General features: G+C 37.2%; 2 protein-coding genes and 2 long non-coding RNA genes across 4 annotated transcripts in view; 1 reads left to right on the top strand and 3 right to left on the bottom strand.

Annotated features, from left to right (window-relative positions):
* ARHGAP21 (Rho GTPase activating protein 21) overlaps positions 1-14,489 on the bottom strand; it is a 50,357-nt gene extending 35,868 nt beyond the window's left edge. Inside the window, exons 1-4 of the mRNA XM_087947302.1 lie at positions 14,391-14,489; positions 8,983-9,168; positions 8,864-8,888; positions 7,609-7,673 (exon numbers count right to left, since the gene is read on the bottom strand). Of these exons, the coding sequence (XP_087803428.1) occupies positions 7,609-7,673; positions 8,864-8,888; positions 8,983-9,168; positions 14,391-14,474 (360 nt within the window). The 5' untranslated portion in view covers positions 14,475-14,489. The remainder of the gene's footprint in view (positions 1-7,608; positions 7,674-8,863; positions 8,889-8,982; positions 9,169-14,390) is intronic.
* Positions 14,490-16,095: 1,606 nt separating this feature from the next.
* Positions 16,096-42,468, top strand: LOC148128784 (uncharacterized). Its single transcript, XR_015746075.1, has 2 exons — positions 16,096-16,199; positions 42,353-42,468. It is a non-coding gene; the product is annotated as an uncharacterized LOC148128784 (long non-coding RNA).
* On the bottom strand, positions 31,467-44,834 carry LOC148128783 (uncharacterized). Its single transcript, XR_015746074.1, has 3 exons — positions 44,089-44,834; positions 40,562-40,711; positions 31,467-31,580 (listed from the first exon to the last, which is right to left on the bottom strand). It is a non-coding gene; the product is annotated as an uncharacterized LOC148128783 (long non-coding RNA).
* A 41,210-nt stretch (positions 44,835-86,044) lies between these two features.
* PRTFDC1 (phosphoribosyl transferase domain containing 1) lies at positions 86,045-141,756 on the bottom strand. The gene is made up of 9 exons (XM_026672124.2): positions 141,262-141,756; positions 134,608-134,714; positions 128,215-128,398; positions 105,056-105,121; positions 92,580-92,597; positions 92,139-92,221; positions 90,200-90,246; positions 88,776-88,852; positions 86,045-88,151 (listed from the first exon to the last, which is right to left on the bottom strand). Exons 1-9 carry the CDS (start codon positions 141,325-141,327, stop codon positions 88,104-88,106), a joined length of 696 nt encoding a protein of 231 aa, XP_026527909.1. The 5' UTR covers positions 141,328-141,756; the 3' UTR covers positions 86,045-88,103.
* Between the last annotated feature and the right edge of the window lie 765 nt (positions 141,757-142,521).

Here is a 142,521-nt window from a genome sequence, read left to right as displayed (position 1 = left end):
TTGCAGTTCAAACATTCTCACAGCGTACAACAAATACTAGCAGCTTTGTTTAAAGGTCCAGAAGAAATAGGATCTGGTTGAACCAGCTGCACCTAATGATGAAATTTAAAGTCACGCCAGTGATGGTATTCATTTTTCCCCCCTACCGGTTCTGTGGGCATGGCTTGGTGTGAAAGGGTCGTGTGACTGAATGGGCATATCCAACTGACATCCCCCACTAAGCCACGCCCACAGAACCTGGTAGGAAAAAAATAATAATTTCTACCTATCTACCTATTTTCTGCCCAGGCAGGCCTGGCCTAATCTGTCAAGGGCCTGGCCTAATCCTGCATGCCGCCCACTCTCTCTTCACCAGTCACATGCGTCACCCTGTTTCCTCTCTTTCAGAGGCCCCAGTCCTTAATCTCCTCATTTCCTCCCCTATGACCGCCTCTTTCATCGTTCCATGCCCATGGTTTTACCTTCCTCCTGCGGCTGCCTGCCAGGGAAGGCAAACCAGGGCTGAGCCATTGTTGTTAGTGGGCTCCCTGCATCTCGTTCTTGTCACAGATGCCTGTAGCCGCTGCATGTTTTTGGTGCAGCTGGACTCCAGCCACACTGAAAAAAAGGCGTGACAGCTGTAGGCTTCTTGCAGCAAAAATTACTGATCTCCGGCTTTGATCCGCTTCTGCAATGTGCCGTGGCCGCATTCTAGGCACCGGCCATGCAGGCTCACCCCGTTGCCTGCTGCACCGCTCTGCTCGGACTTGTTTGGGCAAATCCCTCCAATGCAGTGGGCTCAAAGGGGTGGACCTGTGTGGCTAGAGCCTAGAATGCGGCCACGGTGGTGTGTTGAAGAAGCAGAGTAAAGCCGGAGGTCAGTAATTTTCGCTGCAAGAAGCCTACAGCTGCCACGTTATTTTTGCCACTTCTTTCCTGGCCGGAACTGAGCTGGGAGCGGCGGCTAGAGGATTCTCCTGCCAGCAAAGAGGTGGTGGCTGGAGGCTTCTTGGCGGGGGGGATGGGGACATGGAGAGACTCAGCCGGGAGTCAGAAGGCAGCTTCTGAGCCTTGCCCGTCCCTTTTTGGTCCCTCCCTCTGCATTGAAGTATCTTAAGGGGACAGGCTGAGGCAGCTGCCTTCCAAGCAGCAGCGAAGCGAACAGAGGCAGAAAAGTTCACCCAAGTCTTCTCCTCCTCGGGCATACACAGAGCGTGTGCAATGACTCTCACGGTGCCACAGGGACTCACCCATGCACCATCTCCTCGCAGAAGGTCCCGGCCTCATGTGTGCACATGTGAGGTCCCGGGACGTTCTGCTAGGAGACGGCGTGTGGGCTACTAGCTCGGTTCCAGTTGGCAAAGAAACAGCAGCTGGGACTGTTCTTTGCATTGGGGTGTACCACATTGCCTGCTGTGCCAGAGTGGAGGTACTTGTCTAGGCAAGTCCTTCCAGTGCAGCAGGCAATGCAAAGTCCCAGTGCAGCATGGCCAGTGCGAAGAACAGGGCGGTGATGGCGGTGGGACTGAAGCTCTATTTCTGGTGCGTTCGAAAAGAAAAGGCCAGTAGTTTTCAGTGCAAGAAGCCTCCAGCCAGCCAACTCCATTCTGGTTGGCAAAGAGGCATCAGCTGGGAGGCTTCTCGCACCAAAAAAAGAGAGGCAGAGGCTGCAGGCATCTTGCAACGAGGGGGCTGAGATGCAGGCTGGCGGGGAGCCCAGCGGCTCTCAGCCCTAGCTTGCCTTCCCTTGCAGCCAGCCACAGGAGGAAAGTAAGGTTGCGACCACGGACAATGAAAGAGGTGGCCATAGAAAAGGAAGTGAGGAGATTAAGGGCCAGGGCCTCTGAAGGAGAGGGAAATGGGCGATGCATTACGCTTAAAAGATAGCAGGTAGTAAACAGGTGGTGGCTCTGAAGCAAGGCCAGAGCCGGGGAATCATGCATTCCCTGGCCCAGCCAAGGCAGCCGGCAACTCCAGTCCTCAGGGAATAGCACGTCCCTGGGGCCCCAGCCCTCGACCCAAGGCAAAGGGTCAGCAGGCAGCATGCATTGCTTACCTTTGGTGAGCTGAGCTGACCAGGCTTCAGCAAGACAACTGGCGAGGCAATTAGCTGGGCCATGTGGCAAAGGCAACATATATAGGGCGGGGCGAGCATCGAGCAGCTGAAAAAGGTGAGCGATCATTGAGCAGCTGGAAGGAGTGAGTGAGCGGCAACCAGGTGACTGGGTCAGGGACATGGCCAGCCAGAAGTTGCTACCAGTTCGGTGACCCAGGCCAAATTGTTGCTATTGGTTCTCCTGAACCGGTGCGAACCAGCTGAATACCACCACTGAGTCATACCATGACTAAATGGTGCTCCAACCTGTGAATTATTCTACTAACTCATTTTTGCTTTCAGTCTTAATATATGTCAGAGAGTTTTTTGAAAATGAAGCAGCATGTAGATAATGGTATTAAACAAACAAATAAGCCCAAAAGATTGTTGGTGTTTTTTCCTTCCATGTTCTATAACTGGTTAAGCTTTTTGACACAGTTATTCTTTTTTATCCAGAAGAAAATCCATCATGTACTATCTATATTACTATAAATCAGAAAAAGGATTTCATAACTAAACAAAAATGAAACTGGTTGTGCATTTTGTTAAAATTATTTGCAAACATTTTAACTTAAGCTGACTGAAATAACTCATTTTTCAACCTATGAAACATATTTTCAATGTAACAGAATAAAGGAAGAATAGTTTTTTTCTTTTCAACAAACTTTATTAAACTATCTCCATGATATGAGATGGCAAAAATGGTGTTCATGAAAATGTGAAAAGCCAAATGCTTGGCTATTTTAAGTAAAATTCAGTTTATAAAATTATTAGCAATGGTGATATGTATTGGCTGTACATATATATTACTTTTCCACCTGCTGATTCTAGCATAGGCAAACAGGCAAATCTCAAAAGACTTCTGAAAAAAAATAGGATCCTCAGAATGTTGAATTTTTGGATGTTCCACAGTGACCTGAAAAATGTTTAATAATTTACTGCAATGATTTAATGGAATAGCTACACTACATTTTCTAAATAAGTATGAAGTGACTACAGCTGCAGCAAAAATGAGATTTAGTAGCTCACATGGCCTGAAAAACATTCATTGATAAATGAAAATAAAGAAATTGAAATTGCAGTTGCCATGGATACCATTACATGAAATCAAAAGGCAAATGGGTAGAAGAAATAACAGAAAACACGATTAGCGCACAAAAATATCTTAGAGGAATTATATTCTCTTCTTCATTTAACATGCTTCTCAAAAAGGAAAAAAAAGTATCTTATTTAATTGAAATGAAATGGAATGAATGTATGTGTAAAGGTAGTCCTCAACATATGACGATAATTGAGCCCAGAATTTCTGTTGCTAAGTGAGACAGTTGTTAAGTGAGCTTTGTCCCATTTTTATGACATTTCTTGCCACAACTGTTAAGTGAATCACTGCAGTTGTTAAATTAGTAACATGGTTGTTAAGTGAATTGTGGGGGGCTCCCTTTTGACTTTGTTTGTCAGAAGATTGCAAAAGGTGATCACATAACCCAGGACACTGCAACTGTCATAAAATATGAACTAGTTGCCAAGTGCCTAAATTTTGATCATATGACTGAGGGGTTGCTGCAACTGTGTAAATGAATAGTTGTAAGTCAAGGACTACCTGTGTACACATATTATTCTCCAGTTAAATAAGGTAAGGCTTATCCTATACCCACACACCTTTGTATCATCATGGTTGAATTTTAGTTATCTAGTAACATTCTCATTAGTTTTATTTTATATCCTGTCTTTATTATTTTCATAAACAGCTCAGGGTACTGAACATTTCTAATACTCCCTCTTCTAAATTTCTCCACAAGGACAATCCTGCGAGCTGAGTTAGGCTGAAAAAAATGATTGGCCCTAGGTCACCCAATTGGTTTTCATGCCTAAGGTGGAATTAGAACTCACAAACTCCGGGTTAGTTCATAATAAGGACAAAAAGTTGATTTTATAATTATAACTGATACAAAAAGAAATTAAAGATACTGAATTCTAGAAAAAAACATAAGCATTCATCACAATACACATTAAAGTATTTGCTTAGCTCAACATTTTTATATGCAAAAAGTAGATATAGAAAAGCTTTGACCCATTTCTCATTACACTAAAATTTCACATTATCTAATGACATGAGATTCAAATTATAGAAAAGGAAACCACATTTCACACAACTTCTAGTTCAACTATGGAACTTACTACCTTAACATGTATTATAACTTAATAAGTTGTAAAAGTGAACTTGACAAATTCACTGAAAATAGTAACTATTTCTCACAATAGTGATACATTACATCCTAGATTCAAAGGAAAAATTAGACACACAATCCAGGGAAAAGCACTCATGTAAGGTGAATGATGCAAATCAACAACTTCCTAATTTTAACATCCTTAAAGGGAGACAGGTAATTTTTCAGAAATAAAACCCCAGCATACTTGTTTCCATTTTAGGAAACTGCACCTTTGGAATTAACAGTGTCAGATTTTATCAGCAAAAGGGTAGGCAATTTGACTTCCACTAAGGACAGGCTACAATTATTAAAGTAAAACAGCTGCAGTGTTACACATTATGCTGTGGCTTTACAATTGAATAAAATGCTAACTTTTCAGAATGAACTTGACAGATTTTCCTCATTTATTGCTAGCCTATGTTCAATCTAAATGGCCCATAAGAAAGTACTTATTTTTAAGCATTAAACTATTTCTGGATCCAGACCATGTTAATTATACTTGAATGGGTCAATGTCAAAAATGAATCATAACTATGTTTCACTGATTGGTAATCAAGCAATTGATCAACAATGATTGATAGCTGTGAAGTATGATTTGCTAACAGCTCCATCTATATAATTTCAAAACACTTGCTACTCAAATTTTAAAGAATTTCATACTATTACTCAACTATGCCACTAGGTGGCTCCTGTGCATGTAATTAAAGCACCATCATAGCAGCAATTTCACATATAAACGATATAGGTCTATCCACTATGACAAATATGCTTACATGAACACTGCTACCTTATATATTAGCTACTATATAAGGATATAAAAACAGAAGCATTCTTATCCTACTCTTATACGGCCATACTGAGCATGAATTCTGAGTTATTTATTCTGTCTTAATACAGAATTTTATGGTGCCTTTTCTATGTTTTAAAAGTTATTGTTCTTAAAATGTTTTAATAAAACACTTTTGAGGCATACTGTTCATGCATCTATAATTGAGAAATCAGTAAGTTTTATTTTATAATTTTACTTTCTTTTTAATTTATCTGAAAATGTATGGTTTAAACATATAATTATATATTTTAAACAGATGAGGCGATGGTCACAAAGAGGAGGATCGAAAAACTCATATGGCATCCACATCCAGAAAATCAAATTCCACTCTTTTATTTATTCATTCATTTTATTATTAAAGCAGGTCCTGGGGGGCTCACTTTTATGAGTTGATAGTCAACTGGATGACCCTACAAATCAAATAAATCAAATAAATACATGATCCAATAACGTGAAGTCCATGCATTGGAGAGGTTGTTTACACAGTAACTAAGCGAGCAACTCACTCTGAATTACCAGAATAAAGAAGGAATAAAAACATAATAATGAAGGGACCTAAATAATTAAAGTACTACTCAACTTATGAGCAGAATGGAGACTGCTATTTATGGTTGTAAATTGTGACAGTTGTTAAGCATATCATCACATGATCAACCTGATTTTTAAGAATGTTTTTGTTAAGTAACCATGATGACTGTTAAGTGAACTCATTGTTTGCTATGGATATTTTTGCCAAAAACTAGAAGTAGCAGTTTTCAGCAAAAATGCTGTAAATTGTGGCCACATGACTGTTGGAGGGCAGCCATAAAAATTCAGAACTGTGTCATAAGTATTTTTTGGGGGGGGGGGGCTGTAGTCTGTCATAACTTTACAAGTTGACTAGCTGTATCCCTATTATTTCTTTGTAGAAAGTCAAGGTGATCAAATATAGTTACCTTAACTTTCATGAGGCTCACTATACTCACTGCTAAATGAGTAGACTTTTTAAAAATATATCCAATGGCCAATAAACATTTATTTGATCAGTATTGGTATTGCTATCTTGCACCTACCATCCATTTCCCTTCCTTTTAATTATACAATTACTTAAATGGCAACTTCCTCTTTTTTAATTTACTCCAGTTTTGTCCCTTTCAATCTCTTGAACACATAGGCTTCCATCTTTTTCAACTGCCAATATTTACCTCATAATTCACAGCATCTAAAACTAGTATCTAAATTTCATTTTTTCCACCCATGTACAGGCAAACCTAAGTTGCTATTTATTCCCCACAAAATGAATAATATCAGATTCTTTTAAGGCAGCATACGCTGACATAGTTCACTATTAATACATCCATCTGGGACAGACCCAAATACAGAAAATCACTAAAAGCAATATCCTCTCTATCTTAGCCTCTAATTTCATCTGTTTCACATTCTTCATAGAGATGTTGTCAAGGATGCAATTTCCTGGCTTCAAAAAAAACAACTCACTAGGTCTTGTAATTAGTTTGGGGTAATAAAAAAAGTAGAGTTGACTTCTTCTCAGTTAAGTCTAAGAGAAATTTTTCTTTTTTCTCCCAGCAATCTGTTGCAATGTTTTAATGATATTAGGAAACTTGGAAATAGTATTTTTTCCAGATACAATACCTAAGATCCCTGCACAGGGCCTAGCTGTTCACAAAGACAGAAAGACAGATGTGGAAAAGATAACGGTCCTTTAAATCAGTGATCCCCAACCTTTTTTACACCGCGGCCCGGTACAGGCATCAGCTGGGCGCGCGGCCCGGTACCGGCATCAGCTGGGCACCGCCATCTTTTTGATGAAAACGTGCTTCCGGTGAGCTTTCTGCCCGGAAAAGCTCACCGAGGCGCTGGCGCCGCCATCTTTTTGATGAAAATGTGCTTCCGGTGAGCTTTCTGCAGAAAAGCTCACCGGAAGCACTTTTCATCAAAAAGATGGCGGCGCCTCAGCAAGCCAGCGGCTTGGTAGGACTTGTTCCGCGGACCGGTACCGGTCCGTGGACCGGTGGTTGGGGACCCCTGCTTTAAATTACGCTTAGAGAAGTTTGCCCTACATCAGATCTGTTAGTTTGGGAAACAAATTGGTTTGAATTTTATCTATCTTAATGTGTTCTTTTTAAATGCTTTATTGTGTTTTTGGATGTACTAAACCATAAGGAATCCTGCAGCATACAAGTTTAATTAACATTAAGTTAAAAAGTTATTATTTGTCCACGTGTACCAGTATGTTATCAGTTTTAATTGATGGCATCAGTTAAAACTGGCTTCCATGGACTTTTATTGGCTTCTACTGATATGGATTTATTATTGTGTTTATGATTCTAAGGATTCAAAGACAAGACTCTGGTAAGACAAAGGGAGAGATTTTCTCTAGATATCTTCAATTATTTTTAGCATTTTCAATCCAAGGCATTTCTGTATATGAGTTAAAAATGAAAAAAAATATGGACACATTTCTTCATAAAGTGTATTGAAGAGCCTATTCTCACCAAGGGAACAAGATGAATTTGACATTGAGCAAACACTGTAGTCTCATAATCGGACATCATGATAACTTGATATAGTACAGGGGTATTAAATCACAATGTCACATTGTCGTCACGTGACATATTGCAACTTCCCCCCCTTTCACTTTTTTCCTCCCCTTTGGGGTGTGTGTGGTAAGCACATGACACATCTGGCCTGTGGGCCGCAATTTTGATACCCCTGATCTGGTATAACTTTGGATGACTTATTTAGAGAAAATCCTAAACTGTAATTTTCATATCTGTCCTTAATAAAAATATCCCATTAAGGTTCAGGCAATCCATCTGATTTATGGACAACTCATATCTATGAACAGCCTGCCTATTAGTAAAAATGATGGACAGCATTCTTCTTTGAGCCAATGAACTGCTGAAGCTGTGCAGTTTTTCCGAACTGCTTAGTATATTTATAATATATTAAACATATATTATATATATTTATATAATTATGTATATGTTGTACATTATAATATATATTGTATATATAAATACATTAAATATATATTTAATATATAGCCTGTTTCAGCAGTTTGTGAAAACATTGTGTGACTTCAGCAATTCATTGCCTTGAGGAAGGTGCACTTACATACAAATCTGAGTTACAGACAAACTTGGGAACAAATTTCATTTTTAACACAGGGACTGCCTGTATAATGTTTAACTCTACTTACATATAATATGCTAGTACTCTTATAATAATTTTCAGTTTCATAATAATTATAAAATATTTTTAATATCTACAACTGAATATGATTAAAACTTGTCAGAGTTAGAGTTAAGGGCAAAAGTCGAAGACTTGCGGAAATGTAGATATTTCCCAGCCTGCTAACTACTCTGAATTCAGCAAATGTAATTTTTAAGGTTATATGTATCTCTTTCATGAGCTGTATAACTTTCCAATTAGTATCTTTATATACAGGTTAACATAAAATGTTATGTAAATTACTTTTGAGTAAAAGATAGAGGAAAAAGTAAAGTTTTACCCATTCTTCAATTCATGAATGGACGGGCAGATTATTTTTCTTGTCTTTTAATACTAAATTTTACAAGAGGAAAAAGGGAAATACTTGGGAGTCTTATTGGTAGGCAGAAAATGCTACACAGCTTATGCACATGTACAAATTTCGTATACAAATTAAATAACACTACCAATATTTCATACATATATTCTAAGTATTCACAAAAAAGTGGAAAGTTAAATATAAGACAGAAAACATACCACTTTTATTTCCATTCTCTTCATCCTGTAAAAGATGCAGAAAAATCCAGAGTCACTATTTTTTTATTACAACCCTCTTATAACTGCAAAAGATTTTATTCATAATTCATTTCACTCACTTTTAAAGATATCTGAATAGCAGATTCTGGGGGGTAAACAATAAAATGTCTTAAGGTAAAACCAAAACCTATTGGTGATCTTCGTAAAGCTATCAGTTTGAGTCCAGGCCAAGACAAAGTTTCTTCATCATCTTCTGATAATGACCCTGCTTCACACTGCCTTTTTTCATCTTCATGTTTGGATACCTAGTAAGAGAAAGAGGGGAAAAAACCCAGTTTAATATCTTTAATTTCATGCAGTACATTATATTTTTGGAAGCAGTTTTACTCAGGGAAATGGACCTGTGCAAAAGACTCTTATAAATCATTGTTATTCTGTTGTTGTGTTATATAACAAGCTGTGCTTTGATCGCCACATTTTGATTCTGTTTATCAGTTCATTTTATAGTCATTTTATAATATAAATGAAACAGATATAAGAAAATTATATATTGTTGTTTCTACCTTATCCTTAACTACATAATACCATAAAACTTTGGTTAGCTTTTTGTTCCCAGTAAAGATTTCTGAAGTGTCCTGGCTCAACCCTTAATTTTAAGATGGTTCACATTCTAGCATGACTTACATTGTCAAGAGCTCTTTGTAGTCAATAAAGCAAAGAAAAAAACTCCTTTTGTTCTATCTCCTTATGCTATCTATCCAATGTCGTATTCCTTTGTGTTTTTCAAAACCCATTTGTTCATTCTGCATGTTCCTCTCTTGAGTGCCTTTATTCTTATTTGTAAAATCTTAAGCAAAACTGGTGCAATGGTTCAGTAATTTTAACAATCCTCTGTATTTTATTTTATTCTATTTTATCACCTGTTTACACTGAGCAGCTCACAATAAATCATAAAAACCTACACTCCACATAGTTTCATAGCTTCTTATCCTATAGCTTAAACAATCCAAAGGATAGTTCATCTGTAACTAACATTTTTATAGTTGATAACTGGTCATACTGAGTCTTATAAAACATTTTCCAATGATGTTAGTTCCTGAACTAAATCTCTCTTTCATTCTATAATAATGTTGGAAATGTTACATAATCTTTTCATTTTTTAAAAAATCTCAAATGCCTTTTTAAGTAGCTTTTATAATTACACTTGAATTATCCTACCTTAAGCTTTAAAAATTCTATAAGTTCTTAGTTCTTAAACAGTTGTTTTCCATGTTACTTTTCCTCTTTTTGCTGTCCTAATTAAATCCTTCATTATTCCAGGTTTTGCATTTAGCACTTGGTACCACTATATTCTTTTTAGATGTAGCCTTGTAATTTGTATAGAATTCCACACTGTCTTCCACAATTATATCTGTATTAGGTGTAGACACTTGCATAACATAACATTAATGTTCACTATATCCACTATTTTAATAGATATTATCCTGTCATTTGTTAGATTATAGCCAAGCCTTCTAAGTATCTGCTATTCTGTTCCTTCAGATAAGCCTATGTCTTGAATAGTAAGAATGTCGTCTGATTTGGATTCCAATTCTATCTTTTTTCAATTTTTTCTGAAGTACAGAAAGTAGTTCCAATGAAGTTACTCAACAGTAACATTTTAATTTAATGCAACTTGATTATATATTGAACCAATTAATTTGATTTAAAAAGTTATACTCTAGCATTTTGATTATTTAATCAAATGTTCTGTATATAAGTATATGCAGTCTTGATTCATTTTTCTAGTTAGTAATAGTCAGGGTCAAAGGATTTCCCTCATGGCATGCTTCCAAGATTCCTAGGCATTAGGAAGGAAACACCTTGAACTGCAATGGAAACTATGGCAAGGTGTACTGTACTATAGTACAAAACTAGTATATCTCACCCTCCCACACAAAGAAACAAGGATTTTAGAGTTTTCCTTGTACAAGAATAGGTAAAATTTAATTGCAAGTTTAAGGATAAGTTTAAAATCAACAGAACTACTGATGCAAAATCAAATATTAAAGAATCAATATTATCTGAAGGCTCGCTGAGTCTCCATTTAAAGATTAAATAGTCTATTTTAATGTATCTATGAATGCTCTCTACCCAAAAGAATGCATTTCATATTTCATCATATTTCAAAACAGGGCTGTGGGACAGGCTATCTTTAGATGCAATAAGGGTGAAAAAGTGTCATTTTACTGCCCTTATCACTATTAGATAATCTTAACAGGAGTTTTAAGCCATGCTCAACTGAGTTTGTCCCTTGTTAAATGCCAGGAGCATTCTATACATCTCTTCTACCATTTCATCTTCTTCATCTCTTCTGTGAACCATGGAGAATGATGGGATCCACAAGAAGGCAGATGTTAGCCAATCCAAAACTCTTGTGGCAACCAAGGATTCAGCCGGGCAGTGCAGTAGACCAGCAGGACACTTTCCAAACTCTCTCTGAAACCCATCCAAGTCCATCAGTTGTGAGTGCAGACTTATCTAATAGCTCTGGTCCCTGTAGTGAATAGTGGTGCCAGAGAACCTCATCGTGCATGATCTGACTATGACAAGGGGGGAGGTACCAAAAGCTTCCAGATCACATTGCCACTGCTCCATTAAGAAAGCCAGATCAACTATACAACTGCTGTCTTGTTTTGGGTCCTGGATTACATGGGATAGGCCAATAGTTGTCATAGCGACTATGAATTCCTGAGCTGCCTCTGATCCTAGTCTTAAAGAGGGTGCCACTTGAAGACCCTTAAGGCCCAAAAATGGAGTCAAGCAATGTAGGCAGGGAGGCTGCTATGCAGCAGGGAAGGTGTACATATCAACAATCCCAACTGATCTTTAGAACCCAACAAAATGAACAGGATATCAAATTTAGCACCTGTGGAGCAACATCCTTGGAATGAAATTCTTTTAAAAGATGTTTAAAAAGTTGGAGCAATGCAATAGATGACTTTGCGATACTTTCTCATTAGGGCGACAAAGTTACACTATCTAGTAACTATAGGCCCCCCCAAAATCCAAAAAGCATTTTTGATCTTAGGTTAATGCATTCACATGGTTACCATTTTCATAGTGGAGAGATAAAAAGAAACTAACTTTAGACATTGAGAAACCAGAATTTCCAAACTATTTCTCATGAATTTCCAATAAGAATTTCCAAGCTATTTCTAATGAAGAATATTTGGGTTGCATAGAAAAAGAATTGACTATAATTGAAGTATGAAATATATATTTACAGTTTTTAAAATTTAGAATAAATGTCATCTCTAGCAGTTACATGTGACATTATATATAAATAAAACAAAATTAAAAAATAAGAGATAAAATGCTTCTTTTAATATAGGATAGGATAGGCATTTGTAGGTTTTCTAAACTGTAGTTCCATCATGTGTGAGGATTGTCATGGATTGTCTTATAGATACATTGGTACAGGTTGATCTAAAGGAGGGAAGATTAATATCCCTGTAACAGAAATATTAAAACTCGTTGTCAAAATGTGGAAATTAATTATTTATTCTTCTAAGTAAGTATAGTATATTCCAGATTGTCTTCTATTACAAGAAGTATATTGCCATTTTTCTTTTTCCTTGTATAGGTAGCAACTGATTCCAAATCCTAAAGATTTAATCTAACAAATCTGTTTTAGACTGAGATTGGGGAGATAGTTCTATAGTACAATAGTAAACAAAACTCTTTGAAACTGCAAGATAACTAAAACTGCCTGTCGAAAACATGCATAAAAGTATTGAAAGATGAACAGTATCAATTCAGTGCCACTATCTAATACTTCAACGGCTCCTCACATTCATTTTTCATTAAAATGGCTACTTTGAAGTTTGTGATTTTGTGACTGTTGAATTTAAAATGGCCATCAATGGTTCTCTAATGATGTTGATCTTCATCAAAACATAAAAACTGTACAACTAAGTTCTGAAAATGTAATATAAGGGAAATCCATACATAAACAACCATTTATGAAAGATAAAAAGGTAATAACAATGGTGGCAGGCATTTTGTTGGTCTAGCAAAGGACTTCTGGTTATGAGTATTTTGGTCAGTTGTCTCAGGCAGAATATAGCCCCCCCCCCCCCTTTTTTTTTTTTTTTTTTGCACAAATGGACAAAGCTTACCCATTACTTGCTATTAGAACCTGCTTCTTATAGGCTACAGCCAGGGTGAATAAACACCTTGATTAGCTTTTGTTCCCTGCTTCAAGGGAGTCTACGTCACAACACAAAGGATCACCACGCCCAAGTGAGGACAGAATGTCTACTTGGACAATGGTCTTTGCCACTATATGAAAAAGAATGCCCCCTCCCCCTCTTTCTATAATGGAAGCAACAATGTGTGCAAGAAAAAGGACAGAATGGTTTTTAAAAAAAAGACCCCCCACAAGAGATGTCTAAGTAAAATAGGCCTAATACCTTTTTATGGCTTTGCACTGTGACTTCTAAAGCATAACCAACTGTTAATATTAATTAACTCAAGCTTTGTGAGGTAACAATTAGAAAATAAATGCTTATATTACTGTATGAAGCTGTAGAGTGAGTTATAAAACCAAAACCTTCTACCACTTCCTGAGCAGTACATGGGCAAAGTTCTAGCTGGTAAGTTAAGCCACACTTTAGTGCAGCCCATCAACTTTGTCAAATTCAACTTAGATTGCTTGTCTCCCATATACTCTCTCACACTTTTCATGAGGGACAGGCAACAATAATTATCACTCTTAATGCAGAGACTACCAGCCTTCAGCCCTTAACATCCATCCTTTCAGTGCTTATGCATACACCAACACAAAATCTGTTCCTTACTTAAAGTTCAGTTCTGCCCTTTAAAATTCAAAATTATTTTAAAAAATGTATCATTTGCTCTGAAGCAAAAACAGTTAACTTTAGTAACATCAGATTTCAGCGTTTCAGAATAAGAACAACTGCTGTTACATGAAATCCAAACTGTACTATTTCAACCACTGACCTTCCTTGTATAAGCAGCTTATCTTGTTTATTTTAACTTGTCTTATGTTTCTTATTTAGTTGTATAAATTATAAATAAGTCATATATTACTTATTTCTTTCCAATGTAACGACAAATTCTTATAATACATACTTGTGGTAATCTGGAAACTAAGTAAATAAACTGATAATCAATTAATAAGTTTCCCTAAAATATAATTATATAACAATTAGAACTTCAAACCTTGCATGCATTGTAAATTTGCTTCTCCCTATCTTATTCTTAAACTGAGCTACCTTTTCCAAAAACTGCAACCTATCTTTAAGAAAAGAGTTCTCAATAACAAATGTAATAGTTAAAATAGATTAGTTAAGGCAGAAAGCACACTAAATACTCAGCTCACAATCATTTACTTAAAGATTATGGCATGCTGTAAAGAATTGGAGATGGAGTACAGAAAAAGAAAAGGGAAAGAGTTTAGTTTCCTCCTTTTGCATAATGCTATTTTTCCTGTTTTATAAACTATTAAATATAATGAACAAACCTGACCACTCCAAGCGCAATAGAGGTTACATATCAAATTCCAGTTGTGGTTGATCATGCAGTCTAAAATTCTGAACTGGGCCATGACTGCCTATAGCGCAAGCTGCATCTCTCCTCTGACTCAGCTTTTGCCTGTGTAGTACTCAGATCTGCAAGCTATGCAGTGAAGAGATTCAGGAAAGAGGTCTATCCCTTCCCCCTACTCCCTGCTGCCAAATCAGCAATATAGCAAACTGCAGAGGGCATTTAAAATACAAAATGGTAGTGCTATATTTTACATTGACAGAAAAGAGAGAAGGGAAAATCCCTGGATATTCTGATGTCAAAAACTCCAGTGTAGTTGAGATCTCTCTACGCTCTTTGCAATTGAATGTATTAGAACTACATGTAAATTAAGGCTGCAGTTCTATACAAAATGTGCTGCTACTAACAGAAAAGAATATTTGTAGTGCAGCTCAGGGTTGAATTAAGGAGTCCTCTCTGAGCTTGGTTGTTTGCTTGCAGATGTTTCATTACTTGACTAGGTAACATCTTTAGTGGGTAGTGAGTGCGGGGCTTGCTTTGTTTATATAAGTAGCTTGGCCTACCCATGTTGATGGGCATGTGGTTTTCTCATTGGCAGTTCCTTGAATCTATCCATGTGTTGTGAGATTAAAGAGTTTTCATTATATCTCCTGACTGCTAGGTTGGTTTCTTGCATATGATTGTGCTAAACTTCTCCCTGGTTATTTCTGAGATGTTCTGATGATTGATTAGTTAGGCACCTTTTGGTAAAGTTGTGTGGGTATCCATTTTGTTGGAAGATGTTGTACAGATGATGTGTTTCCTTTTTATGGCATTCTGGTTTACTGTGATTTGTGCTTATCTGAATAGTGGTCTTACACAGCTCCTCTTGTTGGAAATTGAGTTGTAACTTTGGTAATGGAGCAATTGGATAGTGCGGATTGCATTTTGATAGACCTGTGTTTTTAACTTGCCATCATTGAGAGAGTGAGCTTCCTTTACTTCAGCGGTGGTATTCAGCAGGTTCTGACCAGTTCTGGAGAACCGGTAGCGGAAATTTTGAGTAGTTCGGAGAACTGGCAAATACCGCTTTTGACTGGAGATTTTACAGTATCCTTCCCCTGCCACGCCCACCAAGCCACACCTACAGAACCGGTAGTAAAAAAATTTGAATCCCACCACTGCTTTACTTGTTCCAGTTCATCACAACCTGGCAGTTCAAAAGCATGTAAATGCAAGTAGATAAATAGTTACCACTTTTGGGAAGGTAACAGTGTTTGATGTGCCTTTGGCTTATTGTAATGCTGGCCACATGACCACAGAACTTGAGAAAATGCTGGCTCTTCAGTTGTGAATCAGAGATGAGCAATGCCCCCTAGAGTTGGACATGACTGGCAGGAGAAATCTTTATCTTTCTTACCGTTTTAACAAAAGGATGAGTTATTTCATGCACTGCTTTTCAAATTAACATTGAACTAAAATATAGGCAATTTTTTATCTTTGGTTGAGGAAAGAGATAGCCCCCAACTTATGACCACAAATGATCCCAAAATTTCTGTTGCCAAGTGATACAATTATTAAGTGAGTTTTGCCCCACTTTATGACCTTTCTTGCCACAATTGTTAAGTGAATCACTGCAATTGTTAAGTTAATAACATGAACATTAAGTGAATCTGGCTTCTCCATTGACTGCTTGTCAGAAGGTTGCAAAAGGTGAACACATGACCCAGGGACGCAGAAACTGTCATAAACCAATTGTCAAGAATCTGAATTTTGATCACATGACCATGGGAATTCTGGAAAGGATGTAAGTATGAAAATTGATAAGTCAATTGTAACTTTGAACAGTTACTAAATGAACTGTTGTAAGTAGAGGACTATCTGTCTAATGTTTGCAAAAAAAAATTAGAAAAAAGCTCAGCATAGAGTCACTTTTGTATAGCCTATACTAGCCTCTATATTTTATAGAGACTTTTATAGATGGTATACTTTTTTTGAACTCCCAGACTACCCCAGAGTGGACAGGATTAAACACCTTTTAAATGCATTGTGGAGTTTAAGGTGTAAAAGAAGTGCCTGAGGTTGGCTGGTACTAAAGGAATTCATTTCAATCATACATCGCCCAAAACACCTCTGAAAATTGTTTCTGATTGCATTCACTTTTGGAATATGGTCTTTGATATGCCACATAAAAAGGCAATGGAATTTGTACACTCAAATAAGTTGCACTGGAAGAAAAAACAGTAGCTTTCTGCTTTCAATGTTAGTTTTCACAAATTTTTGCAGCAACACTTCTTTGCCTTGGCAATTATGTTTGCATAAGTGAATCATAGTTACTTCTACTTTCACGAAGAGCGTTTATTTTGACACTGATAGAAACCCTGTCAGCATCAAGCAATGTTGAGAGATAATGATACCTATAACAGTCTGCTTTTGCCTGTTTAAATCTACCTTCATAGTCACTTCCAACATGACAAGTGCTCTCAATGAGATGCTTTCCTAAAGTATTTCTTTAGAAATAAAGGCCATAAACCACATTCCTATTTAAAGTTCTTTATGCAGCAGTAATACTACAGATAGCTGGAAGTAAAGGATAACGCTGGGTTTGATTTTTGAAAATGATGCAGCAGAATGGTATCACTTAAAAAGCTGCTTATGGTTTAATACTGATTAAACCCTTTTAATTTTGGGAGAAAATGAGAGAGAAGTAAGATAGAGGCACAATATAATCTTGCATTTCAGCAAAAGTGAAGATTAGTAAAGGTGGAATTATTCCTTTTTTTTTTTCACACACACAAAAATATACCCCTAAGTGGGATACTAAAAATGGGATACTAAAATTATTGGAAACTTTCATATATTTTTTTTGCAAATTTCTTCTCTTTTTCAACTGCTATAGCACCACAATCAAGCCAAGAATGTACATATGACAAATACCGCTGCATATTACCTATAAAACAACATTGATACCTGCAGCTCTCAAGAGGAACAGTCTGAGGCTCTCTCATTAATAATAAGTGTAGCTTTGCAGTCCCGTAAGACTCCCAGGAATGACAGACATCCTCCTTAAGCAAGATCAAAAAGTCACTGCCTCCATTAAAATGCCTAGGCTATGTTTGCGTTCTCTACCTGAATTGTTATAAACAAAGGTTGACAACGATTTCAGGATTTTGGTATTTATCTTTTCAACCCAGAGAAAACAGTCTTGAACATATGTGAACATTACAGATCTCCTCCACTTAGAGACAAACAACCTACTCTCCAATAAACAATTTGGTTTCAGAAAAAAACTATCCTGTAATCTACAACTCTTACACTGCAAAAACATATGGACGACACAACTCGACCAGGGCAAAGCAATAGACGCAATCTACATAGACTTCTGTAAAGCCTTTGATTCAGTGGTACACGACAAACTACTCCTAAAAATAAAATCCTATGGTATCTCTGGACAACTGAATAACTGGATAGAAGCATTCCTGGCAAACAGACAACAAATGGTCAAAATTGGGAGCGTCCTATCAAATTCTGTACCTGTCAATAGTGGTGTCCCCCAAGGCAGTGTTCTAGGACCAACTCTCTTCATACTCTACATAAATGACCTCTGTGATCATATTAAGGGCAATTGCGTTCTTTTCGCTGATGATGTAAAGCTGTTCAATACCACAGACAATACTGCTACCCTACAAAAAGATCTTGACTATGTATCAGAATGGTCAAACAAATGGCAACTTCAAATCTCAACAAATAAATGCTCTGTCTTACATATTGGCAAAAAAAATCAGAAAATAAAATACAAGCTGAATAGTCAAGATCTTGTTGATGACCCAAACTCTGTAAAGGACCTTGGAATACTCACCTCTAATGATCTAAGTGCTAGAGCCCACTGCAACTACATAGCCAAAAAGGCATTAAGAGTTGTTAACCTAATCCTACGTAGCTTTTTCTCTGGTAATATCACACTACTAACCAGAGCATACAAAACATTTGCTAGACCAATACTCGAATACAGTTCATCAGTCTGGAACCCACATTACGTATCTGATATTAGCACAATTGAGAAAGTCCAGAAATATTTCACAAGAAGAGTTCTCCACTCCTCTACTCGTTGTAGAATACCTTATGCCACCAGACTTGAAATTCTAGAACTAGAAAACCTTGAATTACGCCGTCTTCGGTCTGATTTAAGCATGGTATATAAAATCTTACATTGCAATGTCCTACCTGTCAATGAATACTTCAGCTTCAACCATAACAACACACAATAGATACAAACTCAAAGTTAACCGCACCAAACTTGATTGCAGGAAATACGACTTCAGCAATAGAGTGGTCAATGTCTGGAATACTCTACCCGACTCTGTAGTTTCTTCCCCAAACCCCAAAAACTTTAACCTTAGACTGTCTACTATTGACCTCACTCCTTTCCTAAGAGGTCTGTAGGGGGCATGCATAAGCGCACCAACGTGCCTACCGTCCCTGTCCTATTGTTTCTCTTATTCTTCTTTTATTTTTCTTATATGTACCCATTTCATGTATTCACAACTATGTATACACTTATACTTATTATCTTGTAAACAATTGGCAAATCAAATAAAATAAATAAATAAATAAATAAAATAAATAAATTACAGATCTCATCTGTTACAGGAAAAAAAAATTATTAGTTGTTTCCAACTTCAGTACAAAAAAAGAGGTGCAGGTACTGGTGAAACAGGTTATCTCTCTTAATGAAAATCAAGACTTCAGCAGAGAAAGCCATGGATTTTGATATAGGTTTAATAATATTAAGAGAGGACGTATGAATTAATCATACCCAACTAACATGCTGTCAATTTTATTGAGCCTATTATATGAATAAGTAATTCTTGATCCAATTCAGCATATGCAAATTATTTATTTCTTTATGCACTGACCTCAGAGTCCCTCTGTGAAGGAAATGAGTGACTTCAAAATTAGAAAAATAGACAGACAGACAGACAGAGTCTGTTGTGGAATGTGTGGATGGCCTTGGAGGAATGAAGATGCTGTCTAGGAAACAATCAGACAGGAAAGGGATAGTTCCCAATGGCTTGACAATTAGAAAAAGGAACTTAGGAAGGACATCTCCCCCACCTCACAATTGATCAAATGTGGTGGTGGGAAGTTTGTATCTTCAGACTTGCAAGATTGCAAGATTGATGTCAGCTTTCCCAGTTAATCAGACAGGAAAAACTATATGAGTTAATTCTACTTTATTGTAAGACTACATTAATAGAACTTTGCAAGGATTCAAGCACGTTATACGTGATAATCTGCTTCAAATATGTTTGAATTGAATTTTGGAGAGGACAGTAGCTATTAAGAATAGTAAATTTAGCCTGTGCTTTGCAACTACAGAGAGATCATTAACGATCACTGGCACTTAGCAAATTTCTTATTAAAAAGCATTAGAAAGCATCTATTTTAAAACCATAGAACTATGGAGTGTGAAAGGACCACAAGGATCATCTAATCCAACTCTTTGCATTGTGCAGGTTAAAACAAACCTTCTTCGTTTCAAACCAATCCAGCCTCATCTTAAAAATCTCTAGATATGGAGAACCCCAAAATCTATAGGTAAATTTGTTCCTATAGAAATAATCCTATAAACCAGACCAATCCTAAACTGTGTTCAATTGACACTATTATAGAACTTTAAAAAGTCATTTTTCCAAATGCAAACCCAATCCTATTTGTACTCAACAATCAAGATCTCTGCTCTTCTTTCTTTAATTTTGTTCTCCTATATGTAAAATACTATAAAATGCATGGGAATTATGTTACCAACAGTGCTATAAAAATGGACATTAGCAAGTTGGAAGTCTTCTCATGTGATCTGTAGTGCAGGTGGAAAGTACAAATTCCTACAGATCTGAATATCATATCATTATCTATATGGGATAACTTACAACAAATGGCCACACTTAGCCACCTGGGCCTGCCCACTCTGCCTCCAATCAAAGCTTCTCTTGTCCAGCTACTAAGATCTGTAGAAAAGGTCCTTTGAAAAATGCTCCTCTGTCAGAGGCTCATCTTTCGAAAGCACAAGAAAGGGTCTTCTCCAGTTTTTTCCCAGGTATAGAAGTGCCTGAGAAATGGCTTTTGGCTGTCATACTCAGCATTCAGGAAATATTTAACAATATATCCCTTTCACTAGACTTTTAAGGATTAATATTTTAATATCTATTTCTGATTAATTTCAATTTATGTTTCTAACTATATATACATTTTCTTAAAGCCACCATGAACTTTTATTAGAGTAGAAAGATGCCACTGTAGTAAATAAAACAAATACAATAATATCCTATTTCTGTACTTACTCTAATCAGAATAAACAAGCCTTTTTTTAATGAAAGCATGGGAATCTTTGAGCATTACAGCAATGTTGGATTCTAACTCCCATCAGACCTAACTCCCATCAGGCCCAAAGTTAGGAATTATGAGAATTGTCAACCTGTCAATATGCAATATTACAGACACAGAGATGGGTACAGAAATTGATCATTAACACTAATAACATTAATAAGACAAAGACTATTTAGCTCAAGGCAGTGGTTTCTGATTGTATCTCTCATAATTAGCCTCAAGCTTCCATCTGGTGATGTGTATGTTAAGGTTTCAGTCATCTTTCTATAGTTTCATATTTTAGTAAAGCAAGAATGGTGAGAAGGAGGAAACTAACACAATTCTTTACATTTTTTAAATATTAATTTTCTGATAAATGTTAGTATTTCATGACATATTAAATATTTTCAAGCAGTGCAACTCAGGAGATGTCCCCATATAGCATAAGCTACAGTTTGCCATATTACATTCATCGTAACCTTAATTCATAAAAATTCAGGTGGGCATATTCCATGTCTAGGAATCTGAGTCCTTCCTTGAAATGTTTACATTTTACCAATTTTTTAAATTTATATTTCAATGTATTCAATTCAAGTAACTCTGGGAGATTCACAATAAAACTCCCTTTTTATGACCCTGTAATTAATTAGTATATAATACACCATTTAAAAAAAACAATGTAAAGTAGAACAAAATGAGATCTGGTCTCTTCATACAACCACAAATAAAAATAAATAACAGCACATCCAATAATGATGGAGCCCTAATTCGAGGCGGGGGAAGTTATGTCATTTTGGAGATGATTAATGGACTAAGATAAGGCCCCACTTCCTCCCCTTGTGCATCTTCTCCCTTCTTCATATCTTTGTTAATTTTTAACCAATTCTACTGTTACTATTTATTGTTTCGATGGTTAATGTTTCATATCATTGCTTTTATTGAGTGTAAGCTGCATAGATCACTGCTAGCAGGATAGGCAACATATAAGTTTAATAAATAAATACAGGTAGTCCTCGACTTACAACCACATTGAGCCCAATTTTTTTTGTTGCTAAGTGAGACATTTGTTAAGAGAGTTTTGCCCCATTTTACGATCTTTCTTGCCACAGTTGTTAAATGAATCACTACAATTGATAAGATAGTAACACAGTTGCTAAGTGAAACTCTTCCCCCCTTGACTTTGTTTGGCAAAAGGTTGCAAAAGGTGACGTTGGGACACAACAACGGTCATAAGTATGAACCAGTTGCAAGCATCTGAATTTTGATCACATGATTATGGGGCTGATACAAAGGTCGTAAGTGTGAAAAATGGTCATAAGTCATTTTTTCCAGTGCTGTTGTAACTTTGAAAGGTCACCAAATGAGCTGTTGTAAGTTGAGGACTATCTGTAAATAAATAAGGGGCTCCATCCATTTTAACCCCTGGTATATTCCATATGCCAACATGACTCCTACTGTTTCCAAAGAAACATTGTAACAATTTAAAAGTAGCAGTGAATGACACATTAAAAATAATAATAGCAGTGTATATATAGGCAAAACCATATCCCAAAAGCTCTCTTAAGCAGTTCCATCTTCCAATCTTCATAAAGGAAAGCAAGATGTGTGTTACTCCAAAGGAAAGGGTTTCCAACAAAAAATACTGCCATATATAAGGATTATTATTTTCACATCTGACATCTGCATTTTCTAAAATTGTTCTCTTTTGTTGTCCCCTCCCTCTAGGGTTGAACCTCTTATGAGAAGAAACATTATCATTTGACACGTTTACAGGTAGTCCTCATTTAATTACCACAATTGGGCCTTGAATGTTGGTCATAAATCATTGCTCTCATATATGATCAGACTGGATTTTATGACTGTTTTCACGACACTTGTAAAGTGAGTCACCTAGTCATTAAGCAGATCATATGGTTGTTTAGCAAATATTTTTACAACTATATACCTATACCTGAAGAATATTTTAGAATATATTACCAGATTTGTTCTTCCTCTGACCAAGAACATTTAGACTAGGTAAAACATCCAGTAATGTTCCATCATATTGACAGAGATTCAGAAGAGTAGAAATATCACTGAGCTATCCTCCAATTAGTTGCATTTAGCACTAGATTACTTAAAACAGATGCCTACTTTAGCTATATTTCTCATAATTATAACACATGAGATGAATAAGCTGAATATATTATACATATAAGAGCTATGGTAGTGCAGTGGTTAGAGTGCAGTACTGCAGGCTACTTCTGCTGACTGCTGGTTGCCTGCAATTTGGCAGTTCAAATCTCACCAGGCTCAAGGTTGACTCTGCCTTCCATCTTTCCTTGGTTGGCAAAATGAGGACCAAATTGTTGGGTGCAATATACTGACTCTGTAAACCGCTTAGAGAGGGCTGTAAAGCATTGTGAAGCAATATATAAGTCTAAGTGCTATTGCTATCAGAGAATACACTTGGACTACAGGTAGGCACTAAAGTAATTTAAGAACTGGACACAATTAGAATGAAAGAGTTTTTTTTTTAAGAAAATAATGTATCCTCAAGAATTGCAGCACTGGTGTGGTCCACTACATCTATTAGTTACCAAGCTATCATCAACAAAGTAGAACCATTCTAAGATCAGTCCCAACTTCACTATAGATGGGCAAAGTTAAATCTATACAGTGCAGTGCATATACTTGCAGACCAAAAGGGATAGTGGGACCTCTATCTTTTCTGGTGAAAAGTCTATTGTCCAGGATCTTCTTTCTTTTGAAGATCATTTGGCAGAGACCAATATATGAATTATGATTATGTGAATCTATAGTGGAATATGTAGAGAAGTTGTTTTCCTATCCCACAAGATTATGTTGTCATCACTGCTTTTTGAATTTCACGGTTGCTGTTGTGACGAGCAATGTCATTATCTGGATAATAAGAAGACTTTTTTAAATTAGTCTAAAGCTTTGGGGTACTGAATCTGGACTTTTGTGTGGGCAGAAATGAAGAACTGAAGTAACTGAAGAGGGAAAATAACATTGCTGCCTGAGCAGCAGAGCTGAGGCAAAAATCAGCCATCTACCAGTCTCAGGTGCTTTTTCAAAAGGCAACTTGACTGTTTTTTCCTTGAGGAAGAAGAAGTTTTGTTTCTCATCCAAGAAGCTTTCTTGGATTCTTCTTTCTTGGAGGAGAAGCAAAATGTCTTCTTCTTCTTCAAGAAAAAACAGTCCAGCTGCCTTTTGAAAAAACATCTTTGAGACAACTATGACCTGAATGACTGAGAATCTCCAGAGCAGTTAACCATAGAAAAAAGCTTCAAGATGCCCGTGGTACATTTTCCCATTTTATAACAATGCAAGTAGCCTTTTTTAACCCAAGAGGCACACTTGACTGTTTGATACTAAAAGCACAATCCCAAAATTTAATGCTCAAGATAAACACTTTTGATTTAATTTAATTATTTAAATACAGTGAATATGATAATATCACTATATTTAATAATTTGCTCCTCATTTCTCATAGTAAAATTACAGTTTGGCAATAACTTTTATAAGGTTTCTACAGTTAAACCTAAAGCTTAGTGATTGTGATGCAGCTCTTGGTCTTAGGTTGCACACCCATTATAATCACATTAACTTTCCTCATATGATTTAATAATACTGTTTATTAAAGCAAACAAATAATATGCCCATAGGTGCTTCTTTGTCACCGCTGGCTTTCCTAAGAAATTAAAGAGTCAAAGACTAAAGCATATCTATTGAAATATTATTTCATTACCACTTACGTTTAAAACAGTAACTCATTAAAACAGCAGGCAACACCTCTCAAAATCCATTCCCATTACTTATTAGAAAATAATTATCATTTTAACATCTGGATTCAAACATGTGCATAGAATTATATTATCTTTACAAGATCTTTACCAAACTGCTGCAAAAGGAGTAAATATTATCAGTCTGAAACTATAAACTCAGTCAAAAAAACTTAGAATGCTTTTGTCTATTAACCACATTTCCAAATGTCTTGTTATTAAAAATATGTCTTCCCAAAATAAATGTGTATGTGCTAAAAATGTTGCACTCTGATGTACATTTACTTAGGAAGAAGTCCCACTGAACTCAGGAGGACTTGATTCTAAGTAAACATTGTAGAGACTTGGACTGAAAGTTTTAAATTTGCCAAGATCCACTTAAAATATGCAGTCCAGGAAATATAATCAGCTCCACAGGGGCACATCACTCTTTCAGCAAATCCAAGTGAGGAATGTACAGTGCAAAGTTAGTTTAGAAGTAGAGCCAGGATTCATTTGATTGCTGGAGAACTCAATACAGAAAGAAACTTTTTGAGTCATTGCACAACCCTACCTTTAAACTAGCTTTAAAGTGACAGACCTATATTCTAACTAGTAATGGAAATATTTGTTTATCAAAAACATATTTCCAATATGGTAATGATTCTAGTCTATATTCTACAGTATTTGCTGTATTTAATACAGCACATAGAGAACCCACTATATAACTTGCATATTAAGTAGACATAAATGGAATAACTATTTCAAGAATCACCCAGCCAGCACAGGCAATTTGTAATTGGACTAGATTCCAAAGTGACATCTAATTTATTGCTCAGCAACCAGGCAAAAGAAATTAAAAACAAGACCTCTATTTTTAAGAAGTTAAAATAATGAAAATGTGCAAGTTTCAAATCTTACACAGAACTGCCAAAATTCAGTAATATGCAAGATTTTACTATAGTCAAATTATTACCTAGCCATCCCCAGCAATGGATTAGAATTCACATAATATCAACTTGACTTGAACGGTGAAAAGTTTCTATGTATTATCCTGACTGCATTGGGGAAATACAATGAAAAAGGCTAAGTACAGAATATTTCCAGGAATTCTCAAACTAGGAAGTGGGCAGAAGGAATCATAGTAGGTGCACCCAAAGTTACAATTATGACAGAATTCTCTTCTATTTGCCTGGACAGTGGAAAAGGAAGCAACTAAGTAAGAATGTTCTATAGCTGTTTACAGCAATTAGCAAGTATCGATCCAAAATATAAGAAAGGTTGTATCAAAAATACATAAATCCACATTTTGTAAGTTATATAAAGGTAAGCATGCTTTTTCTTCTTAAAAATGGCTTTAATGATTTTATTGTTTATTTGCTATGAAAAGGAAATAAATATAAGCTTTTATTTTATGAAATTGTGGTAGTTTACTGCATCTTTATTCTGACATGTAAATTAAAATATAATTATTAAAAGTGGCATTTTAATTTCTTACTCAATTCTAAATCCAACAAAATCATGAGTACTGTATTACAATTTATTTATCATTTTAGGGGATCATGGCAGAACTCATGATACGTACGCCAATAGATACAGGAAATCTGATTCTAAGAAAATCTCATTTGAAAGAAAGGTATAAAATAAAAAGGTCAAGAAGACTGATTTGTTAAGAGAGGAGCAAAACCTTGTACAAATATTTGCATAAGTAGTCTTTGGCGTATGACCACTTGTTCAGTAATTGTTCAAAGCTACAAAGGTACTCAACAAATGATGATTTTAACCAATTCTTGGAGTTCCAGCTGTCCCAGCACCCTCCGGGCACTTGACAATTAATTAACACTTACGACTCATTGCAGGATCCTGTGATCCTGTCATTCTAACCACTTACAGCTTTCCAGAAAGTTAATGGGGAAGCTTGCAGGAAGATCCCAGGTCACTGGGGTACTCCCTGATCCTCACATATTCCCCTACCTCCTTCGCATCTATGCTGGCCACTAGCACACAGTCCACCTTGACTCTCACACCTCCCTCACACCTTTGTGTGTGACAAATGCCTCTTGTGCACATCCTTACAACCTCCCGGATCCTCACTGTTTTCCTTTCCCCCCAGAGTAGCCTGCTGGTCTGATATTTGCAGTTTCCTGCTGGCTTCCCCACTGACTTTGTCTGTCACCTAACAACCATGGCATTCAATTAAAGACTGCAATTGGGATTGCGGGATCGCTGTCACTAAGCAATGTGGTTGTGCATTATGATTACATCCCTTAGTGACAGAAATCCCATCCCCAACTGCTGTCTTAAGTTGAGGAGTACTTTTAATATTATGCTTTTATCAGAAAGCAAAACCAAATGGAAAGCTTTTAGCAATGTGTAATATGGTATCTTTACATAACCAAAGGAACTGGAGGTCTATAATGAGGTACCTCAAAGACTGTAGGTCCAGGGTTGTGGGATTTCTAACCACATCCTGAAGTTTAAACCATTATCCAACAGCTGTGACTATCAATTCCCTGCCCCTTTCACCTTCTGGTAACCAAAACATTCAAGCGTTTGACCACAAGTTCCCATTATCAGCTGCTGCTACTGGTGGCTTACAGTCTATCTATAAAATGAATACAGTAATAAATAGTTTGACTTCATAGAACAATAGGGTTGAAAGGAATCTCAGAGCATGGCTGATAGATGAGAAGCCAGCTTTTATTTAAAGATTTCCAGTGAAGCAGACTGATCCTCCTGGCATCTATACCTATTTCTTTATAGTTTTAATCCATTATATCCTCTCCTCTGGGGAGGGTGGAATCTGGACCCTCTTCTCTATGTTCTCTGTTCTTCTCATATTTGAAGACTACTATGAGCTCAACATAACTGAAAACTTTTAACTTTTTACCTTCTTGGGCCAGGCTTCCAAATCTCTCACCCTCATGATAGCATTTTCTTCCTGATCAATTATTGTATAATTATTTGTCAAATTTCATCTTTTTACTGCAAGCCTTTTTCTCTCTTCTCTGAAGTATAAGCCAACCACCTACCCATCTCCAGTGTTATGCCGTATGCCGCTAACTGATGAGCATCTCCTTAATTCTATCATCCAAGTAAATGGGTTACCATTTGGTCATGAACAAGATAATAACAAGTAAAAGAAGAGCCAGTTTTGTCTAATGATTAAGGTAGCAATCCAGAAACGGGGAGACCATGGCTGGAGTTTGGAGTCGAGCCATAGGCATAAAAGCTAGCTGGGTGACTTTGGGTCAGTCAGTTTCTCTCAGCCAAATCCACTTCATAGTGTGGTTGTTATTGAGAAATAGAGGAAGAAGGAATATTAGATGTATTTACCACTTTGTGTTATTTAGAAAAATAATAAAGACAAGAGTTTTATGGCACTCCACATTAAACTTTCCTCTAAACTGAAGCCATTAACAATCTTTGTGCACAATTATTCAGCCAATTTTGGACCTGTTCAATACAGTAAGGACTAGCTGATATCTTATTTTTTTAAGGAATCTAACCAGAGAGACTTTGCCAACATCCAGATCTATTATGTCTAATGCACTCCTCTTATTTATTTAAATTAACTAAAATTATTAAAGGATATTAATATTAATCTGGGTAAGGCGATCCATATTCTGTTCCTGAATTCTATAAACAATTTCACTGTAAATGTACAGAGATTATTAAAGGGATGAGGAAAGAGATAAAAGTAACATGAAGGTGCCATATATAGCCCTGGTGAAATGACAACCAGTGATAAATCATAGGCCATTTGTTGCAGAAAAGTTTAAAACATGTTGAATTCTTTAGGCATTCCAAAGAACATATTCCATTCGTATTTTAAAAACTGTAGGAGGAGGGACAGAAAAACTCATTAAGCTGAGAAATCAACCCATCTTTCTCCCCAGTAGTTCTAAACATTCAACAGGTTATTAAGTATCCAAGTAGTAAATAAGTATCCAAGATAACGTTTCATGTAAGAAAATATGCATGAATCTGATAGAGTTTAAAATAATGAGTTGCTATTTCTATGATCTAACAGATTAAAGTTCACTTCTTAAATAATTTAGTTTAATCAACTTGGAACTGATCACAGTGATTCATCTCATTACTCTTATGTTAGAGGTGAAAGGGCCTTTTGCTGCTTGACACAGTCTGGGTGAGGTCCTGATAAACAAGGTGTGCCAACATTAACAATAGAGCCTGCATAGTCATTCATCCATAGAAATATGTAAGAATCTGAAAAGATTATGGCACAGAATTTGCAGATATAACATCACCGGTTTTTCCAAAAATGCTGACATACTTTGCAATACTGAAGATATGATATTACTGAGGGTAAAGGTAAATTGTGTTTTGCTTGGATATGCAAAATTGCTGCATTCTTAAAGAGAAATTATGGTCTCTGGGCAATATAGAGGGTAAAAATGTAAGCATTTATTTTTATATTCTCTTTTGTTTGATCTAATTTAACTAGTAGTGAGATGGCTTAATATTTGATATTTGAAAAGCAATCACATTTAGAGTTAGTTCTTTACTTATTCCAAGTAAAAATGGATGTTGTTTCCATTTAACTAGACCACATGTATATATTAGGCATAAAATAAGGTAGAATCACACATAAACCATAGCAGTACTTTTAACTATTCATTTCATATGTTATTTGTTTGCTTGTTTTTTTGTTTTGTATCTCACCTTCATTATTTTTACAAATAATTCAAGCTGGCAGACATAACCAGCACACCTTTTTCCTTCTATTTCTCCCACAACAACAACCCTGTGAGGTGGAACAAGCTGAGACAGACAAATTGATCCAAAGTCAACAGTTGCCTAAGTTCTTGTTCTATACACCAACTGGGGTACAATTATCTTAAAACTAGACTGAGTTAGATTTTCAGTGTGTTTAGGTCCAGAAGGTTCACTGAAATTCCATCAGCATAAAAACTAAAATATACCACTCAACATGCATCTGCTTGATTTTTTAAATAATCTGCTGTGTTCTGAACAAAATAAGCTTTTGATTAATAATCTAAATTATATACTTTTAAATGTCAATAATTCTTGAATTCAATATTCTTGAATAATATCTATAAAAGGGAAGGCTTCCCATGTTTTATTCAAGATGCTTCGGGGAAACTAATTTATTTTTTATTATTTTACAATTGCTTTTATGTTGCTGTAACGGGAAAATCTTACAAGCTTACAAAGTTAAAACTAAATAACTTAGCAAAATATAAATAATATAATAAATATCAATAACTATAATTAAACCTTCAACAAATCATATAATTACAGTCAATTGTATCTTTTAATAGTACTCTTTAAATTCTATTTTTGTAATCTTTTTATTACACTATAGAATATAAATAAGAGCCTTATATAGTAAGAGTAATAATTACACTGATATAGGTAGTTCTTGATTTACAATCACAATTGGAACCAGAATTTCTATTGCTAAGCAAAGTGTTGTTAAATGACCTGCACCTGATTTTATGACTTTTTTTTGCCATGATTCTTAAGCAAATAACTGTAGTTAAATGAATCACAGGGTCATTAAGGAAATCTGGCTTTGCTTGTTAGAAGCTGGCTGAGAAGATCACATGATCTTGGGATGCTGCAATGATCATAAATACATGCTGGTTGCCAAGCACCCAAATTTTGATTCTGTGACCACAATGATAATTGGGGATGCCACTGTGATCATAAATGTGAGGACTGGTTATAAGTCATTTTTCAGTGCCATTGTAACATTGAAGGGTCACTAAATCAATGATCATAAGTCAAGGACTAGCTGTATTTACATAATAGGACTGGAAGCTATTAACATTGTAATGATTAAAGTAAATTAAAACTTTCAAAATATAAAATTCCTATCAAGTAAAATATGAGAGGTAAATGGCAGAGCATTGCTTAAATTGTAGAATGATGCTGAGTATAATTTTGAGCAACTGTGAGGTATGTTGAATTAATTTATAAAATGAAAAAGAGAGGGAGGGAAACTTGGAGGTTAAATACTTATCAGTATTTAGCAGTTCCTTTCGCTTTTTCTTTTGATATAAATTACAATACAGTGGAGACTTCTTAGTATTAAGCTCAACGATCCAGACAGCTAGGTTTTTTTTACAGCTTTCTGAATATTACCTATGAGAATACTGTTCTTATTTTAAATTCTGTAGGAAGAGAACTCTAAAAGAGACATTGGAGTATAGCACCCAATTGGTATAAATGTAAACATAATAAGCATAAACCCAAGAATATCAAATAAATAATAAAATAAATCTCCACAGAAAAATCAGTAAGAATATTAAAGCTTTAATCCTGGTGGAGGGGAAATCTGATGTCAAAAAAAATTACGTAACAAGGGCATTCCACTAATAAAAAAAAAACCAATACAGAACTTTTCTTTCAGCTATCCATTTCACCCTTAAGAGCTATAGAATTTATAGCAGCGTAGTATTCGTTTAGCTTTGGAAAAATTGCTGTCTAAAAGAGATAGAAATATTATTGCCAAACAGATATTGAAAAATCCAGTGCTGAAGCACAATTTTATTTCCAATGCTTCCATAATTATCAGAATGATTTGATACACACAATAGTTATTTGATAATTGACTATAAGTCAATTAAAAGTCCAATTGGATAAAGTCAAAGGCTATAACTCGCAGTTATTTCAGAGAAGTGTTAGTCAATATAATTCTAACATCAAATGAATAAATCCCTTGGTTTAGACCAGGTCTAGTAACCTTAAGATGTGTTGGCTTCAATTTCTATATTTGGGGGAATGGGGTGTAATGGTTCAATGGTTAAAGACACTGAGCTTGTCAACTTAATGCTGACAGTCTGGATGCAAGATCCAAGGGCTATGTGACAGGATGATCTCCTGTTATTTGCCCTAAGATGCTGCCCACTTAGCAGTTTGAAAGTATGCAAATGCAAGTAGATAATAGGTACCATTTTGGTGGGAAAGTAACAGCATTCCGTGCACCTTTGGCATAAGCCACATAACCACAAAAATGTCTTCGGACAATGCTGGCTCTTCGGCTGTGAATCAGAGATGAACATCGCCCCCTAGAATCGGACACAAATGGACATGGGAAACCTTTACTATTACCTGCTTTACCTACATATTATCTAATACAGTTCATCAGTCTGGAACCCACATTATGTATCTGATATTAGCACAATTGAGAAAGTCCAGAAATATTTCACAAGAAGAGTTCTCCACTCCTCTACTCGTTGTAGAATACCTTATGCCACCAGACTTGAAATTATAGAACTAGAAAACCTTGAATTACGCCGTCTTCGGTCTGACTTAAGCATGGTATATAAAATCATACATTGCAATGTCCTACCTGTCAATGAATACTTCAGCTTCAACCATAACAACACAAGAGCACACAATAGATACAAACTCAAAGTAAACCGCACCAAACTTGATTGCAGGAAATACGACTTCAGCAATAGAGTGGTCAATGTCTGGAATACTCTACCCGACTCTGCAGTTTCTTCCCCAAACCCCAAAAACTTTAACCTTAGACTGTCTACTATTGACCTCACCCCTTTCCTAAGAGGCCTGTAGGGGGCGTGCATAAGCGCACCAACGTGCCTACCGTCCCTGTCCTATTGTTTCTCTTATTCTTTTATTTTTCTTATATGTACCCATTTCATGTATTCACAACTATGTATACATTTATACTTATTATCTTGTAAACAATTGACAAATCAAATAAATAAATAAATAAATAAATAAATAAATAAATAAATAAATAAATAAATAAATAAAAAATACTTAACAGAACAATTACATTTGTACCTTTGGATAAATATACCTATTTATAATGCAATGCCTCTCCTGTTTCTATAATTAAAAAAATCATTAATGCTTTGGTTAAATATGCAGATAAGTGATATCTCCAATGACTAGTATGTTAAGATGTTAATAAGACATAATGATGCTCCTTAATAAACGTCCTTTTTCCTCCAACTGACGACATCATTATGAAAAGAGTAAATACAAAAAGAACAAGATTTTGGAGAAACACAATAAAAAAGACATTAGTTAGCAAATGTCAATGTATACATATAAAGAGCACCAACAGTTTGGTATAATGATTAAAATGGTGCACTAAAAACCAGAAGGCTGTAAACCAATCAGCCTCACCAGTCAACCTACGACATGGGTTTGCTATTGTGAAGAAAATAAGAGGAAGGAGCATTAGTTATACTTTCTGCCTTGAGTTATACATTAAAATGGGACAAAAATATTTTACATAAAAATAATTTATTAATATTGCAGTAGGCTTTAGATGCCTACTATTAGTATACCCTGTGTATAGCAAGTTTGATTTTCCGTTATCCAAAAAGCTGTCAGTATTCACAGTATACTTGTTAGAAGTTGATCTAAAATGACACACCAATCCATTTACTGTTTAGTATTCAAATTGAGGTGGCATGGTGGCCTAGTGGTTAAGATGCTGGACTGGAAAGTCAGCAGTTTGAGACCCAAGCACCACGTGATAGGGTGAGCTCCCGTTCTTGCCCCAGTTCCTGCTGTTTGAAAGCATGTGAAAGCAAGTAGATAAATAGGTACCACTTTGGTGGGAAGGTAACAGGGTTCCATGCACTTTGGCATATAATCATGCCAGTCACATGACCACAGAAGTGCCTTCAGACAACGTTGGCTCCCTTGGCTAGGAAATGGAGATGAGCACTGCCCCCTAGAGTCATATACGACTAGACAGGAAAAGTTTACCTTACAATCTTTGACTTTCTTCAGACTTAAAATTATATCTACACCTTGAGTGAAACTCCCTACAAAAAGAAATACTGTACTTCTAAAATTTATCAAAGTGATGAGAAAATTAAGTTAACTGAGAATAAAGCTTAAAGTTTCAAAACACATCAGAGAACTAGCCTTTTATGGAAATCAAGTAGCATTTTAATTTGTAGAGAATTACTAAAACGTGCTCGCAGTGGCCTATGCAGGAAACCACAAGTAATGTCAAACTTGGGGAGGGGGCATCATCATACAGATGGCACTGTCACACATTTGTATCACTCTATCTGGTGAAAGAACATAAATTATAATGTTTGTGTGATTAATTCATGTACTTTTTTTCATCTGCCTCCTAGTGTTCTCACTGTGTGGATAAGCATGTGTACTCAGAATAGAAAGGAAAGGCATCAGGAGCAGTTCAAAATGACAGATGGTTTGGTAACTTTTTTCAGTGAGTGCAAAATTTAAAAAAAAAACTAACTATGCTACTGAGAAACTAGAAAAAGGTTAATTAACCCAACATTGGTCTTTTAATGACAAAAATATTAAATTGTGAATTAATATAAGTTCTATCCTTCTGTCTTGTGCAGTCTCAAAGCGGAATATAAAACCCTTATTTCAACTTCCAAGCTATGCAGAATTTTTTGTGATGTCTGAATCTAGTTCTGTTTAGTTTACAAGTCAATGCCTGGTATATTGTTCCTAGAATCCCAAACAAAAGAAGCTTTGATTTGCAAGATGCTGCCATTCAAACCAGATCACAATGCCAGAAATGCCACTCAAGTTGCAGTAAATAGGTTATCATTATAGATAACGGAATAACAGGCAGGGGTGGGATTCAAATTTCTTAACAACCGGTTCTGTGGGCCTGGCCTAATTTGTGGGTGTGGCTTGGTGGTCATGTGACTGGGTGGATGTGGCTCGCTGACCGGGGGCTGACTTGGTCATGTGACTGGGTGGGTGTGGCTTGTACATATTGTAAATATTGTGTGTGTGTGTGTATGTGTGTGTGTGTGTGTGTGTGTGTATATATATATATACATATACATATACACATACACATACACATACACATACACACATATATACATATATAGATTTTTTTGTTTGTGAGTGCAGGCTTCCAAACAAACAAACAAAAAAATCTCCACACCACAAGCCAGGCAAACACCTGGGCACAAACAGATCCCCCCTGATACCTCCAGCTCAAACACATCCCAACCAGGCACCCAGATGAAACCCAGCTTCCTAACTAATGATAGCCGTCCATTTACCCGGAGCCAAGCTGCACTAAAGGCCTCCAATAAAGTAACACAATGCTGCCAGCCAATCAAGATACAAAAAGAGCCAAAAAACAGACAGAAGATATTAGAGACACCAATCAAGCAGAACACAGCAAACTCCGAGACCAATAAACACAGACCAAGACTCCCAACCAATCAGGATGAAGAAAAAACCATTCTGGCACAGCAATAGGCTGCCCCAAATTTAAATCTGAAACCACTGTAAAAGTCTGACTCACAGACGGACACAATACAGAAGCCTGATGATGGCAGATGAGATTCTGCTGAAACGTTGCTACAACTTTAAAAGCACAACTATAATAACGTGGGAAAATACCCGAACAAAGCTGAAGGCCATACATGTAAGTACCCGCGAAAACTTAAGAAAACAAATATATATATATATATATATGTATGTATGTATGTATGTATGTATGTATGTATATATATATATATGCAACTTTTATCCAAAATAAGGCAAAGCAGATTGAGTTGCTTGCAGAATCATAGATTCACTCACAGATCTACCTTTCTGCAATCTGCTGCCTGAGTCTGCACTGAAAAATAGAAGCTTCAGTCCTAAGGAAGGTTCGGCTTTGCTCTCAGGCCACTTCTCCCCCACCCCTAAATTCCCTGAATACCACCCCTGACTGGGCCTCAGAGAAGCCTCCTGGGTGAAGGCAAAGCAGTACAACAGTGATTTAGATTAGCTAGAAAGCAGAAATCTGACGGGGGGCAGTCAGTGACACGATTTGCCAGTTCTCCGAACTGCATAGATTCATAACAACCGGTTCTATAGAAGTGGTCCGAACTGGTAGAATCCCACCCCTGATCACGGGGTTGAAAGGGATCTTGGAGATCTCACACCCTGCTCAAGCAGGAAACCCTATACCAAACTGCAAACTTTTTCCTACTATATTTTATTTATACTAAGGATAGTGGGCCATTCCAAGATTGTAAATATTATTTCAAGGGAAGGCCACCTCACCCAATATAGGTTAACCCTATTGGGGTAAAGTTTCCATTTGACAAGAACACTTCTGGATTTTCTGGATGAAATTTGTCCACTCACATTTAGTCCATTACTATATTTAATGAATATTCAAGAGTATCTATGACTTTTTTGAGTTAAACAGTAAGAAGCAGTAGGCTGAATACTGTTAGTATATTAATTACACAAGTACTCCTCAATTTGTGATTGGTTGTTTAACAGCTGTTCAAAGATATGGCAGATCTCCCCCCCAAGAGTTACTTACAATCTGATCCCAAAGTTCTGGCCACTGCATGCCCCCTTATCCATTCGCTTTTATAAACAAATGCAGCATCCTCCACCTATCTGCAGCATCTTCCACCTATTTTCCCACCCTCATGAGGTCCTTGAAAACATTTCCCTCCCTCATCAGCTCCCTGCTGGCATTAGGCCTGATTCACTCTCCACTAGGCCTCACATACTTCTCCTCACTTACCTGTTGAAGAAATGCTAAGTTTTCCATAGCACTGGAATAGGTTGCTTTGGCACAATTCCAGAATCATGCTGCATGGGGAAGGAACAAACTGCTCCTTTTTGCTGTGTTAACATGGCTTGCGTAGAGCTATAGAAGCTTTTCATGGCTTTCAGAAGCCTGCTGCAGCATGGAAAAACAAAAAGTTGTGGTATGATGCTAATGCTGTTTTTTTACTGCAACAGAGGGAGTTGAAAGTCAGTGTTTCTTCTCCCCCCGTCAATTTCTCACTTTTTTCTCCTCTCCCCACTGTGTCTTCCTATTTACTTTGTATTTTGTATTTTATCTTACAAGCTAATAAAAATGTTAAACTTTAGAAGTTTGCTGCAGCATTGTGCAACCTTGCTAAGGCAGCAAAATGGACAGTTTGTGTTGCAGCTGCTATTTTGCCTCTGCCTGCAAGCAAGTGGGGCAAAATGGCAGTTGCTTCCAAGTTGCTGCCGGACAACCACGGACAAATTGCTCTATTTTGCTGCCTTAATTCAGATGTGCAAGTCTGCAGACATTTTCTGTAGTGTTCAGAAGCTCTCTACAGCACAGTGCAACCTCATTAAGGTAGCAAAATGAATTAGTTGTCCCAGGGCTGCATGGGATAATTCTGGAAGTAGGGGTGCAATTTAGCCAGTGGAAGCATAACAGTTGCTTCTGAATTTTCCCCACTGAGCGACAAAGCGAGCTGTTACTTTGCTAGCCAAGTCAGCACAGCCTTTTAAGGCCCAGAGTAGAATGGGTCTCTCGGCCGCACAAAATTATTCTGGAAGCAGCCACCATTTTTCCAACAATCGAATTGCATTCTGGTAGCAGTAGATATTGCTGCCATTTCTGGAATTGTGCCACATGGCCACATGCTGAAGCGAGCCACTCTAGCACTCTGGAAGGCCTTGGAGCTTTTCGAAAGGTATTCCAGGAGGAGGGTATTTGGTCTGATGGAAATCAGGCCTAAGGCTTGGGGGGATCGAGTGGGAAAGGCCTATGGGAATCTGGGGGAAGGGACAGGAAGCAGAGCACAGGGCGTCTTGAGGGGGAAGCCTAGGGATGACTGGTGGAAGCGGGCCTGGGCCTGGACCAGGTCTCCAAGAGCCTTCCCTGCCCCGAGACACTCCATGCTCCACTTAATGACTTGCATGTTCTTTTAACGATTCACTGAAGAGAGCAGGGATGGGAGAACCATTAAGTGAGACATTTCATTTAACAGCGATCACGACATGCACCCATAATGGGCAGACTTCATTACAATCGTATCTTGAGAATTACCTGTATGACATTCCAAAACATTAGATCACCTCATATAGATGTTGCCGATTGCTGGAGATAAGATGAATCCCTGTGGGATAGGGTTGCTATATAATTCAACCTGGATGCTATATAATAGTTCAACACTACCTTTATACAGTAGCTCCCACAATAGCATCTTCTGAATACAGCCCAATAGAAAGAACCAATTCCATTATAAAATTGCACCATAAATCCCCCAAAATACTATTACTGATGGTACTGAATTTTACTAAAGAAGTCTAGGAAAATTTACAGCTAGTCTTTCATGAAACGCCAAAGTCCATTATTTTTTTCATATATGATAGCCACTAAATCCCTGATTTAAATCATTTCAGATATATTTCAGTTATATCTAAAACTATGAAACTGTCACTTTTTTGATTATCTTTTCCAAAAATAGGTAAAACTGGCCTATAATTGTTAGCTGTCCTGAATCAAGGAAGAAATTTTTAAGCGAAATCTTCTTGTCTCCTGTGGAGGTCAAAGAAAAAATTAGCCCCTAGTTTTTCCACATAACTTGTCCACATCATCGAGGCCAACAGGCTGAGAAGAAATCAAAGCAACAGGACAAGTGGTGGTTGAAGTTATGTTTCTGTATTCTGTCCTAATACTGGAGTCCACGTTAAGGGAAATATAATTAATTTTGCCCACATAAGATTGTTCTATTTCCTATTCTCAAATATTTGGATGGATGTTTCAAATATAGTACATTAAAATTATACTGCATTGTTCTATGTTGATGGACTGAAGCAGTAAAGATAGTCATTGTTTAGCAACTGCATTATAGAATAACTGAAAGTGTTGAAAAAATAGCTTGCAAACAATCCTCACATTAACAAACTCCGCAGGCCTGTAAAGGCAAGCTGAAGTAAAATAAGCACAACTGCAGTTTAACTTAATAACCATTTCACTTAATAAATAAGTTGCCATGGTCACTAAACGAAATCTACTTGTAATTATTTTCACTGTCCCTACTGTGGCACAATAAGACTTCAAGACTCTCCAAAACAAGAGGTTGAGTTAGAGGGTCATGAATTAAGATTTGGACGGCACACTTATTTGAGAAATTGTAAAGTTAAAGTAAACATTGATTTCAACAATCATTTTCTTATATGAGCCATCCTGAAGGTCTGAAACAAATATGAACTAATGTTTCCTCTTTGGATGTCAATGTGGGAAGGCTCTTTTAGAAAAGACCGTCAGACTTATGATCAAGTAATACTTTTTAATATGGTGAACCTACCCTCAAATCCAAAGAGGAGCTGAAATTAAAAGGACTTGTCTGCCATTGGCTTACATATTTACAATTGAAAGAAAAATTTAAATTAGATTTTTAAAAGTTATGGATTTGATTGCATACAAAATGAATTGGAAACTCTACACATAGTCCTCGACTTGCCACAGTTCGTTTAGTGACCTTTCAAATTTACAACATAAGTTTTTTTAAAAGTGATTAATGATCGTTTTTCAACTTATGATGGTTGCAACATCCCCATGGTCACATGATCAAAATTCAGATGTTTGGCAACCGACTCATATTTATGACGATTGTAATATCTTGGGTTCACGTGATCACCTTCTGTGACCTGATGAGCAAAGTCAAGGAAGAATCCGGATTCACCTAACTATCGTGTTACTAACAACAGCTGCAGTGATTCACTTAACAACTGTAGTGAGAAAGGTCGTAAAATGAGGCAAAACTCACCTAAAAAAGGTTTCATTTAACATAAATATTGGGCTCTGCTGTGCTTGTAAGTTGATGAGTACTTGTATTTTATGGTAACAACGAACATATTATTGCTAAGGTTTATAAACTGTTATTGAAATTGAATTTGGAGAATGAACATGTATAATTCAACGGGAAAAGAATTTTGGACAAAATGTAATGCTTGAATGATAGGAAAGCATTTTAAATTCATTTTAAATTATAATTTAAAATAAAATTTTACCGCTGGTATGTAACAGTAGATAAATTGTCAAAAATGTATAAAGCTACTTCAAATGTGTTTTGGGAATGTAAATATAAAGGTAAAACCAGAGACTTTTCTTTTAGGCTTAATGGACAAAGATCTTGAAAAAAAAAGGTTGGGGCTTTGATTTTATATATTCTGACAAAAGCAAGAATGTTCTATGCACTAAAGTGGAACAATTCCTTAATTCTCACAATGGATGATTGGCTGCAAAAAGTTAGCAGAAATGGCTAAATTCACTACCTTAATTAAAGGAAAGGATACAACCAATTTTCTTTCTATTTGGAAATTGCTTTTGGATTTTGTGCTTGAAGTAGAAAAAATGACGCTTTGATTTTGGGTTTGCTGATTAGAAGGTTTGTTATAGAAATAGTATATATTATTTTGTAAAAGAAAACAGTTGAGGCTGTATGTTCTTACCTTATTGTACTGCGCTAACAAGAGTAGGAAGTCAATGCATTTTCTTTTCCCTTGTACCCTACACTTTTTCTTCTTCTTTTTTCTTCCCTTACTTTCCTATTATTTTTATTAGTACCCTATACTTTGATAAACTAATACAAAATTGTGAATCAGTTTACGCAAGGTTGAGTCTCCCCCCCCAAATTCCTATATATTCCACAGACCAGCCAAACAAAGACAGCATGTCACACAAATATTATGGGAAATTCCTTAAGCACATTAACAAAATTATCTGGTTCCATTAAAAACCATTTTAACGAGTACCTACCATTACAGGTTTTTATACCAACAATATAAAATTGACCTAGGAAACTGGGTAACCATGACAACAATCACACAGAAATCTACCATCTTTAGATTTATAGATAGATAGATAGATAGATAGATAGATAGATAGATAGATAGATAGATAGATAGATAGAGATAAAGTGTGTGTGTGTGTGTGTGTGTGTGTATGTATGTATATGTATATGTGTGTATGTGTATACACACACACACACACACACATATACTTGTACTAATACTGTGGCTCTCAGAGAGGGCGCTCATCTTTATAGTGAACTTGCCCAGTCAGGAGTACCTAAGGACAAGAAATCCTGACTGCTCCTGACTGGGCAAGATCGCTATAAAGACCATCTTAGCTTGCTCAAAAAGAGACGTTATACAGCATCTCTACATCCAGATGGTATCAGAAAATAGCACCATCCATCCAAAATTGGCAAACTGTCAGATGTCACATCTGCTCAGAAACATGAAACCTGTCTGATTTTAATTCCTAATTTACCTATACCATGGAATAACCTGGAGAGAACAGCTACAAAAGACTAACTCCATCCCATCCCCATCATCTCACTCAGGTCTTCATGGTACATGCCACCTTCATGCTTCATTCAGAAATAAATCCAGGACACAAGTCGCTTTACCAGTAGTTGACCTGGGAACAAAGAATAGGGTTTTTAAGTTGGGGGGGCAACCTTATTATCATTTTGACTTTTTTCAAGTTGCAGCTTAAAAAAATAATTGAGACTTGATGAGACTTTAGAAATACAAACTCACTTGAATGATCTTTTAATACTCCCAAATTAGAAACAACCATGTTCAAGCTCTCTTCCTCTGTATTCCATTTCTCTATTAATAAGATTGCAATCCATTTATGAAAATGTACCTTACCAAATCCAGAGAGAGAACAAATTCTGAGTAAATACACATATGATGAAATTCTTTAGTTGTGTGTGTATTTAAGTATATACAATATATGTTTGAGTATATGTGTACGCAGATATAAATATCACACATACACTCACACACACACACACACACACACACAGAGCTACATTAGATTATATTATTGAAATGAAAAAGAATTAACACATAATTCCCCATATTGTAAGATACATTCAACACTGGAATAAAAGACCCCATAGCAAGGAAAGATTGAAGGCAAACAAGATCTAGGCAGAAGAAGGACATCATGACTTCAAAATCTAAGGGACTGATTTGGACAAAACTCAACAGTATTTTTTCATGTGGTTGTTGATAAAAATACAATCGCCAACTTGATCACTAATGTCCAATGACAGATATGGCACAAAAAGAAGACAGCAATTCCTAAAGACATTCATAAATCCTATATTTGAAGCAACAATCCCTACAAACGAAGGCAAAACTCCATGAATACAATTTGATTTTATTGTATCATTAATTTCTTAACAAATTCAACACTGATAATAGATATTATTTCAATAACACTATTATTTTGTTCAGTGCACTGCAATTCCTTTCTTAAAACTTATTCTCATCATATGCATCTTATTGCATATTATTATGGGATTGTGTTTGAAGACAAGAATCACATACGTAATAGTAAGCCATGAAGTTTAAAATTTATGGCAGTTATATTCATAAATAAAATATTGTTGATTCATAATGTTTTAAGAAGCTGCCACACTCTGAGCAACTAAATAATTATGACTATAAATTTGCATATTTGTATAACAATACTCAGAAGTACTTTTGTTCTATATATTTGATGCATATTGATATATGTGTAAGTACACTTCTTTAAATTGTGGACACATACCAGATTTTTTTTCAAAAAAAACAAAAACAAAACCCACATACCATATAAAAGACAAAGTCAATATTAGGAAATGTTAGACGGAGTCCTATTAATATTTTGCATTATAAACTTTTCAACTAAAGGTTAATAAGACAACGTAAAGGCATGAACAGTTTCTCATTTCAAATTGGTCGAAGCTAGTACAGTTATTTCTATTAGAAAACAAGTTATAATTAGCTTTAAAATATGTATTATAGTAAGTGTTATCTTTTTCAATATAAGTGGAAAAAATGATAATATTTCCTTTTGGATCTTTCAAATTTTATTTTCTGCACAAACAAATCTCTAAACTGAAATATGTTTTTTGCTACCTGTTCATATTCAACAAGTGACTCTAAGGTGTAAAGGCAACAAAACCATAGTATCCTATTTGTTGAAATGTATTATTATCATCAAAATAAAACCAGTTCAGGTATCATCCTGCCTAATTATCAACTCATTATTGTTCATCACTAGAACAACTGCATGGACTGAGAGGACCCTCGTTTTTCTTTCTCTAGCTGGAACTACTTATGATTCAGTATTCACTTCTAAAGGAGAAAACAAAACCAGAACCAGTTAGCATTAATGAATCAATGAAATAAAACAAAATTAAAACTTATTATTTCAAATTATGCATTGGGTCTCTACTTTATAATTACTCTATCATCAATAATAGAGTTGCTAAAGCTCATTCATTCAAAATGCATTCCAAAAGTATTTGTCATTTATATATCACCAAAACCGTATATTCAAATATAATGTAAAATTGTTAGAACTGTCTCCATAGATCACTTCAATTATTTTGGATGTCAATTATACATCATCTTCAGCTATGCCACAATTAACACTTACAGTATTCTAGTAAAAAAAAGTTATATTTCATTTCAAAGAGACTCATTTTTAACTGTAGGTTCAGAACCGCTAAAAGTGATTTCCTGAACCAAATATGGGATTTTTTTTTTTTAAAAAAAGGACTATTATTTTTATCAAATATATGGTCAGAAATAAGATTATAGATTAATTTTTTTCCTTATCCTGAACAAATATTCCAAATAAAGACTACACTGCAGGATACAGATCTAATGGAATTCCGTGGAAAGGTATAGAACTCAGTCAGTGCTGGAGAACAGCACAAGTCAGTAGAAATTATTATTGTTACCATAATAAACCACACAATATTTCAGGATAGAATATATTCATCCCTGTCCCCCAAATAGAATATATGGACTGACGTTCAGTTCCAAAAAGGACAAAAAAAAGCATTCCATTAATTTCCATTAAACGTGAAGTTGCCTTTTAAAAAACAGAAGCTAGTTCAATTAATTGTTATCACTTTACTTATTTTGTATGCCTCAACTGCAAGGGATTAATTATGGTTTACCATAGTAATGATAGATGGATTATTTAAGTAGTGCCTGGTCCACAACTTCTACTTAGTGGAAGAGTTATTGAGAAATAAAATCTCAATCAAGCAGTCCTTTTTTCCCTTTCATTTTCCTAATAATAATATTTTCAGACATAAATAACATGGGGCTGGAGGACTAAGAATCCATTACCCTGTTGCCAAAAAAAGAAAAGAAAAGCAAAAGAAAAGCAAAAAGCATTTGAAATGCAAAGCCTTAAATATAAACAATGACAGTTCCTGGTAATAATTTTCTATATAGCACTTACCCAGCCCAGGTATTATAGTAAAAGCAATTCTTTTAAGAATGAGCTTACAATACCATAACACCTTTTGGTTCTTTTACATTAAAGCACAAGGTAAACCAAGGACAAAACAGTAGAAGCTGTTTTAAAGCTACCTTTCTAAATTAACTCTATATTTAAAAAGTGTAAATTACATTTCTCAAGAAGACATTCACAATAAATAAGCTCCACAGGCTTCCCTAATACAAACAAATACACACAATTTATAAGCAAAGCTCAAAGCTTTACGTGTAGAAAATTAAACATTCATACACCATATGCTTTCACACACCGCATCCACAGAGACACCCGCACAATACTCTGGCATGCCGATCCAAAATGCACTCTTCCTAGCATTTCTAAGTAAAAGAGAGTCACTTTTGATACTTACGGCCGGCAAAGATCTAATGTTTTTATGTGCCACTGGGATGCAGGGTTGAATTGAAATCGTTGGCTTTCTAAGGACAAGCCTGCTTAATTTGCAAAGTGGCAATTCCACGGTTAAGCCCAAGAAAAATACACACCTTTTCCAATGTGAGATCCATGGACTAGTATCCCAGCAGCAGAGCCGGGATGGGTGGGAGAGCCCAGGGAAGCTGTTGGAGTAGGCTCTCGTGAAAAAAGAAGGGAAGGAAATATGTGTGTACTGTACACACACAGAGGCACCAGAGGGAGGGAAAAATAGAACAGTGTCATTCAAGGGCTTCACGAGAGAGAGAAAGGGGTGGGGGGAACCCGGAAAGACTGCACCGCCCCCTCTCTCCCTCCTATCAGATCAATGGGACAAAGAAAGCGGGGGGAGAGGCAGAGAAAGGAAAGTCTGGGGCTGCCTTTTCTAAAAGGGTTTTCCAGAGGGGGCAGGCGAAGGGCTGGAAGAAGCCAGAGCTCCCTCCCTTTATCAACAAGGGGAGGTCCCGCTATGGCATCCCAAACACCCCCCACCGCCCAAAGGAGTAAACGGGGAAAGAAGGGCGAGGAAAAAGTAGAGCCGATCTCTTGCCCCGGGCCTCTTGCGTCCTGTCAGGACCAGGAACCCATCCAGCCTCCAAAAGCGGGAGGAAAGGGGAGCGGAGCCGCGTCTCGGCTACAAACTCCCCCCTCCCCGCCGCCACCTCTTTTTCCGCCCCTTTTCCCTCCCCGCCTCATTCGAGGGTCGGGCGGCCGAGAGCAACACACGCCGCTCCAACGACTCCGGGACGGGAAGGCAGGAAGCAGGCAGGCCCACAGGGATGGGGCGGCCATTAAAGCCGCTCCAATCCGAGCCTTTCCCCGCGCGCGGCTGCTGCAACCGAACCGCCCCCACCGCGGCTTCCCTCATAAACACCGTGGTGGCGTTCGCCTCAGCCTTTGCCCGTCGCCCCACAGCTGGGATCGGGTCCAGCCCCACCCCCACCCGCCTGCCCGCCTGCCCTCCGGGGTCTTACCTGGCTGCATTTCTCGTGGACTTCGGCTGCCGAGGAGTCTCTTTTCCACCAGAGTTGCCCCACTGCCCAACGGCTCGCCATTATTTCAGACTCCAGTTACAATGGGATAAGAAGAAGAGGGGGGTTGGAATCTGCTGGAGTCAACATGGGGTGTTTGTGGATGCGGGGTTGGTGGGGATGGGGGGGGAATCGTTGTCGGGCGGCAAAAATAGGCTCCCGAGGGAGGATGTGGGGCTGGAGGCAAAAGCAAAAGAAAAACACGGCTGTCCACATGCACCAAGGAAAAGGGGTGCAGCCACTCCCACCTGAAAGAAAGATAGCGCTCAAGCTGGAAAAAGACCCGTCTCTGACTTTTGGGAAAGAGCAAAAAAAAAAAAATGTTTTTAAAAGAGCGCTGTCCAGCACGCAAATTCTAAGCAAGCCTCGCCTCCACAATGGGGTCCAGAAGGAAAGGGATCTTCCTTGTCCAAAAAGCCCTGCGAGAGAGAGAGAGAGAGAAAGGGGGGAGAGCGCAGGGTAAGATCCCGCTGGACTTTTCTCAACCGGTCGCCCCGGCGAGAAGAAAAAGGAAAGGAGGGAAAGGGGTGGGGGTGAGGGATGTGTCAGTGGCCCGGGCAAAAGCCGCCGCCGCCGCCTGCTCCCGCTGCCGCCCGTCCCTTGTTAGGCTAATTGCATTGGCTCGTCATCTTCCTCTTCCTCCTCCTTTGCAAAGCCTTAGCGCTTAGGAGAGGGCGGAGGAGAGCAGAGGCGCTTGCCGCTGCCTCCTTCGGGCGCGCACGCATACACCCGTGTCTGAAGCATTAAGGAAAGGGGAGGAGGACACCCATATATACAAGTTGTCCAAGGACAGGGAAATAAATCAAGATTCCCGCCCCCTCCCCGTGACCGGCATTTCCTTCTCAGGCGACGGGGGAGCGCAAGGTCCGGGCCAGGTTGGCGAGGGGACCGGATGCTCCTTTGGAGAAGCTCAGGAATTTGAAAACTTTTCTGCCCGATCCTGCCAGGCATGTGACACGGAAGTCTTGCCTGCTGCATACGCTTTTGGCACACTGTTTGAACCGGCCCAGGCCGATTGCAACCTGAAGCGGGGAGAGGGGAGGCGGGGAGAAGCCATAGATCAGAGGAAGCTTTGCTCGGCTCTTAAGTCCAATAAGAGGTCCAAATTGCCCTTCTCAGGTATGCTGCCCAGCGCGCAGCGCTGTGTCTTCTGCCTTTCTACAAATGAGGATTGCTTTTCGGTGGGTAGTTCACGGCCGGTTGGCTTCGAAGTTCGAATCCAAAAATACTGTAATTACCTCCTCTCTTTTCACCAATGCAACACCTTGGCAAAAATGCACAGCACCTTGTCTTCCTACATTTCCCAAACGGAAGTCACCTCTCCCTGCCCGAGGGAGTCCTAACTCTGTTTTTAAATTCTTTAAACGTGCTTGCCTCACAGCGAGTAAGCCTAAGGCTGCTAGGAAAGGGCACTGCTTTTAACACGGAAGAAAAACACAGGGATCAAAACTTCTTAATAAAGAAGTTATTTTACTCTTTTTTTAAAAAGTAAACAAAGCATTTACATTGCCCCGCTGCCCTAGGCAGTTTACAGGAGTGCCAGCTGCACCCAGGTCTGCTCTAGCTGTCAGCCGCACGATAGGTGCTTTATGTGCTGCTGAAAGGGGGAGGTGGGGAGACAATTAGTTTATATATATATATTTAATATAAACCTTTTTCCAATATAAAGCAAGAACTTCTTTTCGGGGAGGGGGAAAGGCAGAAAACTGCAAGGCAAATTATATACCCATTTATTGTTTGCCGGACACTACACGTATCTTCAGCCAATCTGTTTGACAGGGCGAGGCAAACCAGGTGTATTTGCGTAACCCGCTCCCCCCACACGCAGCATTAAAAATATAGCCAAGAGCGCTCCGCTGGAGCTTAACAATTCAGAAAGTAACACCACGTCTTAGAGTTGCGGAGTCTTCCCAATTACTTTTCAGAGTTCCTATGTCCCTAAACTAAGAAAAAAGCAGAACTGAATGGCTCCTCAAACCAACTTTGATAAAAAGGGTAGGAGCAAACTTCCCTGAAAAAGAATGCCTAATTCAGTATTTTATTTTCCACCTTCCTCTAACTCTTACATATATTCAAATGCACTCTGATTGTTAATGGGTGATCATCTAAAGATACTGTATTTAAGTCTGCCTCCAAACTTAATCAAAGATCAGTTTTCAAAGATTTTAACATTGTGAAAGGAATGGATGATAGAAAGATGCTTTAAAATATCAGATTCACCGCATAACTTAATGCTTATGGTGCATTTGCTTGCAAACTTTTGTTGAAACCTCAGTGAGAATGGTTTTCAATTGTACTACATTTCATAGCAGCCTTTGTGTGTGTGTGTGTGCGCGCGCGCGTGTGTGTGTGAATTTCAAGTAATTTACCACTTTCTTTTCAAGATGGAAAAAGTGTATTTAAACAAAGTGACAAATATTAGCACAACATGTTATTGATTAGAATCCACAAATGTCTGAAGCATGTGAGATAGAAGGTCACATAGCACAGCAATGAAATGTAAATGTAGTTCAGTAATTATTTTAATAAATATAGAGAATATAAATTCTAGATTGATATCCCACCTTTTCTTATGGAGCTCAAGATAGCAACCATAGTTCCTGGCTGCCTTAAATAGCTGCCATATAGCTGTCATGGGGAACTCATCTAATCTAGTGGTTACAGCATCAAACTAAAAACCAGTAGAATGTGAGTTCTAGTTTCACCTTAGGCATGAAAGCTGGGTCAGTCACTCTCTCTTAGTCTAACACTAACCAACCTCATAGAGTTGTGGCAAAATAGGAGGGAAACAAGTGTTATGTAAGTTTGCCACCTTGAGTTACTTATAAAGTAATAAAGACAGGATAAAATCTAAAGAATGAATAAAACCAATAAACCATAAGCACTCCTATTTTCCCCAAAATAAATCTGTAAGGTTGGCTGGCCTGTGACTTGTTCAATGAGTGGCTGAGGATAGACTTGAATTTAGGCCTTTCTTGTGCCAATCCAACACCTTATTTGCCATCAGCACTTCTTGCATGTATTCAAAAGTACACTGAGTATTAATTGGTGATATTTAGTCATCTAAGCGTAGCTGAATAAATTATACCTATAATAGTGGGACCATCAATCTTTGTCACTATTTCCTATGCAAAGTATGTTAAGAATGGAATTTCATTTTCAAGGTCTTTTGCTGAAGAATTGCAGCTTCCAGTTCAGCAGATAAATGACCAAAGGTATGTAATTCATGTATTATTTTCCAAACAGACCAATATTTTTGGCAAAAATAGAAGAGCATTGGTGGTCACCACAGCACATACCTTACTGGAAGATGTACATTTGCCAAGATATATTAGGCAGAAGGTTTGCATCTGGACTTGCTGAAGAGTCTCTCCACAATATTTCTGTAGCTTGGTAGCCTTTGGGTTGTGGCTAGCTGGCTTAATTTAAGAGCTAGAATCAGTAATATTGTCAGCATTCAAAAGCTACTAGGAGAACATTCAGATTCTTGCACTCTGTTGTCCTTCTGTAATTTGCTTTTCTCAAATAGTGCATTCTTGGACAAAAACTCAATTTACTAATTTCTTGCTCTGAGTAAAAATATGACTTAGCTATGGGATTTCCACACTAGCAGCGTTTGTACTTCCTCACAAATCAATCTGAAACACCCATAATCATCCTTCTTTCTGCTTATTTGGAATTGTGGGGAGAAGGTCTGGAGTTAATCCTGAAGTTGTGGAAAATATTGAAAATAATTGTATTATAATCAATTGCTACTATCAAGATGCTTGTTTTGCAAGGATTTAAAATTGAATTGTCATACATCGTACCTGTTGCATTTTAGGTTCATCATTTCTTGTCTTCTATACTTCTATCTAGATAATAAAACTTCTAAAATATGAGCGTGAATTCTAGTTCTAAAAAGGTATTTACCATAATGAGTTGGTGTTTTATTGTGTGAATTCTAGTTCTAAAAATGTATTTACCATAATGAGTTGATGTTTTATTGCCACAAGATTCCGTGTGTTTCCTGAACAAACTAACAATGACCTTCTGGATATTGCAACCATATGCAAGAATATACAAGTAGTTTTATCATGTAGTATATAATATATTTGCTTGCAGGGTTATTGGTCGACCTAAAATATACGGGATTCACATTTTATGCACAATCACTCTAAAATATATATTTTTCATGTGCGTTCAGCCTGTTATATGTATTTTGTAGCTACTTTTCCTACTTTGCACAATACATATCCTAACTATTTTTATACTTTTCCTAATATATAATTTTTTCGAACCCAGATTTGATGTGCCTGTGTGCTTCAGTTCATCTCTGCATTCAGTAGTATGAAATTGCTAAATTCATATAAATTTCATTTATAATTCTCAGCGATGACTGATAGATTTAAAAAAACAGAACAGTAGCTCATTATATTGGATGGGGATACAATAACCCAGTGTTTTCCTGTCTTGGCAACTTCCAGTCATGTGGACTTCAACTCCCAGGATTCTTAACAATTGAATATCACATGAAGGGGCAAACAATACCTGGAAGTAATCTTTCTCTTTTACACCCACCTCCTAAAAAGGGAGATAGTTGTTTTGGAGATATTACTATCTGGCTTTTGCATATGGCATCAGTCAAGATCCAAAGGGAGGAGTGGTGGCATGACAATTGTCATCCAGTAATCCTTTACAGCTTTCAGGAATGCTTCTCCATAGGCTGCCAGATGTGAAACCTGTTCGTTAAGTTGGATTCTAGGGATCAGTTGAAGTTATTGAAGTGTTTCTAATCAATCCAGCCTCCCTACTACACAGCAATCACCATGTCTGAGTTCCTTGATTCCATGTTAGAATTGGAGATGGAATTCCCCAGACTTGTACTCTTGAGACAGTTCAATTTTGCCTCCTCTAGGACTGAGGTCTGAGATGGCTCTGGAGTTGATGGTCACTATGATGGCCATAGGCCTATCCCAGATCATCCAGAATCCAAGAAGGGACAGTAGCTTCATGCCTGATTTGATGTTCCAGTTGAATCAGTTTCTATATGATCTGAAACTGTGGGACCAATCAGTGTCTCACTTGACATATCATGCCATGATTACCATGGGCTTCTCTGTCCACTGCAGGGGGGCTGTACCCATTATATTGGTCCACTTCTCAGTGACTGATAGTTGTAGATGGGTTTCAGAAGGAGTTGAAGGTTGTTCCAGCTAATCTGCTGCCTGTCCATCTGAAACATTGTTCATTGCTTAGAATAGGGAGGCAGCCAAGGCTTTAGATCAGATCATGCCCTTCGGACCTGTCCCCTCTCTTGGAGATCATCCTTCCCCATGGTTCCTGGAGGACTGAGGGAGATGAAAAGAAAGGAGAGACATGTAGAGCATCCATTGTGCTCAAAGAAGGACAAACTTGATTTCACATGAGTTACAGCTGCTATTAAGGCCTACCTTGTGGTGATAAGGGTGACAAAGCATCAGTACTTCTTTGCCATTATTGCAGAGAAGTGGATTGATTTCCTGCTACCCTATTTCAGATGTGATTTGCCCTCAGGAGAACTTCTAGCAGAAATATGAAAGAGTTTGTTCAACATCCATTGGACAAAATTAACTCATAGTTGGATGCTGATCTCGTTGCAAGTCTAGGAAAGTTGCCTGGGGAAGAGTCTTTCCCCATTATCTAGGATCAGTTTGGATTTTTTGGACTTGAGAAAGTGCACAAGGTCCTTAAGTCACCTGTTCTTTAGATGTATGACTTGTTTAAAGTGGCCTGAAAAAGATCATGGCTGTACGTATAGTGGCACTGAACTGTTTCTTGAGTGAAGGGATGTTCTTTTACCTCTGAAAGAAGTCTTGCTTTGCCCATTTTGGTTTCTCAGTTTTAGAAGAAATTCTGGTCCATTCCAAGACAGGTTTTCAAAGACCACAGGATAACTGAAATGGAAGTGAAGTTTATGTGACAGTAAAACAGACAATTGGCAGTAGAAGGCGGGCATAAATTAAAATAAAATTTTAGTTACACTATAGAGAGGCCCATCTTTTGCTTTAGAAAGAAAGTGCACAGATATACCTTGTCTCTCAAAAAGTATGCTAAGAGGAAATGAGAATTTTCACTCTGTGGAAGTTTTACAATCTTTACTCTTTGTGATTCCCAGATGGTGATCTTGGGTAATGGGTGTGAAATAGCGGAAACCTATTGTAGGTGTGAGGGATTTTCATATCTTGAGATTTTAGTTTAATTAAGTTGCTGGTATTTGCCACTTTCCTATGAAAAAGGTATAAAAACCTGGTTTTGAGGGTTGGCCTTAGGCCCTGAGGGAGCAATCAAGTGGTTGATGAAGTAAGAAGAACTCATCCTTGTGCAGTTTGTTGCCTTGGTCCTAACTTTTTATATAGCTTTTTAAAGTTTTAACTGCTTTTAAGTTTTTACTATTTGTAAGTCTTAGCCAGGGTCACTTTATTTCTGAGAGAGGTGGCATATAATAAATAATAATAATAATAATCCCCCAAGGAAGCACTACTTTGACAAATAAAAAAAGTTAGAAGTGAATACATCAAGACAGTGGGGAAAAATCTTAAAGCCAAACTCAGTGGAGAATATGCCACCATGGCAATTAATACCTGGGCAATTCTAGCCATTAGATACACTGTTGGAATAGAATTAAAAGTCCTGTATAGAAAGACCAGAAAAATAATGACAATGTATCAGAACTGAAAAAGCTTCTTAGATGAGAAGCTAAACGTTTTCAAAGAAAAAGAAAAGAAGAAAGTCCACTTGCTTTTTGGAAAATTGCCTTTGGCATTACATGGTCAGAACATTTTAAAATAACAGCAGGCAAAGCAGATCTAGAAATGGCTAAAAGTAGGAAAATTGAAAGAAGACTCAGAGAGGTTAATCCTGGCTGCATAAGAACAAGCCTTAGGAACAAATGCATGTAAATCTATTGAGAAAAGAGCAGTAGGCAGCAAATGCTCTGCAAAGAAGCTAAAGAAACAGTGGACCGCTTGGTAAGAGGCTGCAAGATTTTTAGACAGACCAACTACAAACAATGGTATGACAAAGTAGCACAGTACATCTGCAAGAAATAACCATTTGCCTGTGAGCAAGAACAGGTGGGACCATAAAATAGATAACAGACTAATTCTAAAAATAAGGTTTTAGAATTGAATTTTAGAATTCAAACTGGCATTTGTCACATAACACCCCGGACTTAACAATAAGAATGACAGAGAAATCTGGATAGTGGAAGTGGCAATACCTGGAGAAAACAGAATAGAAAAAAAAACCCTGGACATTATAGGTACCCTCATTTGGCCAAATTAAATGACCAGCCACGTCTCGGAACTTAGTGTCCTTTGTCCAACTATCTGGAGTTTTCTGACAGGCTAGGGCTAGGTATGTTTAATGGGAAGCATGAATGGGAAGGATGGCAGTTATTCTCTCTACAGTCAGTGAAGCTGTAAGAAGCATAAAACAGAAGTAAAGAAAAACTCTAATAATTCTGCATTTTTCCAATTTGTGTCTGGCAGTATATCAAGTCATTTTACACACACACACACACACACACACACACATACAAAAGCAGGAAACAATGAACTTGCGTCCTGCTTCTGTATGACTCCACAAGAAGAATAAGCATAGGAATCAAACTTCTCTTCAACTAAAGTAAAGTAAATTATAGATGGTTTTCTTTCAAATTTAATATTTTGGAAAGTAAAAGAGAACCATATTCCTAAATAAACAAGGAAGAAGGAAGTACTGTAAATAGTGGTACTTCAAATATTCAAATGATTGCTTTGAAAAATCAAATATTTTAAAATGTTTTTGTTCATTAAAAAAAACCCCATCTAAATAAATCTAAATTAACTTAGTGGGATCATCTGGCTGATTTTGCCAATATTTGGCCATCTGAAGATCCTTCAAAAAATACCAAAGGTATAGAGCTGGAAAAAAAAATTACCCTGAAAAAAAAGATGTAATGAAATTGAATTTGATTACAGTATAATCAAATCAAAATAATAGGTCTCATTCACCTGACTTTAGGTAGTTCTTGATTTATACCCACATTTCAGATTAGATTTTCTATTGCTAAGCAAGGCAGTTGTTAAAGAAGTCGTGTTCAATTTTACAACCTTTTGGTCACAGTTTGGAGTGAATCACTGAAGTTGTTAAGTGAATCCAACTTCTATCTATTGACTTTGCCGCCTCCATAGGTCACAAATGGGGTTCATATTACTCCAGAATGCTACACTCATCATAAATCCATGCTAGTTGCCAAGCACCTGAATCTGGATCCTGCGACTGTGGGAATGTTGCAACACTTATAAGTATAAGACTGGTTATAAGTCATTTTGTCCAATGCCATTGTAACTTTGAATGGCTGTGAAGCAAATAGTTGTAGGTTGAGGACTATCTATACTCAAGAAAAAACATACTTTGTCTTATCCTAAATAATGTTAGACAATAATATTATATTCCCAGTATATGAGTTTTTGGAAGCAATCATTTCTTTTCTTCAGGACATGAGCAGTCATCTTTTAACTGCAGATACATTGCTTGGGCCCATTCATTTAATACCTGAAGATTAAGGAGAAATTTTTTTTTTTAAATAAAGCAGGAAGAAGATGATCATGAGTCTTAAAAGTAGAACAGAATGAAATCAAAGCCAATGAGAATGGCTTTAAATGATTTTTCAGACCTGAAAAAGAAATTAAGGATAATGGTTGTTTTATAAAATGGAGAAATTGGGGTGATCTGTGAATCACACAGAGATTAATAAGAATTTCATCAATATGACTGTTCCTGATCATCCAAATTTTCAATGATTGTATAATAAACACTGTCTTCAGAATAGTTTCTATCTTTTCTATAATTAGGCTAACAGATCTTTGCTACTATAGGGTAAGCTGGACTTTTGCAGCTCTGATATGATATCTTTAATATCGAAAAGAATGCTAAATTAAACTTATTAAAAGCATAATTTTGTTGGGGATTGTTTTTTCTCCAACTCAGATGTTGGGAAGAAATTAACATAAAGAAACTTGAAGTTGTATCAGTGTGTTAGCTCTAGAAATATTGAATAAACTGGGACCAAATTTCATGTGAAGGAAAGGATAAGCCAGTGAAAGAATCATTATATTTGAAAATGGGTCAGATCCAATTAGGGAAAATATTTCAGGAAAATATCCCCACTGCATCTCCATGGGAGAAAGTTAGGTAGTTGCTTGGAATGTTGCTGACTCTTCCATTCCAAGTTTTGTTTCTCCTGCTTGTGTAACCCAGAGCAGTGGATATGCAGTTTTCCAGTGCATGTACGCTTATGTGTACACACAGATATGCAATATGAGATAAACACTAAGGGATGCAAGGCATTATTTCATTACAAAGAAGAAAATGCACTGTCTTCCGGTGACAACTATTTATGACTATTGAAAGGGTTACAAAGAATTCCAAAGCTTTTGTGCCTGCTGGCTTTTTGTACATTGTTGTAAGTGGCAACTGAATCTATGATGATTCACTTAACAATTGCATTGATTTGCTTAACAATAGTGGTAAAAAATGATTGTAAAATTGAGTGTGACTCACATAACCACCTTATTTATCAACATAAATTCTGGTCCCAATTGTAATCAAGTCTACCTGTATCTTCTATCCCTCAGTTAATCACCAACATTAAGATCAGGTTTGGCTCACATGATAATTCTTAATGTGATCATTTGTTTTTAGACCAGAATGTGATGTAAGCCCATTCTAGTTATGTGAACATAACCTTAGAATAATCATAACCATTTGTTTATGTTTGCCCATTTCAATGGGAATTATTTCCTAATATCCATGTTAGGATTTTTATTCCTCATAAAGTACAGGAAAATTACAGACCAGAATGCATACTTTGGAAAAGGACAGTATTGAATTTTGCAATCTTTCTTTGTTCTTCTATGAACTTCAAGGTAGACCAATTGGGTCAATTGCAAAACCTTGGTAGGGTCATATATACTAACTATACTCATATACATCAACACACACATTGTTGATTTAATCCCATTGTTTGCCTTGGCACAACATACTAAATTGTAGATAAGTCCATTGTCTGGGTTCACAAAGTACATTACAACTAGCCAACCTAGTGTATTATATAAAACTAATCAGTGTTACACAAATCAAGAAAATTAATCTGGCTGAGCAAATCATATTTTAATTAACTATGGGTAATTGTGGCATCACAGCCGATGTTTAAGGGAATAGAATAACTTACTGTAAAAGAAGGAAAGAAATGGTATAAATTATTCACCCATAGAATTTGTTTTCAGAATCTGATCAGTACTCATAGTCATCTTCAGTTACTATTCACTCCTGCTGGACTTTGGGCAAATATTAATAAGAGATCTTGATCACAACTCAGCAACCAAGAAAGAATTAAGAGGAAAAAGCACTCTAGTTTTCTTAGTCCTTAGCCTTGTTGTCTTTGTGTAATTAAAACTTTTCTTTTAAAAAATTTATCATAATGGTAGTACCCACCTTCATTGAGATATGAGTAATCGGTGAATTGTAGCTTACCATGACTAGAGTTGACATGGTAGCAGTATTTGAATTCTGCTATTTGAGTACAATATTTGAGACTCTGTCACAGAGAAGAGGGGCCAGCCTATTTTTCAAAGCAGCTGGGGGTAGACAAGAAGTAACAGGTAGAGAAGTTCATTAAAGAGAGATTCAACCTAGAACTAAAGAGAAATTTCCTGTCAATTAACAGTGGAATGACTTGCCTCCAAAAATTGTGGGTTCTCTGTTGTTACAGGGTTTTTATGATGAAATTGGACAGCCAATTTGCCCAGAATAATATAGGGCCTCTTGCTCAAACAGTGGGTTGGACTAGGAGATCTTCAAGATCTCTTTCAACTCTGTTAGATTGTATTCTGGGTGAAAAACAAATATTTTCATTGGCATAAAATATAACCAGTACCTCCCTTGTAAGGACCTTTGAACTGGGCTCAGTTTCTTGGAATTAAAAGCATTATATCCTTATTGTTTTCTTAGTAAGAATGACCTTGTGTTCGTCCATCTTTTGTGGTTTCTTGTCTCTCATTCATGTAATAAGCAAATCCAATTCTATGTAGGTTCTTAAGAACAGGGTCTGGCCATTAAAGGCTACCATGTGCTGTGTCATTAATATACAGCAGGACAAAATTTCTTAAAGATCTTCAACTTACGATCAGAATTATCTGAAGAAAAGACAGCCTTGGAATTTCCACATTTGTGGAATGTCAGCCACTTAAAACCCCATCTCTTAAAAAAAATATGACAACCCCCCCACCCACCACATTAGTACAACTGAATACAACTGAATACAATGTACTTACTAGCACAATCCTGCAGTCATTTTATGATACTTAATAAGTCAACATGCATAAATAAAAGAGCCAAGGGGTTAGACAGGCAGCAAGGCACTTATTTCAAATACTGAAAACTACAATGAAATATCTCAAGACCCTAACTGGCCCTATTTCATGTAGTATTATTTATCTGGGACAGGAAAAGAAGCTCATTGTATGCTAACAACCCAGTCTAGCACAGAGACAAACTTATAGAGGAGACCAGGAAAAAAAAAAAAACATTCTAGAAACTCTTATTTATGTTCTTTTCTTGTATTATCTATCATGCCTTCCAGACTAGTAGCTGCACAGAGGTGGTATCTAAATTAGGCAACAATTGATACCCTAAACCTAACCCTTCCTCCTGCTTCTTAAAAATCAAGAGTGAAAGGTTCTATTTGGAGGGTGGACTGATGGTGCTATTTGAGAGATTGTTGGCTGTATATAATGGCCGTTATGGTGCAAGTTTTCTTTGGTTAGAGGATGTTAGGATATAGAAGGAGAAACCATTCCTGTAGTTGCAAGATTGAGTAGAGGTGGAACGTCTACAACACAAGTTGTGGCAAGGTGATGGGGCTGGCAGGTGAGAGATTATGGTTGGTGTAGAAGTCCCCTCTTCCTCCTTAGCTATTGTAAAGAGAAAAACTGCAGGAAATGGGGACATAGCCATTAGCTTCTTCCTAACTCAAAGTCTGGTGGGAACAACACTCAAGACAATGTAGGGATTGTTTTTTGCAGCACCCTGCTTTTTCAGCCAGCTACCCTGAATCCATACCCCAATCTTCATCCTGAGGTATCTGCATTTCATCATCTAATTTTAGGTGATTGGACCAGCCGGCTGGCCACCTCTTTCTATTGTAGCTAAGGTAGCCCATTGGATTCTTTTTTGTCCTAGATCTTGCCAGATGGAGAACTGGGGTAATTTTACTCACATGGCAGAGTGTAAAGAAGGTGGCTAACAAGGATTAACACTGATGATGTTATCTAGTTGGGTAATGAGATGTCTGCAAATAAATAATCAAGTTCAGAGAGCTCCAAGGATTTCATAGCTAACAGAGGTGTAGAATCTAGAGATGAGCAACCAAGGCCTGCTATGGAAAGGGTGAGAACTCCATTTGATCCCAACCTGCCATGCTTCTGAATCTTCCTTAGAAAATGAAGAAGATAAATTTCTTCTTTTGCAAGAAGTGGACAGAACTGACTAAATAAACCTCTTAGAGGAGAGGAGAAGCTGGGAGCAAGTGATATTGAAACCTTTGCCCTCAGTAGCCAAGATTCCAGTTGGGTATCTACTTCCTTTTCTTAAAAAATGTTCTTGTGGAAACCCCCAAAATATATTGAGCCTCCCTTTGATCCGGACATCATAAACCTATTTCAGGAGAGTAACTGATTGGTTGGCCAGGTTGTGTGAACATGTTTACATCAAGAAAGAATGGGACACAATTAATGCATCCTGTTGGACCCAGTTACTGCATTTGATCCCATGAAATGACGGTTTTGATCTGAAAAGAAGAAGAAAGAAGAATTAGTAAAAGTGGACTCGTTGTTTGCTCTCTCTTTCTTTCCCCTGCCTTTTCTTACAGCTTTGCTTCTCTCATCCTTTGATGCATGCAGAAAATATTTTATTGTATCTGGACTTTCACCACCAAATCCAAAAGTCATTTGTTTATTTTTCATATTTATGGGCCACCGCAGTACCAAGGACATCTCAATGGTTCTCAAAGATAAAATACAGGAAGGAGGAGGATGTTTGGACTATTTAATACAAGAATCTCTGAACAAAAGACAAGCCCTCCCAGATGTCTTCCTGAATTCTTGGCAGAATCCTTGACCACTTTAAAAATTAGGAATCTCCCATATTGTAAAACAAAATGTGACTATCCCACCCACTCCCTAGCATTCAAAAAGTTCAAAGAAAAAAATGGTAAAATTGAGCTGGGAACAAGGACATATTGGCAGGTGGGAGTGGACTGTGTGGTGGGATGCCTTGATGTCTTGATAACTTGTTGTTTTATAGCTGGCCAGACCCAGGACATACCAATCTTTTAACTGCTGCTTAGTTGATAAAAATTCAGAATGATTTCCTGTACAGCGGAAGACACCTGGAACTTTGGACCATTATTTAAGGCTAAGCAGAACTTTTTATCTGAGAATGAGAGAAAGCAGCAAAATTTCTTTGGCAAGTTAGTGGTTTATCTGTCGGTGGAAATGAATGCTTAAAAGGAGGCCCAGCTGTATGGGTTAAGGGTGCTTAATGAACAGATCTAGGCTCTCATAAACACTGCTTACCTCTTTAGACTTATGCCAGTATTGTTTGGCTATGCAGTTTGCACTGTGACAGATTAAAGCACCAGGCATAATGTGTGGCATTTGTTAAAAGAATATATTAATGATTAATTGTTATTCTGCAGCAGTCCTGTATCGATATGCTCCAGACTTTGAATTAAAAAAAAACTACAAGCTGCATGCAGAGATGTGCAATCAGCATTCACCAAATAATTGAGGCACTCAGATGAAATAAGTGAACTAAGCACAAGCTAATAAAATGCTTTCTAACACAATTGGCTGAGCCCAGAAATCAGCAGCCCTTGAAGTTTTGCCACAGTTGAATTTGTGATATGATCTGTGTTCTCTAAAGCAGATAAAGATGCAGCCCTAAATTCCCCCCACAGTAAAATAAGCCCTGTGTTGACCCAAAGCACCTTAATGGAAATGATCAGAATTAGGATACAGTTAGGATTACTCTTGCTGCATTAAGATTAGTTGGTGACTGTTGTTGGCAGCGCATGTAGGAAAAACATAGGCCATCCTTTTCAACTAAGAAAACATTTGAAATTTTGACAGCACACGTATAAAATACTGCCTTGGGCTGTTGCCCCACTAGGCATGGCCAGGCAAATTATTCTGCAAGGGGTCAGAAATTTATAAATATATATTTTTATATATTTTTATATTTATATATTAAGATTTTTTTAAAAAAAGAGACTTTCTATTAGTTTAAAGTCATACAGAGTGAGAAAAAGAGAAGAAGAAAAGAAGTCGAAGGGAGAGGTAATCAAGCAAGGAAGAAAAGAAAGTAAAAATAGAAAAGAAAGAAAAAGAAACAAAAAAGTATATTTTTCCAATCTTCCTTACACCAGTTGTACCATTATAAATATATCTCTTGCTTTATGGTTGCAACGTAATTCTATTTTGTTGGTCATTACATATAACGCATGAGATGGGGCTAGTCTATCTATGGAATGACTTTGCTTTATCACCTCAGCCCATCCCACTCGATCAGGCAAGGAAGGCATGTTCCAGACCCCAAATAATTCTGACTGGTGGGGTCTAGGAAGAGAACCTTCTCTGCCAATGCCCCCATAGTATAGAACATCCTTCCCCCAAATTAGGGGGGAACGTGAAGGCAGGCCACCCTCTCCTGGCCATCCATAAAAGGGCAAAAATAAGGCTTTAAGGCCTTGCATGTGGGGCAAAAGAGCCATACAATTGAGGGGCTGGCTAACGCCATGAGCGACATACCTCCACCTTTATTAACCAATGTTCAACATCCATCTTGGAATTGTTTATTTCTTTGAAATTTTATAATATTATTACCTCATGATTTTAACGGTTTTAATCTTAAAATAATTTTAATATTCTAATCTTTATTTTATATGCTGTTTTATATGTCAGTTATATTGTACAACACCTACAGCCCCTGCTTGAGGAAGATGTATGGTCTAAAAATATGAAATATAAATGAATAAATAAATATATTTAAAATAGTGATAGCTCTTGCTCTATGTTATTGCAGCAGAATTATAATTTTTTTTAAAAATAATCATTCTGTTCAGAAAATTGAAGATAACAGCTGCAACCATGCCATTTAAGCCTTATCTGAGTTGGGGCCACCATTCTGATTATTCTGACCTTCCTTCCCTCCCATGGATACCCTTGGCTTTCTAGATTTCTAGGGGAAAATATTTGAAGAATGATTGTAAATTCCATTGATTTTTGCATTGTTCAGCTTTGGAATATATATCCCTGGTCATGCTGCCAGCTCTTGGTGTAAAGGTTGGGGGAAATGGTCTTGGAACCCCTCCTTTTATTGCTAGCAAATACTGTTCTCATGCTTCTGCCTATTGAACTGATGCTTTACTAATAATCAGAGTCTCTCAGTCCTTTCTTTGCCTTAATTTGGAATGGCATCAAGAAGACTTTTCTTTTTAATTTCCAGATGAAGCGATCTGTTGTGATAATATTAGATTACAAATGGAAGCTAACAAATCTGGCTACCACTTCACAACCCTTACATGAACATAACAGGGGTACTTCATAATGACACAAAATGGGGCTCTTGTCAACACATCTCCCCTTTTTAAACATGTGTTGCTCTTTCAACATCCCCTTCCCTCTATAGGGATGTATAACATACAATTTGGGTCATAAGTACAGTAACTTTTTTTCCACGTCCTTCTATTGTATGTAGCAGTTTCTTGATTATGATAGCTCACTCTAATGATCTAATTAATTTCACTAATCAGTGAAAGCTTAAATTAATTGGACCAGAGGCAGGCTGGTTATTCCTGAGAGTCTGCTCAATCCATTGATATCCATGTGTCATTTACATGATGATGGTGTCATACAAATGATGCGATTTCCTCCATTTCACATGAATACCCTTCAGAATCTGAAAAATGGGAATTTCACTGTACTCGCACCCACACCCTCAAAAATCATGTGTTCTTGGTTCCAATGCACTATAAAGCATACCTTGCTAAAAACTGTAATTGCAATGTGGGGGACCTTGCCATTTGTTCAGAAAACATTTTAACTTTTCCTGTGATATTACAACATTTAACAACAGCAATGCATAGGCTTTAAAAGTAACTGTGGTTTTATAACACAGGGCTGAAAATATAAGGTCCTGATGAGGGAAACAATAAGCTATACTTGCCCTCTTATTTCCTATTGGATACCTGCTGTATTATCCAAGTTTACCTTTTTTTGTCCTGAGGTCTAGAAACTTACTCTTCCTTCAGAATAAATACAAGGGATTCTCATAATGCTAAGGGCTGTGTGGACATTCTTAGCCCTCCTCAGTAGATGCTACTCCTCCTTTGTTTATCTCAGCCAGTTTCATACTGTGCTCTGCCATCTGCAGAAGCAGAAGGGATTAATTTAGATTTCCTTTGGATTCTTTGGCACCCCCATTGATTTCCTCTCTGCAGCCAAGAAATCATAAGTGTAGTATTTAGCATGGAATTCCTAATAACATTCAGATAGCAAATGATTGTCCATCATCTTTTGATTTTTATTGATGGATGAATTAATTTAGAACTTACCGTAATATGTTTACTAGAGAGCAAAAAAAAAGAGCTACAAAAAAGCTATTACTGTATATGTAAGGTTTTGCAAATAATTTTCTCTAGGATCTAAACAAAAATATTTTTCCCATTTTCAGGTTTTTCTGCACCTTCAAACATCTTATAACTCCCTTACAGAAACTGTCTGGAGTTATATCTCACATCAACACTATAGAGATGGAATAGCATCCTCCATAGGAGGGAAACAGGCTGGAGGAGGGAAACAACACAGCACATAACTCTTTATCATCCAGCAATTGTTGCTGCAATAACTGTCTCACTCTGCCTAGCAAAACAGCTGATATGGTTTCTGCCTTAATTCAAAGCCCAGGAGACGTAATAGGTTTGCTGGGAATTTATTTTAAACCAATTATCTCTGATATCAAATATGTATGATTGTTCTTGGTTGATGTAAATGCATATCATGAGGCAAGATTATGAGGACTTTATCCTTTCCTTGCTGCATTTCAAACTTGTCAAATAGTCGGTTTTAAGAGAGGCTTGTGTTTTAAGAGAGGCTAAATTACAACTACCAGTGATACCTTACAGGGAGTTCATGCATTGAATAGGAAGTTGGATTCAGCAGTCTAAACGGTGTGTGTTTCAATCATTTTGGCCCAACAACTTCCATGCAGTTTCTCAGATGTTTGTTCCCTCTCAAAAGACAATTTGGTTTTCCTACCTCATTAACAGGATGTTTCAGAATGGCTTTTGGTGTTTTTCTTGATGATGCCTTTGGATATATTTTATTGTAGAAAAGGTGGTGGAAAATGCTTCTGTTCTTGCTGGTATTTTTGAAGCCGTGCAAGGCTTTGAAGATGATAACTACATCCTGAATTAATCTGGAAGTAAATTGGCAACTAGTGCATCTTCTCCAAAAAAAGGTAAAGGTAAAAGTTCCCCTGCACATGTGTGCTAGTCGTTTCTGGTTCTAGGGGGCAGTGCTCATTTCTGTTTCTAAGCCAAAGAACCAGCGCTGTCCGAAGAAGTCACCATGGTTATGTGGCCAGTATGACTAAACCCCGAAGGTGTATGGAGCGCTGTTATCTTCCCACCAAAGTGGTCCCTATTTTTCTACTTGCATTTCTTAGTACTTTCGAACTGCTAGTACTTTCGAACTTGGCAGAAGCTGGGACAAGTAATGAAAGCTCACTCCGTTACGTGGTGCTAGGGATTAGGGATTCGACTTTCTGATCAACAAGCTCAGCGTCTTAGCCACTGAGCCACCATGCCCTTTCAAAAGAAGCTACACATGTGCAAATCTGAGTAGTGCAAAATCATACAAGCCACTGTTTCTTTAACCAATTGATTCTTCTAAATACTTCAAGACCATCCCAATGTGTAGCACGTTACAGTAGTCCAAATGGGAGATGCCTAATGTATGGGTAACTGTGAGGACAGCATGTTGGTCTAGGAATGAATATAACTGGTGTCCAATTTGTAGTTGTACAGATGGCCTCTGGGCCATCACTACCACCAGTTCCTCAAGGTGGAGTCCTGGGTTCAGGAGAACCCCAAAATTACTCCGGGTGCCCCGCCTATAAATGGGAGGAATTTCTTTTTAATGTCTTCCCTTTGGATTCAGTTGAAATGGACAAAGCTAGGAGGCTGAAATACTTCAACACAAGTAATGCAATTAAATACTTCAACACAAGTAATGCAATTAATTAATTGGGCAATTAATTTTCCCAAGGAGCCCCAGAAGAAACTGGCACTGTTGTGGAGGGTCATTGCCTCTGCCAAATCCAATCTACCCTCACTGATGCTGCCCAGCCCTGAGGCTGATACCCTTCCCACAATGCCAATGCCCCAGGCCAAACAGTGACAGCCAAGGGCTGGATGTGGCTCACAGGCTGTAAAATGTCCAAATTTGGATTAGTGCATAGTGTGAGGTGAGACACTAACTGATCCTTGTTTGCCACTTCATAAGTAAGAAAACCATATTTCGTACAGGAGAATTCCACTGAAATTCTCTTTTCCTTTGAAATAAATGTAAAAAATGGATTTATCAAACTGAAGGAAAATGGATAGAAAAATATGGTGCTAATTCTACAAGCATTTACCCAACTGCCACCGGCTAATAAACGTTCACAATCTTGATGTTTACAATGTCCCAAAGTGCAATTTCCCCCAACCTGGGCACTAGTCTCTACTTCCAAATCTTCTATCCTATAGAGCTGATGATGCAAGCTCTCAACAGGGCTATTGCTATGATCCAGCTGGAGGTTTTCACAGTAAAGAGAAGTCGAAAATGAGCTTTCCGGGACTTAAGAAGGCAGAGACGCAGGCTTGAAGGGAGAGGTGATGTTTCCATCAGTTCCTAGACTGATAAGATTTAGAAAACCTGCATACTCTTTGATTATTGTTGAAAAAGTCTTGTCAGTTTGGTAATTCACAGAAAGACATTAAAAGGGACAACGATCAAGACTTCACCCGTATGTATTTTTGGAAAATAGCTGCTAGGTCCTGGGAACAGTTCAAGTGCTAGGATTTTTGTAACCTCATCCCATTCTTAGTAAATTCTCAGTAAAGAGCCTATGAGAATTGTGCTTGGAAATGGATTTACTTTCACTTCTAGGCAGCGGCCAAGAGCCTAACACATATCTTCTAACTCAGTGTTTCTCAGTCTCAGCCACTTTACGATGTTTATTTATTTATTTGATTTGTCAATTGCTTACAAGATAATAGGTATAAGTATATACATAGTTATGAATACATGAAATGGGTACATATAAGAAAAATAAAAGAAACAATAGGACAGGGACGGTAGGCACGTTGGTGCGCTTAGGCACGCTTAGGCATGTTGTCCTCACATCGTAGAGTTGCTGAGATTGAGCAAAACTGCTCCTCTCCTTTCCCTTAATTCTACCCTCTCTAGTTTCGCTGGACTCGTGGGATATGATTTTGGAGGGGAGGAAGAAAGAGAGAGAGAAAGAGGTGATGCACATACAGAGAATAATACATAATAATACGTCTTTTGAGTTTAGCTTGGTGCTAGAGAATTGAGGAATACATTCATGCAGTTTTCTTGGCTACAGGAAATAATAGTGGTTCCCTCCCCCCCCCATGTTATTTTTCAGCTTCCCTGTTTTGCATGGGATTTGCTACAATCTGAAGTTTTATCATGCCCTACTGAACAAGGCTGGACAGGTGCTTACTTTAAAAAAAGTTCTGTATCTATGAGATTGTTCATACCCTTTGAGCTTGACAACCAAGCTCAGAGAGCACCGCGGACCCCACAGTTCAACCCTGAGCTATAAATATTATCTCCCGTAGGTTCTATATCTGTTTAACAGAATTATACTCTACTATTTTGAAAAGGGTAAGCTAGGTGCAAGGAAAAAATAGAAAGTTCTATGACAGGAATATGGGGGGAGCGGGGAGAAGAAGAAGAACATTATGTTCTTCAGCGTTTAAATATGATTCTGTGTTCCAGGAAGCCAAAAGGCCTCCTACTCACATTTGTCTGCCAAAGTCTACAACTGCCTACTCTTTTCCTATTAAAGACACTTGTTTCTTCTGACAGTGCCTCTAATCACATTCTGAGAATATAAACCATGCTACAATAGTGAATTCTGGCATTTAGGAAGTTCCTTGAGGAAAGGATGCTACAGAAACTTCTCCTTCAATTCTCAACAGTCCTTAGCCATGCTGGCAAAAGATTAAGAAAGCTGTAATCCAGCACACCAGGAAGCCCCTGGATGGAGAAGGCTGTCCTAAACCCATTTGTGGCTTTTACTTTGGAGAAGAGAGGTGCTAATTTAGTTGGTGCCCAAACTGGTGCCTTTAAAATATATGTGATTGTGATTCTCAGAGCTTTAGGGTAGCATGTCCTTTGAACATGCTGACTGGGCATTAACAAGAGATAAAGTCCAACTATTTAAATTTAGGAATATTTGTGTAACTCGCGATTTTTATGGAAAAGGTCTGCATTTCAATATAGAAAAAGATTTGTCATCAGTTTCCACTAGCTGCAACTTCATAATGATAAGGATCATATATGTTAAGTCATAGTTTGTTTAAGCATGGTTTATTGATTAAACTATACTTGGTACAATATGCTAAGCCACAAACCACAGGTTTCAAACCACAATGGCAGAGCACACAGAATATACTAAAAAAAAAGATCAATTTTATGCTTGGGAATATCCTGGAAATGTGATTTAAAAGCCAATTTATGCTCTGGTCACAATGTAGTACATACAGACTTTGCAAGGGAACGTTTGTTAATATTCTGACTCAGTCACCTTCTTTCTTCCATGATGAAATCAGTTGAGTTGATTTGGATGTCTTTAATTTTTTCCATTCTAGTTTAAAGTATCTTTTATACTTTCTCCTCATTAGATGACATCATCATCAAAGTATAGAACAGTACAGAGGGGCTGAAGTTGTGGTAATTCGGGGGTGGGGGGGGGGAAATGACCATGTCATGCTGGAATTCAACATAATGCAGGCACAAATAATCAGACAAAGTCAAATTACTCTCTTACATTTTAAGGGAGCTGATTTCAACAAACTAGCTTAGAAAGATTCCATAGATGGATATCCTAAAAGGGAAAACCATCTCAGGATGAGAAACTCTGAAAGATGAGGTTATAAAAATCCAATCTAACACAGAGGAAAAAACAAACAAAGCTAGTGTGGTTTCATAAAGAATTCCCATGACTTGGTCCCTCTTTGGATACTTAAAAGTAGATTAGAGCAGAATTTATGGAGGTGTGGCGGCTATGTCTTGAATAGTGATTTGGGAAGAGTTCGAGCTCATTGAACCTTGGGAAGTGGACAGTCACAGGCTGTCTCAAGTGCAAATTCAGTGTGTTAGAATGATGCCCTTCCTGGATGATTAAGGCCTGGTAGGATGGAATGTATGACTGGATCTTGGCAATAATGAACTCTGAGTTAAAGAGGCATGGTGTGCCCCATCCTCAAAGGACTACTGGTTGATCCAGCTAGCTTAGATAGTTTTTTATCCAATCTTCAACCTTCTCTTTCTAGAGAAGGTGGTGGAGTGGTCAAATGGCCGCTTCAGAGAACTCTGATGGGGCAGATTATCTGCTTCTCTTTCGGTCAAGGTTTAGACCAGGATTTGAGATGGCATTGATCACGTTCATGGATGACTTCTGACAGGAATAGGATGGAGATAGATCCATCCAGGCTCTTTCAGTGACCTCTCAGCAGTAGCATCAAAACCATCAATCATCAGTATCTTTCTGAGCTGGATCTGGGAATGGGATTGGGTGTCACTGTATTGTGCTGGTTCTTCTTTCTCTGCGGTCATTTCCAGTGAGTATTAAAAGAGGGAGAGAGTTCTAGTTCACAACTCCTACTTTGAGGGTACCTCAGGGTTCTATTATTTCTCTCCTTCTATTCAACATTTACATGAGCCCACTAGCTGAGATGATCCATCAGTTTGGGGGGTGAGATACCATTAGTATGTACATGATATCCCTCTCTACATCTCTACCCCAGGCCTCTTGAGTAATACCATGGATGTCCTATCTCGGTGTCTGGAGACTATTGGGGACTGGATAGGGTGAAACAAGCTCTGACTCAACTCTAGCAAGATGGAGTGGCTAGTTGTGAGTACTTGAACCCTCCACCCAGGGAGACCTCTGCACACCTTTGAGTAGTGCAGCAGTTGTGTCCATACTTGGACCAGGTGGCCCTGTTCACAGTAAGTCATGCCCTTGAAACCTCCAAGTTAGAGTATTGTAACATGCTCTGCATATGGCTGTCCCTGAAGACCATTGGAAACTCCAAATGGTGCAGAATGTAGCTATGTAGGTAGTAAACAGTGCCAGAGACACGGCACATGTAACATCACTTATGCATGAGTTGCGCTGGTTACAGATGCAATTCAAGGTACTGGTGATTACTTTTAAAACACTACATGGCTTGGGACCACAGTATCTAAGGGATCATCTTTTTTTCAAGAGTCTCTACCCTTCCAACTAGGTGAAGCAAAATGGGCATGCTGCAGATCCTGTCAGTCAAAGAATGTTGGCTGGAAGAGACCAGAAGACAAGCTTTTTCTGAAGTGGCCCTGATCTGTGGTTCATTTTCCCTTCAGAGGTTAGAATGGGCCCAATGCTTTTGTAATGCTCTAAAAACTGGACAAGTTTCCAAACTGAGATGTGGAATGTGTCAAGAACCCCTTTCCTGGCTATATTGATAATTGGCCAAGTATCTTGCTCCTATAGACATTTAATTAGGATGTTTTTAGCATTTATATTGATCTATTGTTTTATTGTTTTCAAATGCTTTTAATATTTTAACTATATTTTTTTAATTGTAAGCCACCCAGAATCATTGACTGAGATGACCAACTAGAAATTAGATAGAGGGATGGATAGATAGATAGATAGATAGATAGATAGATAGATAGATAGAGTAACCTACTTCTTCATAAGATATCCCAATGTGGGATAGTCAATACCACCACGAGATGGATTTTCAACTGACTGACCAACTTCACTCAGCAAATCTTCAATGGAACAACATTTAGTTTATTGCCAATATATACTGGCATGTACATATATACATGCACATGCACATACACATCCCACTTTAGTAACATCTGGCTCTAATGTAACAAAATCTGTAGAATCTCACAATGTTTTTAAGCTATTATAGTTCGTTTTAATGTTTTTGTTGGTTTTCATAATGAGTATTACTACTTCTTTGTTATGCCACAAGATTCCTTACTGTCTCAGCTGCTTCAGACTAACATAGCGAACTTTTTGGAAACTACAGCATATAGTTTTATGAATCAGAACAATCATGCCATCAATTGTCTTAAAGGTATCATTTGGTTCCTTTTTGAAGTCATTTGTTCCCTGGTTATTCAAACTGGAATTGGTGAAGTGAATTAGCTTTATATGTGAGATAACACAAATGGTCTCTGGTGTCATCTCACATGTCAGATTGTTCATACATGCATGGCATTCCTTGAAAATGCGCCATTCTCTTATGAATCAATAAATATGCATTTAAGGGATGCTCCATCCTTAAGGTAAACCCAGAATAACCTTTCATCAGTTAGAACAGGGGTCTCCAACCTTAGCAATTTTAAGACTTGTGGACTTCAACTCCCCTGAATTAAAAAATCACATATGATCTTTTTTTCCTTCAGAATCAAAACAACACATTTTTAGGCTTTCCTTGCCATTGAACAGCACTGTGTGTTGACTTTAAAAATGCCGTAGGGATGTCATTTGGAAACAGGTTGCAGAGAGAAAGATTTGTTCAAATGACTCCATCTCTTGCTAGTTGATTAGATGCAGCTGCAGGGTGGAGCCCTTGTGGAAGCTCCAGTTTTGATTGCCAAATACAATGAAAGAAGGATGATTTCCAGCTGATTGTTGATTTTAACATGACTGAGGTGAATAACAATGTGAATAATTTAGAGACTTTAATTCTGGGTAAGAGAAGATAAAATAAAAAAATGGGGGGAAAAAAACCAATCAAAAGAATGGCAAAGATGAACAACAACATATAGGTCAGAAATTACTCCTAAATTTATTTATTTGATTTTATTTAATTTGTCAATTGCTTATAAGATAATAGGTATAAGTATAAACATGAGTAAGAATACAGGAAATAGGTACGAAAAAATGGGGACAATAGGACAGGGACGGTAGGCACGATGTGGCATTATGCACGCCCCTTACAGACCTCTTAGGAATGGGGTGAGGTCAATAGTGGATAGTTTGAAGTTGAAGGAGTGGGGATGTAACAACAGAGTCAGGTATAAATACTGCAAAAGCATGGACAAGGAATACAACAGAGGGTGGACAGATAGATTACATGTCCATATAAATGAAGTTTACACACATGTAGTGAGCAAACTTTTAAATTTTCAGGCAAAAATTAAAATACAATTAATTGCTTTAAAATATGCAGACTATGAAAACTATCAGTGCTGCAAAAATAAAAATGATTAATAGATGCAATAAAATTTAGAATTTTGTTTGCCCTCATCTAATGGTGGTCAGAATTTTTGAAGTCCAGATCTGGTAGCTCTAGCCAAATGTTGATATTATGTCTAAGTATATTCATTCCATCATATAGCAATGTGGGAGGACTGCTTCCAAACATCTGGCAGTAAGCCACTTTGATGAGTGGGGATAAGACCATTCATGTGCTGGTAGTATATCTCCCAGCATCTCTTAGCATCTGTCTTCTTTACTGCAGCTGTAGAGTTGAAGGCCACCAACATCTGGAGTACAAGGGATATATGGAGGATCCATTTGGGCTGCCCAGATAATTGTATTTCTCAGTCCCTGTGCTAGCATCACCTTTTGTAGAAGTTAAACCTCCACTGAATGGAGAAACACTGTTCAAATTATCTACTGACATTAGGATATTTCCATATTTAATAGTTTCTACACTCTATATCAGTAAAAGATAAATGCTAATTTATTACAATTATATATTTGCACAGTTGCCTTTTTATAAAAACTAAAGAACATATGAATATAAATTAACACCCAACAACAAAATATATCTGACTTATAAAAATAACACCATCATTGGACGTGTATTAAAATCATAGTAAAAAAATTATACTGATCAAATGCAAGAATTTTTACCCAATTCCCAAATTCCTTCAAACCTGTGGTTTCATAAGATCAATCAATCAATCAGAATAGAGCTGGAAGGGATCTTGAGATCTTCTAGTCCAACCCACTGCTCATACAGAAGACCATATACCATTTCAGATAGGTGGTTGACCAGTCTTTTCTTAAAAACCTCCATTGATGAAGCAGCTACAACTTCTGAAATGCAAGCTGTTCCACTGGTTAATTGTTCGCACTGTTAATTCCAGGTGGCTTCTCTCCTTGATTAGTTTCTATCCATTGTTTCTTATTCTGCCCTCAGGTGCTTTGGAGAATAATTTGAACCCCTCCTCTGTGTGGCAGCCCCTCAAATACTGGAATACTGTTATCATGTCACCCCTGATCAGTGGTGGGATTCAATTTTTTTTTACTACTGGTTCTGTGGGCGTGGCTTGGTGGGCATGGCAGGGGAAGGAGACTATAAAATCTCCAGTCAGAGGTGGTATTTGCCAACTACTCAAAATTTCCACTACCGGTTCTCCAGAACTGATCAGAACCTGATAAATACCACCTCTGCCCCGATCCTTCTTTTCTCTAGTCAGATGATGAAATGATACAATATTCTGGGATTATAGTTATTGTAGCATATTTTAAACATCTTATATCCAGATATATTCTTATCCAGATTATTTGATATTTTTATTTAGACTTTTATACTAAAGGAAGGGGAGGGAACTAGAAAATCTAAAATCTGTAATAAGGAAAAATAAAAATTCTGCATTTGGTGCATGCTATGTACAATATGCTGCCTATGCAATTTCTACAATTTAGCACAACACATGGGTATTATTCAGAGGTGGTATTCAGCAGGTTCTGACCAGTTCTGGAGAACTGGTAGCAGAAATTTTGAGTAGTTCAGTGAACCAGCAAATACCACCTCTGACTGGCCCTGCCCCCATCTATTATCTGCCTCCCGAGTTCCAGCTGATTGGCTGGATCTCCTTTAGTTGCCCTGTACAGGAGAACGGAGCTGGAACGCAGGTTAGTTTGGTGGTGGGGACGGAATGGGATTTTGCAGTATCCTTCCCCTGCCATGCCCAGCAAGCCACATCACGCCCACCAAGCCATGCCCACAGAACCTGTAGTAAAAAAAATTGAATGCCACCACTGGTGTTATTGTATTAATAGCAATAAATACCATACCTTTAGATTCTGTTAATTAATGACTTTAAGCACTTTAAAATCCACCCCATGGCCTCTGCAAATTTTATATTGAAGTGTTTGAGGTTTCTGAGATCTAAAGCCTCTTTTTACTTATTTTTAACTCCTAAGAACTAGAAATGTGCCTTTTTCCATATAGACTCTGAGGAAACTGAATTCTCCATTCTTAGTTCTGTTGTGGTTCTACAAATAGCCAGCAGATTGCCCACTTATCAAAATGTGTATATTCAACTCTGTACAAAAATGTAGATGCACAAAGTAATTCAAATCCTTATTTTGCTTTAGGGTAACTACTTTGTGCAAAACAACAGCCTTAAAAAGAAAAGGAATGCAGAGTGAGGGTAGGAGGGGGGGGGGAATCTTTTTTTTCTCCCTAGGAGCACAAAATTCAGTCCAGGATGGCAAATGAATAAATACAGCACAAGAAACAGCAGGCAGTCACACAACTCACTGCCAGCTTGAGTCTTGGGCAGAAAAGGCATAAAGAGCCTCTATTATTCTTTGCTATTCCTTCTCATAGGAATGTTCTATGTTCTATTAGCACCTGGCATAGTGTTTTTTTTCCCCCACTTACGTTTTTGTACATGTTCAGTCCAGGGTAATCAAATAAAAAAGTTAATCAAGTGAAAAAGGAATCTGCATTTATGAAGACCAAGGACAAATCAGTTCAAAGACAGATAATTTTCCAGAATCATGATAAGGACACTTAAATTCACAATTGCCGTACTAGTATATATACATAGTTGTTTGTAGCCCATTGTAAGCCATAATTTCCTTTTTAGACATTACCACAGGACCTGACTGGAATTGGCAAAGTAGAAACAGAAAAAGGGAAGCAATTTGCAGGGGACACTTATAAAATGGGGCAATAAAGAAATGCATCTGATTCGTATGATGCTTGTGTTACATGCTATTTGCTTATGTGAAAAAGCCATCACAAAGGTAGTAAAGCCAGACTTGGTCTTCTGATCTGATATTGGGTTACAATGCAAATTCATTTTACTCCTTAGATTTTAGATTGACTTTTTGTTTTACTTTGCTCAAGGTGCCTTTAAAAAAAATCTGCTTTTAGTTATTCTTGTTGATACATGTTGATAAAGTTAAAATTTTTCATAACCTAAAGAAAGTTTTGCAACATTTTGAGAATTCCACGCCTCCAGCCACTAGATAATAGTATATTGCTCAGTTTGGCTTCCTATTAGTTTTATCTCTCTTTTTGGGGGGGACTAGTGCACCATCTCTGATTAAACTATAGCTCAGCCAATGTAAAGACAGTTCCTTTTCCATTCCTGCTGCTCTCTGCTAAGCCTGGAATATATGGACCTCACTTGACACACATGCAACTCAGATACAACCAGCCTTTGTGTTTTCAGAAGTTTGAAGTGAGAAAGTAGCCCCAGCTTCTTTGTTCTAGAAAGCTAGGTGTAATCCGATACTTCTCACCACTGCATTCATAGATGTCAGTTTAGTTTTGAGACATTGCAGAAAGAAAGCCATGTAAGCCTATACAAGCCCCAAATCAGAAGGTGTTTAATAGCCCCTTTTAAGATTTATTAATTATAAGGAATAAAACGTTGTTGCCCCATGGCTGTAAGAAATGAGATTCTTTTCTCTTCTTTCCCTAGTTTTTATACACATTACTTAAAATTCAGAAGTTGGCACACAATGTCAAATATATATTGTTCAATTGCAAATGCTGTTTTTTTTCCCCTTCTCAAAACTCAGTTTTTCCTTTAAAAAAAATATCCACATTCTAAAAAAGCAGCAAGTTGGGGTCCCGGAGAAAACCACATTGGTTGCTTTGAATTCCTGGAAAAAGTAGATATGCATATAACAAATAAATTAGAAATAACCTCCATGAAGGTTATAGCTGCTGAACATGTTATCTTTAGACTTTTAAAAAGATAAATACAGGAGTCTTTTAAAAAAAGAATGTCCTTTTTGTTAAAAAGAAAAAGCAAGCCTTTTTTTAAATGAAAAAGCTGTTTTAACTGCTTTAATATTGGAAAAAAGACTCAGATAAGGCTGCATGATATCACCATATCTGTTGAGGTTATACATTAAACATACTATAAGGGCTAAAAGAACCAGAAAGCGGTCAGAATTAGTAGAATAAATAGCAATGCAGGTAACTTACCTTGGTTGAAGAAATTGAAGAAGACTTTAAGATTTTTAAAGCAAAACAAGAGATTGAGAAAGGAGGGGATTATTTGAACATCAAAAAGCTAAGATTACATCAACTGGAAAACTAGAAGAATTTAAAATAAACAGTGAGACAATAGAAGTAGTTGATAATTACAATTTTCTAGACTTGAGATCTTATAAAAATGCTAACGGTTCAAAGGATATTCAGAGAAGAATCGCTGAAAAGGCATCTGGGGGCCTAGACAAAGAATGAGATATTTTTATGAAGACACAAAAGTTGGAATAGGCAACTCACTGCTATTCACTCTATGTTATATGGAAGGGAGAGATGGATAACTGCAACAGTGATAGGAAAAGAATGGATTCCTTTGAGCTACAATGCTGGAAAAACTTCATGTTCCTTAGAGAGAAAGAGAGAGCCAATTATTCAATATTAGAGGAAATCAAGCCAGAATACTCAATAGGACCAAGGATCGTGAAATAATATTTTGGACACATGAGAAAGTTAATATGTCTATTGAAAAGATGATAATGCTGAGCAAATGGTAAGGAAGATCAGGAAGAATAAATAGAAGAAATACTGGAAATTCCTGCAAGATTTAAGCAATGCAATGAGATCCAGGATGTTTTGGAGAATTGTCATCCATAGGGACACCAGAAGTTGGTTACAACTCAATGGAGCATAGCAACAACAAATATTAACTAAATTCCTTAATAGTGACTGTTCACTGAATCTCTCCACAACAATCCTAGGCTGTCAGGAAAAAAATAGTTTGTTTTTTCTTTGATTTTTCAAGCTATACTAAGTGTTACTGGGTTTATGCTTGAAATACACTCACTCACTCACACACACATGCACACCCACCCACACAAACAAACAATGGCTGGAGATACCCTTGATTTTCAGCATATTTGGGGCTGAAAATGGTCATTTAATTTATTTATTTTTTACCAAAGTTGTCTTTGTGATCTTGAACCAGAGAGCCCACAATGTAAAAATTTGCACATCACTTACTAGAAGAAATACCTAAATCACACTTGGCAGATAACAGATAACAGATAATCAGTGTTGGAAGGGACCTTATAGATCCTCTAGGCCAACCCCCTCCCCCGCCCAAGCAGGAGACCCTACACCATTTCTGACAAATGGCAATCCAATCTGGCAGGTACAATTAACACTGTAAAATGAACATGCCAGAAAGTTTCAAATTCTTAAACATGCAAACAACAGAAAAACCCCTCAGAGGGACAACTTTAATTGAATTCCTATGCTAGTTCTCGATGTGATCTAGGCAAATACTGTTCAGTAGGGCAGCTTTTTATTCTAACCTGATGATGTTATAACTAAAAGGCGAGATCTCCTGGTCCTTCACTCCCTTTATCCTTTCCTCCTACTTCTCTCCCTCTCTTTTCTCTCTCTCTTTTCCTTCTCAGCACTGAAAAGTCACTATGGATAGTCCTCAATCTACAATAGTTTGCTTAGGGACTGTGCAAAGTTACAACAGCGTTGAAAAAAATTGACTTATGACTGTTTTTCACACGTATGACCATTGCAGCATCCCTATGGTCACATGATTAAAATTCAGATACTTGGCAACTGAGTCATATTTATGACCATTGGAGTGTTCTGAGATCATATGATCACCTTTTGCAACTTTCTGATGAGCAAAGTCAATGGGCAGGCTAGATTCACTTAACAACTACGTTACTGGAGCCATGGTGGTGCAGTGGTTAGAGTGCAGTACTGCAGGCTACTTCTGTTGACTGCTGGCTGCCTGAAGTTTGGCAGGCTCAAGGTTGACTCAAGCATCTCACCAGGCTCAAGGTTGACTCAGCCTTCCACCCTTCCGAGGTGGGTAAAAGGTTGCCCCCAGTTTGTTGGGGGCAATAGGCTGACTCTGTAAACTGCTTAGAGGGGGCTGTAAAGCACCATAAAAGCGGTATATAAGTCTAAGTGCTATTGCTACTAACTTAACAACTGCAGTGATTCACTTAACAACTGTTGCAAGAAAGGTCATAAAATGGGAAAAAACTCAGTTAACAAATGTTTCATTTAACAACAGGGCTCAACTATGGTCGTAAGTCAAGGACTACCTGTATTTAGGAAGTATTTGGGAGGAAGATTTCAGGAAAAAACTATCCTGTAATCTGCAACTCTTACACTGCAAAAACATATGGACGACACAACTCGACCAGGGCAAAACAATAGACGCAATCTACATAGACTTCTGTAAAGCCTTTGATTCAGTGGTACACGACAAACTACTCCTAAAAATAAAATCCTATGGTATCTCTGGACAACTGAATAACTGGATAGAAGCATTCCTGTCAAACAGACAACAAATGGTCAAAATCGGGAGCGTCCTATCAAATCCAGTACCTGTCAATAGTGGTGTTCCCCAAGGCAGTGTTCTAGGACCAACTCTCTTCATACTCTACATAAACGACCTCTGTGATCATATTAAGAGCAATTGCGTTCTCTTCGCTGATGATGTAAAGCTGTTCAATACCACAGACAATACTGCTACCCTACAAAAAGATCTTGACTATGTATCCGAATGGTCAAACAAATGGCAACTTCAAATCTCAACAAATAAATGCTCTGTCTTACATATTGGCAAAAAAATCAGAAAATAAAATACAAGCTGAATAGTCAAGATCTTGTTGATGACCCAAGCTCTGTAAAGGACCTTGGAATACTCACCTCTAATGATCTAAGTGCTAGAGCACACTGCAACTACATAGCCAAAAAGGCATTAAGAGTTGTTAACCTAATCCTCACGTAGCTTTTTCTCTGGTAATATCACACTACTAACCAGAGCATACAAAACATTTGCTAGACCAATACTCGAATACAGTTCATCAGTCTGGAACCCACACTACGTATCTGATATTAGCACAATTGAGAAAGTCCAGAAATATTTCACAAGAAGAGTTCTCCACTCCTCTACTCGCTGTAGAATACCTTATGCCACCAGACTTGAAATTCTAGAACTAGAAAACCTTGAATTACGCCGTCTTCGGTCTGACTTAAGCATGGTATACAAAATCATACATTGCAATGTCCTACCTGTCAATGAATACTTCAGCTTCAACCATAACAACACAAGAGCACACAATAGATACAAACTCAAAGTAAACCGCACCAAACTTGATTGCAGGAAATACGACTTCAGCAATAGAGTGGTCAATGTCTGGAATACTCTACCCGACTCTGTAGTTTCTTCCCCAAACCCCAAAAACTTTAACCTTAGACTGTCTACTATTGACCTCACCCCTTTCCTAAGAGGTCTGTAGGGGCGTGCATAAAGCGCACCAACGTGCCTACCGTCCCTGTCCTATTGTTTCTCTTATTCTTTTATTTTTCTTATATGTAACCATTTCATGTATTCACAACTATGTATACATTTATACTTATTATCTTGTAAACAATTGTGCAAATCAAATAAAATAAATAAATAAATAAATAAAAATAAGATTTAATTCCTTTTTGCCTCTCAGTGCCTCAGCTTTCACAATATGAGATTTCTCTGCTGTTTTCTTTAGCAGTTTAGGTTTATTTTACATTGGGCTGTCATGAATCTATGTAAAGAAACTGCTCCTGTTCCAGAACTCAAGAGTGCTGGACCTTAATCCATAACCATCATTTTAGCAGTTTTTAGCCTCTCTCAGGAGAAATGAAATTTCACAGCTGCAGGTCTGGGAGCTATTCTGAACTGACCCTGAATAAGGCATGCTGTTGAACTTTAGAAGAAAAGAAGTGTTGATTGAGGGAGCCTTTAATCTCATGTAACTTGCAAGTTTTGCAGTCTTGCCCTCCCCAACACCACCAGAATCCAGCATAGTGCTATCAGGGCTTTATCTTGTCTGGTTCAAATGAACCAAGCCATGGATTCTGTATTGCTGCTCTCTCTGGGAAATTAGTTCACAATCTAGTAGTTCTTTCTCTCTGAAATTTTCTTTCCATTTATTTGTCCTCCAAATCCCTTTCCTCTGTTTATATTTAGCTATAATTGAATATTCAATGTGTCATTATTTCAGCTGAATATTCCAGCTACTGTATCCCTAATACTACCAGTGGCTTCATCATTTTACCTTCATGGAAGACAATTAATGCTATCAGCCTGTTTGGGTGTTCATTATTTGCACTTTATGTAACTGAATGACATGGAGGATTCTTTATTTGACTGAACCAGTGAAGAAATGGAAATTTTTTACTCACATGCAGCACTGAGCCATTGCTGTTTTTTTCAACATCTTTTGTCTCAATTTATACAATATACTATGTTATAAGCTATGTTCTCAGTGTAGCAGAGTTTCAAAACACAGTAAATAAACCAGTGGTGGGATTCAATCTTTTTATTACCGGATCTGTGGGTGTGGTGTGGTGGGTGTGGTGTGGCTTGGTGGGCATGGCTTGGTGGGCATGGCAGAGGAAGGTTACTGCAAAATCCCCATTCCCTCCCCACCCACTAACCTGCTTTCCAGCTCCATTCTCCTGTACAGGGCAACAAAAGAAGACCCAGCCAATCAGCTAGGACTCGGGAGACAAAAAATAGATGGGGGCGGGGCCAGTCAGAGATGATATTTGCCAGTTCTCCGAACTACTCAAAATTTCTGCTACCGGTTCTCCAGAACTGGTCAGAACCTGCTGAATACCACCTCTGAAATAAACTATCATATGATGCAGTCTGCTGAGTGAACTCAACCCCAAACGAAGTTTATTCTCTGACCTTCTCTGAAAATAAACATGATCAGATGCTGGTGTACTGCAAATATGGGATTTTGTACTTTATTGCTGAATCCCATTGGAGAGGAAGGAAGATTAGTAACTTTACTGTAATGTGGAAATTGAATCCATGTGGTTGGGTCGATTGGGAAAAGAGAAGAAAGAAAACACAAGCAATGATTGACTATAGGGTGTATTTTTGTCTTTTATTACCTTGTCACAATTTATCTGTGCAGCACATATGTATATTTGTCTATAAATGGCTACTAGATGCTTTCTTAATCCTTCAGTCAAACTCTAAATTTAAAGGTGATTGTCTAATAGTTTCATTTCTTCAACCTTCCCCATTGGTAGGATTATCAAAGATTTCCCATCTACTGAGAAGAAATAGTGTTCATCCAAAACTTCAGTTAGGTCCATTTCCATATATATGTAGTCCTCAACTTACAACCACAATTGAACCCAAAATTTATGTTGCTAAGTGAGAAATTTGTTAAGCGAGTTTTGCTCCATTTGTTAAATGAATCTGGTATCCCTATTGATATGAAGATTGTAAAAGGTGATCACATGACCCCAGGACACTGCAACTGTCATAGATGTGAGTCAGTTATCAAGTATGCCGCAGTGGTCCTAACTGTGAAAAATGGTCATGTCACTTTTTTCAGTGCCAATGTAACTTTGAAAGGTCACTAAGTGAATTATTGTCGGTCAAGAACTACCTGTATAGATCACTCAAAGTAATGCTAAATTCTTTTATTAGAAGATTCTAATTATAATTCAGCACCATCTATGTTCCTATAATGCTTAAATACCTTCTTCTAGTATGATTTTTAACTGCCCTCTCAAGCCTACAGCCCTTGACTTCCCAGATGATCTCCTTCTAAGAATTAACCCCAATTGCCCTTTTTAGTTTTCTAAATCAATCTAAGCTAGAGCCTGACATTCCTATTCGTATCTACGACACATACATTTGATGAAATTTCCTCCTGGTACAGTGAATATAAATTTGTAGCTGTAGTGTATTTTCATTAAAATCATTGTTGATTTTGCTGTTATCCATTCTAAAGGAACTATATGTATTTCACAGTAGAAAGGGAGCATAATACCACTCTTTCTAGATAAATATTTAGTTACGGCAGTAGTCCTGTGTCTCTTACAAACTCCACTTCTCAAAAGTTTAAAGACTGCCTTCACATACTAGCTACACTAAGATATGGTATGATCTGTTGGATTTTGGCTTAGCACAATATAAAAATGCCCCTGCATAACTTTGAAAGTATATTGAAGATGCCACATGAAGATGCCATATTTCCCTGGACATTCTTGATTTAGGGATTATGGGAACAGGTAATAAAAATATATATAGTTGCCACATCTTGGAGGTATTACCAGTACTGCTTTTCATTTTGTTTTGTTTTAGGGACAGATCTACCTATACAAAATTGACTTTAAGAAAATTCAGTATATTTTCTGCCCAGCAAAAACTAAGGTTGAAAATTTGCTGTCGGGTCTGAAAAATGTTTGATAATATTTTTAGGACTTTTTGTATTATTAATTTTCATCTCTGTGTTAAACTTTTTATATTGTTTAAAAAGATTGCTAGGCAGCCTGAGTTTCTCCGGGATGGAAAGACTGTTTCTAAACCAAACAAATAGCTTTAAGATTTTGTTTCTCTTTTATGATATCACAAACTAGCTTCTTAAAATAACTGCTTTGCTTAGTTTCATGATTAGGCAAGCTAAAATATGCTTCAGTTCTGCAAAACAGTAGGATCAGCTTTGAACTTAAACTGAGCGATAGGGAAAGAAGCAAAGAAACAGGGATCAAAACATCTCAAAGCAACGATATCTGAAGCAAAACTTGAGTGGAATCCGAAAACTCCTGTTCTTCAAAAAACTGGTTATAACTGCCATCTCATTCACCAGTTCTGAACAGGTGGCGTATTCTGGTGAAAATTTTCCAGAATCATCTGTTCTTAATGCCTGAAACAATGACTTCTTCTTTATTTATTTTTATTTATTTATTTTTATTTGTCAAAAGTTTACAATATAACAGAAACAAGAATAAACATAAGTTTAAATACAAGAAATAGGAATTAATAATTGGGGACAATAGGACAGGGATGGTAGGCACGATTGTGCACTTATGCACAGACCTCTTAGGAATGGGGTGAGGTCAATAGAGGTTGATTTTGCCTCAACTTTGGGCATTTCTGACCAATATGAACTGGACCCAGGTTAGATTAGTGCGATAATATTATCTTGGCATGAAGGACCTCATCTACTTTATCACAATATCATGACTACCTACAATTCTGCTTTTTAGACCAAACAATCCCTATGACTCCTTTCTCAGAAATAATAGCAGTCTAGCAAAGAAAACACACAGTCTCAACCAAGTTTCGGAGATTGGCTGTCCTTCATGAAAATAAAGCCAGGTACCTTCTCCATATTTAGATAAGTCCAAGGTGTCTAGATGTCACATTGGGTTTTGTTTATGATATGACACAACTTCTTCTCATTACTAAGACATGTTGTTGACATTGATGATCAATGGCATTGATACAGCAGTACTTTCAGCACATTGGGGTTGTTGCTGCTGGTAGCAGAAGAATGTACAGATTAAGATTAGTTAATTCAGATAAACTAATTCATTTGGGATACCTAATTATCTATTGCTCAGGATTTTCTGACCATAATGTGTGTGTATATTACCCAAGCATTTTCCATAGAAGCTGGCCCAAATCTAATGATCCTATTTTAATAATAGATGTTTCCATGTTGAGGGAAAAATGTTTGTGAGTATAGGGAATTATTTGCTATATATTCATAATTCACCAAACCTTTCTGTTTTGATTAATCTGAAAACCAATCGGAAATCTTCCTTTTATAAAGGTAATGTAATTGTTTGCATTCTCTCCTCTTCCAATATGTTCAGCTGGGATGAAAGCTGGGTAAGTTTCCTAGCTGAACACCATAAAACAATATCATTTGGAAAGATCCAGTTTACTTCTTCCCAGTTATAAGGAAGTTATCAACACATTATTCGGTACAATCTCCTTATCTTGAACCTCTTTTCTCCTTCAAAGTACAAGGCAAATTGTCCTATTTTAATACTCACATTAATCCTTGGATTAAACTGAAATATACATATTCACCCAGGTTCACTGGGGCATTACTTCCAAGCAAAAACCCTTGCCTATGCAAGCTATTTTATTCAGGCAACTGGAAGCAGAATTAAAAAAAAAGATTTATAGACAATACCAAACATGAAAACTTTTCTAAAATGTTTGTTAGTTTGAAGTATTATAACATAAACTGTTTCCAGTGTTAATTAAAGGCTTACTTCCTTTTCCTGTTCTTCCTTTTCCTGTTAAAGCAGGACAACTGATTCTTGAGTAACCTTTCTTCATTTTTGTTTCTTGTTGGCTTTTTTAAGGGATTATAATTACTATTGTTCCATCATTATTTTGTCCTCTTATATAATGGGACAGCTTTATTTTTCAGTATTTTTTTTCTTCAAAAAAGGAAAGTTGGAATGAGTATTCTTCCTTCCAGTTTCCCTCCCTCTCCTTTGCACAAACAGAAAATGACATCCAGGGACAATTATGAGACTACATTCAAGAGAGAATTAATAGCTTCTTCAAGGAGCGATTCTTCTTCCATGCTAACTGGAAGCAATGAAAATCACATCCTGATGGCAGAAATTTTTATTAAAGGCACAGATCAGGCAAGTCCCCTAAAAAACCCTCCTTCAGTACCATTTTTCTCTCCAGCCTGTTGGACAAGCTAGTTTTATAGTTACATTTAATGTTTTTCAGGGTTTAGAAGACAATTATAAATAGAGCATCTCCAAAATGTATCCTTAGGGCAGTTTAATTCAGATTAATTAATGAGAGGATTGGTCTATAGTGCGCATGTATGTGTAATTTCCCAAGCTTCTTGGCTACTAGAAGAAATATGGGAAGCTGTATATTTGCAGGACCACTTTCTTCAAGTAGTATCTATGATCCCAATAAGATCTTCTTATGTGGACTTACTCCATATGCTTTTCCTTAAGTGTTGCAATATTCAGAGAGCATGAAAGAGAGTTTTCTCAACTATTGCCTCCTTTTTATGGTACATTCCCCTGGGAATTTTTTAGACTTTTTAAAAATCCTGCCTTTAACCTAAATAACGTAAGATGGCAAATATACCTAGTACTCCTTTTCCTCCCAACAACAAACCTGTGAGATGAGTTGGGCTGAGATAGAGTTGACTGGCCCAGTTAGCTTTCATGGAAAGACAGGACTAGAACTCACAGTATGCTGGTTTTTAGCCTGGTGCCTTAACCTTCAGACCAAGCTAGCTGTCAGATTATCCCAAGAGACCCTTCCTAGTACTGCATTGAGAAAGTTCTTTAAAACATACATATTTTGTAAATGTTGTGGGTCTTAACAGAAGTTGTTTTAGCTTAGTGACTATTGAATGGATCAACTTCCAATATTACAGTATATATTCCTATGTATTGTTATTTTTAGGATTTCCAGTTCTTCTATCTCACTCAAATATGCATTGTTTTTACCAGATTGATAAAGAATATAGAATACATGGCTCAGAATTAGCTGTGATTGGAACAATTTACAGTATGAACCCTGTGAAACACATATTAAGCCAGACCATTTAAATATACAGTATATATATACATATTAAATCAGACCATTAGTTCCTGAAGTGTAACTAGTAAAGGCAGTTCAAGATTTCAGTGTAGAGTTTTTTTCTTTCTATGTGGAGAAGCTGAGGTTGAATCTGGACATTCTGCACTATGAGATGCCCAAATGCCTTATCAACATCAACATGTTGCATTATGAGATGTCCAAGTGCCTCATCAATATCACTGCAGTCACAGTTCAAAGGGTGCAGTTTTTCTTTGGAGACATTTCTAAGACTGTTATGGCTTTTATTTTTGCTTAGCTGAAGATCTTATTTCAGCAGACTACAACAATTGAGCTGGAAGAGTTTATTATTCCTATTTTTCCTTCTTGGTAATAATCATTCATATGCCACCGTATGCTTCATCTATTATATTACTATCTATAATTTATCCTCATTGTTCATGTCAAACAACCATCTGTATGATATGATGCAAACCTAAGAGCCTTTGATGAGGATTGCAGTAAACAAGCAGCTGTAAATAGGAGTATATGATGCTCAAGTTCCTACTGGAGATGAGATGCATAAGTAATAGTCAGTACAGGTGGAACGCCAGTATTAGCACTAGCTGCATGAAAGGAAAGTAACAAAGCTTAAGTATTATTATCTGTATGAGACTAAAGTATTCATTGTCATCTTCATATATATATTTGTGCCTTGAGAATTTTTTAATTGTTTAGTAGAAAGTGCATCACCTCAAATATCTCTCCATGATTAATATAGACAATAGTATCTCTATCCTCAGAAAGAGGAGACAAATTGTATGCATTTTTTAAAACAGTAGTCAATGGCAAACATTTTCAATTTAGTAATATGCCTTAAGGTAGGCAGACGGACTGCCTGAGCTTTTCCTCACTTTCAGGTGTGCCAATTTATTAAAGTACAGAAAACTATCTACCAAAATAATGACAATTCATACGAGGTTATAAAAATGAATCTAACCTTTTACATCTGAAATCATGTATTTATTATTAATTTTTATGCCGTCCATACAAAGTGACTCTGGGTGGCTTACAAGTTATAAAGTTTGATGTTGATTCGACATATTAATTGGAAAAAATACTTATGCTCAAACTCTTGTGTGTGTTTAGTGTATACAAAGGCGGTCATTTCTCAGGCACAAACTTTTTTATTTATTTTTTCATGGTTATGGTGAAGAGATTATTTATGGGTTGAGAATATGTTTTGCATGCCTTCTGATACTGAATACGCCGAAAATATGTTTTGCATGCCTTTTGAGCTTGAATGCGTTCTTTTTAACCGCACTCCAGATAGAACCGGCTGCGATGCTTGAAGTTCCAAGGCTAAGTTATGGGAAGCCATAACTTCTCATAACTTCAAAAGAATTTTCTTCTTTTAAAAAAACCACCTGTTTTTAGCCTAAAAATGCATACCCAACCAACCTAAGATAGCGACAACATTTTGTAAAAATACCAAACATGGGGAAAAATTGAAAAACTGAAAAACACCTGAAGTTCCATAATTATGATCATTTGCTTTATTCTCTTTTTATAGGAAACAAAAATACAAAAATACTTAGATGCTGGAAAATTTGAATTAGCCACGAGCAAAGATTTACACTGTTTTTGCCAAAAAGCATTTATTTACTTGAAGTGAAAGCTTCAAGCTGGTATGCAAATCTATGCTAAAAGAGAAGAGAGAAATCATAAGAAATTTGCAAGATAGTAAAATATGCTGTTTATTAGTTTAGTAGAAACTCCAGTCTAACCACAATAAGGCCAATGCTATTCAGAACAAAACATCTTTTGCTGGTAATTCTTCTTCTTCTTCTTTTTTTTTTTTTTTACAATTGGCTGTCTCTAAGAAGCTTTTGGGAGCATTTATAAAAAGCCCATGGCCTTTCTTCTTTACCTGCAAAAGTAAAAATGCAAAATTGCCCTGGAGATAGTTGTGTAAAAAATAGGAATCCCACTAAGGCAAATGTACTTTAAATGCTTTACACATTATTAAGTTTTGTTTTAAAATGATTCCCCTTTTTTCGGAACAAAGTACATTTGATCAGTAAAAATTCTAGCTGTTTCAGCATTTACACCCCAAGGATCAGTAGACTGGTTATGAAAAACAAGCACAAGAAAAGAAAATCCAATTTTTAAAAAGTGAAATACTTTTTAAGAATACCTTTGGCCATAGTTAGTTATTATGGGAATATTGGTGGTTAGTAGTCTTTAGGCATCTTCTTCCTCATAGTTAAGTCTGTGTCGATAGTTTACAATTTCCATTAGGCCCAGTTAGAGATTATGGGTTATGCAGTCCATTTGGAAAACAAAGCTGAAGTGCTCTGGTATTATTCTAACTAAAAGATAATGTATATCAATTACAAACTTCCTTTATTTTTTTATATTTTATGATCTTGTGGGGTCACATTAGTAGTTGTCCAAGGGCACATGCAGCCTGTGGTTTGGACATGCCTGCTTTAACCTTATTACCCCCAAACCTATCTTTTCTGTGCTAAAACAAATTAAGTGAAAAATTATAATCACTAATGTAAAAATAATGATTGATAGTGGGCTTGAATTTACAGGACTTATTTTTTAATCTAAAGTGTGAAATCCACCAGTTGGAGTCAAATATAAATTAATAGTTCAGGAACTGGGATATGGCAACACCTGGTGATTCTGAGCACTAATCTACAAATTTGCTTTTAGAGACTAAGAAACAAATATAGTCATATTTCTTTCCCTAACCTAAGAATTCTTACCAAACATAGAAGAGGAAAAGGCTAGTTTTCAACCACTGAAAATGGGGAAACTTTTTTGATTCACAGAAAACACAATTTTTCAGCATATTTAATCAAACTCTATTGTGTTAAATGACATTTTTAGTTTCACGGTGTTAAATAAGATCTACTGTTAAGAAAGTTGCCTTCTAGCCTTACATGCAGAAGAAATGTATGAAAAAGAACCATTCACAAGGAATGAGATGAAAGGAAAACAAGTTATCGTGCTGTAAGAGTTCTATCTTTTAATGCCTAGATAGATTTTTTTTAATACAGTAAACTATTTGCTTTACAAAGGAATTATAGCTCAAAGGAAGCCACCAAGAGGCTTACAAGGTTGTATTAGAGTCACAACTGAAGAACAGGAATGTCCCATCAATCCAAATATTGTTGGACCAATATTTCCACCATAAATTGATTGGGATGCTTTGAACTATAACCTAAATTAAGGTTATCAATTAAATAATCTGGGCCAGAATTCAAACATGATTTCAATTATTATTATAGGATAACTGAAGATTCGATACATTGGCTTTTCCTAATCTTACATCTCTAGATGTGTTAGCATGATTATTTATTTATTAAAATTATATGTTGCCTATCAGACTCTCAAGTGATTTTTGGGCAATTTACAGTATCATAATAGCAATATAAAACAATTAGAAGGTCAAAAGCATGAAACATTGTACATTAAATGTTAAAGATTAAAATTAAGAACAAACTGGATAAAAAGGACCAATGTGTTCAATAGGGTGGAGGTAGGATCTTCTCTTAGCCGCTTCCAGAATCGGATGCCCACATTGGGGCCCCAGCCAATTGCCAGAGCCTGGTTCCTGAAATGAATTCTGGGATTTGCAGTCCCAATGCATCTGGATAATGCTTATTTGGGAAAGGCTCAATACATAATTAGCCACTGCAGTTATATTTCACAAAAGCAGTAACAATGCCAATGACTTTTAACATTTATTGTATGCAAATTCTATTTTTCATCATCTACTGTGCTAATATACTTGCTTATATTATTCCAATGATTCCAAATTAATCCTTGTATTCCCTGAACAGGAGTTGCAGCTCTGAATAAAGTGGCATTGGAACAAATTTTGTGGGGAAGTAAGAAGCAGAAGACAAAGAGACGAACAAAGACAGCATGACACTAAGATCAGATGAAGCGTAAGCAATTGTCCTTACCCTCTAGATACTAGATTTCAATTTCCATCAACCTTAGAATGCAAGAAGCTGCTGAAACAAATAAAAGATGACAAATTGCCATCTTTTGAATTCCCCTGGTTAAGAATGTAAGACTAGGACTACTATCATTTCAAATCCTAAATTAGTTTTGAAGCATACTAGAAGGTTATAATATAGTGTACATAATACTGGACTTTGAATAAGAAGACAATTGTTTGCTTACTTATGGCACTTCCTCCCTGCCTGCTAGTCATGGAATGGTTTAAAACTATGTTTAGCTGAACATGCTATAGTGAGATGGTTTACACATAATACTAAAACAAAAGCAATGATATACAAAACACAATGTTTAAACCACAATGGAGTCTGTTTGCTTCTATGAACTCAAACATTGGCTAAAGCCATTTTTGACCAGCCTAAATTATCTCAGGAGTTTCACAAAGAGCTATTGAGTTCAGAGAAAATCATTTAGTTTGAGGTCTTTGCTCCTTTGAGTTTTAAATAATGGGTGAGAATAAATATCTCAACAATGATTGTGTCATAGAAAGGAGATGGTAACAATTATGCATTCAAATCTCTTAAAAAAGAGCTTAAGTAAAGGCACTACAACATTGTCTGAAGAAAAATGAGCTAACAACTGCACCATTAAAATATAATAATTCCTATAATAGCCCCACAGAGACCACTAATCATTGTGCAGTTGTGTTCAACACACATTTTTAAAGGCACTTGTTACACAGGGTAAGGAACCTTGATGGTTAAAAACAATGGGAGTTTAACTCCAACAAATCTGGCATGTTAAGGTTGGGCAAAGCAGGGTACAAAAAGTTAATAGGCAAGTTTTCTTTCACCTCTAATTTCTATTCTTTTGGACGTAGAATACTGTATTATATCTGCCTTTGACTTATCCTGGTTATCCTAGGAAGTCTGAAGGAAATAAAGGAGTTCAACTATGTCAAAATCCAAGGTGATCCAAGGTCCAAGGGGAGATGCCATATTTGGTCCAGTCCGAATGAGATGAGTTGATCTGTTCTTATGGTGATGATCATGAGGACCACCAATGTTCCAGACAAAGATGATTAGTTATTCTTTAGACTCTGTATTTTGCTTTGCCGTGGTTATTGATAACACATAAGTGCTGAAACAACAGAAGTTTAACACTGTCATTCACTGAAGACAAAATTATTTATACAACCAACTCTACACTACATTCCTTAGAAAATGCAAAGTACAGGAACATAGGAAGTTAAATACCATTTGGGTCACTGGGTTGTTTAGTTTATTATTGTCTACATTGGGGTACATAGATACTTTTGGCTTTTGAGTAGAATTCCTCAGATCTCTCCCAGATTCCAGCAAGGATCCAACAAATTAGGTAAAGGCAGATCAGTTATATATAGTTAAATATTATTTACTCTTCAAGAATGTAATGATTTTTCCTACTGCCACATTAAAAAATTACTGTGTTAAGAGTTCCTAGAAGCTATATTCAAGACTTTGATGGGCCTCAATGAGTCCTGAATCTCATATCTACACTGACTAGTACAAATTCTCCAGGATTTCAGACAACATATTTTGTCAATATATTTGAAGATGTCAAAAACAGAATCTTTGTAGTCTGACCATGCCAATATTAATTTGTCCCCTGTTCTTCTTTTCCTTTTCTGCTAATATCCTGCCACAGAAGCACTTCATAAATTACTATGGTATTTTTTTTTTAAAAAAAAGCTTATTTCAGAAAACCGAGAAGGCTAAAACTTACATTTAGGTCTCTGAAGTACTCATTGTAGTCTAAGGCATAACCCACCACAAATAAATCTGGAATTTCAAATCCATAATCTAACATAGGAGGAAGAAAAAGGGATATATTGTTAAAATGATAAACTGAAATCATTTTTCTTTCTTTCTTTAAATCATAGTTCAGTAACCTGAAAAATATACTTATTAGTCAAATTCCAGTTATGTCTGATGTAAAAAGGCTTAGAGGAGAATATTTTACAGCTGATCCTTTAAATCACAGTTGACTAGAAGTGTTCAATTAGATCACATAAACTGTCTAAAAATGATCCTCTTGATTTTGACTCAGAAAAGGAAAGAAAATCTGAAATATTCTTAACTTTATTTTATCCAATCAGATTTCTCCTCTTATATTTTTCTATCACTTTTTAGCAACAACAGCTGAAGCTCATGGACATCCATTCTTAAGCATTTGTCAAAAGATAAATTACCTGCTATGACATTGTAACACAAACTCAATCATTTCATACTTGCATCGTGATACAGTTTGCATCACAAGTAGGTTTTGCCACTTTTTAGAGAAATCAAAATTGTGTTACATTCTCCAGTTGGTTGCTGTTCAGATACCTTTGGATCATGGTAATGTTTGAAACTTCAAACCTGGTTCATGTACTCTGCTAAACCATTTTGTGATTTTTGTTTCTGATTTAGAGAATAAACCATGCATTTCTGTATAGCTAGATAATTACAATTTAACAAACTAGGATTACGCAAACTATGGCTTGACAAATGACATGATTAACACACCAATGAATTATGAAGGTTAACGATGACAAGTTTTTTTAATGTCTTATATCAGGGGTGTCAAATTCACGTCATCACGGCATTGTCATGTGACGTGTCATGACTTCCCCCCCTTCACTAAACTGGCCATGAGCGTGGCCAGTGCGTGACGCATCTGGCCCACAGGCCATGAGTTTGACAGCTCTGCCTTGAAAGTGGTGTAATGAACATGAATGAATACTTAATAGTCTTGGGAATGACAGACTGTGATGCTAAGTAGTTCGAGACACACAGGGAACTATAATTCACACATGCCAAGTACAAGACAAGGCAGAGATTTTTGATGGCTACATCAAGAACAAACTGATGCTTCCTCTTTTATTACTCCTGATTCTGTCAAGAGGAGCAGCTAAACTGACCAGGAAATTATATCTGATATTTTGTTTTGATTTATTATTCTACTAGAGATGAACAAGTCAAAGAGCCTAATATGTGTTAAAAAGGGAAAGAAAACACTTCAGGTGAGCATAGGGCATTTTCACAATTGGTCTGTTCTTAATAACATTTTTAAAGTGCATCCTAATTCCTAGGTAATTTGTTTAGTTTGAGAATGGAAGTTTTCTTGAATATCCTTGAATACAAAGTAATTCACAGAAAGTGACTTACAATCAGGCCTGAATCCATCTGGTAGAGCTGTTCTTTTCACCAACAAGCTGCAATTAAATAAAGAACAAAATGTTTCCATGATTTAAAAAAGTTTCAAATAATTTGTCCCATACAAGTAAAGATTCACTAAAGTGAACCATGGCCCATATTATGAACGGCCATCCTGCCTTATTTGAAGCCGAAGTATAGACATAATAATGTCTCTTTGAATGAGCAGTGACCCTCTTCAAATGCTAATTGCTTCTTTTAAGTGGACACTGCACAGTTGGAACTTTGGTCTTCTGTTTTCCCTTCCAGCAGAAGTTAGAACCACAGAATTAAGAAGCTTTCTGTTCAGTGTAAAAATCCAGGTTAAAATATCCCAAATAAATGTATATTCAACTTCTGCATGAAGACAACCACCAAAGAGAACCCACTGTTTTCTGAATAATTTACTTTATTGTCAAACTATTTTTAGCATTGAGAAATTTTCTCTAATGGCTGACTGAATCTACCTTCTTGTCACTTAAGGCTATCATTTAATGCTTTGCATTCTAGGGCAAAAATGGCTTACTCTGTGTGATACCTTTTCAAGTATGTGAAGAATATTACCACGGTTTCCCTTCTTTTCTTAAACATAGCTACTTCCCCATAGCTACTTGAGAAACCTAGTTTCTAGCCTACTAATTGATCTCCCGACATTATTCTGTTTTCACTCCACTGGACTTTGTATTCAGCATCTTGATATTTCTGGTTGCTATATGAGATGTTGAAATAGTAATCAGGACAAAATCCCAATCAATATTCTGTCTTTATTTTCCGGCCTTTTGTCATCCGCATCAGATGACATCATAGACATTCCATATAGAAAACTGTTGGTATTACACTGTGGTAAATAATCTCTTCATCAGGGATGTTCAAACCTTGGATGATGCTTCCAAAACTTCTTTTAAAAGCCTTAGTAAGACCACACCTAGAGTACTGCATCCAGTTTTGGTCACCACACTATAAAAAAGTTGTTGAGACTCTAGAAAAAGGGCAGAGAAGAGCAACCAGGATGATTAGGGAACTGGAGGCTAAAACATACGATGAATGGTTGCAGGAACTGGATTTAGCTAGTCTAGTGAAGAGAAGGACATCATAGTAGTGTTTGAATATCTGAGGGGCTTCCACAGAGAGGAGTGGGTCAAGCTATTTTCTACAGCACCTGTAGGCCAGACAAGGAATAATGGATGGAAACTGAGCAAGAAGAGATTTAACCTGGAAATAAAAGTATGCTTTTTAAGTATGATAACTACCTGACAATCAATCATGCAAGCTATACTAACTTTATTTGATTTTAATTATATTCAAATGTAAAATTAAATCAAATTTACTTTTTGCTCTAGTTGTATCAGCTTATTGCCTTGATTTCTATTTTTGATCCTTAATACACCACTAAGATGCCAAATGTTGTTAGGCATTTGTTGTTAGGTTGTCAAGCAAAAAAATCTGCTTTACATGGAAATGCAGCCATAGAAATTAATTATTTAATACTTACTTAGAATTGATACTGATTAAAAATAATTTAACTTACTTCCCAGTAAACAGAAGGACTGTATCATATCTCTCCACCTTCTAAATCTAATCAATGTGGTCTTTCGTTTTCTTTCTAACTTTGATCATGCAAAATGACCCCATGTTGATCTTTCAGTGCCAATAGAGAGCTTTCACAAACACACCCTAATATTTTAATACCAAGAGCAGAGAGTGAGACAGGCTATGCCTAGTTCCTTCTCCTAAATTCTAATATGGTTGTTCAGCTGTTCGATTAGAACCAAATATTAACACTGGCAAAATGGTTGCAAATTGTGGTTTGATACTACTTTTGAATTTAGCAAACAAATCAAAGTTAAGGAAATTTTGACTTGGCACCAGACTGATTTAAGCCTAAATATATTATTTCCAAATGGACACTTACCTTGCTACCTTAACCATTGTGGGTTTATGTTTTTTAATACTGTCCAGGAGTGCTTTCATAGTCCTTCCAGTCCCAATGATGTCCTTTGTAAAATGTACAAACAATGTTAGCAAAGCAATGTAAAATGCTGTATATTAATATTCTAAAAGTTAAGTTATATTAACAATAGACATAAAACATATTGTTAATTTTTAAAAATAATTCAGTGATATATTTGTTTATTGTAAAAACAAAGGTCCACTCTTCCAATAACTTTTTAAATCTAGAATTTTAAATAGATGATTCACAAATATTCTATATGCACTTTTACTTAAATTATCAAGTTTTATTATTGTTTGGCATTTAGCCAGCCATTCAAAAATTACTGGTATTTCTCTAATTAGAATAAAATATGAAATTCATGCAAACTTCTCTTTGACATAGCCAAATATATGAACTTACCTCCACAATAAGCACATTCTGCAAAATAAGGAGAAAAACATTTAGTTAAAGTAATTGAGAACACACTTCATTTGTTTAGCATCTCAACCACATAATTGCTTTCTGGTTCTCTACCCTTTCATCATGGCTAGCCCTCTGTTTACAGGAATGCCTGTTCTACTTCAAGTCCACTTTCTTTACATACGAGTTATAAGACTCCGTAGAAATCTAAGACCATATAAAAGATTAAAATATTAACAAGATAATCCATATTTTACAGGTGAACAACAATGAAGATCAAATCAGCTAAACCCAATAGCAATTCATAAACGTTATTACCTCACAGGACACAAATGAAACTGCCATTGAGTTATTTTCTTAACAATGCTTTGTTATCATAAAAAAACTGAAAAATTGATAATTCTTAATCAAAGGCAGCTGAGGAAGATGCTTTCTTCTAATTTGATATGTAAATCAGGTATTTGAGAATAGGTATCTGATAAGCCTTTCTCCATTGTTAAACTGAAATGTTCTCTACCTATCCCTGAATCAGCAGAAAACTATAATAGCATTTACTGTCTTGGCTTCTGATCCTTATCCTGATTTTTTTGCCTGTTTCAAGTCATTGTAATTGCTTGACTTCTATCCAAAGCCTAGCAGGTTTTTTATATCTACAGATACAGATAATCAGAGTTGGAAGGGACCTTGTAGGTCATCTAGTCCAACCCCCCCCGCCCAAGCGGAGACCCTACACCATTTCTGACAAATGGCAGTCCAATCTCTTCTTGAAAGTCTCAACTGATGGCGCTCCCACAACTTCCGAGGGCAAGCTGTTCCATTGGTTGATTGTTCTCACTGTCAGAAAGTTTCTCCTTATTTCCAGGTTAAATCTCTCCTTGTCCAGTTTCAATCCATTATTCCTTGTCTGGCCTACAGGTGCTTTAGAAAATAGCTTGACCCCTTCCTCTCTGTGGCAGCCCCTCAAATATTGGAAGACTGCTATCATGTCTCCCTTGGTCCTTCTCTTCACTAGACTAGCCAAGCCCAGTTCCTGTAATCATTCTTCATATGCCTTAGTCTCCAGTCCCCTAATCATCCTGGTTGCTCTTCTCTGTACTTTTTCTATACTCTCAACATCTTTTTTATAATGTGGTGACCAAAACTGGATGCAGTACTCTAGGTGTGGTCTTACTAAGGCTTTATAGAGTGGTATTAGTACTTCCCTTAATCTTGACTGTATCCCTCTGTTAATACAATTTAGGATTGCATTAGCTTTTTTTGGCAGCTGCTGCACACTGCTGGCTCATATTTAGCTGGTTGTCCACTAAGACTCAAAGACTCCAAGATCCCTCTCACAGTTACTGCTGTTGAGCCTGGTTTCACCCAGTCTATATGTGTACTTTTGGTTTTTCTTGCCTAAGTGTAGGACTTTACTTTTCTCTACATTGAATTTCATTTTATTAGATATGGCCCAGTGTTCTAGTCTGTCAAGATCCATCTGGATCTTGAGCCTATCTTCTTGGGTGTTAGCTATTCCTGCCAGATTAGTATCATCTGCAAATTTGGTAAGTTCCCCTTCTATTCCCTCATCTAAGTCGTTAATGAAAATATTGAGGAGTACTGGGCCTAAGACAGAACCTTGTGGCACCCCACTGCTTACTTCATGTAGACTTAGACCCATTAAGGACTACTCGTTGAGTACAGTTTTCCAGCCAGTTGCGAGTCCATCTAGTGGTGGTGCTATCTATTCCACTTTTTTCTAGTAGGTTGTGGTCTACTTTATCGAATGCCTTGCTGAAATCTAAATATATTATGTCCACAGTATCTTGTCTGTCCTTGGACTGCACTGGAATAAGAGGGATAAGACTACTTCAATATTACTTTAGCTAAAGATAACTTAAGCCTCTCTTGTTGATAGCCTGGGGATGAGATAAAGAGGCACGGTCAACAAAATAATATGTTGCCATTGGATTTTTGTGCATTGATTAAGTGCATGTGGGGGAAAAAAGTCTGAAGACTTTATTAAAATAATTATTCTGATTTACAGGGATTCTAATGGGTAATCTTGATTGTCCACCCTATTCTCAAAATCTTGCTTTGTATAAATGTGCACTCTAAAACTACTAATGTGCTATTTTAGAAACATTTACTGGACTGTCTTGAAAGCTGAACTAAATTAAATTGGTAATAATATAAGCACTTGAATATAATTAAAAACTTGTGTTAGCAAACACTATAGGTAGTCCTCGATTTACAACAGTTCATTTAGTGACCATTCAAAGTTACAACATCACTGAAAAAAGTGACTTATGACAGTTTTTCACACTTATAACTATTGCAGCATCCCCATGGCTATGTGATCAAAGTTTGGACATTTGGCAATTGCCTCATAATTATGACGGCGTCCCAGGATCATGTGATCACAATTTGCGACTTTCTGACATGCAAAATCAATGGGGAAGTCAGATTAATTTAACAACTGTGTGACTAACTTAACAGCTGCAGTGATTCACATAAAAATGGTGGCAAGAAAGGTGGTAAAATGGGTCAAAACTCACTTAACAAATGTCTCACTTAGCAACAGAAATTTTGGACTTAATTGTGGTCGTAAGTCAAGGACTACCTGCATATCTGTATTTTATCATCACAATTCCCAACATTTTCTAATTAGTTCATACTTCACATACAGCGTTGCAGATTAGCAGCAGCTTCAAGCTTACATTGCAGATGTGGATAGAAGACTGACTGACTTGCCGGTAAGGTCCCATGTAAACTTTTCCCCCCCCAAAAGCCAGAAGAGAAGAACTATAAAAGGAAAGAACTGCTTGCTTCCTACGCAGTCTCAAGAAAATGATTTACACAATATCATTCAGTAGACCAGCTTCAGATGAACTTGTACCTTATAGCTTTCACATCTATAACCTCTTGCAATGTAGTGGCATCATTTCCACCAGCTAAGCCATCAGCCTACCTACAATTGTTTGTGCTCCCTGTTTTTGGAAGGAAAGGTCCCAATACTAACCTATATCATTAGCTGAAATGCCTCCATATCTCATTGTTATAGATTTTCCAGAAATTAATCTCAAGTTAGTTTGGGATTGTCTGAAAAATACAGCACAAATACGTTTCATCCTTTAAAAAGAAAGGATGAAATGTATTTCATATAGAGACTAGAAAAGGTGGTAGTGGTGAAATCCTTCCCTATCAGGCAGCAAATTACCAAGATGTAAAATGTCCATAGAAATTCTCGGTCATCCGGATCATGGTTGTCCCAAAAGTGCTTTTTCCAGAGGCAACTAGACTTTCTGGGTTTTTTTTGAAGACATTTTGCTTCTCATCCAAGAAGCTTCTTCAGCTTCAGCTCTGAAGAAGCTTCTTGGATGAGAAACGAAACGTCTTCAAAGAAAAAAATCAGAAAGTCCAGTTGCCTCTTGAAAAAGCACCTTTGGGAGTACCAAGATTTTAATTAGCAGCATAATTTATTTTGAAATTAACTTGAAATCATATGCCAGCCATTTCTTTGCAGTAACTATGAGATATTGTTGTTAAGTCCTAATTCATGGCAAAGGCAGCATTTTGTTTTTAAATAGGCAATTGGTAGCAAAATTCTATATCCTCTTTGCCAAGAAAAGCTCCAAACTTCAAACATTCTTGAGAGGAGGTAAAAATCAATTCATGATGAAAAAGAAAACTACAGTCAATTTTCTCCTAGTTCAAAACCATTTGTAAGGTCAGTATTTGTAAAGCTCTAACAACAAAATCTCTGAAACTGGAACAGTCAGTCCAATTGTGACAGCACAATAGAACCTAGCAATTTACATGTTGCTAACAATGAGCAGAAAGTAGACGTTCCATTCTGAAGGTTGAGATGTGGATTCAGTTATGCACAAAGCGGTTTTCCTTTTTCTAATACCCCCAACTTTTATTCTGCTTCAAAATAAACACAATCATCTTCTCTCCTAAACCAAAACTTGCAGCTATGTTAATGATATTGGCAAGCAAGTAGCTGCTTGCTGCATGGCAGCAAGGAAAGCTGAACATGGAACTGGGAATTTCAATGCCAGCCGCAAATCATAGCTGCCAGCCTCTTTGTCTTGGAGAACTGTAAAGAAGCAGAAGAATTTGGGTTTTCTAACAAGTGTGTAAGTTGGCAGCATTTCTAGGTTCTTTGTTGAGGTTTAGATTGGAAGCTTCCCTTAAAAAAAGGAAAGGAAGTTTTGGCCAAGGAGTGATCTTTATCAGATTTAGAAGATTCATGTGTCCTGAGCTGCAGTTGTTCAGAAAAGCAGAGCTTGTCCCTACTTTCCTGTATTCTTAGCAAGGAAAGCCAACAACTACACTTCAGGTAAGAAAGTAGACTGAAGAGCGGTGTTTACAATTCTGCAGAACTTGGCTCTTCTTTAAAGAATCATTTCATTTTTTCTTTGACAAAGTGCCTAAATTAGTAGACCAGCGAAATGCTGTGGACATAGTATATACTTAGATTTCAGTAAGACATTTGACAAAGTAGACCACAATCTACTTCTTGGTGAGCAGTAATAGTTAATACCCCAGAAGACAGGCTCAAGATCCAGATGGATCTTGACAGGCTTGAATATAGAGTCCTATCTAACAAAATGAAAGTTAAGGTTGAGAAAAAAACGGTTTTACACTTAGGCAGGAAAAACCAAAAGTATAAATACAAATTAGGTGAAACTTGGCTCAAAAACATCAAATAACTGTGAAAGGGACCTTGGACTCCTAGTGGACAATCACTTAAACATGAGTCAGCCATGTGCGGCAGCAGTCAAAAAAGCTAATATAATCCCTGGCTGTATAAACAGAGGCATAGAATCAAAATCACATGAAGTATTAGTACCACTTTATAAAGCCTTAGTAAAAGCACACCTGGAATACTGCATCCAATATTGGCCACCACATTGCAAAAAAGATGTTGAGACTTTGGAAAAAAATGCAGAGAAGAGCAACTAGGGTGATTAAAGGCTTGGAATCTAAAACATATTAAGAATGGTTGCAGGAATTGGTTATGGCCAGTCCAGAGAAAAGGACTAGGGGTGACACGATAGCAGTATTGCAGTATATGAGGGGCTGCCACAAAGAAGATGGGGTCAACTTATTTTCCAAAGCACCAGAAGGCAAGAAAGAAAGAATGGAACCTGGAACTAAGGAAAAATTTCCTAACAGTGAGAACAATTAACCAGTGAAATAGCTTGCCTTCAGAAGTTTAGCCGCTTCATTTACTGTAGGTTTTAAGAGACTGGGCAGCTACTTATCTGAAATAGGGTGTCCTGCTTGAGCAGGGGGTTGGACTAGAAGACCTCCAAGGTCCCTTCCAGCTCTGTTCTAATTGAATCATTATATGTAAATATAAGGAGAGTTGTCCTGAAATATTGTTAATATATGCCACACAATGGCCAAGTACGTACATCTAGCAATCTCAGAAGTCAAAAGTAACAGCCTGATCTTCCATGAACTGATACACAATATATCAATATGTCTTGTCTCCTTTAAATCCATCATATCTGATGTCAGAACAGCCCATAAGGCAGTTTGGTCTTGTGTAAAGTATAGTTCTGGCTAAAGTGGATAAAGGAGATCCAGATAAAGGCATTGCAGACAATGGATCCAACACTGAGGCCATAAACTTCTTTTCTGTGATGAACCATTGATTTTTTTATATATGTTTGAAATTTAGAGGATGCTAATTTATAGTAAGACTAGAAAACAATTTTTAAAATGTCCAGCAGCCAGCCAACACATCGTCTACAACAGAAAATAAAACTAACTGAGTGTCTATGGAGATTCTCAATCATCCAGGTCATGGTTATCCTAAGGATACTTTTTTTCAAAAGGCAACTGGAATTTCTTAGTTTTTTTTTTTCTTTGAAAATGTTTCACTTCTCATCCAAGAAGTTTCTTCTAAACTAATTGAGGTTCATAGCCCATCTGCAATGGACTATGACAATGATCTTGGAAGACAAGAGGAAGAGCCATAGCCCAGACATCATGAAAAGGGCATTTTACCCTCAGAAGATCAGACGGCATGAGCAACATTCTAAAAAAAAAACCCATACCCACCCACCAATTTTCTGGAAAGTAAAAAAAAGGCAGAAGTGCTTTCAGACTTACAAGTTTTTGTTGCAATAAAGCTAATATAGGTCTGACATATTCTATCTGAGGCCTGGAGAACAGCCAATTTTACAAAGATTTCTGGAACATGGGTGGATGGGAGTCAGATAGATGGCAGCAGGGATATCATTCCAGTACTTAACTGTAAAAGCCAACCATGGACAAAGATAATGGCAGGTGGAGTTAAAGTCTAACCAGGATATAGTTTGCATCACTACCAGGTTTTTTAGCACCTTATGCTTTTCTAGTTTCCCTCGCCTTTGTATTTCTGTTTAGGCTACCCAGTTGTGAATTTCATGAAATTAGTGTCATATCAAATAGGGCAGATGTCCTCACGCAGACTCCAAGATGCAGGATTCCCATTCTAATTTAAAATTGTCACTAAAGGCCAATTATTTTGCCTTTTTAAGGCAAACTGAACAGAAGGAACTAAAATGGAGAAAAAGATGAAAAGTTCAAAGTATTTTGGCAGAATGTTTCAATTACTGTGCTTGACATAGAACATTTTTCACAGGAAAAGTCAACTGTGGGGCTTGAGCCAATGGATGTCTTCAGGATAATTTTTGAATGAAAACAGCACAGGAGGAACGAGTTCCATTCTTTTCCATTCCCATTTCCTAAGCAAATTTGCACTAAACATAGTGGATGAATGACTTTAATTGGGGCTTCTAGATTTTGGACAATAATGAGAACCACGGTGGGAGGGAAAATGATACGAGATGGTTGAGATTGTGCCATATATAAGGCCAGGGTCAGGATCTTCTGTTTTTAAAGAGGAGTTTCTAGAAACAATGTTAGGCCCATTTGGGAATGTGGATTTGGGTTTTCTACCTAAAATGGCAGGAAGCTGCTCTGCCTAGTGTTTTGGGATTTGTTGGAGGGGCCCTCAGGGGCTGTAAAAGAAGAACTCAAGGGCTGAATACTTCAGGTTATACTTTTCTGAAGGTAGATAAAATTAATAATGGAATTTTGACTCTCCTTTTGGCAAATAGTGATAGACCAAGAACCATCCCTGACCACTTCTTCATGAAAGCAATTGGAAAACATATGGGAAACACACTAAGGGACCTCTTTCAGCATAATCCAAAAATGATATGTTTTTATTCTCTTGTTCCCCAAAGAGTTGGCTGTTGTTTTCTGTGGAAAGTACTCATCTAAGAAGAGGAACATGGGGTTTACTTTCCAAACCACTTTTATCTGCTTTGGATCTGAATCCTACCCACCAATTTGCAAAAAACTGGTCTTGATTACCTGAAGACCAGCAATCTTTTTTCTCCCACAAAATCAACGAGGTAAACTTGGAGTTAATATTTAGTTTCTCTGTTTAATACATCTCAAAAAGTGGCATGTAAGCCTACTTTGGCAAAATAAAAATTTAAAAATACCCTGAAAAATGTCTACTCATTTTCTAATCTTAAGTAGTTTGATACGGACCATCTGTAAGTAGCTACAAAAATAAAATATGTACTGTTTATGAACCACTTTGTTTTTGACAGATAAGGCTGCTGCACGTTTAACTGAAAATATTTATTGATTCACTTCTATAATCTTTGTGAGGAATGCATAATATTATTAGAAAGGAAAGCAGAAGCCATAATATATTAGTGATAAAGAACTAATTCATCCTAGACCAATGAAAACACCTGGACGGCTGGATGGTAAAATATTTACTCGTCTTCTATTTTTGTGCTATTCACTGGAATCTTATTTTGTGGTTTTGCACAAAAATGTACATCTTATAAAGCTGTGCATCTTATAAAGTTGGCTTTTAAACTTTCATGTGGCATATTTTTCCATAAAAATGTCTTTTATAGCTTTGAGTTAATGTGCAGTTCCACAGTCTATTTCAGTAATAGGGCAGAGTGGTTAGATTTTGTATGTCAACTCACAAGGGCTTCAGAACTTATACTTTTTTGTTTTGCAAGAATTTCTCCCTTCAGTTATCTGGTAAAAATGAGGCAGATGAGTAAATGACAGCTAAGGCAGGTATTTCTTAATCAGATCATCCATACCAAAAAGGTCTCTGGCTTATCACCATTTCCATCACTTCTGACAATGGAACCATGAGCATTGACTTCAGATGATGAAAGTGCTATCAACTAAACATGGCAATCTTGATTCTAGAATTAAACTATCAGATAATATACGCACAAATTCTTTCCCATGATCAATTCTGAATTTAACCAATCAATATTTTAGATGAGAAAATTAATGATTTACACAGGATTATAGGTTTAGGGTGAGATTTTTACGTGGGAATAAGCACCATTAAACAATTGTAAGAAATATGTTTAAGCTGTAAGTCAGTTAAATTAATAAAGATAGCAATCTGATATATTTATCAGAAGCCAATGCTGCTGAACAAAATATAATAGATAGACACCCAATGCACTTGTAAGACTGCAATCCTTTAAACACTTGTCTGAAAATAATAATTCAACAAATTTTGAATGTAGAGGATTGGGCACTAATCAATGTCAAATGTATTGCTTTTTTTAAAAAGCCAGAAAGGAACATTTCAATCATAACAATTTTCTTTCATAATAAAGCAATTAAGCTACTTAAAAATTGTTTTGGATATGTTAGCAGAATAAAAAATTTATATATAGACTTTTCTCTTACAGATAATTGTCAGTGGCAATTTTACTGAACAAATTATACATTCATCTCATATCTTCTTCAGTAATTAAAAGTCTGAGATTTTGGTAAAGGAAAATGTAATATAATATAATCAATTACTTCATTAAAAGAAATTAAAATTAAATGAAATATTTAACTAGTTAAAAGTCATGATATTATCACGGAATAATTGTACTCTTGGGAAAATTAATTTTGTTATTACCCTTCCTAAATTTACTCTGAGGTTTGATATGATCCACCTTTATTATGTTTACAAATAACTCAAGGCAACAAATGCACGCAATACTCCATCTTCATATTTTTCCCATAACAACAACTTTGTGAGATGAATGGACTGAGAGATAGTGACTGGCCACAAATCACTCAGCCTATGAATGAATTTGAACTCATGGTCTCTTAGTAATTGGCCCAAACTCACACAGCCTAAGGGCAGGGGGAGACTAGAACTCACAGTCTTTTAGTTTCTAGCCTGATGTGTTAACCACTAGACCAAACTTGGTTATGACCCCAATGTTCTGAACACAGTGAAATAAATCTTTCATCTTTTGTATGGCTTAGCCCTTGCAGCACATCTATAACAAAACACAATTGTACACAAAATAACATGGTACATGATGGAATCATCACACGTAGTTGCATCATCACATGTCATTGGACATCTCCGTTTTGTACTTTAACAGTTTCCATCCCTCACTCTCCTTCCCCTTGTCAAATAATTATGTTCAAATATAGTGGAAAAAGAAATACAACTTGTTCTCCAGGTGCTAGAAATGGAATAGTCATAATAACTGAAACCATTAAAAAGTTCTGTAGTTTACTGCCTATTTTGATGACTCTGGAAACCAGAAACAGTATTTATTATTTGGTTTAGCACGAAGCACAGAAGAGGCTCAATGAATAAATTATGATCTTTTTTAGTAATCATAGGTTGATGATTTAATGAATGGAATTAAATTGAACATTAGATATGAATATAATATATACATATCTCACACACAAACAGAAACACACACACACACACGAAAAGTATCCGGAAGCTTCAATTGGTGTGGAATGAAGCCACACAAGCTGTACTAGGTATCCAGAGAAGGGCACATATAATAAATATCATCGCTCCATGAACAGCACTGTGTTCCAGTTTGCTTCTGGGTCCAATTTGATTGTTGATTATTGAGTGTTGATTATTACCTATGAAAGCCTATAGGGCAGTGATGGCTAACCTTTTTGTTATCATGTGCCAAAAGTGCACGCATGCACATGCAACAGCACACGTGTGGGCTTGCACCCATAATGCAATGTGCATGTGACTCCGTCCCACTCATCCCGCCCTGTGGATATGCACGTGACCCCCTTGGTCCTCCTGCGCATGTGCGCAACCCCCTGCCCCCCTGAGCATGGGCACAAAATCCCCTGCACCCCATTTTGGGCCTAGTAGGCCTCTCTGCAGCCTTCTGGGAGCAAAAATGGGCCACGGGGGGCCTGCACTGCACCCCCACACCCCATTTTGAGCCTAGTAGTTCCCCTGCAGCCTCCTGGGAGCAAAGATGGGGCACAGGGGTGCGGCCCCCTGGCCATGTGCGACAGAGACCTGAAAATCAGCTTGCTGGTGGGAGCCGCATGCACAGTGAAGTTGAGCTGGGGCAACAGCTCGAGTGCCTGCAGAGAAGGCTCTGCATGCCACCTGTAAGACGTGTGCCATAGGTTCACCATCACGGCTATAGGGCACAGGGCCTGGCTCCTTATGGAACTGGCTTTACCCTATTGGCATCAGCCTGTCCCACTCAATTTGGTAGAAAAGGCATGGTATAGACCCTGTCAGTCAAAGAATTTGACTGGCAGAGTTCAAGGAAGACTTTCCTGCTATTGCCCCTGCTTTGTGGAACATCTTGCCCTCAGAAGTGAGGAAAGCTCCCAATTGATTGGCCTTCTGCAAAGGAGTCAACACTTGGCTGTGAAGGCCTTGTATGGAGGGCGCTGGTTGGCCGCGTGAGAAACCCCTGCCACCTGTATTAACAACTCCTAGTCTCCCCATCTTGGAACTCTAGATTTTTGCTAATTTTATAATATTGGTTTTTTTACATTTTAATTTTTTAAAATCCTTATTCAATGTTTAATGTTTTATTATATTGATTAAATTGAACACTGCCCATAGCCCCGCCAAGAGGAAAATGTACAGTTAAGAAGTTTGATTGATTAACACACACACACACACACATGTGCGTGCATATGCGCACGCACACACACACACATGCACTCAATGTATGTGTTTGGGGGGGGGATTGTTGAACTTGTTGAAGCCTCTAGCCAATCCATAAATGCAGCAGGCAGGAGCAGTTTGAGGCAGAAAACAGACTGGATATAGGCCACAAAAACTACATGGCTACTTTGTCTGTAAGCCTGAGCTGGTAAATACATAGCCTTAAGCTATAAATTACAGTTTAGAAATTACAATGGCTGCACAGCCATGCCCCATTCATCCAACAACATGGACTGTAGCTTAGGACAATGTATCAACCCAGCAAGTGACTTTGCTTGTTGCTAACTTGTCCAACAAACCATCAATTGGCAAGATCTGTAAACGGAGAACTACTGCCAAGACCAATGTAATGATACATTGTGAAGCCAAACAGACAATAGCTGCTTTCAGACATCACAATAAGTTATTGTTCATAATTACAGAGACAAGTTACGCAAGGTTTAGGCTCGCGTGCATCCTTCTTCAACCATGTTCTAACAATTGTTTCCATTTCTGATAAACTGTAATTAGTCATATTGTTGAAATCTGAAATTGTGTTTAGGCCCAGGAGATATGAAGCTAACTTGTTTCAGATAAAGTTAAACCATAGTTTAGCCACTGAATGGCATCATAAATCATAGTTAAGTTGTGCTGTGTTGGTAGGAAAATATGCCTATACAAGATAGGTTACTAAGGGTTGTACCCATCATAAGAAGTCAGCCATCCCAAACATAGTCTCTTCAAGCTTTTGTAAATTTTCTGCCAGCAGAACAAAAACAATTATGGGAACCAAGTTCAACACATCTGGTGGATTTAGGAAAAATATATATAGTTTATCATGGCATTCAAATGCAATCACATACACAATTATATTTTTAGCTGAATTCATGGTGGGTGTACTGTGGGAATGATGGGGGCTGCAAGAGTCCCAGGCCTCAGAAGGATATTAGAGCACTAAAAAATGGATCAAGTATTGATAATTTATTACAGAGGTCCCTTGCTTAATGACAGCAATAACATCCACTAAATGATGCAGATGTAAAGTACAACGTCATGTGACTGCATGGACGTATGACAGTTATAGTGGTGGCCATGAAACAAATCCTTGTGATTGTTAAATGCAAAGTCACATGATCGCCATTCGTGATCTCTTGCTAGGGTTCTCATTGATTTTGCTTGTAGAAGCTGGTAACGAAGACCAGAAATCATGATCATGAGATTGTGAGATGCTGAAAAGGCAGTGAATGCATGTTGGTTGCCAAGTCCTGAATTGTAATGATATGATTGCAGGGATAGTGTGATATCCACAATTACAAGGAATGTCTGTAAGTGTCCTCATTGTAATCTTGAATGTTCACTGAATGAGTAATCACTGAACAAGGATTCCCTGTATTTATAAGTAATCATTTATACATTCCTATATTCAATGTTTATTTTCATTATTAAATAAGCAGTTTTTAAAACAAACTCATCCTTTAAGATGTCTACCAACCTTTTCAAACAGTTTTGAAAAGTCATCTCCTCCTATGATCCGAGTATCTTCCATAGATTGGTCGTTCTGCAAAAACAGACATTATATGGTATTTTATTTCCAGCATCTGTATGAACAAAAAAAGAACTGAGATAATAGGAACATTTCTTGTGATTTGGTAGTTTGCACTGACTGCTTTATTAACTATTATTTTCTATTTTTATGACTTTGAAAAATGTGTATTTTTATGTTTTATCTTATTTAGCTTTCAACAACTTTATTATATTGGCTGTAATCTAGAACTCATCAAATCTTTCACTGACAAATCCAAGGGAGGCATTTCTACGGAAAAAATTTAAGATCAGGAGAATTTTTTCATCCGATATTCATATTCCAGTAGATTTAAACCTATGCAAATATAGGAAAAATTATAAATTCACTTTCTTGAAATTGAAAAGTAACAGCATACTCCTGTACACATCCACTCTAAAATAAACCCCATAAATTCAGGTAGGATAAATAGGTCAATCAAGGATGGCAGAAACGAATGGTTAAAAGACTATGATTCTGTAAAACAGAAATCAAAGCTATTTGTGAACATTTTCAATTAGAATATTTCAGCATAACAAAATGTATAAGGCTAAGAAAAATAGTAAACAAGAAACAAAAATAGAAGAAATTGAAAAACTGAAATGAAAATATATTAATTATGTCTCCTTATCTTCTTTCTATATTTCTGTGACTGACTGACTTACGTAGTTCCAGTTTCTTTTTTCTACTGTATTTTCACCAACTTGATTGCCTCCTTTTTAATCCCCAAATTCCAATTAATTTTTTCTTCCTTTCTTTTTTTAAAAAAACCAAAGCTATATTTTGTGAAAATCATTGACAACCACATTCCAAAATAAAACTATTGATGCAGGTTTTATCCAATCAATGCAATAAAATCCAGTAGCATCTTTGGGTAGCAAACAGAAACAGCAAGATGGTAAGATTTCACTGTGATTCAGTCTCTTTTGGGTATGACTTGTGGCTGTGCAAAGAGGGCAGGGCTTTGATTGGGATAGCGCATCCCTCACCTTGCAGAGTTTGATATCCCATTCATGGTGCACAGGAAAATATAACCTCCTTAAATTAATTACGTATTTTGCATCCTATAAAAGTGATTTAGAAAACAACGTTAAACCACTCAAGCCTTGTTCACTTTTTCATTTCCCTTCGGCTTCTATTCCCCTTCCCTTCTCCAAAAAAACTCTTTAATGTTTAATGAAGAACAAGAGAGTTGTTATTCCATTATGTTTCAAGGGGTAAAATAAACATGGAACTGTTTTTCCAAATTGCTGGACAGCTCATGCACATGTTTTCCTTTCAAAACAAAGTTGTGAGCAGTTTGTATCACTAATGCTATCTCTACTTCAGCCCATTATCCTCCCTATTCTCATTAAGTGTTGCTTGCTTTACTGGGCAATTTTCAAGACACTTAACAATCTTTGGATCCTAGGCGCATCATAGCTCTCCATTACAAATCAAAAGATGTCACCATCGAAAAGCATCTCTTAATCTGTACAGAAAGCTTCAGAAAAGCAGCAGAGAACATAACTGCAAAGTGATTAAGTCTGACCTTGATGATAAGTGGAACTTAGGCAAAGGAACAGAGGAGAGAGTTCAAAGGCTTTGGTTTTCTTTGAGCATCCTGGGCTTGTGTAATCTGTGTCTGATCCAGACACAAGAACAGGCAATCTGGTGGCCCATTGAACTTTAACTTCCATCAAACCAAACGCTATATCAAAAGACCTTGCATGTACTATATTGCCATTAAGAAAAAAAATATCTGGAAACCACTCCGGTGTCTTATCTTTGGAAGATACTTTAAAAATGTCAGGTAGCAACTCTCAATTCACAGTGCCCTTCAAGTGTGTGAGACACGAATTCCCAGCCTCCTATCACTGCTGGCTAACAATTGTGAGAGTTTTATTTATTTTTCAGATTTATATCTTTTCTACAGAAGTAAGGAATTAAGAGACAGGAGCTCCATAGTGCATTTCAAAGTAGCGTTTGAATTCAAATCCAAAAAGCTCCATGGCTTATATGACAATCATAACAATACATCTTTCAACATTTCTCCTTGAATCTAGTAAATTATCCAGCTATTAAGACAAGCTGGAATAAATATATTTGTGTGTGTGTGTATGTGTGTGTGCAAAATACACACACACACATCCTACTGAATTAAGTGGTTTTAGTTCGCAATATGTAAGCCATTAATCAAACTATAGTTTAAAACTTTTAACAGCTTCTAGGAAGAATACCTAATATGATGTTCATCTTTCTTTGGTTTGGGATCTCTTTCCAATTACTTGTGCTAAGGTTTTTAAATTTCAATGTTGTCTAGACTTTTATCAGACTTTCTAACTGGACATTATTGTATGGACAATAATACAATATAGCAAAAATGGTATTCTTTGACTAATGACACAATTGGTCAACAACTGCAGTTGTTAAGTGAATCACAGAGCTGTTAAGCGAATCCACCTTTCCTCATTGACTTCATTGGAAGCCCCACCCCCCCGGGAAGATTGCAAATGATAATCACATAATCCCCAACACACTGCAACTGTCATAAATATATGCCCAAATTCTGGTCATTGGAACCAGGCTATGACAGCCATGTGTACTAGAATTTGTCTTTTTTTTTAAAGTGCATGTAACTTCAAACAGTTGCTAAAGGAATGGTTTAAGTCAAGGACTATGTCTAAGTCAGCCGTCCCCAAACTTTACAGCTTGGTGGCCCAATGGGGAGGGAGAAGGGAGCCAGCCTGCCGGTTGTGTAAGTTGATCTGTAGGCATGCAAATCAAGCTGCACATGTGTGCTGGCCAGTCACTGATGCGACCCAGTTCTGAACACGCAGCCTGGGGGGTTGGGGGACCCTTGCACTAAGTCACCTACTTCCTCCCTATATCAATCATGTCAATGTCAAAGGGCATGAACAGGAGCATTGATACGGTAAGTTGTTTATTCCCATGAAATAATTCCTCATGTATAATTACAGATGCAAGATTTTCCTTTCTTGCCTTAGCTTAGGCTTGCTTTTCCATGTATAATCTTTTGAATAGAGAAAAAATTCTACCTAATGTTCCAAAATCCACAGCTGAACAATTAGGGTCCTTCCAAAATGTCACTAGTGTTGCTCAACTGGTCCTTACAGACCAGTCTAGCTTTCCTCTTTTATCTACAAATTAAGATTCTGTAACCACTCGGTCAGGGTTTCTATAGCAACATTTAAGTTGCCAATTCTTCCAGTATTAGATCATCTTCACTGAATTGGGTGGGGCAGCTATTATCTTTTTTTTCTCTTCTTCTTCTTTTCCTGGAGACCAGAGGGATCTTGAATCCAGCAGGCTACATGTGGGTGATCTCAAGAAAAGAAAGGGGCTCTTGTAACCAGGATTCCTGATGACAACATTGTAAAAAGCAGCACACATTTGTGGTTTGGGGTAGCTGAAGAGAAAATGGTCTCTTTTTAAAGTGTTCTGGCAGAACAAAAGCTACCTTATCATGACACAAACCAACAGTAATAAATTTCTAACCCTTTACCTCATTAAACTGTGATGGGCTTTTTACTGAAAGAGTAAGGACATTTACTGAATGTCCTTTGGCTATCAGCTCAAGGCTTGGCACCTGCTTTTCTCTCTCTCTCTCTTTCCCTTTCCTTTTCTTCTTTCCTTTCTTCCAGAAACAAACCCAAGCAAGTCAGCTAATTAGAGTTCATAGAAAAAGCATAAGAGAAGTTTTAAAAATATCAGTGGTTTCAGGGTATTTGAAGAATCTGCCTTTTAATCATCTTGTTTCATTCAGTGTTACTGCTATCCTGAAGGCACCCACAGAGTTGGAACACAAAATTCAATCAGTTCTCATTTTAACATAAACTGACCCAATTTTCACTTCCTAAGATAATATATAGACTGGCCTGCAGACATATTTTCATTTTTGCACACCTCCAAATTTTGCGCTTTGAATCCCTGGTCAGAAAATGTTGCAAACATAACCTACGTAAAGTTTGGACACAAAAATGTAGATTGTTTGTACTTGTAAAAAAAATAAACACAACATTTTACACCTGTTTTACATTTGTTGCTGCTTCATTTTATTTTGCATGCCAGGTTTTTTTTCCAAACTTTTCCCTCCAGATGTACTTCACATAATCCCTCCAGCTGCTTAACAATGTTGACTAGGGCCTTTGAAAATTAAAATCTGATACATTTTGGCTGGAATTCAACAGGGTTTAAAAGCTGTTGTCCACTGCTTCGTGTGACAGAATATTGCTCATATGCCTTTCGTTTTTAGGGGGGGGCATTTTAACCCTAGATAAGGTTGCCAGTTCCCAATACAATTCCAAAGTTTCATCTCTAAATTCAAAAATGGTAAGAGTTATTTTAATTTCTTCCAGACCTGTAATCCCTGCCATCTCTTTTAAGATCTGTAGCTTTTAAAACCTACATACAGGTAGTCCTTGATTTATGATTCCAGTCTGGACCAGAATTTCCATTGCTAAGCAAGGCAATCCTAAAGATGCTTCCCCCACCCTACCCCAAAGAGGCAACTGGACTTTCTGTGGTTTTTTTGAAGGCGTTTCGCTTCTCAACCAAGAAGCTTCTTCAGGTCTGACTGGATGGTGGGGAATGGAAGGATTTATACTCCATGCAGACATTTTGCCTTTTTGTCGTTCTTTGTTGTGTTAGTTGTGCCTTCTTTATAAATTCTGTGACTTGTTCCAATACTTTTGTTGGTAGAAGTGATTTCAGCTCTTGCTGTATGTATTCCTCTCTCTTTCAAAACCTCAATATGTGAAATTAATCTGTCTACTTCTTTTATTGAGGAATTTAAGCTGTGCTTTTTACAGGATGTTTTCTGCTCAGTGTCCCTTTACTGTTGAACACAGGCACAGGCTGTTGGGAATGACTTTGTCCTGTCTGTATCTCAAACTGAAGCGCAAATGTTCCTGCAAATGGTCTGCAGGGATTATAAATCCTTCCATTCCCCACCATCCAGTCAGAGCTGAAGAAGTTTCTTGGATGAGAAGCAAAACATCTTCAAAGAAAAACCAGAAAGGCCAGTTGCCTCTTGAAAAAGCACCTTTGGGACAACCATGACCAGGATGATTGAGAATCTCCATAGACATTAAGGCAATGTTAAGTGGGTTGATGACCATTTTTCCACCCTTGTTAGTGAAGTTAGTTGTTAAGTGATTCCTGTAGCCATTATGCAAATCTGAGTTTTCCCACTGACTTTGCCAGTCAGAAGCCTGCTGGGAAAATTGCAAATGGTGATAATATGATCTGGGGATGCTGCAAACATTGTAAATACCTGCCAGTGGCTAAGCACCTGAATTCTAATCACATCACCATGGGGATGCTACAATGGTCATTAATGTGAAGACCAAATATATGTCACTTTTTAAAGTGCCATTATAACTTTGAATGGTTGCTAAATGAATGATTGTAAATGGAGGTTTACTTGTAATGGGGAAAGCAAACCAAAAGATAAAACTACATACATGCTGTGTTTCAGCCCAAAATAAATTACTGGAGGTTATGAATTGTTACTTTGGAATTATCTGCACTATTTAGTGTAAATGTTCCATTCTTCAAATACTCACTTTTTATGAGAAAGTTCATTGCCAACCATGGCATTGTTTAAATAATTCTAGGTTTATTTTATAAAGTGATCATAGGATATTCTCCAGACAGACGGTGACTCATATTTCTGACAACAATATGCCCCATCTCTTGCTTGCTCTTGTGGAAAACTCAGAGTATATTTATTGTTCTCAAGAGCCTTAGAAATATTGATAAAAGTGTGAAAACACTTTCTTCTATTTTTAACATGTTGGGAAGAATTTACCCCTAAATTCCATATACATACATACATACATTCGTAGATTTTCATGGGTACAGGTCTGCAGGTCTTGGTGTGTTCGGGTCTTTTCCCGTGTAAGATTGAGAGCATCTTGGCAACGTTTCAACGAGGTCCCACTCGCCATCTTCAGGCTGGTGCTTTCGGCTTCGTGCTTGTACGAGCAAAACGTGATCGGAGCTGCCATCTCCCTATATATACTGGTGGGGAGGTTGGGTGTGTGTCTATCAGCTTCCTGTGTTGTAACGACCTGGGTAATGGGCTGTGTGATGACCTTCTGATTTCTATTGTTTTGACATCCTGGGTCTTGTGCTGCAATCTCCTGGGTCGTAATGATCTGGGTCATGGCCTGTGTGATGACCTTCTGAGTTCTATTGTTGTGGCATCCTGGGCACAAGATTACAGCACAAGACCCAGGATGCCACAACAATAGAACTCAGAAGGTCTTCACACAGCCCATGACCCAGGTCGTTACTACATATACGTACGTACGTACGTACATACATACATACATACATGTTTTCATAGATTTTCATGGGTACGGGTATGCAGGTCTTGGCATGTTCGGGTCTTTTTCCATGTAAGATTGAGAGTATCTTGGCGACGTTTTGACGAGGTCCCACTTGCCATCTTCAGGCTGGTGCTTTCAGATTCATGCTTGTGCGAGCAAAGCGTGATCTGAGCTGCTGTCTCTCTATAAATATTGGTGGGGAGGTTGGCTGAGTTGTCATTTCTTGATTGGTTGATGAAGTTGATGTTTGCAGAATTTCTGGCTTTTTCGTAAGAACATGTGAACAATACCTCAGTCACACATGTTCTTATGAAAAAGCCAGCCAACACACACACACAAACATGGAATGTGTATACTTATAATGCTTACAGCAGGAAATCTCTTTTCCTTGTACTAGTTCCTAAGAAAAGATGCACTATAATGGAAAATATGCCATGATTAATTGGTGTTTTCAAAGGATACAGCTCTTTTTTTAATTTGGAAAGCACAATGAAACAGCAATCCTCAGGATACCCAGAAGAAACCTAATTTTAACAGAACTCTAAAATTATTTAATCTTTTGCTTAGCATATATCTTGATGGTCTTGTTTCTAGATGCTTTATTTAATGAGGAATTAATTAATGGTGGTTTTTTAACCTATTTTTTATTTACTTTACCTATTTTTTTACCTAGTTTTATTCTATTAAGCAAGTTAAATGGCCCATGAGCAAATTGAAAGCCTGGATCTTCTAAATTGTTTTTACATAGCATCTTCAAACATCAGCAATGGTGGATACACCAGTTTCTCTTCAAGAAAAAATAAAATAAAACATTGACTATAATTTAAGATTCTCAATCTTAGAAGAGGAATGCTAAGGAGTTTGGAAAATATATATCTTTGAATATTTAATAAGCTACTCCAAAATGATAGGGAGACATTATCTCTTTTCTTTTAAACAGCAGAAATAGAAAATAGATATGAAAATAGCAGAGATACAGTTGCACATTAGGCAAAACTTCCAAACTGTAGGAGCTGTAAGCAACAAAAACCATAGCTAATATTATAATATATATTAACCCATTAATTGATAATACTAATATAATAACACATAAATTAATAGCACTAATAATACTATAATTCCCATATAGTGAAAATATCACCATTTTTTTAAAAACAGATTTCTTTTTACGTTTAACTCATTCGTATTCTTAGTACTTGTAGTGATTGTAGTTATAAACCATCTCTATTTTTAACCATACATTCGTCGTTTTTCTTCCTCTAATTTCTACCTCTTGTCTTTAACCACTCATAGAATCTGTTCCATATCAAATAGTATTCTGATTTTTCTTTCTATTTTATTTTTAAGATTAGTCTGTCCATTTAGCACATTCTCTAGCTTAATGAGATGTTCAAGAAAAAGCAGGATAACCATTTCAAGGAAAGTGCAATTGTAAAGATTTATTCATTGTGGTGACATTTGAACTGAGCAGCTGCCAGTGTCTTTCTCCACCAATAACATTCTGTGCTTTACAGCAACTAGGAGAGGATTTGTGCTATGTGACTGGAATGAGAATGAATATAACACAACACACACACACACCCCACATACAAAGTGGCTCACCAAACAGGACTAGCAGACCACAAGTAGTTATGTACATCTTGTGTTTTATAAGCCAACCTGAAGCCACAATGAAGTTTAGAATAATCCTTAACAAAAAGGCAGAAGAGAAAAATACTTGTAAGCCTCAAATATATTTGAGTCCAGTTGTACCTGGGTGAAAATAATCTGCAGAAAGATATTAGGGAGAAAATTGTATTGTTTGAGTTTATCTACAAACAGTTTATTTGACTCAATCTCCTCTAGATCAGGTGTATCAAACTTGCGTCATCACGGTGGTGTCATGTGATGTATTGCGACTTCTTTCCCCTTCGCTAAACCGGGCATGGGCATGGCCAGCACGTGACGCATCTGGCCCATGGGTGGTGAGTTTGCTCTAGATAGTTCATATAACAAACATATAAATATTTTCATCATTCAATTCCCTTCTGAAGAAAGCAGAATCACACAAAGCACAAAAAGAATAAGAAACAAGTTAAAAAATTAAAAGTATGAGATAAGAAAAGGGAATATATACCTGTAGCTAAACATCTTACACCAACATCTTCTACTCTACCTTCTACCTTGCAAATCATCTCCTTCCACCGCTTCATATAAAATCACAGAGCTGGAAGGGAACCTCAGAGGTCTTCTAATACAAACCCATGCCTAAGGCAGGTCTTTATCTTTTATCTTTCATCACATCCACACTCTCATATCATATACCACCCACAACTTCATATTTAGCCACACCTTTTTCAGCAAAGACCTGCACACATGCCTCCCATCAAAACACCACTAACTTTAGTATTCCTTACTCATTTATCCATAAAAATGTTCAAATAACTGATGGGATATAGGTAGTTCTTGATTTACAACCACAACAGAGACCAGAATTTCAATTGTAACCCATTGCAGTTCTATGTTGAAGCATCACATGACCACATTCAATTTTGTAACTATTTTTATGATGGTTGTAAAGCAAGTCACGGTGATAGTTAAGCATATTACTGGGTTGTTCAGAGGATCCAGTATATCCCAATGGATATTTTTTACTGAAAACTGTCAGAAATCCCAGAAACCAGCAAAAAAAATGTTGCAAATCACAATCATGTGACTGCAGTACGCTGCAGCTGGTCATACATGCAAGCCAATGATGTACCCAGTGATTATAGGCAGGGATGGGATCCAACTAGTATAACTACCGGTTCTGTTGCTCTGCGTCACGCACGCATACGCGTGTCTCACAAGTGCAATTTATGACCTGCTGAGCTGCCCGGACAGCTGAGCAACGCTGTGTGAGGGTGAGCAGCAGTTGGAAAAGCCCTTGTTTCCTGCTTTTTCAACCACAGCTGTGCCGCGCAAAGCAGCTGAGGTTGAAAAAGCAGGAAATAAAGGACAGGCAAGAGCCCAGGAGGGTGGGTAGGCCAAAACAGCAGCAGACATAGAATTGGTTCTATGTCTGCTGCTCTTCAGAGCAACCGGTTCTACAGAGGTAGACAGAACCGGTAGAAACCGGTTCTGGGGTGGGATGTAGGCAGCAGTCATAACTTCAAGGACGGGTCACACTTATTTTAAGCTCACTATGACTTCAAATGCGATCAGTTGTAAATCAAGGACTGGCTTATTTTAAGCTCATTGTAACTCATTTAGCTGCCGTTTGTAAATCGAGGTCTATCTGTTTTCACTTAGTTTCTGCATCTACTCCTATCTACTTTTGGGACAACCATGACCTGAATGATTGAAAATCTCCATAGATCTATAAGAAGATATTTTTGACAAAAGTATACAAAAATTCAGACAATCTAAAAGAGAATTGTATATTTTGGCCTGGATGAGTTATTTGCAAAAGAACTATAATGTTGCAGCCAAATAAAGGTATTTCAAATAAATATTAAAACCATCCTAATATTTCACAAATAGCAGATAGACCTAAAAATGACCCACGGGAGTAAACAGCATGCAAATGCCATCCAAAGTTCTTGTGAAAGGAGCATAACCTCCCTGCACCATATAAAAATATATAAAAGGAATTAGTTTGCAGCATTGACACCCAGCACAATATATCTGTACTGATCTTGAAAAATACCATACTAACATGCTTTTACTGAAATGCTTTTTCCAACAGGTATCTTGCACGTATTTGTAACAGGTACATATGGAGAGATAAATAGCACATGTACAATATGAAAACCCAGCTGATACTAAACATTTTTGCCAATAACACTAGGATGGCTTCCATACTGGAGTCTGGGTAACTACAATTCAGAAGGCCTGCCACACACTCTATAAAGCAAAGTTCTGGAAACACAGAAACAATACAATATATTGTGTTTCTCTTGTGTGTTTTAGATTAACCTTATACCCAGGATATCAATATATAAGCAACTTAAAAATGGAGGAGTAAAGAAGAAAAACCATTTTGAACACCATTTAACAAGTAGCCAGGATGACTTGACTTCCAAATTTAGCTAGATGAATGAAAAAAATCAGCAGGGATTGCTGCCAGGAAAAACAGCTCACATCCCTATGCTGTGAACCATGAGGATCTAATAAATTTACACTCCCTGAAAAGCATCAAAGTTTCTTAAACTCTGGTCAGTAAAACTATCTCTTTATGCTGCAATAAAAATATATAAGGAACCTGTACTGTTTATGAAAATGTTTTCTGCTTCCTAACCATTCTACACATGGCTTTGGTCAGAAAGCATGCTTAATTCCATCAGACACTAATTTAGTCATATCTCTTTAATAAGAGGTTGTGGCAGCACAGTGACAGTAGCTGGTCAAAAGCCATAGTTTGAAGCAATAAAGTATCCCTCTCCCACTTTCAGTAATCTTATCTCCTATTCCATAAAATATTTTGTCCAGAGAAGTCTAGCAAGGCTTCATTAATGTTTTTATAGGTTATACAGGATTGGGTGTTAAACTGGGTGCCCTACAGTTGAGTGAGTTTTGGTATTTGGAGAACTGGATGAGAATAGGCTGATCCAATATAACTACAGGGCTGCTTTAATTTAAAACAAACCCCTTTTTAATCTCAATGTTAAGTTTTGGTCAGTAAGGGATATTATTAGAGTCCAAAATAATAATAAAAGGCACAAAAGTAAAATTCACTAGATAGACTTTTATATATAAACCATATATCCCAGGAAATTATTTACAAAAATCTGCTGTATACCACCTTTTCTTGAATATTAGAGGAGTCAAAATCTTTAACTATATTATGCATGAAAATGTTAGCTACTCTTGAAAAATGTAAACAATAAGAATGCAAAAATGCTGCTGCCTGCCTTTATTCTCAAAAGAGGTATAATCAATGTTGAATGGACATATTACTAAAGAGAGTAGTGAAGGAAAATATGGATCAATATTTTGTATAAGGATATTTTGATATCTAGCTAAAAATCCCACAATGGCACTAAAGGAAGAATGTATTATTTACATAATATATTCAGGCCACTTTTTCACTGAGTTAATTTTCTTATGTGAACCTGACCAATGCATAAAACATTAAATTGTTTATATTTCTTACAAAATCAGAGAGGTTATTGCAAAATTATATTAACACCAAAATGAAGACTTGCCACTTCAGAGCACCTTATGTATCCTGGGAAGGGAAAGTAAATGTTGAAATTATTATTAGCATTTACCATTATTAGTAGTGAACTCTTTTCCTCTGAAGGAGCCCAGAGCAAGATATAAAACAGCAATAAACAAATCCTGAATAAAGATCAATGAATGAAGAAGAGTGTAAGGTTTTATATAGGCTTCTATAAAGTAGAATATTAAACAAAACAACGTTCATTTAAAAAGGCAAACATATCCTAGTATAGTTCTTATCTTTCAAGTGTCTAAGCCAATAGTTTCAGTTCTTTGAAATACAACAGCAGGAACACAACCCTCTCTGCCAAGAGGAAGTTCCATAATCAGAGGGATACCACTGAGGAGTTCCTACTCCTGCCACCACATTGCTACCCAGACTATGAATGGTGTTACCCTAGCTAACCTTAATGCGCAGGTCACCAGCACAGGATGCTTGCCATTTAAGGCAAAATGGAATTAGGCTTGAGAATAAGTATCCATTATCTACATACGCACAAAAATTGGTGATTATCTAGCATAGTCATGAATAGAGATTTCTGTAATTGTAGGTGAAAGAGTTCCTTTTGTTCATGAGTTTCTTTCTGCTCAAGAGTTGATAGATCTACCATGACCTTTCTTTGCAAGTGGTTTGGGGCTATAATTTCCAGCTATGTCTGGCAGGAAGCTTTAACTTGGAAATTGAAAATCACAAAAAATACCCCCCCCCAAAAAAATCAATCCAGTATTAAAATTATGTTCCAATATCAAAATATTTTGACTTGGTGTCTAAACCTTTAAGAATTAATTTCGCAAAAAATGATTTTAAAATATAAGGTCATATCTTGGGATTAGTCCACTTTCCAGGAATTCACAAATTACCACAAATAATTTTTGGAGTCAATAAAAGCTATTGAAAAACAAAGTTGCTACACAATCACATTTTCTGCACGCACACACCCTTTCTGTGACGATATCCAGAGTACCATAGCTTGTAGCTTACCCTCTCCTTTTGCACAAACTATCTTAGAGTGTAATCCTACTCGTTATTTACTCAGAAAGAATCTCCCCAGAATCAATGTGCATAGGATTGCATTCCATCAGGCGATACTAGAGGGAAAAGCAGGAATTAGAGCTATTCCATCTACTCAGCTGAGCAAACATTAATTTTGATTTCCTCTTCTTTTTGAGCTGTTTCTGTCCAGCTAGTCCTCATAAGACCTCTGACAACTTCTGGCTGCATTACACCTTCTCATTACAGTATCAGCATTAAAATGAAGAATCGGCATATCTAAATATCTCCTTCCTTCTCCCACTCCTTTTCTTTGTGCTAGGTTATCTCTTTTCATCTTGACAGACTGAAAACTGGAGGGTAGGGATCCTTTTTCATTGATTTGTAAGACGATCAAGATTATAAATGTTATTCATTATTAAGTGTTTGCTAAACATCCTCTGGGAAGAGAACATTTTGAATACCCATAGCCTTTCAGAAGGTGGTCCAACTGTTTTCCATAACGTAATCTTCCAAACGGAAGCAGTTTGCGCTTCCCCAGAGTTTCCTAGACCCATTTCTTTTTCAAACAGTAAGCTTTGCACATCTTCAGTATTGATCCATCTACAAATACTACATATAGCCAAGAAAAGAGATGAAAATTCTTATGTAAGCAAATTAAAAAAGGAATTATGAGAATCTGCAAAAAACACTATAGCTCAAACCACAAGTTTCAACACCTTACTGTCAATCAGAAAACTTACATACTTGCCTTGAAAGTGTGTAAGCATATAATATATATTGAGGGTGAAATGGAAGATCTGCAAGGTCCGTGTGTGTGTGTGTGTGTGTGTGTGTGTGTGTGTGTGTGTGTACATGTAAGGCAATATGTAAGTCAAGTTGTTCCCTTGATTAATTGTTCTGTCAGGAAGTTTCTCTTTAATTCTGGGTTGCATCTCTCCTTGATAGCTTTCCATCCATTATTCAATATGTTGCCCTCAAGTGCTTTGGAGAACAGGTTGACCCCCTCTTCTTTGGGACAATATTCATGTCACCTCTAGTTTTTATCTTCATTAGACTAGAAATATCCAGTTCCTGCAACTGTTCATCATATGTTTCAGGCTACAGGCCTCTATAAATCATCTTTCTTGCTCAACTGGTCTTGGGATATTATTGGAATCCAACCGAATTTCATTTTTGACCAACATAAAAACCTAGAAAATATGACATTCACAACTACAGCACAAAACATCAGTAGGCATTTTAAAAAACTATGAAGGATGGTAACAACAGAGTTAAGAGAAGGAGAAATAAAAGATGTAAGCCTGTTGTAAACTCAGATCTGTGCTGTGCTATATAATACTCTAAAAGAATAATCTGAAACAGCAAAAGCTGAAAAATGGAGACTAATAAGTTTTGCCAGAAAAACTTATTTTGCCAGAAGCTGTGTTGATGCTGACTGTTTCTAGCTGGCAATCAAGATCTAGTGGATTTTGTAGGCAGCTGAACTATGCCTGGCAACTTTAGATGTTATTGGGCAGCTGGAATCAAAAATTACATCAATAAGTAGATGTAAAGCTGATATGGGCATCCAATAACCTGGCAAGTAGTGGAGAACAAGGGCACAGCCAAGAGTTATAAATAAACAGAGGAGTTTGCTAACCAACTCAGGGACACAAAACATTTTGGGAAGACATCTTCTTACACATTCCTTGTAGCACAGTTGAGGGGACAATGTTGTGGTATGTTAGAATGAAAGCCATTCAGTGCTTAGATCCTTTTTATATTGGATAAAATATGCTGATAAGAAGATTACTGACAATCCATGAAATCAATAAAATTAATATTTATTAGTTTTTAAATTATATTAAACAATATGAATTATTGAATGATTAAATTAATATATTAAATATTATCAATCAATAACTGTTTCAGTTGATTGCTTTCTAATTTTTACAGTGGTGTACTGCTTGTAGATAGTAGAAATTCTTTTGAAGTTTCATGTTCAAAACATGTACAACTGGTATTTTAAGAGTGAAGTGTAAGTTATATTTTAATAAGAACTTTCCAAAATCTGAACAGTGAAGAAATGAACTGGATTCAGGTATAAGATTTAATGGTGTAGTTATCTATGTCATGGAACTGACAATACAGGCAGTAAATCAAATTTTAGTAATTTCAAGTTAATAATACATTCTTTTTTCAAATTAATAAGTTCCATTGACTATCTAAGGAATTAATGATACAGAAAACAAACATTCACTTAAACAAATGTTATTGTGTAAATCTAGTAAACAGAAACTAGATATTGATACTAGAGACCTGTAAGATGGCAAATGTTAGGTCATGTATATTAATTTACAGGCAAAAATGGAAATATTAGGAAAGACAGCGTGTGTAGAGTCCACCACCAAAAAGTACATTGGCTCTGTAATATCTTTATTATTTAATCAAGATGTATATGCCAGTTTGATGCAGTGGATAAAGCATCAGCTAACAACCAGGAAATTATGAGTTCTAATCCTGTTTTTGGCATCGAGCCAGCTGGGTGACTTTAGACTGGTCATTTTCTCTTATCCCTAGGAAGCAAGTAATGGCAAACCACTTCTAAAAATCCCGCCAAGAAAAATGCAGGGATTTGTCCGTGAAATTTCTGAGAATTGGACACAACTGAATAGAAGAAAAAATGTGTGCGTCATTCAGACTCTATATTGTTCAACTTTTGGGCTTGTTTTCTGAAGAGAAAGCTGCCTGGAGAAAGCTCTAAGTTCCAATTCTGAGAAAAGTGGAAAGAAAAAGAAGACAACCAGCAGCAAGCACTTTAACTATGGAATGGATGTTCCATTGGAAGACTTAAAACACCAAGATAGAAATAGATTGCCACGCAGAAAATCTATGTAGTTGCTAGTATTGGACAAGGACTTGATGGCACATAATGAAAAATATGGTTTATTATCTACACTGTACTTATAGCAACTAATGATTTAAAAACCATTTGAAAATAAATTCTTGTTAAAACTACTAATTAAAACAAAGTTTATTGAAAAGTCCTGTTCTTCAACATGGTTCTCCCACAATCTGATACACTATAGCTCTCGTAAATCCTAGTCAGGCAGCCATAGATTAAGATTATTGAATACAAGGCCATCTGCAGTATAATTTATTTAGATATCTTCTGGTAGAAAGGGTTGGATATGTTTGGACATTGTGACAATTCTGGAATTGCATCCCAGCATTTCTACCAAAGCCATCAGGATAAATACAAAAAGCGCTGATTTCAGTTCTAACTGAAAAAGACACTGAGGAGCAGTTTTCAAACATCAGCAGATTCTAGCACTTCACCTCAAGGCAAGTGTCATATCACAAGACTTCCTTATACACTGCTCAAAAAAATAAAGGGAACACAAAAATAAGGCATCCTAGATCTGAATGAATGAAATATTCTTATTAAATACTTTGTTCATTACATAGTTGAATGTGCTGACAACAAAATCACACAAAAATTATCAATGGAAATCAAATTTAGCAACCCATGGAGGTCTGGATTTGGAGTTACACTCAAAATTAAAGTGGAGAAAAACACTACAGGCTGATCCAACTTTGATGTAATGTCCTTAAAACAAAATGAGGCTCAGTAGTGTGTGTGGCCTCCACGTGCCTGCATGCTCCTGATGAGGTGGCGGATGGTCTCCTGAGGGATCTCCTCCCACACCTGGACTAAAGCATTCCCCAACTCCTGGACAGTCTGTGGTGCAACGTGACGTTGGTGGATGGAGCAAGACATGATGTCCCAGATGTGCTCAATTGGATTCAGGTCTGGGGAACGGGCGGGCCAGTCCATAGCATCAATGCCTTCATCTTGCAGGAACTGCTGACACACTCCAGCCACATGAGGTCTAGGATTGTAGTGCATTAGGAGGAACCCAGGGCCAACTGCACCAGCATATGGTCTCATAAGGGGTCTGAGAATCTCATCTCAGTATCTAATGGCAGTCAGGCTACCTCTGGCAAGCACATGGAGGGCTGTGCGGCCCCCTAAAGAAATGCCACCCCACACCATTACTGACCCACTGCCAAACCGGTCATGCTGGAGGATGTTGCAGGCAGCATAACGTTCTCCATGGCGTCTCCAGACCCTGTCATGTCTGTCACACGTGCTCAGTGTGAACCTGCTTTCATCTGTGAAGAGCATAGGGCGCCAGTGGCGAATTTGCCAATCTTGGTGTTCTCTGGCAAATGCCAAATGTCCTGCACGGTGTTGGGCTGTAAGCACAACCCCCACCTGTGGACGTCGGGCCCTCATACCACCCTCATGGAGTCTGTTTCTGACCGTTTGAGCAGCCACATGCACATTTGTGGCCCGCTGGAGGTCATTTTGCAGGGCTCTGGCAGTGCTCCTCCTGTCCCTCCTTGCACAAAGGTGGAGGTAGCGGTCCTGATGCTGGGTTGTTGCCCTCCTACGGCCTCCTCCACATCTCCTGATGTACTGGCCTGTCTCCTGGTAGCGCCTCCATGCTCTGGACACTACGCTGACAGACACAGCAAACCTTCTTGCCACAGCTCGCATTGATGTGCCATCCTGGATGAGCTGCACTACCTGAGCCACTTGTGTGGGTTGTAGACTCCGTCTCATGCTACCACTAGAGTGAAAGCACCACCAGCTTTCAAAAGTGACCAAACCATCAGCCAGAAAGCATAGGAACTGAGAAGTGGTCTGTGGTCACCACCTGCAGAACCACTCCTTTATTGGGGATGTCTTGCTAACTGCCTATGCTTTCCACCTGTTTTCTATTCTATTTGCACAACAGCATGTGAAATTGATTGTCAATCAGTGTTGCTACCTAAGTGGACAGTTTGATTTCACAGAAATATGATTGACTTGGAGTTACCTTGTGTTGCTTAAGTGTTCCCTTTATTTTCTGAGCAGTGTAGTAACTGAAAGATCACAGGATAGGTGGAGTTGAGTGAAAAGACATTGTCTTACTCTGTTGCATTTTTGAAGTGTACTCTAGCCCTCTTCTGCATTAGCTCTCACAAGGCAGTGAATGACTTGGATCTATTTTAAGGAGCAAGGTTTAAGAGATGCCAGCAAAGGATTTCATCCAAATCTATGGGGAAATTATAAAGAATCTGGGGTTGCTCCAATTAATGATGCCCCTTTTCCAGAATTAAATGAAAGGAAATACTTTGCAGGCAATATTGTTAGCATAAAGGAAAAGGAAGTAAGATAATAGTTATAGCAGGCTAAGCACATTGTTATGATTCAAAATCTCCCAAATCATGAATAACCAATAGAAAAACAGCTATTTCTTTAACAGGTACTGATAGAATATAGGCTAAACAACTATGGTTTCTAAAAATATATTAGAAACTAGCTCGATACGGGTGCTTCGTTATGAAACTATGTGGTTTTGGGGGAGGAAATTAAGGAGAAAACATCTGCCTCTGCCTACCAGCATCCATCTATATTCATCTGGATAGCATCCTGTCAGTGTATGAGAGGACTGTTTGGAAACTGAAACAGTACTTGCTGTGTGAGCAAGAAGGAGGAAGCAAGGAGTCTGGGCATGGCTTAGCTCAACTGTTCTGTTATAAAGCTGGTTGCTGCTGTGAAACTAAAACTGAAACTCCTCTCCTCTGCTTGTGTTTTGCATGTGGAACAGATTTCTTTTCAGGTGGAGGGGGGATTAGAACTCCTTAGCATCAGAGCATGTTAATAATAATATACGAAATACTAATGCTTTGATGATCATTTCGAAAAATCCTTTCTTAGAGTACCTAGAAGCCAAGAGGAACATACGTGCCAATTTCAAGTTTGTAGGCTTTACGGTGCTGGAGATTTTGTGATGATGCATGAGGGGTATTTCACTTTTATATATATAGATTTTGCACAGAAGGAACTTAAATGTCAAGAAAGGCTGGGATTTGTGGCATGCATGATGGTCTTTAGTCCATTGCAACTCAACATTATAGGAGAAGTAATCCAACATATTTGAAAAGCATCAGGCTGGCATAAGCTAAGCTAGCTTTTTCATCTTAGAATCACAAGGTTGGAAGGGACTCAGAGATCATATAGTCTAACTCTTTGCTTTCTGCAAGGCCTAATTAGGCACTTCAGAGGACTACTATCTACCTTCAATATGAAGAGCTCCAGTGAACAGAAACATACTATAATGATGAGGCAAGTTTGTTTCACTGGTACACTACTTTTATCTTGAGAAAGATCATCAAATATTTCTGAGAGATTAAGAATTTTTTAGACTCTTTCATTATTAGATGTTGCCTTTTAACAATGTTGTTCTGTCTCTTTTAATAGAGGCTTTTAAGCAGCTGTTGATTTTTTTAAAAAGTTTTAACGCTATAATGGGTATATTTTTTACATGTAAAAAAATTCCATGTGACAGATATCAACCTACAAATAATTTTTTAAAAAATATAATAAAAGACTTCTTTCTAGAGAAAAACACCTAGAACTTAGTTCAGACAATTAATCCTAGAACCTATCAAGACTTTATGGTTCTTCCAATATCAACCTTGTCTGCTTCTGCAAAATATCCATTGTAGTCCTACAAACATATCCCTCTCCCCCCTTTGTCAAACAGCTAGCTGAATTTTGCACTACAAAGCATTTGTTGCTGGAAAACAACATCTGTATTATGTAGCAAATTCCCAATCTATGGTCCTTCATTAGCCACCCAAGCAAATATTTTGGATGCAATGAGCTTTCCTGGACAATAAAAATAAAGGAAAGTGCAGGCTTGTCCTTACCATGAAAGTGTGCCCAACTACTCAGAGTAAGAAGCAAGGAGAATGAGAAGTAAATAGGCAGTACGTTGCAGGAGGGAGAACAATGGAAGAAGAGCAGATAGCATTTTGATCAATTTTTTATGTCCTTTGTGATTAGTCCACTCCATACTACTGTTTTGTGAGAGTGCCTATATCATTTTCATGTCTTCTCAAACCAGAAGACTGGGAATATTGTGTTGGTGGAGCACATACAATCATTTATGTACTCGGCTCTGAAAGCATTAAAATGAGCAATTAAAAGAAGCATAATTCACATCTCCCCAACATATTAATAGAGTGCTCTTTGATCAGAATAAAAAACAAGCAGTTTCTACCAAAAGGGAGAGAAAGACTTATTTGCCAAAGATCCCTTGCCAACATTCATATCAGAGGGCCAAATCAAGTGTCAATTTGACTTCTCATCCTGGCCCTCCCACTCATTTGAAAACTCAAATTAGTTTAAACAGCAACTCTAACGTTTATGGAAATCCATTCCACCAGCCAGGCGCCAATTGGCAATTAATCTATGACCACATAGTGAGAGAGAACACAGCACAAATCACCATTTCAACTGCAGATAGGAAAGCACAAGAAAATGAATCCTTACTGCGAGATGCTTCCAAAGGAGAAAAATACCCATTATCAAAAGAATTTAAAAAGATGGTTAAGGTAGGGGTAGAAAAGTCATTTGTATTAGGTCACAATTTAAACCAATGTTTCTCAACTCAGGTGAGCACAATAAATTGGTTACAAAGCTTCGCATCTCTTCTCCTGCCAGTCAAATCAATATCACTCTTGACAAATCGCAAATGTAAGAAATTATTCTGAAAGGGTGTTATTAATGTTTAGGGATTCCTACTTCACTATTTGGCAACATAGCCAACCACTTTTAACAGAGTCTAGTTTGTCTATGATTTTTAAAGTGTCAGGAGGAGCTTCCGAGGGATAAAGACATAGGAAATATCTTTTATCAGTCCAGCTGCATACCCCTAAATCTTGTCCAAAACAACATCCCACTTAGGCAGATGTGTACAACTTTTCTAGTCCAAGGGCTAAACTCTTGCTTGACTGCAAGTGATGGACATGTTCCAAAAAGATACCATTATTTTGATTTAAAAGGATAGGTAATTAAAAAATTTTTTGTTATCCACTTAGTCTTCAGTTATTTATCCCCTATTCTATTACCATATTCGCATTGACAAATGTGTAACAACTTGTTAGGGATATACACCCTAGCAGAACGTGCAACGGCAGTCTAGCAGACAGGCAGATATGTGAGATAAAACGTTGTAGTAGCTTACACTCAGTAAGACAGATACACTATGCAAGTTAAATAGTTTTTATTCCAGCAAGAGTTATAGCATAGTCAAACAGTCCATATGTCATACACTAAGTTCAGTCAGTCCGGGGGTTATTCAGTTTGCAAAGTCCAGTGTCGAAAAAGAGTTCATTAAACTTACAATCAATCAGTCCAGTGATATATCTCTTTTGCAGTCAGAGATATGAAGAAAAATCAAACCCCTTTTCTTCTCTCAGCAAACACGCAGTTATCACCATCAATCTATCATTGTCAGCATTCCAGTATAAGCCAGGGCAAACAGTGAGCTCTCTTGCTCCCTCTTATGGTGATTTTACAACCGCACCCAAAAACTTGGTTTACAGTTTAAAGTGATACATACACTTAAATTCACTAACATAGTTTATATATATTATTTTTATCCAAACTAAGTTAGGTAACCAATGTTATCCCTAACACAACTTACAATGTATACTTGGATTTCACCCAAGGTTTTCACAGAATAAGTGTAGATTCAGGTTGTACACCTGAGTGATAAAACAGCACACTTTTAAACTGTCCCAATTCTACTATTTTTCATAGATACCAAGTGTACATTCTAATTATTGTAGGAATGTTTTCTGTGCTTCAGTTGAGAAGCTCCCCCCACTTCCCCTTTAACGTTGTAGTGTAATAAACTAACCTTTTAGCCATGAATGCTGAACATCGAGCAAAAACAACCATCAGAATCCCACCACTGTTTACAAGACTTGGACATGGATCTTGGAGACAAACAGTTGGAGAAAGAAAAGAGCACAGCTGCATAAAATGAACAGAAAAGCAGCAGGACTCCCTTAAGAAAGAGAAATGGGAAACGGTTAGTAGAGGGATCCTCAGAAATAGAAAAATCAATCAAGTGAAGAATATTGCTCTCTGGATTAGGAAGGTAGAGTAAGATATTAAGAACCAAAAAAGAATGTGGAAAATTGTGTTAATTGTTGAAATGTTGAATAAACAAATTTATTTTAAAAAAAGAACCAAAAAAGAAAGGCTAAATTTAAGAGGACAACTGAATGATAGGAGTTAGAAAGCCTGTGATCCATGCTTGCAGAATTAAAAGTATTAAAGTCAAATGAATGTTTATTCACAAATTACTTGTCGCATCAGCTGCATATATAAATGTTATTGGTGCAAAAGTGGAATCCAAGCACGTGTGAATTGATCCAGAAGTGCAAATACTAATTTTATAGGACAGGGATGAATTTGGTGTGCAATGCCTGCATTCCAGTTAGTTAGAAATGGTCCGGAAACACAAGCCCTAAAAAGGCGTATAAATGCCAAAGAAATAACAGAACAACCCCAAATCCTTCTTAATTAAAGTATTCTTTGAACTAACTCATGCCTGTAGGTCAAAAAGAAATGTGGACAACCTTGGCTATTGATAGTTCAGCTTCCTATTCTACAGTAGATATCATACATATTCATAACTCAAAGTGAAGGAAGTATCTACAGTAAACAATTATAACCATCCAAAGAGCTATTTGAATTCACTCCTGAGGCCTTGGGCAAGCACAGAAGAATTTTTCCTTTTTTTTCGTTTTCAACAGCTGTGTGACCACATGCATTATAAGAAAGTGCTTTTGGAATTCCCCAGTTTCTATATTCATTTGCTGTATAGCATTATGAGAAGGGGAGGTCACTGCAACTTGGGAAGGAAAAGTAAATTTTGAATCAACCCTAACCTCCCACCACTCAAAAAAAAAAAAAAAAAGTATGGGGTTGCTCAGTTTTGAATTTCAGCTAACTAGTCTGAAACCCACTTTAAAACACATTTAAAATATAACTTTAAGTTGGTATTAATATAAGTTAAAATTTCTAAGTAACACAGGAAACTTCCTGGCAGCAAGTAAACCAACAACTGGCTCAATGTCTCTTCTTCTACAGCACCAAGAAAAAGGGGAATCTGAAGCTAGCTGGGATAAAGAATTCATTATACTAGTAAAGTCAATGCAGGGTCTTAAATTAAACATCTTTCCCAAAGATTCAGTATATTTTCTTCAGGAAAGAAAAAGAAAAACCTATTAAAATACAGTTTATTATCATTACCATATCAATCTACTCATAGACATACAACAGCATGAGTTTGGGAAAATCCACCATCAAACCTGCTTAAAAAAAGGATGAATTTTAACAGGACTATTTCATTTTCTCCTTCCCAATCTAAGTTCCCAATTCTATTTCAAACTTTGGGAAACTCTTTGGAACAAATTTGGGTGTGTAAGAAAAACAGGGAAATGGTTCTCCTCTTGATTCTGCTAAAGAAACTAATTCATCAAATTTTATCAATTGTGCTCACAATCCTGTTTTAATTAAGCTTGGAGTCCTTATTTGTATAGTAACAATATCCAGAATTCTCAGCCAGACCATGCTAACTAGGAATTGCAGAAATCCTAGGTGAAATATAGCTGTAGAGCATCAGACCGAAGAAAACCGCACTAATCAAAACACATTCCAAAATGTATTTTTTAAAATTATTACTTACCTGATAACTTTTCACTCTAACAAAGTCAACTTTCATGGAGATGAACCTTTCTGAGTTTCTACTGAGGTTCTTAATATGTTCCACAAGATCAGCACAGAATTTGTAGCCACCTTTAAGTACACAGAGAACCACGATGTCATTGTGTCCAATGTCTTGCATGATATCTTTGGCCAGACGTTCTATCCTAAAATAAGAATTAAAAATAAATATAAGGTAAGATTTGGCCTCTCTAGTTCATGAGTCTTTTTTTGTGCAACACAACCACAATCAACTTCATATACAATTACATTTGTTTTTTATTCTCCTGCAGGGCATAAAAAGAGGCTATTTGCAAGACCATCTCTTCTTGAAAATATCTTACCTGTTCCACCAGATCACATAAAATAAGCACATGCTAGGACTCTTCCCTTAAATGTTGCTATCTAATGGCACCTAGGAAATGTGCATTTTCTGTAGTAGCTCCTACTCTGAGGAACACCTTTCACTTTGAGATCCAGTAGGCCTCACCTTCTTAACCAGGGGCATCACACTCAGGTTGTCACAGCAGCATCACATAATGTATCAGGACTTTTTCCCCCTTCACTAAACTGGGCATGAGATGGCCAGTGCATGACGCATCTGGCCCATGGGTCGGGAGTTTGACAGCCCTGCTCTTAACTTTTCTGAATGGTGTCAAGAGAGAGTTCTCCTCCCAGGCTCTGGGATAAGTAAAATCAGAATTGGAAGAGTTCTGTTAACTGCATTCAGGAAGACTGGTTACAGTGTAACATTTTTTATTTCTTTATTTATGTTTAATTATTTTATGATTTGTGCACTCTTTGGTTTTATACAACTGTAGTGAGGCACTCAGTGTTGTGATTAACCATATGCATAAATCAATCAATAATATTTGGCTGCAGTTTAGTGCATTGTGCATTCAGTAGTACATTATGCAGTGGAAATTATAATCATCAATTTTTCCATGTATGTATGTGTGTATATATGTGTGTGTGTGTGTGTATGTGTGTGCATGTGTGTGTGTGTGTGTATACATATACATATACGTATACATATACATACATACATATATGTGTGTGTGTGTGTGTGTGTGTGTGTGTGTGTGTGTGATTTCTTAAGTTTTTGTGGGTACTTACATGTATGGTATTCAACTTTGTTTGGGTATTTTCCCACGTCATTATAGTTGTGCTTTTAAAGTTGTAGCAACGTTTCGGCAGAATCTCATCTGCCATCATCAGGCTTCTGTATTGCGTTCGTCGAACTTTAAAAGCACAACTATAATGACGTGGGAAAATACCCGAACAAAGCTGAATACCATACATACCCACGAAAACTTAAGAAAACAAATATCAGACCTCTACGGGGAGGAAATAAATAGCCAGACCAAAACCTATGAGAAGCTGGAAGTTAAAAGAGCAGGAATACTATGTGACCTCATAGACGAACACAATACAGAACCCTGATGATGGCAGATGAGATTCTGCCGAAATGTTGCTACAACTTTAAAGCACAACTATAATGACGTGGGAAAATACCCGAACAAAGCTGAATAACATACATACATACATACATACATACATACATACATACATACATACATGTTTTCTTAAGTTTTTGCGGGTATTTATATGTATGGTATTCAGCTTTGTTCGGGTATTTTCCCATGTCATTATAGTTATGCTTTTAAAGTTGTAGCGACGTTTTGGCAGAATCTCATCTGCCATCATCAGGCTTGTATATTGTGTTCGTCTGTGAGTCAGGCTTTCACAGCCATTTCTGTTTTAAATTTGGTGCTAGCCTACTGCTGTGCCAGAATGGTTTTTTCTTCATCCTGATTGGTTGGGAGTCTTGGTCTGTGTTTATTGGTCTTGGAGTTTGCTGTGCTCTGCTTGATTGGTGTGTCTAATATCTTCTGTCTGTTTTGTAGCTTTTTTTTTTTTTTTTTGCACAGGGGACTAAGATACTACATAGGCATCACATCAGGACTGCCTTCAAAACAGACAGAAAAATAGGTTTCTAAGAAACCCCAAAGATAAAATTGACCTGGAAAACCAAGGCATACATGAAGTCCCCTGTGCATCATGCCCTGCCACATACATTGGATAGACCAATAGAAGAATAAGTACCCGCCTGCATGAACACAAAAATTCAGTAAAAAAGCTGGAACACACTTCCTCACTAGTCCAACACATGAAAGCAACAGGTCATAGCATCGACTTCAATGGCACCAAAACCCTAGCCACTATAGAAAACCCCAGCCACAGAATTATCAGAGAAGCCATAGAGATTGAAAAAAGACCTGAAAGCATGAATAGAAGAGATGACTCCACCAGACTGTCAATTATCTGGAAGCCTGCACTCACAAACAAAAAAAATCTCCACACCACAAGCCAAGCAAACAGCTGGGCACAAACAGTCCCCCCCCCCCATACCTCCAGCTTAAACACACCCCAACCAGGCACCCAGAAGAAACCTAGCTTCCTAATAAATGATAGCCGTCCGTTTACCTGAAACCAAGCTACACTAAAAGCCTCCAATTCAGGAAACACAATGTTGCCAGCCAATCAAGACCATCTGGAAGCTAGCCCTCACCAACAAACAAGTCCCAGCCACGAAAACCAACACCAGACCCAAAACAACACGGGACATCACTGCCAACCCCCCTCATCAGACCCAGGCCCAAGCCCATCCTATAAACGAAGGACAACTACCATCCAGAAAACAGACCACGGCTGCTTCGCCAGCTGTCGCACCCCTCAACCCCAAAACCAAACAAGCTGACACACACCAAGAACACAGACCCAGACCCCAAACTCGAAGCCAGACTAAAACCCAGAATGCTACATCACAGCCACCCCCTCAGGATATCACATCAGAAAACTCAGAAAATTACACCACAAGAACTCAAGAAGTTGCAATACAGCAAATGACCCAGGGTATCACAGCAAGGATGACCAAGGATACCACAGCAATAAATCTCACAAGGTCATCACACAATCCATTACCCAAGCCGTTACTACACAGGAGGCTAATGGAAAAGAGATCAAAACACAAATGACCCAGGAGATTACAACGCAGGACCCAGGATACCACAACAAAAGTACTCGCAAACCCATCACACAACCCATTACCCAAGCTGTTAAAACACGAGAGGCTAATGGAAAAAAGATCACTACAAAACAAATGACCCAGGAGATTACAGCACAAGATCGAGGATATCTCCACAACAAAACTCAGAAGGCCACCACACAGCCCATTATACCAACATCAACTCCATCAACCAATCAAGAGGCAGCAGTGCAGCCAACCAGCCCAGCACACCAGCCCCCACCACCAGTATATATAGAGAGACGGCAGCTCCGATCACACACTGCTTGCACTGGCATGAAGCCGAAAGCACCAGCCTGAGGATGGCGAGTGGGATCTCACTGAAACGTCTCCAAGATACTCTTAATCTTACACGGGAAAAGACCCGAACACACCTAGACCTACATATATATATATGTGTGTGGATCTTTGGTTATTCGGGTTTTCTCCTGCGTAAAATTGGAAATACTTCCAATTTTTCGGGAGAAAACCCGAATAACCAAAGATCCACATACAAATACCAGCGAAAACCTCAGAAAACACACACACACACACACACATGTATGTATGTATGTATGTATGTATGTATGTATGTATGTATGTATGTATATATGGTATTCAGCTTTGTTTGGGTATTTTCCCACGTCATTATAGTTGTGCTTTTAAAGTTGTAGCAATGTTTCATCAGAATCTCATTGCTACAACGTTGCTACAACTTTAAAAACACAACTATAATGACATGGGAAAATACCTGAACAAAGCTGAATACCATACATGTAAGTACCCACGAAAACGTAAGAAAATACACACACACACACACACCCCACTGGAGAAAGTGGGCCAAAATGTTTACATTTTCAATGGAGGGGGAGATTTGGTGTTAGCTTTAATGGAATCTAATAAAATATGCTTTAAGCCTAGCTCTTGTGATATAATTCTAGGGCAAGGGTGTCAAACTCGAATTCATTGAGGGCTGCATCAGGGTTGTGTTTGACCTCAGTGGGCTGAGGTGGGGCTCCTGAGCTCCATTTTCAGTTGCGATGTCCTCCTGCCACTCTCTGCCAGTGAAAATGGAGTCTTGAGCTCCATTTTTGCTGACAGAGGCACCATGGGCCAGTCTTCTGCTGTTTCCAGGGCAGCACCATGGGCTAGATGTAAGCACCCCCCTGGGCCAGGTCTGGGCCCCAGGCCTTGAGTTTGACACCCTTGTTCTAGCGGGTATCCAACACCTTCCAGAACCTGGCCAGTTTTGACAACTAAGCAAGATCAGACTTGCTTAATATTTAAATAGGAGATCTTTAAGAAAACATCCAGGGATGTAGGCTAGATCAGGAAATTAAAAAGAAAACATGAATGAATTAATTCTATATTATGTCAAGAAAACAGTATGGCAGTGGCTGTGAAATTATCAGGAGTACAATTCAAGTCAACAGAGACTTCAGCTCCTAAATATATAAATATAAAATATATTTGGATGAGCATCATCACCTTTCGAATTCTGATGTAACTGTCTGATAACACTTTTACACAAGAGAATCAGAACTCTTATACACATTATTACAACTCAGAAGTATGCTTCATATGCAGCACAATTTAGGATTCTTCTGTCAATATGCAGCACATTTTCACAGCTTATTATATCAAATCTTCAATGTATGTTGATTATCCAGTAAGGAGCATAGCAATCCTAAATCAATGCTATTTTAATACATCAGAAATTCTCTCTTTCCATTATTTTTCTCTGCACCTTGAGTTGCATCTTAGACATTTAGCCTCTAGGCCATTATTAACATTCATAATGTCTCACACGATAAGAATTTATAGTATACTCTGGAGGATAAGTGATCAAGACATATTCCCCATCCACCAAGAACAAAAGCATATTTTGACAGAGTTTATTTTAAACTGTAAATTATTATTTGAAACAGGCAAATCTCCCAGCATCTCTCACCATCAACTATGTTGGCTAGGGTTGCTAAGGGTTATGGCCCACCCATCTTAAGGCATGAAATATTAAACAGACATTTCCCCACTTAATTTTCTACTTCAAGGCAGCCATCTAGAACAGTGCAGAATGGATAGATCTGAAGATTTATCATTTTAGTTTCCACATTCAAAATATAACATATAACATTACTGGATTTCCTTGGGTAAAAGTCGCTTTTCAGAGTAAGATGGACAGCATTTAAATTTAATAAATAAATGTCACATTTAATTGATTCAAACATGCTAGTAAGTCTAATAAGCTAAATTTTGAATTAGCATGGCATGAAACTAAACCAGTGTAGTTTATTCCATCAATCATGGTTTCATTCAACATAGTTTGGAACAAGCTGTGGACCTAAATCCTCTACTAATTGGCAAAAAACAACAAATTAAAAACCTCTGCTTTTAAAATGGATACAAAACCCTATTTTATAATAACAATATTTAATGTGATATTTAAATTTCTCTGGAATGTAACCACAATCGTGATTACATTCAAACATAGTTTAAAGCAAGCTGTGGATCTAATCCTACTATTAACTGGCAAAAAAAAAAACCTTGTTTGGAGCAAATTAATGTATCAGAAATAAAAAACAGCTCTGTTTTTAAATGGGCTATGCAAGCCTATTTTATAATAATAATATTTAATGTGGAATTTGAATTTCTCTGGAAATTACCCACCCCAAAAGGGAAAATATATCCTCTCACTGGCATTTGCTCCACTAAGATCAGGAGAGAAGTAGCAGCAGATACTGAGAGAATGAGCCTCGACATTCTCTGAATGGACATATGCCCTAAGCCCACCAACTCAAATCTAGGAACAGTTTTATGGCAACGACAAACATTCTTGAGGTACACAAGAACAAATTAAAAGTTGGAAGAAGGAGACCATTGGAAAAGGAATAACATTAAAAAAGGATATAGATGAAGGATCTGACCTCCATTATATTACTTGGAGGACTCTGAATAGGTTGAGAGTTGAGTGGCTAAATGTAAAACTAATATGCTCAAGGGGAAGCTCTTAGCAGATAATATCATGCTATGTGACTGTGGAGAGACACCAAGAAGGTGGCTTCAATCTGGCATCTTAAAATTTGATGTAGACATGGAAGAAGAAATTTCTCTGGAATTCAGCCACTCCTCTATGGGAAGTTCTGAATGATAGAAATGAGGAGAGACTTATAAAGAGACTTCTTCAAGCTATCTGCTGAAAGGATAAAAATGAAAATGGACAAGTAACACAACACTATAATTCACTATTGAAGGATTGCACATGTAAAAAATATAAATCACAGGTTTTAAATCCACCAAAGTTTTTTTTACCTGTCAACAATGATCCCATGGGGTATGAGGACATAGTCAAGATCTCCACAGTAATGCTGTGGATATGTAAACAGATCCAAGCTATATCCTGGCCAATCATCTGAAATCTGCAAGCAGATAAAAGTTGGTTAAAATAAACATTTCTTTACTACTTTACAAATGTGTTACTGCAGTTATCTGAGGAGTAGACTTTTAAATATGGAAAATGAAGTAAAAAGGAAAATGGGAGGTATCAAAATCTTGTTATTGCTAGCTCGTTGGATTTCACCTGCCAGTGAATTCACTGGCTAGATTTTCTGGGAATTTGTGCAACCATTATAAGGCAACCAGGGAAGAAGAAATGTATCTAAATGGATTAATCAAAAAATCAAGTAACACAAAGAAAAATATGGCTTCAAATTCTTGTAAATCAAGAGATAATGATAGTTTAGCTTAGTTTTATGTTGAAATCCAGTTGCTATGGCTTATTAATAAGCTATGCTTTAAAGAAAACATGGCTGGACACAATGGGTGGCAACAATTGTTCTGGCCTCTATTAAGACCTGTTCTCTGCTCACAAAATGCCTTCTATCTACTTAAAATTTAATTCTAACTCATTTTTATAACTGTCAAATTGAACTAGACAGACAAATCTTACATAATTTTGGCATTCTTAAATTTTGATGATTCCAGAATTTCCAGGGGAAGATGATATTCAAGGTCAGAATATCTTGGCCTCATTTCAGTATAACATACTGGGATTACATTAGTCTTGATGGTTGATGATTCTTTAAATTCTTTCACAAAAATACAGAATACCATTTCTAATCTTCAAGTGTTGATATGTGCTCTGACCCAAAAGTATTGTAAACTAGTACGAGAACTTCCAAACTTGAATAAATTTCCTCTGAACAGCTTTCATTAAAGATGTTGGCAAAAAACATCTTCCAGTCCATCTGGACAAAAATTCAAGGTTAGCATGCCACTTTTTGTCTGAAATTCTGGGAATGTGGAAAACAATCCACAAAAATTTATGGCATGGTTTTTCACGATTCATGGTTTTTCAGACAGCTCCCCAAGTCAAAATCTAGGCTGACCATATCTATAAAGGATTGTAGCATTTTGGTTGTACAGCAACAAATGTACCTAAAAATCTAGTCCCCCAACACTCTGAGATCATATTATCAGTATCTTGCTGGCAAAAGAGCCAACCTTTTGCAGTTTTTTTTCAAAGTAGGTTTTAATCAGAATGGAAACATTAAGGCTTACGGAGGCAAATCATTTCCTTTTCAAGTCAAAAATGACTTCCCTGTCTAGCCTACAGATCTTGAATTTTCCAGTTGTCTTTAATTGAAGTATAATCTAGTCCTGGTCCAACCCTGCATAGCCCAGTGGTCAGTGAACATTGACTGAAATGTTACTGGATTAATTCCATTAGAAATCCTACAGATGGTCTGAAAATTGCATTGTGATATCTGATCACTTTGGGCCATTTTTCAAGGAAGGTTTATGGATGGAATGTAAGCAGTTTGCCTCCCCCAGCCCTCTATCCTTAAATCCCAATCCTAAAAAGGAAGAATTCTGATCCCCTTCCACTTAGAGAACTCCTGCAACCTTTTGCAAGGTCAATTGGCCTTGATCCTTCAAAACTGCTTGCCCTTCTTCTAAAGAAAGCCCAGCTGTAGTCCTAAAATAAGCATAGAGGTAGCATTCTGAGTACAAGAAATGTTGCATCTTTATTAAGACAAGCTGGCTTTTAAAATTAGCTGTTTTTTTTAAATGTTAACATTATGTGTAACATCCTGATTTAGTCATATTTATATTCACCGATTTAATGAGTCTATTCTAAATATGATTAATTCAAGAGTCAACCATACATCTATCTCTATCTCTATCTCTATCTCTATCTCTATCTCTCTCTCTCTATCTATCTATCTATCTATCTATCTATCTATCTATCTATCTATACACACACACATACACGTCCAGTAGAATATGAAAATAGGAGTGATATTCCTGTATTTTTTTTTAGATTTTACTGTAAGGGGAACATAACTTCTCAGAGGTGTTCATAATATATTAAATACTGTATGTATGTATGTATGTATGTATGTATGTATGTATGTATGTATGTATGTATGGTATTTAGGTTTCTTCGGGTATTTTCCCACGTCTTAATGGTAGTGCTTTTATAGCGACATTTCGGCAGAATCTCATCTGCCATCCTCAGGCTTGTGTATTGGGGTTTTTTCCTAATCGTGTGTGTCAGGCTTTAGCAGTCGTTTCTGTTTGAATTTAGTGCTGGCTTCGTGCTTTATTTGAATGGTTTTTTCTTCATCCTGATTGGCTGGGAGTCTAGGTTTGTGTTTATCGGTCTTCGAGTTGCTGTGTTTTTGATCAGCTGGCAACATTGTGTTTTGTGTATCAGGTTTTTTTTAGTGCAGCTTGGTTTCTTGTGAATGGTGAATTCAAACAGAAATGGCTGCTAAAGCTTGACACACACGATTAGGGAAAAAAACCCCAATACACAAGCCTGAGGATGGCAGATGAGATTCTGCCGAAATGTCACTATAACTTTAAAAGCTCAACTATTAAGACATGGGAAAATACCTGAAGAAACCTAAATACCATACATATAATACCCGTGAAAACATAAGAAAACGTGTGTGTGTGTGTGTGTGTGTGTGTGTGTGTGTGTGTGTGTAGTCCTTGACTTACAACCATTTGTTTAGTGACTGTTTGAAGTTATTCCAGCACTGAAAAAGGTGACTTTTCACATTTAAAACCAATGCAGCATCCCCATGGTCACATGATCAAAATTCAAATGCTTGGCAACTGGCATGTATTTATTATAGTTGCAATGTCCTGGGTCATGTGATTACCTTTTGTGATTTTCTGACAAGCAAAATCAATGGGGAAGCCAAATTCACTTAACAGCTGTGTTACTAAGTTAACAACTGCAGTGATTCACTTAAAAGCTGTCTCACTTAGCAACAGAAATTTTGAGCTCAATTGTAATAATAAATCGAGGTAAAGAGAACATTAATGAAAAATTCTGCTTTAAGGATACTGCAGTTATTAGTACTGTTTATATTCTAATAAGTATACGTCATGTTATTTTTTTAAAGATATTTTTGCTTTGGTATACAAATCTATTATATAATTTATCATAAGAATATTAATTTATTTTACTGAGCTAAATATGCATGAGAAAATTTTCAATGATTTGAACAGGGAAGTAGTACAGAAAAAGAATAACCTCTTTTTCTAAAATGAGATTCCTATAGCAACTAAAGAGATTTCTAGCTTGCTTCACTCTCTTACTATTAAGTGATGTTCTCCTTAAAATTAATATATAACTGTGAAAGAGAATATAAAAATTGAAGATAGATTCACAAAATTAGAACCAACAGATTGCTTTATTTCAAAGCAAACTACCCTGTGTTTAAACCATTGTTTATTGCATAAACCGGTCATAATTTGCTCTTCTCAATATGGTGGCAAGAGCTGACTTGCAGATAGATCCTCCTACCAAAGATGTGGGTTAGAAATTTGTCGATATGTTTTGTGGAAAATTTTGGTTGTTTAAAAATTGGATGAATATGGCTTTCCAGATGATTGTTCTAAAAGAGAGAGAAGGAGAGATTTCATGATTGTTTCTGGTTGTTTCCAATCGATAGGCTAGAGAAGTTACAGAAAACTGAAACAAAGTAAGAGGTTGCTGGGTTGAAAATAGTCATCAATATACAATTGTTCATTTAGTGACCAAGGTTACAATGGTACTGAAAATTACAGATAATAAGAGTTGGAAGGGATCTTTTAGTTATCTAGTCCAAACCCCCACCCAAGCGGGAGACCCTAAACCATTTCTGACAAATGGCAGTCCAATCTCTTCTTGAAAGTCTCAAGTGATGGCGCTCCCACAACTTCTGAAGACAAGCTGTTCCATTGGTTGATTGTTCTCACTGTCAGAAAGTTTCTCCTTATTTCCAGGTTAAATCTCTCTGTGTTACTAACTTAACAATTGCAATGATTCCTTAAACAACCCTGGCAAAAAAAAGATTGTAAAACGGGGCAAAATTAACAAAAATATCTTGCTTAGCAATGGAAATTTTGGGCTCAATTGCCATTTTAAGTCAAGAATTATCTATATTTGAATCTGGGGCTTCCCATCCTATTGCTATTCCCCCCAAATTACTAGACAGACTCTTAAAAAGGCTACAGCGTATTACTCAAGTGTATATTTTGGGTAAAAAAAAAAACCTTAGACTTAAAGTTTAATTATCATCCTCTACCTCATATTTTAATGCCAGCAACAACATATTACCAAAGCTAGAACATAGTTCCACGTTTACAGAATATTCACCCAGAAGCAACTCCTGCTGCGTACAGTGAGGCTTATTTAGAGGCGCACATAGGACTGATCTGTTCTGCCAACAAATCAATCAGGTGCATTTAAATTTTATACATTTCAGACCAAAAGGTTTACACAGCACAGTTAGTCCTAAGCACTATACAGATAGTCCTTGACTTACGACCACAACGGAGTGCAACATTTATGTTATAAGTGAGACAATTGTTAAGTGAGTTTTGCCTCATTTAATACCTTTAATGCCATAGTTAAATGAATCACTGTAGGTTATAATTTAGTAACATGGTGAATCTGGCTTCCCCACTGACTTTGCTTTATTGAAGGTTGCAAAAGATGATCATATGACTCCATGACATGGCAATCGTCATAAATGGTAGCTGCCAAGCATTCAAATTTTGTTCATTACCAAGGAGATGCTGCAACAATCATAAGTGTGAAAAACAATCATGTCAGTTTTTTCACTGCCACTGTGACTTCAAATGATCACTAAATAAATGGTTGTAAGTAGAGGACTACCTGTATTTTAGAAGAGATTCTTTTTTTTGCAAAACAAAACAAGATTCTTCTGAGGTAAAAAAAAAATGAGAATATTCTCCCCTTTTCTATAGCTGCTTCTCCTCATCTGGCTGGTTTTATAATTTAAATCATGTGACAGTGCAATTTCATACCTCTTAGCCACATTAAAAGAAGTTCAATCCTTGACTTAGCATTTTGTCCGTAATTTCCATTGCTAAGCAAGACAGTTCATTTACAAACTTTTCCTATGGTTGTTAAATGAATCACAGTAGTGTTAAGTGAATCACATGGTCATTAAGGAAATCTCACTTCCGCCATTTATTTTGCTAGTTGGATGCAGTCTGGGAAGGTTTCAAATGGCAATCACATAACCCTGGGACCCTGCAAAAATCATAAATACATGCTGGTTGCTGAGTGCCCAAATTTTGATCACATGACCATGGGGCTACAGATATAAGTGCAAGGAGTGGTCACAAGTCATTTTTTCCAGGGCAACTGTAACTTCAAACATTTGCTAAATGAATGATAATAAGTCAAGGACTACCTGTCACAATACATTTGAGTCAAATTTTACTCCTTCTGTCTACACTGCAGTTTTCTGAGCAGTATTATAAAAGTGTATTCTTTTAGGAACTTTTTAAACAATTAATATCCCCAATATTCCTTGCTATTCTCCCCTCCAAGTTAACAAAGCTGCATTGGTCATATGCCCCATTCATAAGGGTGTTTACTTTTAAATAAACACATATGAATTTTAGTCTGTGATTCATGTGTTCAGGAGGTAGCCATATTTATTATTTAAGAAGTCAACGTATAATTGAATATTGAATACTGAAACACTTATGGTATTAAAGCTATAATGCCCCTTTATAAGCATTTTCTTAAGAACCTTCAAATCATCTCTCTAAAAAACAGTACAATCTTCCACCCACATCTTTCTGAAGGTAGGATTGTTTTATTCAGGTCAATCAATGTAATGAATTGAGGGGGTGGGGGGAACCCTAAGAATGGTTCCACCTCTTTTCATAAGCGTTATACCAATTACGCAAGAGGACAACACTGTATCACGTGTAACTCCTCCAGATCATGGGGGAAGTGGGGGGGGAGGAAGCTGTGCAAATAATCCCTTTAGCAGAACTGATGCGATTAAAGTGATGCATGAATGCAGATCCTGAATGCGTGGCTTTTAAGGGACGGGAGAGGGAGCGGGGTGGGTGGGTGACGTGTCCCTGCTATCGTCGTATTCCAAATCATATTCACTATGGAGGGAATCGGTGAAAGATTTTCGTGCCCACAAGACGATCGTGTGACACTCAGTTGGGAAGAGGATCGAGATCGCCCTATGCTGTTACTGTAGTTAAAAGTCTGCAACCCCAGGCTACCAATTTCTCCGGGAGAAAAACAAGCCCTTTCGCCTTCCATGGTTGGGTGGCGGGCAATGCAATTGTTAAAACCTGCCATCTCACTCGTGGCAAGGAATTTATCCCCAGCGCGCGGCTTCATAGAGCTAGCTCCCTTTCGGTTCAAACGTGCTTTCATTCTGGGTACCCTAACGATGAAATAAATACTAAAAAGCCCCCGGGGTCATTTAAACTACCGACCGAGGCGTGAGAAAGCAGAGGTTGAAGTCCAGGAAGATGGGGAAGTGGGGGGGTGTCAGGTGAGCGAAGCGTGGTCGGGCGGATGGCGGGGTGCTGAAGGGACTGGGAGGGAGCCGGGCTGGCTATCGCGCCTGCAACAGCTATTGCGGCAGGCCGATCCGGGAGTGGGGGAAAGTTTTCATTTACCACGACCCCTCGGCCGCTGCTTCTCGGCGCCTCTGCCACGCTAGTCCTGCTGCTCAGCCCCGCCATCTTCACAAGGGGCTGGACAAAGCCTTGAGGAGGGAGAATAGAGAGGCGAGGAGAAGGAGGGGGAGGAAAACGTGAGCGCTGAGCCCAGCCTCCTTTCTCGCTCCGATCGGATGTGGTGAGCCGTAGGAGTCGAGGAGGAGAAGGCAGCGGCTGCGCCGCGCTCAGGCTGGAGGAAAGAAGAAGCGACTGTCAAGCAAACCAACTCGAGGAGGGAAAATCTGTGCAGCAGGTCCTAGTTGCTTGGATGCGATTTCTCCCTCTTCCCGATCCCCGGCCGAGCTCCGTAGCTCAGGCTTGGCTCGCCTCTTCCAACATAGGGGGATGAGGTAGAGGCAAAGCCCCGCTTCTAATCACGTTTGAGCCGGGATTAAATTTGCCTGGTCTCCTATTCCGCGGCCCCTGCCTCGCTCTTCTCGCCTTCCTAGAAACGGATCGGCGTACGGAGTGGCAAAGGCTGGTTCGTTGAATAAACCACAGGTGGAATTGATCTTTGACCTGCTTATTGTACACGTAGCCTCGCTGGACAAATTGCATTTCACTACAGTACTGAATTATAGCATGGTTTATTTGGCTTTGATTTACAGCCTACAGCAAGCCCCAGGCTAGCTCTAGCCTTGCCTTTATGGTTCAGCTAGCCTTGCTAATGACCTGTCTTAAACTGGTATGAGTCAAAGTAAACCAAGCAAAACAGAGGGCATTAAACTCTGTAAAACTTTACAACTTCTTAGCATTCCCTTAAAGAAGATGAAATATAAGACACTCTCATGAGTCCCAAATAAAAGTTTACTCACATTTATTCTTTTGCTATAATAATAGGACAAATGAACCAGTTCCAATCCCTGGCAGTTCTATATGTAAATATAAATGGAGTGACATTCTTTGAATTCTCAGAATGTATTTTGTCCAACTTCCTGGAGAGGGAGAATTGAATAAGAATGTTTGCCTTGTGTCTGTAGCTCAAATGGTTTTCATTATGACATTTTTTTCCTCTATAATCAGCAATACTGATGACCTTCATGAAAGAATACATAGTCTGTTTAAAATGGAATGAGAGCAGCTTTGATAGATGCTTCATTGTGCCTGAAGTTGACAAAAGAAGCCTTTGCCATTATAATCAATATAATAATCAATATAATAAAAGAAGGTATTCTATAAGAATTGATTGATGACTATGTGCCATCAAATCAGTGTTGA

Source organism: Notechis scutatus, chromosome Z, assembly GCF_049901735.1.
Source record: "Notechis scutatus isolate UNSWTSFEM ecotype Mainland chromosome Z, rNotScu1.2, whole genome shotgun sequence".
In the NCBI taxonomy this organism is placed as follows: Eukaryota; Metazoa; Chordata; class Lepidosauria; order Squamata; family Elapidae; genus Notechis; species Notechis scutatus.
The sequence above is the reverse complement of the archived record's forward strand: the minus strand, read 5'-3'. Positions and strand labels throughout refer to the sequence as shown.

Bases quoted from the DNA above. Each gene is read 5' to 3' on its own strand.
- PRTFDC1 (XM_026672124.2), bottom strand. From the start codon at position 141,327: ATGGCGGGGCTGAGCAGCAGGACTAGCGTGGCAGAGGCGCCGAGAAGC. The intron at 128,399-134,607 runs GTAAAAAAAACT...TTCTTATTTTAG, and splicing joins CATGGGATCATTGTTGACAG to GATAGAACGTCTGGCCAAAG. The intron at 88,853-90,199 runs GTAAGTCACTTT...CTCCTATGTTAG, and splicing joins AGATGGATTCAGGCCTGATT to ATTATGGATTTGAAATTCCA.